The following is a 124,225-nucleotide window of genomic DNA, read 5'->3' on the forward strand; positions in this document are numbered from 1 at the left end:
ATGTTCCAATACTCCGTGTAAACAACATCAACACCTGGTGAATTCACTAAGTGGCGATTACTAATTATCCTTAATTAGCTACGAGTGCTTAATTACTCTGTCTGCAGACAGAGCTGATCAGTCCAACGAATTACGGAAGCTTAATTACAGCGCAATTGACTCCGATCATAACAGACCGTCAACCCCTTACGTTAATCACTCGATTAACAACAGCTCGTTAAATCGTTAACACTACGTTAGTCTTCACTTGACAATTCCTCCACTGCGTGAACTTCACTGTGACTGTTGCCATTACACGTCCCTACGTTAATCACAACAATGTTCAACGAACAAGTGACCTCGTTAAGTAAATCGTGACCCCCGGTGACGTTAACTGACTTTAATTCTCACGGAATCCTTCACAGTACACAACGCCTTCCACCAAGGTCAAACTTGTCTACGGTTTACACACACAGTACAACACAGTACATCACAGTACAACACAGTACATCCTTGCCACTCACGGCAAAACTTGTATATGACTTCCCCCAGTAAATTATCCACCAATAATTCACACTTTACCACAACACAACAGTAAAATATATAACCAAGGGAAATCTCCCTGTTACCACTTTTCACTGCTGAAAAAAAGGAATCAAATTACAGCGAATACATACACGGCACATAGAAAAAAAATAGAAGTAAATAACTCACTTTACTCTACCTCTGAATGTGTCACTAGGTGTCTTCACACACGTCAAAAATCACAGTTGGGCCCAATCCTCAACTTGATGACAAACAGGGTAGACTCACACGTCTCCAATTCCCATTCACCTCCCCAGGTGGTCCCAGGGACAGAGGACAGACGGAACACTGGGGGCGAACCCAGCTTCAGAGTTTTATTACCCAAACGGAAACAGTGTACTTACATCAATCATGTGGGGCCCCTCTTTCACTCACACACACTCGTCAATCACACTCCCTCTGCTGCTGCTGGATGATGACGTAGGCGTCCTCACTTCCTACACGTGGTCAGGTGGAGCACAGGGTCCTTGACCACGGGGTTAGCTCTACACACACACACAGAGACCAGGATGGCGCAGACACACCGGCTTAGGCAAGCCAGGGTGCGCACAACAGCAGGAATGCGGTACCACGCCCCTTCCACTTGACACGGTACCCCAGGATACGACGGTACACGGTGTTACACGGTACACGAGACCCGAGAAGGAGTCCTTCACTGTTCCTCAGAATTATAACATTTAAGGTTTCTCTCATAACACAAACCCTTTCTAGCACGTCTCCCAGCAGTATTTTCAAGCACAAATACGATCGACAGCGGATGTCACTTTTGTAGCCCGATAATAAACTACGCCTCACTCAGTCCAGTTCCTCTAAGATGGCGTCCCACAATTACGCGGCTAGATGACAAGTTCTCACGGCTCGATACAAGCCCCTTTCCGATTACCGGATTCTTACGTACGGCACACGGAAAGATAGCAAGATGTAGGCGTGACTTTAGTAACGTTGTAGGCGGTATTTCCCAATGCTTGGCCTAGCACGGGAAATGTCCTGTCCTCAGGCAGCAACGTCCTAGGTAAGAATGTCTTTCTCGCCAATATCATGCCTGGGGTACCATGCAGTACCCCTCAGCGTCTTGGCCAATCACGGTTGATTGGCCCCAGACCCTCAGCCAATCGTGCACCTGCCCCATGACGCTACCCCCCTCACACGAGGTGGACACGTGATAGGGGGGGTGGTCTACGGCCATTAACCCCCCATACCCCCCTCTCTACACTTGTCTTGTACAAAAATTTCCCTGAAATCAACTCCCTCCTGTAATTTCCCTCACAGACCTGATACAGTGATCAGAATGACATCAATGGCTAGCAAATGTCATGGGCTGTCCAACGACACCCAACACGACTGTGGAAAAGTTATATTCAGAAAGTTGAATCACAGTGCACATCACTGGTGCACTATGCAATTTCGTACTTAATTCAGTGCACGAGAGAGCAGGGAAAATATGTCCCCTGACAGTGCTTTATCTTATAGTATGGTAGGCTTAGTCCACCAGGTGTAACTAGGATGTAGACACCAAATTATCCTCGTGAGAGGCTAGCTTCCATCACCCAAGTAACTGATGTACCAAGATTAATTCCTGCTTCCTCCTCTTGTTCCTGTCAAAGGTACTAGCTGTAAAGCCGGAATCCTAATATATGACAGCTATATCAGAGAAAACACTGTATATTATATAAGATAAGGACCAAGGCTTAATTACCTGTGTTGAGTCGATCGTTCGTGTTCTAACCAGAAATAATCCTATCTAACATAACATTACTGGCCAATAATGACTTAGATAAGATTTCGGAAAGAAACTTCCCTTGTGGTTGTTGACAGCGTGTTGTTGATGGCAGAACACTAAGTTGATCTCCATAACACTTCGTCCAAGAGAATTATTGGAGCGGAATTTGCTCCAACAACTCTGGTCTTAAAAATGGCTGACCTCTCTCACTACTGCTTATGCTCCTGGCTCACTTTGTCCAGATGTCAGTAACTGATAGAAGGGTCACATTTACTTTATTTTGATACTGATAATTAAGTTAATTCAAATGAGATGTTTTTATGATGTAATAAGTCCAAAGACTAATGTATTTAAGAATAATTCCCAACAGAATAGCTGGCAAATTTATAGTACTATGTGGCAATGATATCCCGTTTTCTATTGACGGAAAATTCCACTACAAGCTATATTTTCTATGGGTTAACTTGTGTATACAACGGCAGCAATATTATTTGCATATTGTATGTATTATTATTAAATGGTGTCGGGTTTTCTGACAATTGCACACGTTGCAGGAGTTCAGCTTTTAGTTTGTTTGCTTGGTAGCTCTGGGATGACTGGTTAGCAGTACCTTGCCTGGGCTTTCCTAAGCAGTCAGTTAAGGGCCCCTGGAAACCCCCATTAGGGCTCATTGGTCCAATGGAGGAGACCTCTGAGTCCCACCTCGCTTCGTGCAAGTTTGAAGGTTGCTCTGTTCCCTTGTCTGTGTGTGACATTCACTGTCTTTGCCTCCGCCATGCTGCCTGTTGGGTTGATGACACCTTTGACCCAGAGTCTTGCGAGTGGTGTACCTTGCATGTACTCCAATTAACCCAGTCCACTGTTACTGTTATTTGGGTTCGGGTAGCATCCGGGTTGTGTGCGAGATTTAGGTTGCTACGGTTGGTTGCCTTTGCAGATGTCCCACGGCTGTCCCGTTTGGATTTTAGGGCCCTGGACTTACGGGTGTTCATTGCCTCAACTTTGGTTTTGTCTGTGCTCCTTTGTCCTTTTCCTGCTGTTGTTCGTCCTACTGGTTTCGGTGTTGGGGCAGGGTTTTCTTGGTGGCGAGACTCGGGCGGCTTTGGGGACTGCCCCTTCCGGATCGGCAGGGAGGCATTTGAGTCTATTCCTCCTGCTGGGGCTTTTGGGTCATGCTTTTCCGGTGGACTGTTTTTTCTCCTGAGGCAGAGGGTTTGGAGGACAGCTTGGCCCCGGGTCCTGACATGGAGGATCCCGGGCCTGGGGAAGAGTTGACTTGGGGGGGCTTGGGCCCCATTTGACCCCGCTTAGCTGTTGGTACCCTCAATGCAGGGCTTGTTGTTACTGGGGGGAAGGGGGGTGTTCTATTCCCCTCCCTGTACGAGTTTGATGTGGGTTCGACTCCTCCCCGGGTTCAGTTCCCGATTCCCTCTTGGGTTCCTGGGTTCCGGATTCCCTTGGGTTCTTTGTTTCTTTCCTTCCGGAGGTTTACAGCTTCCAGCATCCCGCCGAGGGAGGTGCTGGAGGCTCTTGCAGCTTACCTCCTTCGAGACCCTGATTACACCTCGATAATGGAACTGTCTTCTGCATTTGGCTCCTCTTTTCCTTCCTGGGTGTGTTACAAGGTGCAGGAGTCTTCCTGGCCGGTGGACTGCCCTTTCTTTTCGTTGGGGGTGTGACATGCATTCTGTCGGACCCTGCATGCTTGCATGATGGGAGTTGACTATAGTCCATTAGGCTTACCTTCAGCGGGTGGGGTTGGCATTTTGAGCAAGCACCTCAATGCCTGCTTTTTCTTCCCCTGTGCTTCCTTGTAGAAGGCTAGGTGCAGTTTCAGTTTCACGTGCAGGCCTTTTCCTTTCGGTTTCCCTGGTTGCCGAGGTTTTGCGAGCCCATGGGCACATGGCTTTGGTCTTGCGCTTCTTTTCTTTGCTGGAGCTGTCTTCGGATAGGCTCGAGAAGGATGTGGATGAGGTGGCTACCGGGCCTGCATCAGGTGCGTTTGCCTTGGCAGCTTGGGTGTCGGCCGCTTTGTTGAGGTTGTTTGCACCGATTCTGCAGAGAACTGTGTGTGTGTGTTCTTTGCTTCTCGCCTCACATGCTGAGAGGTGGTGCTCGTCCACTCTTTGGAATCCGCTTGGGCCCTGGCTCTTAGATTTTCATCCCCTTTTTGTTTATTCCTGTTTGCAGAGTTTGCGGTGGTGCATTTTCTGCTGGTGGCTTCGTCTAGTTGCCAACCTGTGTCTGATTTGTTGGTTCTCCAGGGGGGCCCGTGGTGGTCCTTCCCAGAGTGCCAGATTCGGGGTTTGGCCTGCCTGCGGAGCCATCGGTGTCTGGGTGGCACAGTGGTCGCTCTGAACGTTGGTCGGGCTCTCGTCAGGGTTGTCGGCCCTTTCGCAGTTCGCCTCGTTGACGGGACGATAGGGGGGGGGGGAAGCAGAAAAATTTTCTTATCGAGTGGGGTGTGTTTTGTTATGTCTATCTTTCTGGGTGCCAAACCTGGTCGATGACAGACATGGAATGCCCACATGGGGGCTACTGTAGGCCATTGCTCCCTTTGCCTCTGAGGGGGGCAAGTTTCTGGCACATGGTCCCTGGTAGGTTGAACTCCAATTGACTGATGCCCCAGACTAATTAATATAACACTCATCAGCCTGATAGCTCCAGGGAGCCTCCGGGGCTAACCCATAAAATGGCATTTCATTACATCCAACACTTTTTCCTCAGACAGCATTTTGTTTGTCTTCCATGACATCTAAGGCCATGTCATAGTGGTCTAGTAATTGTGAGAGGCAGGAGAGCCCTGTTCTATACCCATGTTGCCCAGGGTTATGTAGACACTGATTCCATGTGTTTTGTGATCTTAGCACTTTCAGATTTTTATGATGTGCAATGTTTGAGCTGTTGGTCTATGATTTTTTGCATCAGCTTTATTACCTCCTTTGTGAAGTGGTGTGATCTCTGCTGTTTTAAGTACGTTGGGTATAACACCAGTATCTAGGCTTCGTCTAAAAAAAAGATGTTTAGGCCTGTGATGTTTTTTTGCAGTTCTTGATGAATATAGAATTCCAGGAGTCTGTGCCTGGTGCAGAGTACATGGGCATGTTGTCTATGGCTACTTCAAAGTTCAATGGGGTTAGGATAACATTTGATATATGGTTCGGTGGTAGTGTCACATTCATAAACTCGTTTGGATCATTGATATGCAATGTCATTTTCTTCCATATCATTTACTCTAGTATGTTGTTATTTTACCGTGTAGATTTGGGACCAGGCCCTCCAGTATCTTCCACGTGTATATTATTTGATCTCTCTCTCATCTTCTTTCTAGTGAGTACATTTGGAGGGCTTTGAGACGATCCCAATAATTTAGGTGTCTAATCGTGTCTATGCATGCCGTATGTTCTCTGTATTCCCTCTATTTCAGCAAGCTCTCCTGCTCTGAGGGGGGAAGTGAGTACTGAGCAGTACTCAAGACGGGACAACACAAGTGACGAAGAGTACAACCATTGTGATGGGATCCCTGGATTTGAAAGTTCTCGTAATCCATCCGATCATTTTTCTGGCTGATGCAATATTTGCTTGGTTATGCTCCCTAAACGTTAGGTCGTCAGACAACATTATTCCCAAATCCTGTACATGTTGCTTTCCTACTATGGGCAAATTTGATTGTGTTTTGTACCCTGAATTATATTTAAGGTTCTCATTTTTACCATATCTGAGTACCTGGAATTTATCGCTGTTAAACATCGTGTATTTTCTGCTGCCCAGTCGAAAACTTGATTAATATCGGCTTGTAGTTTTTCAATGTCTTTAACAGAGGTAATTTTCATGCTGAATTTTGTGTCATCTGCAAAGGATGATATGAAGCTGTGCCTTGTATCTGAGTATCTGATATGAGAATAAGGAAAAGCAGTGGTGCAAGGACTGTACCTTGAGGTACAGAGCTTTTAACTGCGCTTGGACTCAATTTTATATGGTTGACTGTTACTCTGTGTTATGTTCGACAGAAAATTGAGTATCCAGCGTCCTACTTTACCAGTTATTCCCATTGACCTCATTTTGTGCGCTATCACTCCATGGCCACATTTATCGAATGCCTTTGCAAAATCCATGTATACCACATCTGCATTCTGTTTTTCTTCTAAATGCCTCAGTGATTTTGTCGCAGTGGTCAAGTATCTGTCAGAGGCATGATCTTCCTACTCGAAATCCATGTTGGCCTGGATTGTGGGGATTTCATTGGTTTCCATGAAACTAGTGACCTGACTCCTGATCACTCTCTCAAATACTTTTATTATGTGGAACATTAGTGCAACTGGTCTATAATTCTTTGCCAATGCTTTGCTCCCTCCCTTGTGTAGAGGAGCTATGTCTGCTGCTTTAAGCGCATCTGGTATCTTCCTCATGTTAAGCTCTTCCTCCACACTATACTGAGTGCCTGTGCTACTGGCACTTTGCATTTCTTTATAAATATTGAATTCCATGAGTCGACCCGGGGCTGAGTACATGGGCGTATTGTCAATTTCTCTTTGAAAATCTGTCATGCTCGTGTTGATATCAGTTATATTTACAGGGGTTTGGATATCACGCATAAAGAAGTTGTCCCGGATCTTCCACTTTCATGCTGTGTATCGGAGTGCTAAACATGTCCTCATACTGCTTTTTTTAGGATTTCACATCCTCAGTGTATGAATCTTCACTAGTACGAATAGGTCCAATACGGGCAGTAGTTTTTGCTTTTGATTTAGTGTATGTGAAGAAATATTTTAGGTTTTTCTTTATTTCTTTAATTGCTTTCTACTATTTGCCTTTTTTCAATCTGATATGAATGCTTCAGTCTCTGTTCAATTTCTTCAGTCTCCCTGTTTAAATTATTCCTTCTTTGTATGGAAAGTCTTGTCTGCTTAAGCATTTCCGTTTATTTTTTCCTTCTTTTGTAGTGTCGTCTGCGTTCTCTTTCTACATTGGACCTCTTTCTGGCTTTCCTCAAAGGAACATGCTTCAGACAGACTTCATATGATTCAGAAGTCAGTTTTTCTATTCCTTGTGTAGGATTTTTACTACTTAGAACATTCTCATTGAATGTTTGCAAGTTCCCTGTTTGTTTTCTCACAGTCTATCCTTTTATTAAAATTGAATTTATTGAATAACCCTTCTTGCTTGTTTCTCTTAGGCCTACTACCGTTATTAATGTTAGTTTGCACTTCAATGAGCTTGTGGTCCGAGTACGTAGTGTCTGAGACAGTAATATGTCTGATTAGCTAAACATTGTTCATGAATATCGGGTCCAGCGTGTTTCCTTTAGTTGGTTCTAATCTTGTGACTGAGCCAGAATTTGTCACAATCTCAGTAGTTCTCTGACCTGTGGTTGGTTATTTCCAGATTGATTTCCTGCTATAATGTTATTGTTTACTGTTTTCCATTTTAAACTGGGTAAATTGAAGTCTCCAAGGAAGGGAGGGAGGGAGCCGGTCAGCCAAGCGGACAGCACGCTGGACTTGTGATCCTGTGGTCCTGAGTTCGATCCCGGGCGCCGGCGAGAAACAATGGGCAGAGTTTTTTTCACCCTATGCCCCTGTTACCTAGCAGTAAAAGAGGTACCTGGGTGTTAGTCAGCTGTCACGGGCTGCTTCCTGGGGGTGGAGGCCTGGTCGAGGACCGGGCCGCGGGGACACTAAAAAAGCCCCGAAATCATCAAGATAACCTCAAGAAGATAATATCTGGTACTGGGTTTGCTAGGTTATCAAGGATATTCTCTTATTTTGTGGATCTGCTCAGTGAATTCCTCAACTGTTGCATCTGGCAGTATTTATATTAGAACAACAATTAGATTTATATTTTCTGCCTTGATTCCAAGTACCTCTACCACTTCATTGGTCAAGTTCAGGAGCTTTGTGCATGCCAGTTCCTCTTTAATATATAGACCTACTCCTCCACTTGACCTAATAACTCACATTTATATATTCCACCTACAAACATTCCATGGGAAACTGTTCTAAGTAATACAAGTCCTACAGAAGGAATAGAAAAACTGACTTCGGAAGCATATCAAGTCTGTCTGAAACATGTTCCTTTGAGGAAAGCCAGAAAGAGATCCAACGTAGAAAGAGAACGCAGACGACACTATAAAGGAAGGAAAAAAATAACGGAAATGCTTATGCAGACACAAATTTCCCGTCAAAGAAGGAATAATTTAAATAGGGAGATTGAAGAAATCGAGTGGAAATTGAAACACTCATATCAAACTGAAGAAAGGCAGTTAGAACAGAAAGCAATTCAGGAAATAAAGAAAAACCCAAAATACTTCTTCACATATGCGAAATCAAAAGCAAAAACCACTGCCAGTATTGGACCTATTCGTACAAGTGAAGGTTCATACACGGAGGATGACAAAGAAGTTAGTGAAATCCTAAAAAAGCAGTATGAGGACATGTTTAGCTTGGATCAGGTCTGATTGGCTACAGAAAATAATATGGTGTTTAACGAAGATAAGTTCCAGCTCATGCGCTATGGAAAAAATAAAAATATAAAAACGGAAACCACGTACAAAACTCAGGCAAATCATAACATAGAACGAAAAGGCAATGTAAAAGATCTGGGTGTACTCATGTCGGAAGACCTTACCTTAAAAGAACACAATAAAGTAGCTGTCACAACTGCAAGAAAAATGACAGGTTGGATAACAAGAACTTTTCACACTAGAGATGCTATACCGATGATACTTTTCAAAACGCTTGTGCTCTCTAGAGTGGAGTACTGCTGCACAATGACAGCACCTTTCAAAGCTGGAGAAATTGCTGACCTGGAGAGCATGCAGAGATCCTTTACTGCTAGAATCCACTCAGTAAAACATCTAAACTATTGGGACCGACTAAAGAGCCTAAAACTACTCCCTTGAGTGCAGGCGAGAGAGGTACATAATAATTTACACGTGGAAAATATTAGAGGGGCTGGTCCCAAACCTGCACACAGAAATAACATCACATGAGACCAGAAGACATGGCAGGATGTGCAGAATACCCCCGTTGAAAAACAGAGGTGCAACTGGTACTCAGAGAGAACTCTATCAACATCAGAGGTCCGAGACTGTTCAACACGCTTCCACTACACATAAGGGGCATAACTGGCCGACCCCTCACAGTGTTCAAGAGAGAACTGGATAAGCACCTCCAAAGGATACCTGATCAACCAGGTTGTGACTCATACGTCAGGCTGCGAGCAGCCGCATCCAACAGCCTGGTTGATCAGTCCGGCAACCAGGAGGCCTGGTCGACGACCGGGCCGCGGGGACGCTAAGCCCCGGAAGCACCTCAAGGTAACCTCAAGGTAGCTTTCCAATAAACAACATGAAAGTGGAAGATCCAGACAATTTTTTTATGCGGGATATTCAAACCCCTGTAAATATACCTGATATCAACACGAGCACACTAGACTTTGAAAGAAAAATTTAAAACATGCCCATGCACTCCGCCCCAGGTCCAGATTCATGGAATTCAATATTTATAAAGAAATGCAAAGTGCCGGTAGCAAAGGCACTCAGTATAGTGTGGAGGAAGAGCTTGGACACGGGGAAGATACCAGATGCACTTAAAGTAGCAGACATAGCCCCTCTACACAAGGAGGGAGCAAAGCATTGGCAAAGAATTATAGACCAGTTGCACTAACATCGCACATAATAAAAGTATTGAGAGAGTGATTAGGAGTAAGGTCACCAATTTCATGGAGACCAATGACCTTCACAACCCAGGCCAACATGGATTTCGAGCAGGAAGATCATGCCTCTCACAGCTACTTGAGCACTATGACAGTCACTGAGGCATTAGAAGAAAAACAGAATGCTGATGTGATATACACGGACTTCGCAAAGGCTTTCAATAAATGTGACCATGGCGTGATAGCACACAAAATGAAGTCAATGGGAATAACCGGTAAAGTAGGACGTTGGATACTCAGTTTTCTGTCAAACAGGACTCGGCGAGTAATAGTCAACCATATAAAATCTAGTTCAAGCGCAGTTAAAAGCTCTGTACCTCAGGGTACAGTCCTTGCACCGCTGCTTTTCCTTATTCTCATATCAGATATAGACAAAACTACAAGTCACAGCTTCGTATCATCCTTTGCAGATGACACAAAAATCAGTATGAAAATTACCTCGGCTGAAGACATTGAGAAACTTCAAGCTGATATTAATAAAGTTTTCTACTGGGCATCAGAAAATAACATGATGTTTAACAGTGATAAATTCCAGGTACTCGGGTACGGTAAAAATGAGGACTTTAAACATAATACAGGGTACAAAACACAATCACATGTGCCCATAAGGAAAACAGCATGTAAAGGATTTGGGAATAATGATGTCTGACGACCTAACGTTTAGGGAGCATAACCAAGCAAATATTGCGACAGCCAGAAAAATGATTGGATGGATTACGAGAACTTTCAAATCCAGGGATCCCATCACAATGGTTGTACGCTTCAAGTCACTTGTGTTGTCCCATCTTGAGTACTGCTCAGTACTCACTTCCCCCTTCAGAGCAGGGAGATTGCTGAAATAGAGGAAATACAGAGAACATATACGGCACGCATAGATGCGATAAATCACCTAAATTATTGGGATCGTCTCAAATCCCTCCAAATGTACTCACTAGAAAGAAGACGAGAGAGATATCAAATAATATACACCTGGAAGATACTGGAGGGCCAAGTACCAAATCTACACAGTAAAATAACGTACTGGAGTGAACGATATGGAAGAAAATGCAGAATAGAACCAGTGAAGAGCAGGGGTGCCATAGGCACAATCAGAGAACACTATAAACATCAGAGGTCTGCGGTTGTTCAACACCCTCCCAGCGAGCATAAGAAATATTGCCGGAACAACCGTGGACACCTTCAAGAGGAAACTAGATTTATTCCTCTAAGGAGTGCCGGACCAACCGGGCTGTGGTGGTTATGTGGGCCTGCGGGCCGCTCCAAGCAACAGCCTAGTGGACCAAACTCAAGTCAAGCTTGGCCTCGGGCCGGGCTTGGGGAGTAGAAGAACTCCCAGAACCATCAACCAGGTATCAACCAGGTATATAGATTATACTTTGGGATCCAGATTTCACTATCCATGTGGTCTTTTGTGTGGGTTTCTGTAAATGCACCAAATATTGAATTAGATTCTATTAGAAGGCCATTTATGAACTTAACTTTATTTCTTGATTTTGATTTTAGGCCTTGTATGTTTGTAAATATGAATGATTTCCCATATTGTGTGTCACTTCTGGTGGGCTTTGGTAGTTCTCCCCCTCTCCACCCAGGTCCAGGGTGTGTTGTTTTGGTAGTGGTTCGTCCAGTTTTGATAGTAGTGCAGGTGTTGTGTGGTGTAGTACCTGTGTGCTTGTTGATTTGTATTCCAGTCTTGTAGGTATCTCCCTCCCCTTCTGTAATCCTGCAGTGGTGCTCTCTGCCTGTTCCTCTCATGTTCTACACTGTTTCTGCCTTCCTCTAAAAAGTTTCCAGTAGTATCATATTGATCTTCCCGTCTATAATGCTGTGTACCTCTCACGTGGAATTCCAGGCACTGAAGATTGTAACATTTTTTGTCCCCAATTGAAAATTTACATAGTTAAGGGTGGAAGTAGTTAAGGGTGGAAGTACAGTACAACCTCGATTCAACGTACTGTCTCCACTCGATTATCCGGACTATATGGGAAGGACCCCCAGCCGAATATTCATGAGTTCCTGATAATGGTATTTTTTCACCTCTGAGTCCAAAAGTAACCATTTCCAACAATTTTTATACTACAAACAATTTAAATTGCCTTGCCACATATAATTATTTAATATTCAACTAGAAACCTCAACTTACCTTGTTGGTGTTCATCTTCTTGATTGATACCACACATCTTTAAGTTAAGAATTCTTAACAATTTACGTAACCTATACTAAACACAACACTAAAATTAACACTTAAAATTACTGTACAGTTCATTAAGCAAAGTTAGTTTTGACTGCCAGCTGCTGAAGCCTCACTGGTTGAAGGCATTTGGGTTGCCTGTGAGGCCTCACTTGCTGAAGGCGCTTGCTTGCGCCTCACTTGTTGAAGGCGTTTGGCTTGCCTGTGAAGCCTCACTTGTTGAAGGCACTTGGCTTGCCTGTGAAGCCTCACTTGTTGAAGGCACTTGGCTTGCCTGTGAAGCCTCACTTGTTGAAGGCACTTGGCTTGCCTGTGAAGCCTCACTTGTTGAAGGCACTTGGCTTGCCTGTGAAGCCTCACTTGTTGAAGGCACTTGGCTTGCCTGTGAAGCCTCACTTGTTGAAGGCACTTGGCTTGCCTGTGAAGCCTCACTTGTTGAAGGCACTTGGCTTGCCTGTGAAGCCTCACTTGTTGAAGGCACTTGGCTTGCCTGTGAAGCCTCACTTGTTGAAGGCACTTGGCTTGCCTGTGAAGCCTCACTTGTTGAAGGCACTTGGCTTGCCTGTGAAGCCTCACTTGTTGAAGGCACTTGGCTTGCCTGTGAAGCCTCACTTGTTGAAGGCACTTGGCTTGCCTGTGAAGCCTCACTTGTTGAAGGCACTTGGCTTGCCTGTGAAGCCTCACTTGTTGAAGGCACTTGGCTTGCCTGTGAAGCCTCACTTGTTGAAGGCACTTGGCTTGCCTGTGAAGCCTCACTTGTTGAAGGCACTTGGCTTGCCTGTGAAGCCTCACTTGTTGAAGGCACTTGGCTTGCCTGTGAAGCCTCACTTGTTGAAGGCACTTGGCTTGCCTGTGAAGCCTCACTTGTTGAAGGCACTTGGCTTGCCTGTGAAGCCTCACTTGTTGAAGGCACTTGGCTTGCCTGTGAAGCCTCACTTGTTGAAGGCACTTGGCTTGCCTGTGAAGCCTCACTTGTTGAAGGCACTTGGCTTGCCTGTGAAGCCTCACTTGTTGAAGGCACTTGGCTTGCCTGTGAAGCCTCACTTGTTGAAGGCACTTGGCTTGCCTGTGAAGCCTCACTTGTTGAAGGCACTTGGCTTGCCTGTGAAGCCTCACTTGTTGAAGGCACTTGGCTTGCCTGTGAAGCCTCACTTGTTGAAGGCACTTGGCTTGCCTGTGAAGCCTCACTTGTTGAAGGCACTTGGCTTGCCTGTGAAGCCTCACTTGTTGAAGGCACTTGGCTTGCCTGTGAAGCCTCACTTGTTGAAGGCACTTGGCTTGCCTGTGAAGCCTCACTTGTTGAAGGCACTTGGCTTGCCTGTGAAGCCTCACTTGTTGAAGGCACTTGGCTTGCCTGTGAAGCCTCACTTGTTGAAGGCACTTGGCTTGCCTGTGAAGCCTCACTTGTTGAAGGCACTTGGCTTGCCTGTGAAGCCTCACTTGTTGAAGGCACTTGGCTTGCCTGTGAAGCCTCACTTGTTGAAGGCACTTGGCTTGCCTGTGAAGCCTCACTTGTTGAAGGCACTTGGCTTGCCTGTGAAGCCTCACTTGTTGAAGGCACTTGGCTTGCCTGTGAAGCCTCACTTGTTGAAGGCACTTGGCTTGCCTGTGAAGCCTCACTTGTTGAAGGCACTTGGCTTGCCTGTGAAGCCTCACTTGTTGAAGGCACTTGGCTTGCCTGTGAAGCCTCACTTGTTGAAGGCACTTGGCTTGCCTGTGAAGCCTCACTTGTTGAAGGCACTTGGCTTGCCTGTGAAGCCTCACTTGTTGAAGGCACTTGGCTTGCCTGTGAAGCCTCACTTGTTGAAGGCACTTGGCTTGCCTGTGAAGCCTCACTTGTTGAAGGCACTTGGCTTGCCTGTGAAGCCTCACTTGTTGAAGGCACTTGGCTTGCCTGTGAAGCCTCACTTGTTGAAGGCACTTGGCTTGCCTGTGAAGCCTCACTTGTTGAAGGCACTTGGCTTGCCTGTGAAGCCTCACTTGTTGAAGGCACTTGGCTTGCCTGTAACGCCTCACTGGTTGAGGTGTATAACACGTAACTTTTCTTTAATTGTTAGAACAACCTTCTTTCTCTTAACACCTCCAGAATAATTGATGCTGCTACCAGACATAGTCTTGGCCAAAAATGTTCAAAGTTACTATGAAAATAAACTTATTTAAAAAAATATTTCACTAATGGCGCAGCACTGTGGTATAACAAGAGGGACGGGAGCACATGGGTTGACCAGTGTTGGACGGGTCCACTTGGGGCAGCTATAGCATGTTACATAGGCCACCAAGAGGAAAAACTCCCAATATTTTTGAAGGAAACTTCATCCTGTGTACATTGTTTTTAGGAAACTTGTATATTTTTTATTACATAATTACTAGTATTTCTTTTGTTTCTGGCTATGATGAATTGTTCTAAAATTAATGGTAATTCCTGTACCCAGGTGGTCCCTCCCGACACCACCCACCCCCTCCTCCACCATGCGCTTCGAGCCACAGCCAGACAGTACGGCCCACCCCATGGCTTTCACATCCAGACAATTCAATGCTTATCCTGCTGATTGTACGGACAGTGTAACATCGGCAGCAAGTTAACCGGCTCCGATTTTTTATCCGGCTAAACCAGCTTTTATTCGGCTCCCACGGACATTTTGGCCAGATATTGAGATAACTTTATCCGGTCACGATTTTGGCCATATAAGGACATTTTCCGGATGTTCGAATCCCGGATAATCGAGTGTCTACAGTATTTGTAATATTTTATGTATACCGCATATTTGTAATATAAAATATTTTGTTCATTTGTTCAAACTTTATGGGGAGGTACTTAGCGTATGGTAGAAAAGATGGTCACAGTGTGATGTACAGTTGACCATTGTTATCCCAGGATGGATGCCACCAGTTTCCAGACACTTGATTTATTACACTGATTTATCATTTGCTCGTATTATTACAAGGAATTTTCTGCTTAATTTCCGGCTTGCAATGGTATTCACTCACTATTACCAATTCCTAGATCCACATTTCCATATTAAACTATATATTGTTCATATACTATCACGGAGGGACGTGCCATACCCTGGGTAGGCTTCGTGGCTGTGGTGTAAACACAGCCTAGCGTGATGCCGCCTCTTGCTGCTATTCTATATTTCTAATATTCTATGCACTAGTCTCCTACTCTTCAACTTATGTGTTGTGTTACCCGTTCCACTTCACTGTTCCACATATCACTGTTCACTATAATTCATATATATCGACTAAACGCATTTACACAAGAGCCTTGTGGCACTGGCTCCCACGTGGTCCCACATTTGTTCTCTAACTCAAGATTCCATTGTTAATGACTATTCAACTTTCCAATGGGTCACTATGCATTTTGTGATGACTGATCAGTAATCCATGGCTGTAAGTTTAAAAAAATCCTGGTATATTTCAAGATTTTAACGGAGCGCGCCAGTTAAATTATTCCAGTTTTACTTGTAATTTATTTGATTTGTATAGGATCACTGCCCCCTAGAACCCAAAGAAGGTTGGGAACTTTGAAGGCTTCCTTGGACCCTTAATGAACACAAGAACCCATAAGGCTTCCCTGTACCCATCATAAGGAGGACCTGGTAGGCTCTGTTGCTCCTACCATATGGTACAATGTTCTGAAGTAATGTATTTCTCCAACAGGTGTTAAAAAATGGTTACTTACTCATGTGCAGCCCTGTCAACATTGCTCTTATAGAGAAGGAGGTTGGGCACATCTCTGGAGCAGATATCAAGGCTTTAGTTACATTATCACCTCGCATCCTCTCCATCCCATACCATCAGCTCCTACAACTGGGCCACATCCTTACCAATGTCGGAGTCACTCCAGTAAGATTTTGTACTAGTTTCTTTCGACTATATTTGTGCATTACAGTTCTTATAATCCCATGCTATTCTCTGAATGACAGTATAGTGTAACCTCAACTCGGTGAACTATACGGGGTGATAATTCCAAGGATCAACATCCCCAGGGCCTGGGATCAACCTCGATTCATTGGATTGGAAGATTCATTATAAACAAAGGTGCCTTCAGGATGCATTTCTGGGGGGAGCCCCGTCGGCTCCCCGGAGCTTTCCCAGCCAAGACCATAGTGGCCACTAGTACACAACATGACATGTCATGCAGATGATGCCATCTTCCTCGCCAAAATGGCTTCTCCCAACGTACTCCTTTTGCTGTTATTACACTACATACACACGTTATATATAAGTATCCACACTTGTGTTCACCATAGCGAACCATTAAGCTGGTCTCGGTGAGTCCAGACAGTAAAAGATGGTCACACAGTCACCAGACAACGCTATCTCCCTCCCCACCAAGATTACTGCTCCCACTGCAATGCTAATTATCACCACAATCCTGCTATTATCAGAAACCTGGTCATTTTTATCAGTCAGGGATCTTCTGTAATACTATCATCGCTAAATAATAGCATGTACATATATATTTTGACTTTTAGGCGATGTGTGTGGTCACAAGCTGAACAACGGTGCTGTGAGCTCATGCTGCGCGTGCCAGCCTTGGTGGCCCACTCAGTACCGAGGCGCTCTCACCCAGGAATGTTACCCACGTTTTTTTTTCTAGGTGGAGTCTGTTAACTATTGATCGCGGCTGGACTATAGCTGCCCCTATCCTTCGCGGGGTATTTAAAATCATGCACTAGAGCCTCAATCATCTATGCAGGTATATGTATTGTGCAGTTTCGGTAAAGTTACTCCCATCATCTATGTATGTATTGCACGGTCTAAGAGTTAAAGAACACAATAAAGTATTCGTCACAACTGCAAGAAAAATAATAGGTTGGATAACAAGAATCTTTCTCACTAGAGATGCTCTACCGATAATACTTTTCAAGACGCTAGTACTCTATAGAGTGAAATACTGTTGCATAATGACAGCTCCTTTCAAAGCTGGGAAATTGCTGACCTGGAGAGCATGCAGAGATCCTTTACTGCTAGAATCCACTCTGTAAAATATTTAAACTACTGGCACCAACTAAAATGCCTAAATCTGTTTTCTCTTGAGCGCAGGCAGGAGAGATACGTAATAATTTACACATGGAATAGAGTAGAGGGGCTGGTCCCAAACCTGCGCGCAGAAATACCACCACACGAGACCAGAAAGCATAGCAGGATGTGCAGAATACCCCCATTGAAGAACAGAGGTGTAATAGGTACTCAGAGAATTCTGTCAACATCAGAGGCTAGAGACTGTTCAACACGCTTCCACTACACAAAGGGTATAACTGGCTGATCCCTCACAATGTTCAAGAGAACTTGATAAGCACCTCCAAAGGATACCTGATCAACCAGGCTGTGACTCATATGTCAGGTTGCAAGCACCCGCATCCAACAGCCTGGTTTGCCAGTCCAGCAGCAAGGAGGCCTGATCAAAGTCTGGGCCGAGGGGACGCTAAGCCCCGAAAAAATCTCAAGGTAAAGTGGTACCAGAGCCAGTGTACCAGGGAGCTAGGTCTGGTAGTTGTGGTGCTGTCTGTGGTACCTGAGCCAGTGTACCAGGGAGCAAGGTCTGGTAGTTGTGGTGCTGTCTGTGGTACCTGAGCCAGTGTACCAGGGAGCAAGGTCTGGTAGTTGTGCTGCTGTCTGTGGTACCTGAGCCAGTGTACCAGGGAGCAAGGTCTGGTAGTTGTGGTGCTGTCTGTGGTACCTGAGCCAGTGTACCAGGGAGCTAGGTCTGGTAGTTGTGACTGTGGTACCTGAGCCAGTGTATCAATGAATTAGCAAGACATTTCATTACATTTAGTATTTGATTTATTTTGTTTTGCAGGCCTCGCTGATATCTGTGCCGCGAATATGTTCACTACATCCAGATACACTGCAGGAGCGACTTTCATTACTTCAAAAGGTACCAGAGTTTGCTGCCTTGTCCTATCATCCGCGATTCTTGCATCTGCTAGTACACTTCAACAAGGCCTCATCTCGTCTGGACTTCCTACAACAGATGAAGAATACAAATGTTTTTCCTACCCTTAACACATTGTGTGGCACTAGTAAAATGTTCCATAGGTATGTGGCAGTAGGAGACCACAGATATAACAAGCGAGAAGTCATCAACTGTCTGGCAAAACAAATGAATGAAACATCAAGTACAATTAGAGAAGCTCTGCACTTCCAGAGCTGGAGCCAGGGGCAGACAACAATTGTAAGTGTAAGGAAGAACCTTTTAAAGCTAAGAAAAGAAGGCTTCACTAAAGAACAACTGCTAGCAGCGCTAGATGTTGTATTATACCCACCCGAGTTGCTCAGTGACCAGCTTGCTCAGCTGCCACTCAGAGCTCAGGCTCAGCCATTCACAACCCTCAAATCAAAGCCACATGCTTTGCAGCTCCTCTTGTATTTTATGAACAAAAACATGTCATGTCCACTTTCATAGTTGGCAAAAATCTGCACATCTGGTAATTTGTGTCAGATGCAGACTTATTAAATTTTGAATTGAAACATTGATAATGACTGACATATGTTGTAATAGGCAATAAAAGTATAGTTATTAACCACTTTGCTTTTAGTTTCCATTTACCATAAAAATAATTCCTCGATCCAAGCTCATCACGTGTATGTGTCTTCCACCGTTAGGGTGTGGGGGTAGGTGGATAGCAGAACTATTCAGTTAATTTCAATTTCAATTCAGTTGTGGCTTGTGTTATGTTTGTTTTTGCAGTTTCTCAGATATTTAGATTAGGCTTGTGTGTAATGGGGCTATGACCAAATGGCTGTACAATATTATCTATTAATCAGTTTGTGCTTTCAGCCATGGTGACATGTTCAAATTTAACCACTTGGGTCTTGCAGCTGTAGTACGGTAGTGCACTAGCAGTGGTTCTAAGGCAATTATGACTACATTTCTGAGTGACACTAGTGCCAAGTGAAGCATGGGGTACCTAGTCACTTCTTCACACGTTGCTGTTGGTGATGAAGTGTTTATTATTGAATTTTTTGCTTCACGACTTATTTACGATGGAGGACAAGTATGGGGCCCACTACTGCCCACAGGATGGGTATGGGGTACAGTACTGCCCACAGGACGAGTATGGGGTACAGTACTGCCCACAGGACGAGTATGGGGTACAGTACTGCCCACAGGACGAGTATGGAGTCCACTACCACCCACATCTGTGCAGTAGCAGACCCCATACCAATCCTGTGGATGGTAGTGAACCCCATACCCATACAGTGGACAGAAGTGATCCCCTTACCCATCCTGTGGGCAGTTGTGGACCCCATAGACATTCCATGTCACAGCATTTTTTGTCGACATTCCTGCAATCCGTTCTAAGGTTTTTAAAGCCTACACTATTGTATATAATGTTTAGCAAAAGCATTATATGTAATAACTTATAGTGTGCTTATTATAATTTACTGAGACGCCCCAAGATTTCTCCCAAGTGCTAACCTTTAACAGGATGCACTGTAGAATAGTAGTTTAAATCATGGGTTGAAACATTAGTCTACACAGAATGGAGACTTGCCATAATTTTTGTTTTAACTTTTCAGCAAAGTAAACTATTTTAGTAAAAGAGCATTCATCCGTCAACAGCCATCATCTTTGCTGACTGCTTCACTACAATCTTAATCAAGCCTTAAAATCATCCAAAATACTAAACTAAGTCATAAGTGGTAGCTATGTATACCATAGGTGAACTATAGTTCTTTATAATTATTATTATTTAAAATTGCCTCAAGTCGACTAAATTCTCAGAATACTGCTGTTCAAAGGCAATTGGAGATGTAATCAATTCCCTCCTTAGAAGCAAATGATTTAGCCAAATTTGGGGCACTGCACGATCCCACAAGGTCTCCGTGCCATCCTCTGCTCGGTCCCACAAGGTCGAATTACTGACCATTCCCAGGATGCACGAACTATATAATAAATGGATTCTTTTGGCACTTAATATTTTTTTCATATACAGTCTTTATTTACGATGTAAATAATACCCATACGGTATTGGATAAATAATACCCAATACCCATCGGCTGTTTGAGGGTGGGGTGCCGAGTACATGTGGTGGTAGTACTGTATTGAACCCAATACCCCATCCTGTGGGTGTAATGATCCCTATTCCCATCCTGTGGAGTGTTTCTGAACCACAATCATCCTGTGAAGGGTATTTGTTTCCATACCTAGTAGTACAGTCGGATTCGTTCTCTATATACAATCTAGAATTCCGGGTTTTAATTTACCGAGAATTACTAAGATTTCTCAAATAGCCTTCAATGGGATGTAGCTGATTGCGACATTGGAAGAGGATGGAAAGTGGTATGCAAATCTCACCAAAAGTGGCAATGGAAAATTACAATGGATCAAATAGACTATTCTGCTGTCCATGGCGATAGGACGGGTACTATGGGATGTTCACAGTTTCCCTGTGGTAGATTTACAGTATTGGCCATCACCAGGCACCAACCCTTCCTCACATACTACAATGCCCGTCCCATCGCTGAGGACAGCAGAATAGTCCGTTTGCTGAAATTTTTAAACTGCAGTACTTAATAACTATACGCCATCTTTCTCTCCACAACCGACCTCTAATCAAAATTCAACAGTTATTGCTCCGAAGCATCTCCTGGTGCTTCACCGCAAGTTGTGTAGACACTAAGCATTGAGAGACCTCCTGGCTAAGGTATTAAAGATTATGAGCCATTTTAAATGTTAATATTTTACAACTTCACCATTCAGGAAACCAGGCCATTTACTGGCAAAAATATATATCAAAGGCTGGTGTCACAGATGGCACTATGTGGTGACAGGCAATGTTGTGCCACTGATTATGCCGTAGATATAGATGTTCAGTACCGAGACTGACCTCATTGCCTTCCCTGTTGTCTGGCTGTGGTCACCAGACAACAGCAAAGGCAATGCATCTTTCATCCCCAGGCAACTTTCCCTGGGGATGGGAATGTTAACATCAGCACTATTATATTCCCGTATAATAAGATTTAAGAAATCTCGTGATAAGTTATCTTAAGTTTTATGAACCTCTTTCCAGCCATTGAAACCCTTATGAGTGACTTGCACTTAAATCTACCAAAGGCCCCGTATGTTATGATAATTCGAGCTGTATGACAACGTAAAGCAAGCCATACGGACTCCAGTGTGAGACCAGTTTGTATAGGACAAAGTGGACCCGGATGACCACCTCCAGGTCACCGTGCCTCGCTCGTTGCCGCTTGTCCACATGAACTGGATCGGATTGATTGATAAAGATTAAGCCACACAAGAGGTGGTACGGGCGAACATTTAAATATTATGTAGTTTTGGGAAAAGTCTTAGCCATTTAGTAAATAATATTAGTCCAGCAGGATGATCATATTCCATGTTTAATCCACATTTATTTCAATAATTTATAACCATGTTAAAGATTAATAACAAACTCACTTTATGAAGTATCTTATCCTTGTTTTGGATATTAACTAGCTGGAAGCCTCTGCCAAGACTAGCGGTAAGATTTGGCTTTATGGGCATCCTTTCCTCTTACAAAGTAAGTATGAATTTGGCCGTTTGCTCGTATGGCCGAAAATGGACGTACTGTAATTTGAAAGTGAGAAATTGAAAATAAATTTGGGATTTTTTTTTTTTTTAAAGTTAAGGGTCCTCGGGTATGTTAAGAGGACAGGAAGTCCTAAAATTTCAAAACCGTCACGAAAAACGTGAATTGAAAGTTTCCTCTCAACTTTTCGGAATAAGCCAGAGGACTCAAACAGAAAACGGGATAGTGCATCACTTAAGCGAGCCGATTTAATTTTAAATTACGTCAATTTTTTGGCCATAGCATGCATACGAGTGAAAAGCGACATTATTTTTAAGAGGATGGGTTGTGATACCAACTGTAGGTATTGGTATTCACTCATCATGAAAAATGGTACTTCTTACTAGTCCTGGTTTCACGTACTTTAAGCCTTGGAAAATTAAATATACTAAATTATTTTATTACTTATAATCTAAATTTACTAAAAAAGGGGACCAAATGAGAGCCATGCTGAGGAATCTACCTGCACCTAGGGTACGCCAAGCATATTACTCGTTTGATATGGGATTTAAGAGTAACAATCTAACGAATATTCGGGCTGAGGGACCAACTAAGGCTGGTGTTGTGGTTGAGGCAAGGGTAGAGGCTGAGGGGTGAATGGCTGCTGGGGTTTTGGGCCCAAAGGAAGCTAGGATATCAAATGCAGGAAGGGGTTGGAAGAACAAGGGTGCCGCTTGAAGAGGGAACTGTTAGACGTTACATGGAACAGAAAAGAAACTAGTGAAACCGGTTATAGTGTCTTGGGAGAACTGTAGTATGTCCCTGAAGGGAGGACTTCGGAAGGAAAAGGCTAGGGGTTGTAAATAACCCTGATGTTTGTAGAGAACTTTCGATACACGCAGAAATCACAATTGCGTGATGCATCACGCAGGGAGGGAGAACGGCCTATTGACATGGCTCGAGTGCATGGGGGGAGTTGTGTAAAACCCTGGTTTGTGCCTCGGAGAGGCTGCAGGATCCAGTAAGTTCAGTAGAACTTCAGTTTCAACTCCTTTTGACCATGTCGTAGCTCAGTCTATTAAGGCAGCGTCTGGGATGCTCTCGGACGCAGGTTCGAATCCTCGTCACGACCCTTGTGGATTTGTTCACAAGAACTTTCAAGTTCAGAGGCCGAAGCTAGCTCTTATTTTTTTCGGGGAGGGGGAGGGAGGGTGGACTGCCAAGAACAGTCATTTAGTTTACTTTTTTACACTAAAGTAAAATCTTGTTCTGTTAAATGTAGACAGTTTATAAGTGTTAACATTGTCCTCTTAAGTAACTAACATACAGTAAACGTACATTGCTATATTATACATAAGCTAACAACTTTTTTGAACTGCTAGAGTAATCCACTGTGGGGAAGTTTCCAGAGACAAGTATCTGAAGTTTACTTAAACTTAAGTTTACTTACGTTTGTCAAGCTTCTGACTGCCTTGTGTCAACCCCCGTGGAGCTGACAGTTGCACCACTACAAACCTGTAAAGTTAATTATCGTTCAAGTGCAATGGTCAGGAAGAATTATTCCGTTAACTTTTTATATTTGAAAACTTTATACAACTACACTGAAATCATGAATGATACAAATCACTGAAGTGCTACTCTTACTTTAAGGCAATTTTACGATTAATATGCGACATGAAGTTAAATAATTAGCGTTGATGGTAAAAAAAACAGACAAACACCATGGATGGACACCTTAAAAGATTAACCTATCATGGTTCATGATTTTTTAAAAATTTCACTAGTTACCCATTACTAGAATTACATCTAGCCTGCTGAATTTAAGTAGTCATGTTATTAAACATGTTTTAAATTTAGTTTTGGATTTGTAGTTTTAAAGTTTTACTAAAACTAGTAACCCCACTAACGCTTTCATACATTTCCAATATATACTTAACCGAATTTTTAAGGTTGAAGGCCGACTTAAAGGGCTAGCCTCTCGCATGATACAAGTAGGGTAGAGGAGCGTCACAGCCCAGATTGTCTGCTATACTACCAAACCCAACATTATGCGCACTTAACCCAACTTTAGATTGGTCAAGGCAATTCTGAAATATTGGTAAATCCACCCCCTCCCCTCCCCCATATACTTCTAGTACCAGTACGGGCAACCAGGGAAAAGGGAGGGTGGAACGCAACAAGGGCAGGGGGGGAAGAGGGTGGAACACATGGGAAAGGGAGTGTGGGCTATGCAACAAAAGGAGGGGGGGGGGGAAGGGAGTGTGGGCGACGCAATAAAGTGGGGGGGGAAGGGAGTGTGGGCGACGCAACAAAGGAGGGGGGAAGGGAGTGTGGGCGACGCAACAAAGGAGGGGGGAAGGGAGTGTGGGCGACGCAACAAAGGAGGGGGGAAGGGAGTGTGGGCGACGCAACAAAGGAGGGGGGAAGGGAGTGTGGGCGACGCAACAAAGGAGGGTGGAAGGGAGTGTGGGCGACGCAACAAAGGAGGGGGGAAGGGAGTGTGGGCGACGCAACAAAGGAGGGGGGAAGGGAGTGTGGGCGACGCAACAAAGGAGGGTGGAAGGGAGTGTGGGCGACGCAACAAGGTGTGGAAGGGAGCCTCACCATACAGTTAAAATTCAAGAGACGAACCTGGAATTGGATACCAAAATTGAGGTAACACACACTGGAGTGCTTTTTGATTGATTGATAAAGATCATGCCACCCGAGAGATGGCACGGGCATCTTGAGGTTATCTTGAGATGATTTCGGGGCTTTAGTGTCCTTGCGGCCCGGTCCTCGACCAGGCCTCCATCCCCAGGAAGCAGCCCGTGACAGCTGACTAACACCCAGGTACCTATTTACTGCTAGGTAACAGGGGCATAGGGTGAAAGAAACTCTGCCCATTGTTTCTCGCCGGTGCCCGGGATCGAACCCGGGACCACAGGATCACAGTCCAGTGTGCTGTCCGCTCGGCATGAATAGCACGTAACAAAAAGTGCTGTTTGTCTCCTCCTCCCTTTTATAACCAGCAGCCAACCAAACCCGGCCGTTGATTGGTTGACATTCACCCTAAAACTCACCCCATTGGTTAACATTTTGCGAGTCTGAAGTGTCAATTATCAATGGCCAACAGCCACTCCTTCACTTCCCCAAATACGAACGAGTCTCTAATGAACCAATAATGATCCCCAGCTTGAATGTTTGAAGTTGTTAATTTCAAAATCTAATTCACAAACCATATACAACATTCTAAAAATAGTTAATGGCCACTCGACAACTGCAATATACAGTATATGCAATAACAGACTAACAACCCCAATAACCCAAAGTTCCTGACACAACACTGGACGATGTTAAATATTTGCTTTCAACTGACTTAAGATATTGCTTGTTAATGACAAATTAAGTGATTTTAATTTTTTTTTGAGATATATACAAGAGTTAGTTTAGTTCATTTATTATGCACCCTATACCCATCTTGTGGGCGGTAGTGGAAAGGGTTACAGAGGCACATAATGGGCGCAGGGATTGAACCCCGCAATTCCTTTAGCTAAGCAAGTTACAATCTTGATGAGCTAGTTACAAAATTCAGTATAAGTCGTCACATCAACAATGGGTTCGAGATCGACCACAAGTACAGTTTCTAAATTAAGCAACTGACATATGTGGAGAGCTATCTTGAGGTTATCTTGAGATGATTTCGGGGCTTTTAGTGTCCCCGCGGCCCGGTCCTCGACCAGGCCTCCACCCCCAGGAAGCAGCCCGTGACAGCTGGCTAACACCCAGGTACCTATTTTACAGCTAGGTAACCGGGGCATAGGGTGAAAGAAACTCTGCCCATTGTTTCTCGCCGGCGCCCGGGATCGAACCCGGGACCACAGGATCACAAGCCAGCGTGCTGTCCGCTCGGCCGACCGGCTCCCAGTGTCACTAGTCAGAGCTAGTGTCACAGTTGATATGTTTGTCCTGCACACCGTCCCCCATCCAGTGGGCAGCGGTGGATAGGTTACAATCACTTAGTTACTACCTACAGTTAGCAAACTGGGGATATTTGGCAAAAATTTCTGGTAGCAGATCATTTTGAAAGAAATATTGACACATCGTTGGTACATTGGTTATAGAATTGTCTCTGAATTCACGTATCTTTTCGCACTCCATCACATAGTGACGGAGGGTGTGCGAATAATTTTGTTGACACATTTTACATTTGGTCAGGTCTACATCAGCAGATAATGAGAATTCCCAGAGATACTTGTAACTGAGTCTAAGCCGAGCAGTAGTAACATCTAGAAGTCTGCTGATTTTATTGGATGACCCATATATGTGTGGCTCCTGTTGCATGATAGTATGATGATAGATGGAATTACTGGTGTCAATTTCACTTTGCCTCAGATCTATAAGATCTTGTTGAAGTTCTCGGTGTACTGCTGCTCTCAGATTGCTAATTGACAATCCAAGGTTACACTCAACGGCTCCTTTAAAGGCAGATTCTTTGGCTAGCTTATCAGCTCTATCATGCATTCGGAGGCCAACATGAGATGGAGACCACATGAAATGGACTATGTTACCATCCTTAATAATTTTGTTGTATTTGTATCTAGCTTCGGACACGAGCATGTTACAGTTATGTCTTAAAGAGTTGAGAGCAATTAATGATGATAAGGAGTCACTTACAATTAATGTATCAAGTTTGGAGACTTGTACACATTTCAGTGCAAGGATCAAGGCAAATAGTTCGGTCTGAAGGGTAGAGGCCCAGTTGTTTATATGGAGTCCCTACTCAAAGTACAAGCCATCGCCCATTGTCAGAACACCTGCACTTCCAGCTGCACCAGTGGTGCGGTGTAGGGAACCATCAGTGTATATGATTTGAGAGAGAGAATGCTCTGTGGACAGAGCATCAATATGGCTTAAGGCGTTGAGCTTTGCCTCAAGACGAAGCTTGGGCTGATTTCTAATTTGCTTCTTGGGTGGAAAGGGAGGGATTAAAACTGGAAAGGGTGTAACCTCCCACGGTGCAGGAAAGTGCCGTTGTTGTTTCTCTTGGTAAAAATCATGAACCTGATACATTCTGAGTTGAGTTCCAGTTTTTGTTATCCATTTGGAACAATGCTGATCTTTGAGATATATACAAGAGTTGTTACATTCTTGTACAGCCACTAGTACGCGTAGCGTTTCGGACAGGTCCCTGGAATACGATCCCCTGCCGCGAAGAATCGTTTTTTCATCCAAGTACACATTTTACTGTTGCGTTAAACAGAGGCTACAGTTAAGGAATTGCGCCCAGTAAATCCTCCCCGGCCAGAATACGAATCAATGACATAGCGCTCGCGGAACGCCAGGCGAGTGTCTTACCACTACACCACGGAGACTGTTTACCAATAAAGAAATTCTGGAGGGCTTCTGTGCAAGGGTTAGGATGAGTTAGCCTAAGCATTTTTATACCAATTTGACAGTTAGTTTCAGTAACACGATCAACAACGCTCGGAATATTAAGTTCCTTTCTCATATTAAGTATCTTTGTAGTACGAGGGCACCCAAGGATTATCCTCAAGGCTTCGTTCTGCAATTTTTCAAGCCCCCCAAGCTTTCTTTCAGGCATCAAAACAAGCAGAGGTGCAGCATAATCCACTAAAGATCTGATGTATGCAAGGTACATCATTTTGACAATTCTGACATTGGCACCATAGCCTGAGTGATAACCTGCAACAGCCTTGAGAGCTCGGAGCCTCTCTTTATACTGACGACAGAGTCTGAATACAACAGGACCATACAGTGGCACCTCAAGGCCAAGGTATTTGAATCTGTTTACATAGTCAAGCTGGGAGCCATCAGACAGTTGCATCTTGCGAACAGCTTCTCCCTGCCTGGGTGGGTGCCGATTTAGTATCTTTGTTTTCTCTGCTGAGATAACTTAACCTAGGTCCTGACATGAGTCTAATACAGAGTTAAGAGTGTTCTGCGTGTTAGCATACCCAGTCGTGTGTATCATTATATCATCAGCATAGCTAATGACATACAGTCTCCGTGGTGTAGTGGTAAGACACTCGCCTGGCGTTCCGCGAGCGCTATGTCATTGGTTCGTATTCTGGCCGGGGAGGATTTACTGGGCGCAATTCCTTAACTGTAGCCTCTGTTTAACGCAACAGTAAAATGTGTACTTGGATGAAAAAACGATTCTGGGGGGGGGATAGCATGGTTCTGATGCTATGGAGGAGACGGTTTAGGACCATTCTCTCGAATGTTTTGCAAATGCAGCTAGTAAGGGAAATTGGGCGGAAAGCATTCTCTTGATTTGGCTTGGGAATTGGAATGATTATACTGTTGGTCCAAGAGATAGGAAGTTCCCCAGTAACATATAGCTCATATTATACAGCTCAAGCAGGGGATTCCCTGGTATTAAAGGGAGCAGACGCAATATGTCATAAGTGATACCATTCTCACCGGGTGATGTGGCTTTACCTTTCTTTCGGGCCGAAAGTAACTCAAACTCAGTAAATGGCACGTTGCATTCATCTTCTTTGTGGAGCATGAAGTCAACGAGCCTCTCTCGATCTCCGTAACCAGCATTTAACCTGAATTGTGTGTCTGGGAGAAGATTATTGAAGCTAGAGGTGGTTGCCCAAGCATCGACTAACTCGTTTGCTCTGTGTAGAGGGTGAGGGTGTACTACTTGGCCGAGCTTATCGCCTTTAATTCTTTTAATATCCTTCCATGCCTGGCTGAGAGGGGTGTGAGAGTTGAGACTGTTAACAAAAGTTTCCCAGTTACCTTGCCTGAGCTATGTCATGCGCTCCCTCGCCTTGGCTAGGGCTTTCTGAAAGAGATTTAGCGTTGCCGGCGTACGTGTTTCCCTATATGCAAGCCCAACTCTTCTGGCAGTGCGTTTCGAAGTACGCAGTTTGGGGTCATTGTAATAGGCATGGTGTTTATTACTTTTCATATCGTTCTGGCTATTGGATGGTGCAGGGGGCCGACCTAAAGGGTCAACAAACATCTGAATGCTCTGTACTAGACCGTCGTGAAATGTCTGGACTGTGGAGGGATCATAAGTGCTGTACCACTCTGACACATGAGCAACAAAGTCTTCACGTCGAGCAGGAGGAACTGTGAGCCGTTTGCGTTTAAAAGTTCCACCGGGCAGGATGGTATTTCCGATACATAGATAGGGTGAATCTAGGGTGATGATCTGACAACAAATCTGTTACAAGAGATGATGTGTACCAGACGTGAGAGACGTTGAAACCAATACAGAGGTCTAGAATGCCTCCACAAATATGCGTGGGTTCAAGGTCGCCCACAATCTGCACATCTTGGTGACTATTTAGTAGCGAAATGGTCTATGTGGGCACATGTGGACCTGTGGTCATGTGATGCTGCTGAGTATGTACCGCTCTGGAAGCAAGGTGTGGGAGTGAGGGGAGAGACCCACCCACATTGTTTACAGAAAAAAACTATTTGCGGCTCATTGACATACTCGATTTGCTGCTGAGACGCTCTACCGCGAACACAGGCCTGTCTGACGTGAAAACTAATCGCCGACATTGAACACCAACGGCACAAACAGAATTGGGTGAGAAAGTTATACGTTTTTTCCCTACATAAAACAGTGTTTAAAAAAAAAAAAAGAATGAGACCCCACTATCAGACAAAGCTATACCTCCTGCTCCCCTCCCTTCCCCTCTCCCCTCTCCTCCTTCACATGCCCTACCCCTAACCACCCATCTCTAAAGCCCAGTCTCCTACTCTGTCAGGGATAGGGCCCCCCCCACTCTACACCTCCTCAACATATCCTAAATACTGTTATTTAACTATATATATATATATATCTACACGCGATTAACTCTACGGCACGTACTCATACATATTCATCTACTACTACTATTGCTCGCCTGTTCCTATACTTACACTATTACCCTACATGACCCACAACGTCCCACATGCCGCTGCCCGTCCCACACCATGTGGGAGCACCCCCCCCCCCCTCCTCCCTCCCGCTCTCACACTATCAACTTGTTGATGGTGGAGGTCATCATTACCATTACTTTTCTTACTTTTACTTTTCTACTTCATTACTTTTACCATTACTTATCCCACCCTCCCCATCTTACCCGTACACACACACATTTTACCTACATGACCCAGAATGTTCCCCCCTGACGTACCCCGTCCCAATCTATGGACATCACACATACTTTTTTACTGTGATCGAGTTCAATCCAGAGGGTCTCCTCGGCTCTGGGTCTTAAAGTACGCTACTACCAGTGGAGTACCAGTACGCTACTACCAGTAGTACGGTCAGTGGAACAGTCTTAGAAGGTTGTAACAGAACCATGGGCACCACACCAGAAACAAATACCTATTTGATATTCCAAGAGTACGACTTAATCAAACTAGAAATGCTCTACAAATCAAGGGACCCAGAATGTGGAATGACCTTCCCAATCATGTCAAAGGCTGTATCTCTCTCAACCAGTTTAAGATGAAAACTAAGTACTACCTAATAAACTCAATGTAACATACTTTACCCCCAAATGTCAACCCATGTCTTACTATTTTTTAAACAATGCTGTTTGTTGACCAACTTGTATATTGGCTATTTAATTTCTACCATGTTCCCCCTTTTTTATCTTTTTTTTTATCTTTTTTTTCTTTCAATGCAATTTATAATTTAAGCTTAATTACTATTAAGTTTTAGTCTTAAGTGTTTTTTCCCCACCTTACCTTGCCCGAAACGCTATGCGTACTAGTGGCTTTAGGTATTGTATGTACTAGCTCTATCTAAAAATCAAAAATCAAAATGTTTATTTAGGTAAGGTACATACATAAAAGAGATTTTACAGAGAGTGATGGATTTATAGATAGGGCTAGTACATACAATGCCTAAAGCCACTATTACGCAAAGCGTTTCGGGCATAAAAACTTAAATGACTAAAGCTTAATACTAATTGAGCATAAAGAGTAAAATGAAACATGGAATGAAAACATGGCTGAAAAAGCAGCACAAATACAATTCTGTCGACAAACAGCGCTCCTTAAAAAAAAACAGACATTGGATGACATTAGAGGGGTAAGGTAGGTTACAGGGAATTTATTAGGTATAGCTTCGTTTTTATCTTAAACTGGTTGAGAGAGGTACAGTCTTTAACATGGTTGGGAAGGTCATTCCACAATCTGGGTCCCTTGATTTGTAGAGCATTTCTAGTTTGATTAAGTCGTACTCTAGGAATATCAAAACTGTATTTATTTCTGGCGTGGTGCTCATGGGTTCTGTTACAACCTTCTATGAAGCTTATGAGTTCAGGATTGGCATTACAGTTTAGCGTTTTATATATGTATAATACACATGAGAGAATGTGCAGTGACTTAATGTCTAACATATTCAGAGATTTGAGTAGGGGTACCGAGTGATGTCTGGGGCCAGAGTTGGATATTGTCCTAATAGCAGCTTTGTGTTGAGTAATTAGAGGACGTAAATGATTTTGGGTAGTAGAACCCCAAGCACAAATACCATAGTTGAGATATGGATAGACGAGGGAGTAATCTATAAATCAATCAGAATGTTTGTAACTCTGCATCTATGTATGCACTTTTCCTAAATAAAATATTATTATTATTATTATTATTGTATTTTTTTTTTGAGATATATACAAGAGTTGTTACATTCTTGTACAGCCACTAGTGACTAACTAGTACGCGTAGCGTTTCGGGCAGGTCCCTAGAATACGATCCCCGCCGCGAAGAATCGTTGTTACAACCAAGTACACATTTTACTGTTGAGTTAAACAGAGGCTACAGTTAAGGATTTGCGCCCAGTAAATCCTCCCCGGCCAGGATACGAACCCATGACAGCGCTCGCGGTTTATATACATAAACACTCGCCATGATCGCTAAATGAATTGTGGGGTTCAGTCCCTGAGCCCATTATGTGCCTCTGTAACCCTTTCCACTACCGCCCACAAGATGGGTATGGGGTGCATAATAAATGAACTAAACTAACTAACTTTTACTGTTGCGTCAAACAGAGGCTACAGTTAAGGATTTGCGCCCAGTAAATCCTCCCCGGCCAGGATACGAACCCATGACAAAGCGCTCGCGGAACGCCAGGCGAGTGTCTTACCACTGCACCACGGAGACTGATAGTCAGTATTAAAGCAGGAAATATCTCCCCTAATTCCATGTATGACTAACCACCCTGTGAGATGGGAATAATAGTTGAACCTATAGCTAATTCTTGGTCTACACTGTGTAATATCTCCTATAGAATAGGGTAGTAGCATATGCAGGCGATGAGTCACAATAACGTGGCTAATGTATGTTTACCAGACCACACACTAGAAGGTGAAGGGACGACGAGGTTTCGGTCCGTCCTGGACCATTCTCAAGTCGCACAATCGACTTGAGAATGGTCCAGGACGGACCGAAACGTCGTCGTCCCTTCACCTTCTATAGTGTGTGGTTTGGTCAACAGGGTAGTAGCATATTGCTGTGTATACCGCATTTTTATAATTAACTGCTGTGTTAATAACTGCTGTATTAATTTTGATAATTAATTGCTGTGTGTACCTCATTTTGATAATTAATTTGGACTGCCTTTGAGCAGCCTGAGGGCAGCAATATCCCAGGAACATCAACTAAATTTCGGAGACTTGAGGCAAAGTGAAATTCACACCAGTTACTCCATCCTAACTTTGAGAAAAAAAAATCATCTATCATCATTCTATTATGCATGAAGAACCGCACGTCTATGGGTCATCCAATAATGTTAGCAGACTTCTAGATGTTACCACTGCTAGGCTTAGTCTCGGCAACAAGTACCTTTGGGAGTTTGTAACATTTGCTGATGTAGATTTGACTAAATGTAAACTCTGTCAGCAGAACTATTCGCATACTTTGCGTCATTATATAATGGAATGTGAAAAAATTCCGGAATTTAGAGATAACACCATCAATAGTGTCCAAGAAATGTGTAAACTACTTCATTCATAATGACGTGCTGCCCGAAATCTTAGCGAAGTATCCAAAATTTGCTTACTGTAGGTAATGCATGCACATGACTATAGCCGTCGCCCAGTTGGGTGGGTGTGGAGCACATGACTGTAAAGCTGCCTAAAGAGAAAATATTAATTCAGGAAAACTTGGCTTATTAGGCAAATCGGGCCTTGCACAGTAGGCCGAAAAGTGCATTCTAGCTACTAGGTACGACATATACACACACTATCCTTAAGACGATAACGCATTATACGAAAGAAATGGGGACGAGATGACCGAACAATGGAGCAGAGGTTCGAGAAGCGTTGCCAGCTTGGCCATTTATTTTTTATTAATTTTTACCTGAATTTACCTGAGGGCTAATAACACTAAGGGCCCCGACGAAGACAGGAAACAGGCGGCTTGTCAAAGGTCTCCCATTTGCCCTGATGCTACAGGTGAATTTTTATATGTTAAATTTAAGATAATAATAAGTTATTTGCAAGTTTTTTTAATTATCAATTAAATTTCTTTCTTTATTATGCACCCCATACCCATCCCGTGGGCGGTGGTGTAAAGGATTACAGAGGCACATAATCGGTTCAGGAACTGAACCCTCTAGTTCGTTTAGCTAAGCAAATAACAATGTTTGACGCTAGTTACAAAATTATCAATGTTGTATACACATGTACACACCCTCATACATACATGTACATATATATATATATATATATATATATAAAACTTATATATACATATATAAATTTATATATACATATATAAAACGCTGAACTGTAATGCCAATCCTGACCTCAAAAGCTTCATTGAAGGTTGTAACAGAACCCATGAGCACCACACCAGGAATAAATACAGTTTTGATATTCCTAGAGTACGACTTAATCAAACTAGAAATGCTCTACAAATCAAGGGACCCAGAATGTGGAATGACCTTCCCAGCCATGTTAAAGACTGTACCTCTCTCAACCAGTTTAAGATAAAAACTAAACAATACCTAATAAATTCCCTGTAACCCTCCTCACTCCTTTATTGTCAACCCATGTCTGTTATTTTATATTATTATTATTATTTTTTTTTTTTTAATCAACACTGTTTGTCAACCTATTGTATTTGTGCTGCTTTTTCAGTCATGTTCCCCCTTTTTTTTATCTTTATTTGAATTTGTTTTCAACACTTTTTATTCTTTATGCTCAATTAGTATTAAGTTCTAGATATTAATGTTTTTCTTGCCCGAAACGCATTGCGTAATAGTGGCTTTAGGCATTGTATGTGCTAGCTCTATCTATATATCAATCCATTAATGTAACATCACTTGTATGTATGTACCTTACCTGAATAAACATATTTATTTATTTATTTATATATATATATATATATATATATATATATATATATATATATATATATATATATATATATTATTAAATATGACCGAAAAAGTAAGATTAATAATTCTAACACGAATTTTCTCAATCTTTCGTACATTACGCTTCACTGTTGGAGGTAAATCAAAAATCACTTCTCCAAAATTCATTTTTATTTCTAGTCTGACGCGACACGGGCGCATTTCGTAAAACTTATTACATTTTCAAAGACTTCACAAATACACAACTGATTAGAACTTACGTATCTCTGAGTTTATATCTACATTTGAGTGAGGTGGGAAGGATGATGTGGCATTAGAACAAGATGGGATATTAATAGGGTATTAAAAGTATCAACACAAGACAGAACAGAAACAATGGGTATTGAATAGAAGTGTTTGTAGAAAGCCTATTGGTCCATATTTCTTGATGCTTCTATATTGGAGTAGAGTCTTGAGGTGGGTAGACTCCACTCCAATATAGAAGCATCAAGAAATATGGACCAATAGGCTTTCTACAAACACTTCTATTCAATACCCATTGTTTCTGTTCTGTCTTGTGTTGATACTTTTAATACCCTATTAATATCCCATCTTGTTCTAATGCCACATCATCCTTCCCACCTCACTCAAATGTAGATATAAACTCAGAGATACGTAAGTTCTAATCAGTTGTGTATTTGTGAAGTCTTTGAAAATGTAATAAGTTTTACGAAACGCGCCCGTGTCGCGTCAGACTAGAAATAAAAATGAATTTTGGAGAAGTGATTTTTGATTTACCTCCAACAGTGAAGCGTAATGTACGAAAGATTGAGAAAATTCGTGTTAGAATTATTAATCTTACTTTTTCGGTCATATTTAATAATATATTTATTTATTTATTTATTTATTTATGCATATACAAGAATGTACATAAGGAATGTGAGGATACAAATATGGTAATTACAGTCTTGTAAAGCCACTAGCACGCACAGCGTTTCGGGCAGAACGCTGTGCGTTCGCTGTGCGCTGTATATGTCTACAGGAAAGACTGCTACCAAAATATACTAATATATATATATATATATATATATATATATATATATATATATATATATATATATATATATATATATATATATATATATATATATATATATATATATATATTCAGTTGCTTATTGTCCTGGGGACCATTCAGGCTTGTTCGCATATATATATATTCTGAAGATATATTTAATGAAGATGTATTTAATATACGAAAGTACTTAAGGAAATTTCCTGTTTCATTTTTCCTCCGTGGTCTGACATTGTCACATTCTTAATCACGTGTTTATTTTCGTGATATACACACACACATATATATATATATATATATATATATATATATATATATATATATATATATATATATATATATATATATATATATATATATATATATATATATATATATATACGTATACATATATACATACACATACATATCAAATCACCCACACAAATGCATCAATAATCTTTGTGTCACAAGTGATCAACAAGAGGCTCACCACAACTATACAAGGCACTTTACATCTATGGTGTGTCACACAGTTACTAGTCTTGCTCCACACCCACCCAACTGGGCGGCAGCTTTACAGTTATGTGCTCCACACCCACCCAACTGGGCGGCGGCTATAGTCATGTGCATGCATTACCTACAGTAAATTTATTAAATATTAACTCCCTCCACACATTCTCTTGTGCCAACTACATTTACAAAACCTTTTTCTTAAATGCAAACCATGCTCTGAAACTTTCCCTGGACAGATGTAATAGGACCCATTATCACCACACCAGAAATAAATATCTCTTTGATATCCCCAGGGTCAAACTTAATCTGTGTAAACACTCTATGCAAATTAAGGGACCTAGTCTATGGAACTCACTCCCTAGTGAATTGAAAAACTGTAAAACTTTTGCCTTATTTAAAAGCAAAACCAAAAAGTACCTAACTTCATCTTCTTAGTTTCCTACACTGAGCTTTAAATTTGCTCTGTACCTAGTGTTACCCAATCTCCTAATTTTTATGTAATATCAAACAACCTTATCATTGTGTTCATTGCTGTCTTCTTTTATGTGCTAGCCATATGCTGTATTGTGACTACCAATTTTTGTCAACTACCATTCATGCTGTCATTGCAATCAATCTTATATTGTTTCTGCTGTATTGTGCCTACCAATTTGTTGTCAACTACCATTCAAGCTGTCATTGCAATCAATCTTAGCTACCTATGTGCTTTAATATACTGTACCTACAATTTTCTCTCATCTTTTTTTTTTCATTTCATGTAATCTGTTATCATTTTTTTGTCTATAAATTTTGCAAGTATTTACCTCCTTAAAATTTTCTTAGATTAAGGACCTGCCCGAAACGCTGCGCGTGCTAGTGGCTTTACAAGACTGTAATTACCATATTTGTATCCTCACATTCCTTATGTACATTCTTGCATATGCATAAATAAATAAATAAGTAAATAAACTGTAAGCAAATTTTGGATACTTCGCTAAGATTTCGGGCAGCACATCATTATGAATGAAGTACTTACACATTTCTTGGACACTATTGATGGTGTTATCTCTAAATTCCGGAATTTTTTCACATTCCATTATATAATGACGCAAAGTATGCGAATAGTTCTGCTGACAGATGTTAGCAGACTTCTAGATGTTACCACTGCTAGGCTTAGGCTCGGCTACAAGTACCTCTGGGAGTTTTTAACATCTGCTGATGTAGATTTGACTAAATTTAGGGAGTAAGCTAGGTTACATGGAGTTTATTAGGTGGTATTTAGTTTTCCTCTTAAAATGGTTGAGAGGTACAGCCTTTGACATAATCGGGAAGGTCATTCCACATTCTGGGTCCCTTCATTTGTAGAGCATTTCTAGTTTGGTTAGGGCGCACTCTTGGAATATCAAATTCAAAATAAAAAAAAGATAGATATTTATTTCTGGTGTAGTACCTATGGGTTCTGTTACAACCTTCTAGGAAGCGTTTAACGTCAGGATTGGCATTACAGTTCAGAGTTTTAAATATAAGATAGTTTAGTTGATTTATTATGCACCCCATACCCATCTTGTGGGCGATAGTGATGTAAAGTGAGCGAGAATGTATGTATACGAAGTGGTGTACGAAGAGACCAAGAGGGTGAGCTAAGTGAGTAAGAGCTTCACTCAGTGTTCAGTATACCTGAGTTTACCTCAGGGATACCATCTCTATAGTGGCCTCCACGAGGACAAGAAGCTGACGTCTTGTCAAAGGTCCCCCTATCTGTCCTGATGATTTTATCCACATAACTACCCCACGCTCAGTAGTCAGTATACCTGTAAACCATCCCTAAAACTACCCCATACTCAGTGGTCAGTTTAAATTGTTTTATTTATTTTATATATAAAAGAAGGTTAATTGGGTTTGAGAGTACATTTCCTCCAAGCAAGTACCTAACAAGCAAGTACCAAGTACCTAGCAAGAGAGTTTACATTTCTTGTAAAGCCACTTGTACTATAGCGTTTCGGGCCGGTCCTTCTAATTACCCAAAGCTACCCAGCGCTTCCTAGTATTACGTAAGTAACGAAGAAATATGATATATTTACTCACTATAACGTTGGTGCTGAAGGTAGAACATGGAAAAAAGCATATTGTTGCTCTGAAATAATATACGTTTATAACGAAATTAGACGAAACTAAGTGGCATGAGAGGCCATAGGAAGTCGACGCTCTAAGCGACAATGTTGTGGAGCGACTTATCTAAGATATGCAGACGATGAGTCACAATAACGTGGCTGAAGTATGTTGACCAGACCACACACTAGAAGGCTTCAAGACATACACACACAATCGACTTGAGAATGGTCCAAGACAGACCGAAACGTCGTCGTCCCTTCACCTTCTAGTGTGTGGTCTGGTCAACTTATCCAAGATATATTGTTGCCTACAGGGTTATATTAAGTTATGTTTGGATAGGTTAGGTTTAGTTAGTTTATGTTTGGGTAGGTTGGTTAGGTTAGGTAGGTACAGAAGGCTGATATATCAGCTAACACTCTCCAAGCAACAATGAGTCTTAGATAAGATGCTCCACAACATTGTCACTTGGACAGTCGACTTGCTTTGGCATCACCAGCTGCTTATTTCCTTCTAATTACGTTATGAAATGATACTTTTCTGAGTAAAAATATGTTTTTCCATGTTCTACATTCAGCACCAACATTTTAATGAATAAATATATCATATTTATTCATTACTAACGTAGTATTAGGAAGCTTTGGGTAACTTGTTAGGAAGCTTTCAGTAGCTTTGGGTAATTAGACGGACCCGTTCAGGCAGGTCCTTAATCTAACAAATAATATTAAAATAAGTAGGTAATTTCTAGCAAAATTTATAAAATGTTAACGGGTACGTTGTAAGAAAATTTGACAAAGATTAGTAGGCACATTAAAGCACCTGATAGCACATATAAGGTGACAGCACTGTTCATAAGGTAAAGTTGTATGCTTAAATACATATACTGTATAGCACACAATATGTGTTCAGTATAACAACCATGATATAAGATGATATTAATGATTACAATGGTAAAGTTATGTGGCTTAGGTACATATATTGGGGGATTTAGTAGAACTAAATACAGTGTGAGTTTAAAGCATTAGGTGGTAAACTATGAAGATGATATTACAGTACATACTTTTTGTTTTTGAATAAGGCAAAAGATGGACAGCTTTTCAATTCGTTAGAGAGTGAGTTCCATTGACTAGGTACCTTTATTTGCATAGTGTTTACACAGATTTAGTTTGACTGGGGATATCAAAGAGATATTTATTTCTGGTGTGGTGATTATGGGTCCTATTACATCTGTCAAGGGAGAGTTTCAGAACAGGGTTTGCATTAAAGAACAGGGTTTTGTAAATGCAGATGGCACAAGAGAATGTGTGGAGTGAGTTTATTTGTTTAGTATGTTTAGGGATTTAAACAGGTGTAATAGTCAACAAAATAAAATCCAGCCCATCAACCGTGAAGAGCTCAGTTCCCCAGGGTACTGTGCTTGCTCCAGTACTTTTTCTCATCCTCATATCGGACATAGACAAGAACACAACCTATAGCACTGTATCATCCTTTGCAGATGACACTAGGATCTTCATGAGAGTAGGCAACATAGAGGACACAGAAAACCTCCAGTCAGATGTAGATCAGGTCTTTCTATGGGCTACAGAAAATAATATGGTGTTTAATGAAGATAAGTTCCAGCTCATGCGCTATGGAAAAAATTAAAATATAAAAACAGAAACCACGTACAAAACTCAGGCAAATCATAACATAGAACGTAAAGGCAATGTAAAGGATCTGGGTGTACTCATGTCGGAAGACCTTACCTTTAAGGAACACAATAAAGTAGCCGTCACAACTGCAAGAAAAATGACAGGTTGGATAACAAGAACTTTTCACACTAGAGATGCTATACCGATGATGACACTTTTCAAAACGCTTGTGCTCTCTAGAGTGGAGTACTGCTGCACAATGACAGCCCCTTTCAAAGCTGGAGAAATTGCTGGCCTGGAGAGCGTGCAGAGATCCTTTACTGCTAGAATCCACTCAGTAAAACATCTAAACTATTGGGACCGACTAAAGAGCCTAAATCTGTACTCCCTTGAGCGCAGGCGGGAGAGATACATAATAATTTACACGTGGAAAATATTAGAGGGGCTGGTCCCAAACCTGCACACAGAAATAACATCACATGAGACCAGAAGACATGGCAGGATGTGCAGAATACCCCCGTTAAAACGCGGAGGTGCATCAGGTACTCTGAGAGAGAATTCTATCAACATCAGAGGCCCGAGACTGTTCAACTCGCTTCCGCTACACATAAGGGACATAACTGGCAATCCCCTCACAGTGTTCAAGAGAGAACTGGATAAGCACCTCCAAAGGATACCTGATCAACCAGGCTGTGACTCATATGTCAGGCTGCGAGCAGCCGCGTCCAACAGCCGCGTCCAACAGCCGCGTCCAACAGCCGCGTCCAACAGCCTGGTTGATCAGTCCAGCAACCAGGAGGCCTGGTCGACGACCGGGCCGCGGGGACGCTAAGCCCCGGAAGCACCTCAAGACTTAAAGGGGGGGGGGGCTGAGTGATGTATATATACAATACAATACAATTTTATTTAGGTAAGGTACATACATACAATAAATATTTACAAGGATTGTTTGACTTATAGGTAGAGCTAGTACATACAATGCCTAAAGCCACTATTACGCAAAGCGTTTCGGGCATAAAATGTCTGAAAGCAGAGTTTCTTATTGTTCTGATAGCAGATTTTTGTAGTTTGCAGTGGTTGAACCCCCATGCACAGATACCATAAGTAAGATAGGGATAGATTAGTGCATAGTATAGTGAGAGGAGAGTAGAGTTAGGTACATAATATCTGATTTTTGAGAGTATACCAACGGTTTTAGACTCTTAGTTATGTGTTGTATGTAGGTGCTGAAGTTGAAGCACCTTTTCCAGTTTGTTGACGTGCTTCTGAAGATATGGGCATTTGGGCACCATACAACGTATTTATGTTTTTGGGCATATTTTCTATCTAGAACCACTCCTAGATTTATTTTATTTTACTTATTTATTTATTTATACAAGAAGGTACATTGGGATTGTGAGGATATATAATATAGTACTGTAATTACAATCTTGTAAAGCTACTAGTACGTGCAGCGTTTCGGGCGGGTCCCTAATCTAAGAAAATTTTAAGTAGGTAAATACTTGCAAAATTTATAAAAAATGATAAAGTTACAAGGCAAGAAAAAAAAATAATCTCTTGAGAGATTATTAATCTCTTGAAAGAGATCTCTTTCTTTATCATAATTTGTTAAAGCTTTTTCACATAAATTGTAGGTTGTGTGGCCTAATTTTATCCTTTTCCACATTCCATAACATGGCACTTATTCATATTAAATTCCATTTCTCAAGTGGTGCTCCATACACTTATTTTGTCCAGGTATTCTCGAAAGGCATGACAATGCCCCACATTATGTCCCATATAGGCATAATAATATGTTCATACTGGACAATATACCAACTAACCAATATAACTAACAGGGAGACAAATTAATGACATCGAAATAGAGAGTGAGCTAGGGAACAGTGATCACAATGAAATCGTATTTAGCATAGAATGGAATAGGTGTAAGAGAGAATTCTGTTAAAGTGCTAGATTTCTGAAAAGCTGATTTTAATGGGCTAAGAAGTTTTTAAGGTGTAATAAATTGGACAGATCTAGGCATGGGGGGGATGGTTGCCGGGCTTGGAATGAGACATGAACCTAGCAATGGGTGACATAACAAGGGATTGAAATGTGGATTCAAAATATAACTTACTCAAAAATATTCTAAGCAAAGCACAGGAGTATAGTATACCATACAAATTTATTGTATCGAATAATAATGACCCAAAATGCATAACAGTGGATCTGAAGAAACTTATAGGTAAAAAAAAGCTTGGTACAAAAGAATTAAGAATGGGGAAGTCAGTCTAAAACAAGATTTCGTCCAACTGGTTAGAAATGTTAAAAAAAAAGAGAAGGAAGGCAAAATGTCATCCTGCCATACACTTGCTGTCATGTGTTCAAGAACTAGCAACAGCAGTCATGCTGTCAGTACTGTATATATGTTTACAATAATGTCATTCTGTCATGTACATGAAATTATATGCATTTTAATTTACTATTTCTCCCCAGACGTGTTCTTTGAGAGCCTACACAAGTTACAATAGTAACGTAAGATGAGCGACCTTGGTAAGGAGATAGCGGAGCTCCATGCCTCTTTTGATGCCCATACCAAGGGGAAAAAACGGGAGGCAGTAGAGTGGCAGCACAGCAGCAGTTCTCTTGCTCGAAGAAACAGAGCTAAAGGTATTGAAAACGTGTATTTGGGATTTGGCTAATTTAATCTCCATTATTTAAATGTAATTATTAATAACCACAGTTGGTATATTAACATCAGTCTTGAGTCATGCTTGTCTATTACTGGGTGTACACTCTGAATCTTCCCTTGTTAAGTGCAACCCCAATTCAGCCAACGACTTCGTTGCAGTGCTCATGAAGTGGGGACCAACCCCCACTTCATTGCAGCAAGGATTTCGTTATAACTGGAGATGGCTCTAGGAGGCCCATATTTGTGAACGAAAACCGGGAAATCTTTCCCGGTTGTATTTTCCGCTTTCTGAGGTTCCGCAGTATTTTAAGCCTCTCAGTGGTTTCCACACTGGAGACTTACTGATTGCATCATTCTAATTTTTCCTTTGTGGCCATTTATCATTTACTACCCTGTGTCTTTTCACGCTCGGGTCCTTCATTTTCTGCTCCATGCCTTCTCATGGTGTTCCCCGACAGGAAGGTCGAGAGAGGAATATTATCAATGCCGAAGAATGGTATGCCGAAGATAATGGTAACAGCAGCCACATTTGAGGGCTAAAGCAAAGGTTCTAATACTTAGGGATTTTAACACTTTCATTGCCTGATCATGCATATTACATCACAGAACCAAAATTTGGAGAGTGCGTGATGACGCAAACGGTGTCATTAATTAAAAAATTAAAAAAAAATTAATTTATTGTCCGAATACTATGGGACATGTTTTAAAATGTTCGCCAACGTCTTTCCATTCTCTGTATACCCCATGTGGCAGCCTGACCCCACCGTGTGGGCGCCCACCCACGCTGGAGGCTCACTGTTCTCATGACCTCACTCGTGACAGCTGCGGCCTCCCCTTGAGTTGAAAATTTTCCCTATTCCATTTTTTTATCTTGGATATTTGTTGTTACTGGCTTTATAAACACTGCAAATTGACTTCCAGATGGATACTGATCAAGAACATAGCCAATCCATGACAAAAGCATAGAAAGAAACACATATGAGGGAACAGATATTGAGTGTTTGTCGAAAGTATAGAAAAGTGAGACATATGTTCTTATATGCAAATATCCCTTTACAGCATTCTATTTTGAATAATTTGATACCAAATTGAATGATGTAGCATGAAAATTGAGGTGAGAAAGCTGAAAAGAGAATAAACATTGGAGTTGTGAGCTCACGGGCAATGCTCGGGCTACCTTGCAGTGCACGGCAAGTCTAAAGTACTGTATAGGAAAGTGAGACTTATGTGTTCTTATATGCAAATATTCCTTTACAGAATTATATTGGGAACAATTTGATATCAAATTGAACGATGTAGCAAAAAAATCGAGGTGAGAAAGCTGAAAAAAGTTTAAACATCGGAGTGTTGTGGTGAGCTCACAGGTAATACTCGGCCGACCTTGTGGTGTGCAATGGGTCGCCCGCCAGCCCAGCGAAAGTGTTAACTACAGGGAAATAGACTTGTCAACAAAGGGTCCTCACCAGGGAGCTGGAATATGGAAAACAAGGTTCGTGGATGCTACAGACTAACACTTCCTGTGACAGCATACCACAGAAAGTTTGCTACACACTCTCTCGTGAGCTGACACGAGAAAGAGGAGGTGATCTACTGGCCTTCCTTGACCTGGTGTTTACCCAAAATGAAGGTACAGTGACTTCTCGACTTATGATTTCCCCTACTTACGATTTTTTCGAGTTACAATGTAAATTTGGTCGGAAAATGCGGCTCGACTTATGATCATGTCACCGACTAACGATATTTGTTGATACGCGTTCGGGTCGACCAAGCGCATGGATCCTGGTGGCATGGGCCGACCTGCCTCAGTTTACCAGAGCCACCCACTTAGTGATGATCATGCTTGTAAGAAATTCCATTATTTTGGTGTTTTTTTGTTTTTTGCACATAAAAGTAATTATTATATATCATGCTATGGGTCCCAAGAAAGTCAGTGGTAGGGTTCAACATATGAAAACACATGTGAGGATGACCATAGAGGCAGTACAGAATGTCCCTTCCTCAAAAATTAAGAAAATGTGTGCAGCATGGTTAAGAACTGCAAACTTGTGCTGAAACGACTCGCCCAAATCAAGCTGCACTAGGCCATTGCCTTAACCTTTTCAATGGCACTGAGGCATCACTACAGACAAATGTTAAAATGAAGGGGAAAAACAAATCTCCATGGACAAATTTTTAGTGAGACAAACAATGAGTGAACCACAACCAGGTCCTAGTGGTATGCAGGCAAAACGTAGGAGAGTGTACCCCAGAGAAATCATCACTGCCTGATGTTATAATTGAAAGGGACTTCCCTTCCAAACAGTAATACCTCTCCTCCCTCCTCCTCACCATCTTCCATACGCCAACAAGAGTCCTCGATAAAGGTAAGATAAACCTATGTACTGTTTTGTAGTTAGAGAAAAAAAATGTATTCAGTATAAAATGTATTTTTAAGTTAATATTTTTGGGGGTATGGAACGGATTAATTCAATTCCCATTATTTCTTATGGGAAAATGCGTTTCAACTTACTATGTTTCGACTTACAACCCGTCTCTGGGAACAGATTAAAATCGTAAATCAAGGCCCACTGTATTGAGAACTTAAATGAGGTATCACTAAGAGCCAGTGACCACTGCATTATTGTTTGATTACATTGTAGAACTGAAAGAGGCGTTGGAAATAGGACAAAGCGCAAACGAGAATACAGAAGAGGGGACTAAAAGTAATAATAATAATAATAATAATAATAATAATAATAATAATAATAATTTTTATTTAGGTAAGGTACATACATAAAGAGATTTTACAAAGTTTGTTGGCTTTATAGATAGAGCTAGTACATACAATGCCTAAAGCCACTATTACGCAAAGCGTTTCGGGCAGGAAAAACATTAAAAGGGGGTTATAGATTATCTGCAGGAGGTTCATTGGCAGACTGAAATGGAAAGAAATTCAGCAAATGAGATGATGGAACTTATAACACAGAAATGGAAACAAACAACAAAATAGCTCACACCTCTGAGGAGGGAAGTGGACAAAAGGAGAATGGCAAACCCATGGAACAGTAGTGTAAAGAGAAAAAGGAGAAAGCACAATAAGCATGGAGAAAATATAGGGACAACCAACAGCATGATTGATCAGACGACCAACCGGGAGACCCGGACACCGGGCTACGGAGCCGTTGATCCCCGGAAGCTACACAAGATAGGTAGACATGGGTACAGATACAAATAGGAAGGCCCAAAGTGGGCCAGGGACAAGTACACTAGAATCAGGAGGGCAGCAGAGCAGCAGTTTGAGAATGACATTGCAGCAAAAGCAACGAGCCAACCTAAGTTGCTGCACAGTCATATGGAAGAAAACAACAAAACAAGACCATGTGATTAGACTATGCAAACAAGGAGGAACACTCTTGGAGAATGACAAAGAAGTGTGTGAAGAACTCAACAAGAGGTTCCAAGAGGTCTTTAAACCAGAACCAGATTGGTGTCCAAGTTGGATGACAACTCATAACCAGAAACAACACTAGACAAAATGGAAGTTAATGTAGAAGAGGAAAAATATATCTGGAGAAACCAGATGTAACAAAAGCAGTAGGACCAGACCAGATATAACCATGGTTACTGAAGGAAGCTGCAGGGATCTTGAGTTAACCGCTAACTGTAGTGTTCAGCATTACACTAAAGACAGGAGAGCTACTGGGAAATTGAAAAAAGGCAAATGTAGTTCCAGTATTCAAGAAAGGGAACAGACATGAAGCATTAAACTATAGACCATTGTCAATAATGTGCATTCCATGCAAGGTTCTAGAAAAGTCGTGAGAAAATTGATTGTAGAACATTTGACGAACTTAAAGTTTATACCCGATGTACAACACAGCTTCAGAGAGAAAATCATGCTTAACAAACTTGCTTTAATTCTACAAGAGGCTCACCAAAATAAAACACAAGAAGAAAGGATTAGTAAACTGCATCTTTTCAGACTTCTGAAAAGCACTCTGCTGATCATCTCATGTTGTCTAGGTCTTCACTTTTCATTTGGCTTTAGCTGAGCTTATCTTGGTTGTTGTTAACTTGGCCTTTTTCTTCACCGTTTTCTATATTTGAGCCTTCTCTCCTCTAAGTTGCTCGTGCTCCTTCTGAATTGTTTATCAAGAGGTCAGATTCTAGTCCTGGCTTCTGATGCACACTTATGAATCTTTGAGTCTGGTATGGTAATGTAGGTTTGCATATTACCAGGTGGGTAGCTCAGAGAGGCACCAAGAGAAGCATCAGAAAGAGGCATTTCCTTACATTCAACACTGGATTTTTTATCTTACATGCTCCCCTCTTCTCTTTCAGAGGGTCAGTTCTGGTAGGCTGGAAAATTTCTGGAGCCTGATGTTTGGATGTGGCCCTGTGGTGCCAGCATCATAAGCTCTAGAGAATCACTGATATGCTCCACAGAATGTGGCATTTCATTACACTCTAGACCACTATTTTTTCAGGCCTGAAACAACGCTTTCAAAGGATCTGTCCAACATGTAACATTACAATAAATGTTGGAAGACACTTGTGTGATTGTGGCTACAGCTTCATTGAAGCCAGGCGTAAAGCTGAGCGGGAAAAGGAAGCACGCCAAATGGAAAGTGGGAAAAAAGCTGCTAACAACAGAATTCTTGCCAGGTCACTCACTGCTATTAAGAAGCATGTAAGTACACTACCATAAAGTTTACTGGCTGTTCAATATAGTACAGGTATTATCACCTTCACGTACATGAATACAAAATCAGTTGAATAACATTGGCTGCCCAAGACAAACATATAATTATAATTAATGTACTGATGTTGAATATATAGACTAACTACTGTATAAGCTCGCTTATCCAAATTATATGGGAAGGATTGCCTGCCGGATAAGCAGAATTCTTACCGAGAAAGTCTAAAAGTAAACAAATGTAAAAAATTTTGTACCACAACCAACATAATTTGAATTTCCACACTATAATTTAAAAATATAGCAATACAGTACTGTAATTTAATACAGAAACTTATACAGAAAGTTAAATTATATACATAATACAGAAAGCTTTCCATGTTATAGTTCATCTTCTTGATTGATGCTGCATACAGTACAGTGCATCTTACCTTGTTGAGCAGGCAGGCAGGTTAGGTAGGAAGGCAGCAGGGGACAGGGTGGGCAGTAGAGTAGGTGTGTGTGGGCATAGTGGATTTGGGCAAGCAGGCAGCAGAAAGAGCAGGTGGCAAAGTGGGCAGGTGGGTGATAGGCCACATAGAGTAACAAGGTTGGTGGCAGGGCGGGCATAGTAGGAGGATTGGCAGGTGGGCATATGGCAAAGTGAGTGGGCGAGTGAGTAATAAGGCAGACAGCTGAAGGTGGGTGGGAAGCTGTTGCGGGTGTACAGCAGGCGGCAGAGCGAGTGGGCAGGTGGCAGCGTGGGCATGCGAGTGAGTAGCAGGGCAGACAGCAAAGGGTGGGCAGGAAGGTGGCAGAACAGGCAGGTGGGGTTGCAGAGCCGGCAGGCTGGGAGCAGAATGGGTGTGTGAGTGAGTAGCAGGGTGGTGGGCAGGAAGCTGTGGGCACGCGGGCAGCAGTGAGCAGGCAGGTGGCAGATTGGATGGGCAGGCTGGCGGGCAGCAAAGGGCAAGTGGATCAGACTTGGACAAGCACAGGTGCCCTTCCAGCTACATCCTTTCCCCACTCATCCCCCACACTGTCCCTCCCTGCTTCCTCCCAACCCCCATCCTCACACCAGTCTCTCCCAGCTGCCTATTCCTCACCCCTCCAGCCGCATCTAGGTGGGTAGACGAAATTACTAATACCGTATGGGCGCTTCCTGCTAGCTAGTGGCCCCGGGAGTCTTTGGAAGGCAGAGATTGGCTGAGAACCTGACATCACACTCATATTGTTTACTTACTGTGACTGGCTTTGACTGTAAATGCCTGCGTGGTCGTGTCTGAATGTGGCTGCCTGTGACCAGTTGCAACTGTGAATGTTTGACTGGTTGTGACTGTGAATGCCTGAATATCTGTGATTGGTCGTGATAACTGTGAATGCCTGCTACATAAGAGGCAGTGAAAAATCGTAAAGGAAAAAACAACTGTCTGGCAAGCGTCATCAAGGAAAACCACATGCGCCTCCACAAGGTCCTCATCCCCCCAGATACTCCCTCCTGACTCTCACCTCTCTCCTGACAACCCCCCCCCCACCTTGAAACCAGCCACCCCAACACCTCCCATACCCTGCACCTCGGGTCACTGCTGTACGGTATGGGCCGATGTATTTATAAATTGTAAAAACCAATATTAATAAAATCCACTAAGTCCTGATTAAAATCTTTTGTGTCCTTTATAATCCTTTTGAGCTGCTGCTTACTGGATGAATATAGGGTGCTCAATAACCTACTGTTCACAGAGTAAATATAGGGTGCACAAGTTACTGCTCACAGGATAAGTATATGGTGCTCAATAAACTACCACACAAGATGAGTATGGAGTGCACAATAAGATGGAAGGATGGGGTAGACTGCATCTTCCTAGATTACTCAAAAAGCTTTTGATACACTTCCTCACAAAAGACTAATACACAAGATGAACAGACAAGTGGGAATAACAGGAAAGGCACTAGACTGGGTATGGGAGTACTGGAAAGACAGGAAACAAAGGGTCATAGAGAAAATGTCAGGCTGGAGAGGAGTGGAAAGTGGTACTCCACAGAGCTGTCTTAGGACCATTGCTGTTTTAAATTTATGCAAATGACCTTTCAGAGGAAGTGAGCTCATGCATGTCTATGTTTGCAGATGATGTAAATTTAATGAGGAGAGTAAGAACTGAAGAGGATTGTAGGGTGCTGTAAGGAGACCTTAACAACCTTCAGGAGTGGGCAGATATATGGCTTGCTGGACCTTAACCACTACACTGCACCACACTACAAATGTCATTTGCCCATTACTGTGTGTTATGACCACTTTGGGCCAGTAACTGGGTTCTTGCTGTAATAACCTCTTATTCTCTATCCAACCACAAGTCGGTGGTAAGCTTTCAAAAACAGGCTGTGACAAGTAGTAGTGCAAAGAATAAAAGGGGGATAAACAATATCCACTGGCACCTTATTTACTACACCTATTTACAATAATGTCTCTTTCATGCAGGACACAATACATTGGCAGTGTTCATCAATCCCGGTGAATCCACTTTCCAGGTATAAGTCGTACACACCTATGGGCAAACACCGGCGAGTTCACTTTCAACATGAGCCAGTCCACACACACCGTATCGCATACACGATGTGCCAATACCTCACCTCCCCTCTCCAGGTACACTGGCAGAGGGTTCAGCAACACACTGATAGGGATCTCAAACAATCACATACAGAGGTAGCTAACACCCTGGCAGAAGTCTCTAGTGGCTTGCTAGCAGTACTTCTCGACGGACGCACCACTGTCATCGTGTAACTCTTCCTGGCCAATCTTGGGTACGTCATCCCATGCTACACTGCATACATCAGCAGCTAACACACTGCTCTAACTGGCAGCCACTTAGTCCTCACACAGGACCAAGTCAGGATTTCAGGACTGCCTAAGGTGAACTGCCTTCCTCAGTGCAACCACATCCTTACATCACCTCTGTGAATATAAAACGTCATTACTTAGACGGACAATTCACTGGGTGACCTTGGGATAACACTCTTCCACCAGGGAATTGAAATTGTAACTTGAAGCCACAACCTAGATGGCGTTGATCTTGATACACCACCCACCAGAGGTCATCCTCATTGACCTCACATTCTGACTGAGGCAGGAAACCGGAACCATTCACTGATACCATGCCACCACCAACAGATGGTGTTGTCTGCGTAGCACCCAATACCAGGGAGTTGGAGTGCAGACCCATAGATGGCGCTGAAATCGCCACTCCACACTCCGACGATGGTGTTGTGTTACTGTACAGTGTATAAATAGATTGTATATTTATATACATTAGCATGATACATTGGAAATATGTGCATGATATGTGTACACATGTGTCATGCACGTAACACAGTGCCTTCAGACAATACGGATGTTCTATTGCCAAATATAGTGTACGTGTTCATTATACATAGGATTGACACGAAAAAACAAATAAAATGTATTTGGAACTGTGCGCAAAATATGAACAAAAATATATTCGTAGCAACTCACGTATCTTGAGCTGAGTGCCCTACTGGCCCCGGGAGCGTACGCCACGGGCAACCAGGGATTGATAACGTCATGTGCCAACTTACGGACCCTATAGCAGACAAAGTAAGTATAATTTCGACTTTTTGTTAACATATCCATACTCGGGGTAGGGTTTTTGACACTTTCGAAAACAAAAAAATTTTTTTATAGAGAATTTATTTCCTACGCACTGGGGAGGAGGGGGGGTGCCGTATTTGGAGGCTGAGGAGCCCAGTGTTTAAAAAGAAATGTGATTAAAATGTTAATATTGAGAGGGGTAATTAGCGTGCTAGGTATGAACGGTTGGGAGATGAGGCATAAAGAGCTACATTTTGCTCGCCCATAGTCAGTGATAGGTAAGCATTCATAGGATGGGTATGGGGGTGCTGAAACAATTCTTAATGCACTCCCATACTAGTTTACTAAATCCACTAGTTTACAGGAGTAGGTCTATAAACTATTGTTTAAAGGATGAGTGTAGGATGCAAGATAAACTACTGTTCACAGGATAAGTATATGGTGCTCAATAAACTATCACACAGGATGAGTATCAGGTGCACAGGAAGAGTATGGGATGCACAGTAAACTACCACTCACAAACGAGAACAACATTTATGCAAATACTGTGTATGTCAAATAACTATTCATGTTTCAGAGTGCCAAGTTAAGAGGGGGTGGCTACCACCTTGCTACGGTGTATTACAAGGAGTGCAGCCAGAGGACGGTGAAGGGCATATTACCTGGGAGCGGCCTCTCAAAAGAGGTTGAGGAAAGTCTTGTTAGTTGGTTTTATTATGGTAAATATCTGTTATGATCTTGTTGTTTAATGGTAAATGATTGATTATAGGTGTCCCCATATATATATATATATATATATATATATATATATATATATATATATATATATATATATATATATATATGTATATGTATATGTATATGTATATGTGGTAAATCCACAGAGAAATGTGAAAGGAAGTGAACGTTTTGGCTTGTTAAAGCCTTTGTCTGTTCAGAGGATAAGTATATGTTGCTCAATAAACTAGTTCAGTCTATATATATATATATATACATATATATATATATATATTATTAAATATGTCCGAAAAAGTAAGATTAATAATTCTAACACGAATTTTCTCAATCTTTCGTACATTTCTTTTCACTGTTGGAGGTAAATCAAAAATCAATTCTCCAAAATTCATTTTTATTTCTAGTCTGACGCGACACGAGCGCGTTTCGTAAAACTTATTACATTTTCAAAGACTTTAGTTCACAGATACACAACTGAATAGAACTTACGCATCTCCGATTTTATATCTACATTTGAGTGAGGTGGAAAGGGTGATGTGGCATTAACACAAGACAGAACAAGATGTGGCATTAATAGGGTATTAATTTCATCAACACAAGACAGAACAAGAAGTGGTATTAATAGGGTATTAATTTCATCAACACAAGACAGAACACGAAACAATGGATATTGAATAGAAGTGTTTGTAGAAAGCCTATTGGTCCATATTTCTTGATGCTTCTATATTGGAGCGGAGTCTTGAGGTGGGTAGAATATAGTTGTGCAATAATTGGCTGTTGATTGCTGGTGTTTGCAAACAGGACACCTAGGGGAGAACCCATGGCGACCCCATCTACTTGCTTATACATGTGCCCATCCGGGCTCAAGAAGGGTGCCTCTTTAGTACAAGCTTGGAGTAGTTTCCTCAGAATATTTTCTGGTATGTCAAGAGGAGTACAGGCTTGATCACGATACACTCTGTCGGCTATCATTCCGATTGTCTCGTCCACAGGTACGTTGGTAAACAGCGATTCTACGTCCAACGAGGCTCTTATCCCTGTGGCCCGTGTGCCCCGCAGTAAGTCAACAAATTCCTTTGGAGACTTCAGGCTGAAGGCGCAAGGAACATAAGGAGTCAGCAGGCCGTTGAGTCGCTTCGCCAGTCTGTACGTGGGTGTGGGTATCTGGCTAATGATTAGCCGAAGTGGGTTTCCAGGCTTGTGTGTCTTGACATTTCCATACGCATATCCAGGTTTATATTCCCCAATGATCTTTGGCAGGTGGAGTCCGGATTTCTTGGCGTTCACAGTTATAATCATATATATATATATATATATATATATATATATATATATATATATATATATATATATGTATATATATATATATATATATATATATATATATATATATACATATATATATATATATATGTATAATATAATATACAGTGGGGCCTCGATTTACGATGGTAATCCATTCCCAGAGACGTATCGTAAGTCGAAATATTGTAAGTCGAAGCTATTTGTCCCATAAGAAATAAAGGGAATTGGATTACCTGTAATCCAATGGCGTCCAATCCAATGGGATTACAGTATAATCCAATAACCCCCAAAAATATTAACTTAAAAATGAATTTTATACTGAGTACAATTATTTTTTCTAACTACAATACAGTACATATGTTTATCTTACCTTTATGGAGGACTCTTGATGCATATGGAAGATGGTGAGGAGGTGGGTGGAGGAGAGGTGTTACTGTTAGGAAGGGGAGTCCCCTTCCATTATAACATCAGGCAGTGATGACTTCTTTGGGGTATACTCTCTCCTACGTTTTGCCTGCATACCACTAGGACCTGGTTGTGATTCACTACTTATTTGTCTCACTTAAAACCTTTCGAAAGATTTTTGTTTTCCCATACGTTTTAATTTTTGTCTAGTGAGGCATCACAGTGTCATTAAAAAGGTTAAGACACCGCCCTACTGCACCGTGATTTGGGCGAGTCGTTTCAGCAAAAGTTTGCAATTCTTCCCATGCTGCACACATTTTCTTAATGAGGAAGGGACATTCTGTACTGTCTCCTCCTCCCCTGAAGAAATTTCCTTAGCTGTCTCTTGTTGCTGCTCCTTGCGAAGTTCTTCAGTGGTCAGTTCTTCTCTGTGTTCCTCCACCAGCTCGCAACACACAACACTTAGAACACTATGAATGCCACTTCTTTTTCTAAATTTCTCAAACCATCCCCTGCTCACCTTAAACTCTTTTTGCATTTGCATCACTCGTTCCAGGGGTTTTCTTTAAAGGGTCTTCATGCAATTTCCTTGCTTTTTCACAAATGATGGCCTCTGAAACTCTATCACCCGGTAACTCCTTGCTGTGTATCCAAATTAATAATAACTGTTCAACATCCTCAAGTGTTTGTGTTCTATGTTTTGTGATTATTGATACACCTTTTGCCACTTTAGCATTCATAATGTCCTTTTTCTTACTAAGTATGGTGGATATCGTTGACTGAGATTTGGTGTACTGCCTAACTAGATCAGCAACCCGCATACCACTTTCATATTTATGAATGATCTCATGTTTTTGCTCTATGGTCATCCTTTCATGTGTTTTCATATGTTGAACCTTACCACTGACTTTCTTGGGACCCATGGCATGATATATTATAATTAGTTTTATGTTCAAAAAGCAAAAAATCACCAAAAAAATAGAATGAACGTGTGCCAACAAATATCGTTAGTCGACGACACTATCGTAAGTCGATAGTTCATTTCCTCAACCAGGAGAGTTCTTTTCAGTCCCTGTCTCTTGGAGCTGAACTCTACATGTAGGTCAATTCCTGGTTTCTTGGGGTTGGCTCTCCGTTCTGTTCCTATCAGGGGGGAGTGTCCAGCATCCTGGCCGTTGGTCTTCTCAGTCCTGTCCTATCTCCACGGTGTGAGCTGTCACTACCAACTTCTTCCTTGGCTCTGCCGGGCTTTTGGGCACCTAGACACGGACCTCTTCACGTTGGCCTGGTTGCGGCACCTTCCTTCTGCAATGCCATTCCTGGATTGCAAGCCTCGCGGTAGATGTTTTGGCTGGACTGGTCAGGGTGGGGATTTATTTCCTTATAACAGCAGTGGTCTGTTTTATCTTGCTGACTTGGGACGTGCTTGAGTGCTTTCCCAGAAGTAGCAGACATGAATAAAACTCACTGACAATTTTATCATAGTGCCACTGCTCTCTGTGGGCTCTTTAGATGGGCAAGGTTCTGGCTCATGGTCTACGGTAGACCTAAAAAAAACGCATTGAATGTAATGAAATGCCATTTTCTGGGCGAGACCCGGAGGCTCCCCAGAGCTATCCGGGCTGATATGAATATATTAGACCCTGGCATCAGTCAAGCAAATGGAGTTCTTAGGCCTACCGGGAACCACTAGCCAGAACTTGGGCCCCTCAGAGAGGCACAAGAAGCAATGGCCTATAGAAACCTCCATGTGGTTGGGAGCATTCTATGCCTGCCATTGACTGGGTCAAGCACCCAGAAAGGGTTTGTTTTGGGGCGCCTATCTGGTTAAACTATTGCTACTGAAAGCCAAACTGTTGGACAGAACTCCTCAAATGAAAAATGAGCATGGCTTCTTGAGATGATTATCTTGAGATGATTTCGGGGCTTTAGTGTCCCCGCGGCCCGGTCCTCGACCAGGCCTCCACCCCCAGGAAGCAGCCCGTGACAGCTGACTAACACCCAGGTACCTATTTTACTGCTAGGTAACAGGGGCATAGGGTGAAAGAAACTCTGCCAATTGTTTCTCGCCGGCGCCCGGGATCGAACCCGGGACCACAGGATCACAAGTCCAGCGTGCTGTCCGCTCGGCCGACCGGCTCCTCTCCTCATGGCGTCACAACCGTCATCGCACTGCTGTCTGTGTAGCTCCCCCCTCCCCGGGAGGGGGAAGGGGGGGAGCTACACAAACAGCGGCTGTGCAGGCTATCCAATCCGTTAGTTCTGAGGGTGGATGTCAAAATACCCACGAAACTGCTGACTGCAGGGAAGGATGGTTGCCAGGGAGCCTTCGGGTCTCACTCAGAAAATTGCATTCCATTACATTCAACGCTGGTTTTCTGGGGGGAGCCCCTTTGGCTCTCTGGAGCTACTTAATCAAAGATATAAACAAGAGGGACTTACCCGGGAGGCAGTCGCCACTCTCTCCTCAACTCAAAGTCGAGACAGCCGACTGCAACCACTGACCCAACGCAACACATGCCCAACTAGGGCCAGAAACATTGACAAGGTAGTGAGCGGCCAGGACCCTGTTCAACCTCCAAAATCCCTATGCCCGAATGTCAGCCCAAGGCATGTTACCGAAGATGGCAGCCAAAGTAGCAAACTTATGAACATTATGGGCACGAGGATAGACCACAGGCTGGCCGGATAACAGGGTTATTCGATCCACCAAATAACCCTGCGGATGACCTGGGAGACCCAAGCCCTGGAACAGGGAAGAAGGGAAACCGGGTCAACCCAAATCGCGTCCCCTGCCACCGTGGCCATGGCGCGCAGGTAACGGTGAAGAGTCACAATCGGACACAACGCATGATGCACCCCCAGCCGAACCAACCAAGCATCAACAACCCAAGGACCCCTCCAGAAAGCCGCAGTCTCATTCTTTGCCAGAAAGAAGGAGATGGCTGCAAACGAACAAACCTACCACCAGGACTAAGAGAGAAGAAACCCCTGCACCGGAGGAGAGCATGGAAGCTCCCCAACCCAACCCTCAGATACCAATACCAACAGGAAAAGAGACTTCGTAAAACAAACTTGAACTGTAGGGGCCACAACAAACTGAGAAGATGGAAAAAGAGTGCACCTGGTCCAATGACCAGGACAGTTCAGGCGGCACATGAGCAGGCCGGAGGTGAAACAATGCACGAGACAATTCCGGGTTCGATCCTGGTGGAAGCGGAAACAAATGGGCAGAGTTTCACCCTGATGTTCCTGTTCACCTAGGAATAAATGGGTACCTGGGATATAGTCATCTGCTACGGGCTGCTTCCCTGGGGATGTGTAACAAAAAGGAGACCTGGTCGAGGACCGGGCCGTGGGAACGCTAAGCCCCGAAATCATCTCAAGATAACCTCAAGATCTCAAGATAAGTTGCAGAATAGGGCAGAAGTAACATCCGACCTCGAACGCAAACTGAAGCGGCTCTGCCAGTGCCGCACGATACGAGGTGACAGTATTTGGCATAAGATGACGGTCCGGAAACAACCAAGACAGAAAGGACAAGACAACCGGATCTGAAACAGAAGAAAACCTACAAAGGGACCGTCAAGAAACTTCATACTGCCGCCGAGACAAGACATGCAGGTGGGACACCATCAATGAAGCTACCTGCTCACTATACAAATGGTAATGGACCCTCATAAGAAGACCAGACGCGAAGACTTGAGAAGATCGAATGTAACAGACTGGGCTGATTTGCTGAAAGAGGTGGAGCCACGGGAAGACCCCCGGGTTCGGACACCAAGCAAGCAGCGCCTGAAACCAAAGCTGGGCCAGCCACCAAGGGGCCAAGAGGACTACTCTCCCTTGATAACTCTCCAAAAGAGCAAGGACCTGGAGCAACAGCAGAACCAGGGGAAAGAGGTACAGGTAACCTCCACCTTGACCAGCCCTGCCTGAAGGCATCGACGCGAAGAGGTCCACCTCCGGGAGCCCGTACGTCTGGCAAACCCAACTGAACGAATCGGCATCAACCGTCCCTTCCGTGGACAGGGAAATGAACTGAGACAGTCCGTCTGCCAGGACGTTGGACACTCCCCGAACGTGAACGGCCAAGAGAGACAAACCCCGAGAACTCGGCAGACGAGTCACCCGAAGCAACTAGCTCCAAAGAGCCAAGGACCACATCGAAAGCCCCCCCCCGCCACTCCCGTGGTTCAGACAATGAACAACTGGGGAGCAGTCTGAATGGAGCCGGATCTTTGATCCGTGAGTTACCCGAACCCTCTGAAGCGCCCCCCACCCCCTTCCCCAAACTTCCGCACCGTGCTGGGGGCTCGACGAAAGGACAGACTCCGCCCCTGGCCGGCCTGGTGAGCACTGGTCACAAAGCCCCTGCCAAGAGACGATGCATCCGTGAACACATCGAGCAAGGGCTCGGGTAGGCGCAAAGGCACTGAACCACAAAAAAACCCGAAGAGGAAGTTGGGATCTTTTTTGGGATGCCTACCTTTTTGGTTTCCTAACCCTGTGGATAGCAGACATATAATGCTTCCAATCACATGGGGGTTTCTATATGCCATTGCTCCTCGTGCCTCTCTGAGGGGGGCCAGGTTCTGGCTCCTGGTCCCTGGTAAGCCTAAGAACTCCATTTGCTTGACTGATACCAGGGTCTAATACATTCATATCAGCCCGGATAGCTCTATGGAGCCGAAGGGGCTCCCCCCAGAGAAACCTCTGCAACTGATGGCACGTAGTTGTTTGACATTTACCAGCATTGTAGCTTCAGGGAGCCACCAGGGCTTACCCAGAAATTGGCATTTCATTACATTCAACACTGGTGTCCCCTTTGTTTTGTGATCTCATTTTAAAGTCTTTGTATTGGTAGTCATAGTTTTGTTTTGTCCCTGGAGGCATGTTCCTTGCTTGCGACATTCTATTCTGGGTAAGAATGAGAGGGCTAAAGGAGCATGTTTGTTATTGATTCTTAGTTGGTTTCGGCTTGGGGTGTACTTTGCCCTGTTGTGGTGGTTTGCTGTTATTTATGGGCCACTTGGTATGCACCTGGTGTTCTTGGGTGTTTGTCTCAGGCTATCCACAGTGTTGTTCAGCTTGGCCAGTCTGTAGTGTGTGATGGGCCCATGTTTTACTCAAGTATGTTGGTTTGTTCATCTTTTTTTCAAACATGTCTTGTTCTGAAATTCTTGCTCTGGTTTTTGTGGCACGATAATTTGTGAATATTCCTGGACTGTATGGATTGAGTGGTGATAGTCAAGGTTTCCTCAGCACTGATCCCTCCTCCCTTTTTCGGTTGTTATTGGCTGCCCCTCTGCTCCTATTGAGCCCTGTTTATACTCTGTATAAACTGTGTTCTGTGGTGGGATAGCTCCATGTAGCCACCGAGGGTGGCCCACCAGAAAGAAGCATTTCATTACATTCAATGCTGGATTCTTTTATGTATAGGCAGGTGAATTATTTTGATGATAATCACACTTTGAGGGTTGCAAGAAATTTAAGCGATGAAAATTATGCTAAAAATATATTACTCAACAATTTATATTTTTCAGCACACACTAAGAACAAGCAAGAGAAGGCCAAGAGCGCTCAACATGACCAGCTGCTATACGACGTACCACAACAAGTTATACCACTGAAAAAGAAAATAAAAGTAGATGAAGAACGAAAAAAAAGTACTACTAATAGTTTGAATTTGGCTAATGGTAATTACAATTAGTTACTGCATAATCCTTCATGTCAGAATAACCACAACATTATTAACCCTTACACTGCTACAGCCTGGGCTGTAAATGGGAGTATAAGCTGGGGCTGGGGGAAAAAATATTTGAATTATGTGAAAATTAATATTAAATGTTAAACAAATCTCCAACTTATTGACTTCAACGTCGTGAAAGTGTCATCCCAATATTTTCAGAAATGAATTTTAGAAAAAAATTTTAACCACCGCACTGTTCTGCATTAAAATATAACAGACCCATGGTGTGCCAAAAATAAATTCTTCCCCAAAAATTATTTTCTCTTCTAATATTGTTAAAATAGTCTCTGATCATGGGAAACTAAAAAAAAAAAAAATATTGTATGTGACATACTTTAGCCGTGATGGAGCTAGGAAGTTGAGCAAATTATGGCAGTAGCAGTAAACAATAAATTAAAGTAGCAGACATAGCCCCTCTACACAAGGGAGGGAGCAAAGCATTGGCAAAGAATTATAGACCAGTTGCACTAACATCGCACATAATAAAAGTATTTGAAAGAGTGATTAGGAGTCAGGTCACCAATATCATGGAGACCAATGACCTTCACAACCCAGGCCAACATGGATTTCGAGCGGGAAGATCGTGCCTCTCACAGCTATTTGAGCACTACGACAAAGTCACTGAGGCATTAAAAGAAAAACAGAATGCTGATGTGATATACACAAACTTTGCAAAGGCTTTCGATAAATGTGACCATGGCGTGATAGTACACAAAATGAAGTCAATGGGAATAACCGGTAAAGTAGGACGCTGGATACTCAGTTTCCTGTCAAACAGGACTCGGCGAGTAAGTCAACCATATAAAATCTAGTCCAAGCGCAGTTAAAAGCTCTGTACCTCAGGGTACTGTCCTTGCACCGCTGCTTTTCCTTATTCTCATATCAGATATAGACAAAAATACAAGTCACAACTTCATATCATCCTTTGCAGATGACAAAAATCAGTATGAAAATTACCTCGGCTGAAGACATTGAAAAACTTTAAGCTGATATTAATAAAGTTTTCGACTGGGCATCAGAAAATAACATGATGTTTAACAGTGATAAATTCCAGATACTCAGGTACGGTAAAAATGAGGACCTTAAACATAATACAGGATACAAAACACAATTAAATGTGTCCATAGTAGGAAAACAGCATGTAAAGGATTTGGGAATAATGATGTCTGACGACCTAACGTTTAGGGAGTATAACCAAGCAAATATTGCGACAGCCAGAAAAATGATAGGATGGATTACAAGAACTTTCAAATCCAGGGATCTCATCACAATGGTTGTACTCTTCAAGTCACTTGTGTTGTCCCATCTTGAGTACTGCTCAGTACTCACTTCCCCCTTCAGAGCAGGAGAGATTGCTGAAATAGAGGGAATACAGAGAACATATACGGCACGCATTGACGCGATAAAGCACCTAAATTATTGGGATCGTCTCAAAGCCCTCCAAATGTATTCACTAGAAAGAAGACGAGAGATATCAAATAATATACACCTGGAAGATACTGGAAAGCCAAGTACCAAATCTGCACAGTAAAATAACTACTTACTGGAGTGAACGATATGGAAGAAAATGCAGAATAGAACCAGTGAAGAGCAGGAGTGCCATAGGCACAATCAGAGAACACTGTATAAACATCAGAGGTCCACGGTTGTTCAACACCCTCCCAGCAAGCATAAGAAATATTGCCGGAACAACCGTGGCCATCTTCAAGAGGAAACTAGATTTATTCCTCCAAGGAGTGCCGGATCAACCGGGCTGTGGTGGGTATGTGGGCCTGCGGGCCGCTCCAAGCAACGGCCTAGTGGACCAAACTCTCACAAGTCAAGCCTGGCCTCGGGCCGGGCTTGGGGAGTAGAAGAACTCTCAGAACCCCATCAACCAGGTATCAACCATGTATGGGCGCTGAGCAATGGAGCGCTCAAGGTCAGTCGGCCCCACCACCCTGTGGGGTGACAGTTGCCACGAATTTAATGTTTCACAAATATTTTGATGTTTCTCATTCGTTTCTTCTGGGTTTTTTTGCTGTAATATTTTTCAATAAAATATTACAGGTGTATAAATATAACAAGTGTATAATTTGTGGAATTTATATAGTTCAAAGTGTGGAACATCGCTATGCTCAAAATTATGAGGCTCATATATGTGATATATATATTATATTCAACGATCAATCAAATAGTGTTTTTGCTGTTATTGCACTATATACACACACATTGTATATACCCATCTACATATGTGTTCACCATTATGAACCACTAAGTTGGTATGGTGAGCCCAAAAAACAAGAGTGAGCTGCCCACACCCAGCCAGCCCTCCCTCACTCCTCCAACACCTTACTCGCTAACATTCCTCCTCCCACCATACTGTTATTGTTTTTATTACACTATTTACACACGTTATATATAAGTATCTACATGTTTTATTCACCATAACTATACAACTAAGCTGGTATTGTGTCCAAACAGTACAGTGGCCATCATACACTGCATGACAAGTCACACAGTAGATGACGCTTCGAGTACAACGCCACCTCCCTCACCAAAATGACTCCTCCCTACATACTCCTGTTTGCTGTTATATACCTGTATAACATGTGTATATAGTGTAATAAGTATCTACATTTGTGTTCACCATAGCGAACCACTAAGCTAGTATGGTGAGCCCAAACGAGTAGCTGCCACACACAGTGACGCTACCTCGATTCCCTTCCTCCTCACCAAAATACCTCCTTCCACAATACTACACACATCGCTAATTATCACCAAAATCCTGCTATTCACAATCCGGGTCACTAAATCCTGTAAATGAATAATTTAATTAAAATAAAGGAACATAAGAAGTCATTTGAAGATTAATAGATGGACGAAATAATGCTGTGGTGCTGTGGCTAGTGCTGTGAACATCTTGAACAGCATTGATTCCCTGATATTTGAACATTGTACAGTCATTATCACACTCAGGCTCTCCTGTAATACTATCATGGCAAAATAATATCAATTACATATATATTTTGACATTATTAGGCGATGCTGTGGTCACAAGCTGAACAGCAGTGCTGTGAGCTCATGCTGCGTGCATCAGCCTTGGTTGCTCACTCAATACTGAGGCTTTTATACCCAGGAATGTTGCCTATGATTTATTTTCAAAATAGTGTCTGTTTACAAGAGAGCTGATGTGAACCCCATGTAGCCGCGGGAGTTTTGAATCATATTTATTTATTTATTTATTTATGCATATACAAGAATGTACATAAGGAATGTGAGGATACAAATATGGTAATTACAGTCTTGTAAAGCCACTAGCACGCGCAGCGTTTCGGGCAGGTCCTTAATCTAAGAAAATTTTAAGGAGGTAAATACTTGCAAAATTTATAGACAAAAAATGATAACAGATTACATGGAATGAAAAAAAAGATGAGAGAAAATTATAGGTACAGTATATTAAAGCACATAGGTAGCTATGATTGATTGCAATGACAGCTTAAAATGGTAGTTGACAACAAATTGGTAGGCACAATACAGTCTTAACAATATAAGATTGATTGCAATGACAGCTTGAATGGTAGTTGACAAAAAATTGGTAGTCACAATACAGCATATGGCTAGCACATAAAAGAAGACAGCAATGAACACAATGATAAGGTTGTTTGATATTACATAAAAATTAGGAGATTGGGTAACTCTAGGTACAGAGCAAATTTAAAGCTCAGTGTAGGAAACTAAATAGATGAAGTTAGGTACTTTTTGGTTTTGCTTTTAAATAAGGCAAAAGTTTTACAGTTTTTCAATTCACTAGGGAGTGAGTTCCATAGACTAGGTCCCTTAATTTGCATAGAGTGTTTACACAGATTAAGTTTGACCCTGGGGATATCAAAGAGATATTTATTTCTGGTGTGGTGATAATGGGTCCTATTACATCTGTCCAGGGAGAGTTTCAGAGCATGGTTTGCATTTAAGAACAGGGTTTTGTAAATGTAGTTGACACAAGAGAATGTGTGGAGGGAGTTGATATTTAGCAAGTTTAGAGATTTAAACAAGGGAGCTGAGTGTTGTCTGAAAGCAGAGTTAGTTATTATTCTGATAGCAGATTTTTGCTGTGTGATGATGGGCTTAAGGTGGTTTGCAATCATACACTATACTGTACCTATAAGATCCCTGAGGTGCATTGCGCACCACCCGTCAAGAACCTCAAAGCGCGTTGCACAGTGCAGTGGTTAAAAAAGATCATTTTGTTAATAAGGAGAACAGCTATTAACTGGAACTGAGGGATTATGCAGTAATAGAGATGCAAGCACCTGTCTGATGCATAAAGAAAAAGAATAGTAGTAAGAAGTGTCCACAAAGTGGATAAGCAGCTGATGCCTTTATAGCATTGCTGAGTAATAGATAATAAAACAAGTAATTATGATTAAGTATGTTGTTATGCTTTATTTTGTTAAATATCATAAAAATACATTGACCAATGTTTTTATCTGTTACTTTCACCAATGTCCAAAAAATATTTTTTTGTGTATCTCCTTTGTTTATTATCTGATTTTGTTGTAACCTATGTATCCTGGAGTGTGCATACCTGTCCCCAACTATGTAAAAATAGAACGAAATTGGTCAACAAATAAATCAGTCACAACTGGCAGAACTTGGGACATTGAATTTTTTTGGGCTGATTTTTTCACAGATTTCAAACTCTATTTTCTTAAATCTCTTTAGGTTGTTTTGATGATTAGGGACCAGATTAGGGCTTTATCACTTATATAATATAGACTATACATCTTTATCCCCTTAATCATTATAATTATCCCTATATTTTGTTTTTTGGGCGGGGTTATTTTTTCTTGACTTCATTCCAACACATATTGACCTACAACTTTCACATGTTCGAGTACGAATGCCAAACAATATTTATTAAAACATACAAGTAAATTAATGAATTAGAATTACCTTATTCATTGTCGCTAACTTCAACTTCAATTATCTCTAACACTAGAGTTTCAACTTTGAGTCAGCTTAAAAAAAATCCAGTTTCTGACCGATTCTCACTATTTTTACATATAGTGTGCACAGTTGTCTGTTCTACAATCCTATTAGAATGGATTTTTCATAAACACTAAACGTTTGGATTTGTAGACTTTTCTGTGGGGAGACCCTACGGCTCCCTGGAGCTTATCGGGCTAATGTATGTTATATTAGACCGGGACATTAGCTAAGGAGTTCAGACCTACCAGGGACCAGCGCCAGAACCTGGCCCCTTCAGAGAGGTTTCAGGGAGCAATGGCCCTGGAAAACCCCCTTGTGGTTGGGGTTTTCCATATCTACCATCGACCGGGATTAGGCACCCAGAAAGGTAGGCATAACAAAACAAACCCCACATTTTAAAAAACTAAAAGAAAAACCCAAACAGAGAGGTAGAAACTCCCTACAATCCCAAGCAAACAAGCAAACGTCACACTTTACTGCCACGCCGATCGTCCGCGCAGCCCTCCCCGCCCCGAGAGGGGGAGGGGGGAGCCCTGGACTTACCGCGCCGGCTGCCTAGCATTAGTTTGTAAGCTAATGTCAACCGGGATAGACGCTTCTCTGGCCTCAGTTTCCTAGGCGGTGTTTGCCTTGTGTGGCGTTCACTGCCATGTGTTGTGTTGTGCGGTGGCCAGGAGTACCTTATCAGTGCCAGGGCTGCATGCGCTTAGTGGCTTACTTCCCTAAGCGCCCTGTGAGTACTGCCCCTGCGTGACAGGGTTATCTTCCCTGGGGCGTTCGGGAACAATTCCCGTAGAGGTTCTTGCTGCTCGGCATTTGCCTCGCCCTTGGGGCCAGCTGGGTCTTGGGGCCCTGGTTTGACCCTGGGTAGGGACTGGTATTGTGCTGGTTAGGGCATCAAGGTGTTGCATGACCAACCACCTAAGCGGCGACTGGTTCCTGTTGCCTCTGGAGACAGTGTACTTTTGCGGGGGTTTTCTTTTGTTTTATTTTAAATTACCTGGTGGGGGTCTGCCTAGTGTGACTATAGTTCCACTGGTAGTGTTTGGTGGCCCTCTGCTAGGCCCCTGTGATTGTACACGTTGCAGGTGTTTTCAGTGTTTTCCTCTAGCCTCTTGATATTTTTGGGTTTCTTAACCGGTTAGCAACACCTTGCCCGGGCTTCTTGTAGCAGCCAGCCTACGGGCCCTGGAAACCCCCTGTATGGGTTCGGTGGACTATTGAATGTGTCTTCTGGGTTCCAACCCGTCTTGTACGGGATCGTTGGTTGCTGTGCCCTTGTCTCCGGATGACAGTCACCACTTTTACCTCCGTCATGTTGCCTGTTGGGTCACTGACATCTTGACCCAGAGTCTTGCGAGAAAGATTCTCTGCTTGTTCTCCAGTACTCTCCTGATGTTATTACTGTTTAGAGTACAGGCGGCATCTGTGTTGCAAGCTAGGTTAGGTTGCTGCAACACGCTAGGTTGGTTTCCCACTCGGATGCCCCGAGGTTGCCCCGTTTTGGTTAGGTGCTGTTCGCCACTTTCCCTCCCTGTTCCCGGCTCCGGACTGTCTGCGGGTTTCGAGGTCGGGGCGGGGTTTAGTTGGGGCCGAGACTCGGGCGGTTTTCGGGGGCTGCCCCGTTCGGGTTGGGGACGGAGGTTTTCGAGCCTGCTCCTCCTGCCAAGGCTTCTGGGTCTTACCAGCGGCCCTTTCTTGCTGCCTTTCCCATGGACTCTGACTATTTTTAAGGGCGGAGGGCTTGGAGGACGGCTCTGCCCCGGGGCCTCTGTTGCGGGTTCTCGGGGCTGTGGGGGATGCCTGCTAGCAGTTCTGGGGCAGTTTGCCCCCCTGCCTGGGTTTTCTGCTTCTGGGCGGAGTTTTTTGCCCATCCAGTCTGCTTGCTTCCCACTTTTGCTGGCGTGTTTTTGTATCTTTTGCGTCAGTCAGCCCTCTGTTCTGGTGGCCATTTTCTTCTGCCGGTTTCCTGGCGTGGCCACCAGGGCGGCATTGCGGTTTGTTTACATGTGCCTGGGTGTGCGAGCGAGCGTTTTGGGCGAGTTTTTCAACTTTTTCAGGGGTTTCCTTCTCCTGTTGTCGTTTCTTTGCTTTTCTGGTGTTTTCTGCCCGTTTCCTATTCTTCTGGGAACGTTTGAGTGTTGATTTTACACCAGGTTTTCCATTTTGTCTGTTTTGGGTCTGGGCCCTTGGGTTTGGGCTCAGTGTCCTTGGCTGTTATGCTTGCTCCCACACCTTGTCCCTCGGTTTTCGGTCTGTTTTGACCTTTTCCCTGGGGGTTCTGTCTAGGGGCTGTGCTTTGCCTTCTGTGGTGTATCTCCGCTGGCAAATGTGGTGGTTTGGGCTCCCCCTGGTTCGATTCCGAGTTCCTTTGGGTTCTTTGGTTTCGTTCCGGAGGTTTCTTCCTCTTGGGCCCCCTTTGTGGGTTCAGGGGGTTTTGTTTCCTCCTGTCTGACCCAGTTCTGCCTTCTGGAGTTCCGGGGTCTTCCTCGCTTACAGACTGATCTTTTTGGATCTTGGCACGTGTTGTGGTCGTGCTGGAACTTTGAGGTTTTGTTGTCGAGGTGGGCCTTTTGATGCAGTTTTGTGCCTTCTTCGCCTGGCCGGCGTGGTGCTCTCTGCCCACTGGTCGGCGGCTTGTAATTTTCTTTTCACGTGTATGTGTGTGTGTACGCATGTACATGTACATGTGTACACTGTGTGTGTGTGTGTGTGCATGTGTGGGTAACATACCTTGTATGTGTATTGTATATGTATGTGTATATACATAATATGTATATATGTGTATGTATACTTTTTCTTTCGGAAGGGGCTCTGTTCCCTTCTCTGTTGACGGGGCGCTGGGGGAGCAGCTTGCCCTGTTGACTCTTGCATGGTCCCGCAGTTAGTGGGTGCTTTTGATTGTCTTCCGGCCTCTGGTGGCGGCGGTGGATGGCTTTTTCCCCTTTGGGGGGTTCAGGGCTGGCGGGGTGGGCTTCTTTCCCTGCGCTTCGTCATGTCATCTTAGTGGGTGCATTGGACGTGGTCGATCCGCCCCATCCTTCTGGGGTTCCCGTCTGTTCTATGCAGACATGGGCCTGTCGAATATGCGGTTCTTCTGGACTTCTTCAGTCTGCGCCCTGGATTCTATGCCCTCACCGGGTGCCTGGATGGTGGCCCTGGTCCTCCAGGTCAATTCTTGGCATGTTCCTCTCCAATTTTCCAGGACTGGCACAGATGGTGGTGGAGCTTCAGGCTTGCCGCTTTTGTTGCCTTCCCTATATTGTAATTGGCACTTGGTGTATTTATGCATCTTTACAGGATCTTGGTGCCCTGTCTGAGTCTGCTTGGAATTCGGTGTCTGGCCTACCTCGACGACTGGCTGGTGTGGGCTCCCAGTCGGTCCGCTTGTCTGCTCACCAGGAGTGTGGTTATTTCCAGATTGCCGGGTTTGGTTCTTGGTGATCTGGAGGCCATTCCATCTGTTTCCGTCCGGGTTCGAACCTGGCTGGGCCTTGTTTAGGGATTTTGGGCCACACCTTATCTTTCCCTCCAGAAGTGTTGCTGCGGCTGTGGTCCCGCCTTCGGCTGTTCATGAGGGGGTCCTGGGTTTGTTCAGCGGTTGCTCGAGCAGTTGTGCGGGAGTCTGAACTTCGTTGTGCTGGTCTGCCCGCGGGGTCGGGTTTGGCTTCGGCGTCTGTCTGGTTCCTTCGGAGACTCCCCTTCCGCCTCTCTTGCAATCGTTGGGTTCGTTCCTCCGGGGATCTTGTGTTGGTGCTGTGTCACCAACTTCCTCCTTGGAGTTTTTGGGGTTCCGTGCTTTGGCACCTCCCCGAGCCTTCGCTCGATGTGGGGGGGATGGTGGGGTCTGTCCGTCCGTCGGGCTCACAGATCGGTTCAGGAGTTCGTGGCTGTCTGGTTTGCACTTCGGAGGGTTTGGGTCACTCGGTGCTCTACCATTCAGCTCCATTCAGACTGTTCTCTGGCGGTTCTTTGCCGGAACTATAGGGTTTCTCTTAGGTGTTGACCTTTGGAGTTAGAGTGGGCCTTAGAGTGGCTCGTTTGCTGGATTCTCGGGGTTTGGCTAACCATGAGGTTCATATCTGGGGTGTGTCCTGCGTCCTGGCGGACAGCTGTTTCGGTTCATTCCTCTATTCGCGGATTGGCCAGTCGTCGCCGACTCGTTTCGTTGGCTCTGCCAGATGTATGGACTCCTGGCCATGGACGTCTTCGAGTCGGCGTGGTCTAGGCATCGCCTATTCTATGTGGCACCTTTACCCGCCTGTGAGGTGTTCACAGTGGATGCCTTTCGGCAGGACTGGTCGAGGTGGGGGTACTTGTTCCTCTTCTCCCGGTCCAGCTGTTGCTTCGGTTTCTGGCTCGGTTGGAGCCCATTCCCACAAGAGTAGTCCTTATGGTCCGCAGGTCGGATTGGTCCTGCACGTGACTGGTTCCGCCTTCTCCTCGGCTCTTCGCGTCTGGTATTTTGACGCGGATATCACCATCTCTGTGGTGATCAGGTGGCTTTGTTGACGGTGTCCCACCTGCGAGCTTCTTCTCGGCGACAGTATGACGTTCCTGGTGTTTCTATGCACGTTTTCTTGCTCTTAGTAGGTTGTCTTCTCTTTTGCATCGGGTTGTCTTGTTCTTTCTTGGGTTTTCAGGATTACAGTTACAGTATTTGATGTTTCTTACTGTTGCCTCGTTTTGTGCGGCGCTGGCGGAGCCGCTCCGGCTTGCGTTCGGGGTGGACGTCACATCTGCCCCGTTTCGTACGCTTTCTCGTGTTTTGTTTCACCTCCGGCCTGCTCATGCATCGCCTGAGCCGTCAACGGCTCAACGGCTTGCTGACTTCTTATGTCCCTTGTGCCTTCAGCCTGAAGTCTCTAAAGGAATTTGTTAACTTACTACGGGGAACACGGGCCACAGGGATAAGAGCCTCGTTGGACGTAGAATCACTGTTTACCAACGTACCTGTGGATGAAACAATCGGGATGATAGCGGACAGAGTGCATCGTGATCCGGCCTGTACTCCTCTTGACATACCAGAAAACATTCTAAGGAAACTACTCCAAGCTTGTACTAAAGAGGCACCCTTCTTGAGCCCGGATGGGCACATGTATAAGCAAGTAGATGGGGTCGCCATGGGTTCTCCCCTAGGTGTCCTGTTTGCGAACTTCTACATGGGTACCATCAAACAAAAGGTCTTAGTCGACATGAACTTGAAACCGGCCATATACTGCAGGTATGTTGACAATATTTTTACACAGGTACCTGATGTTGGACATCTGCAGGAGCTGAAGGAGGCATTTGAGAGGAATTCTGTGTTGCGTTTCACTTACGAGATGGAGAAGGATGGGAAGCTGCCCTTTCTAGATGTAACAGTCATGGAAAGGAGCAGAGGTTTCCACACTGCAGTCTACACTAAGGAAACAAACATAGGAATGTGCCTCAATGCCAACAGTGACTGCCCAGACAGGTACAAGAGGAGTGTTGTTAACGCTTATGTCGACTGTGCTCTCAGCCACAGTTCAGGATGGAAGCAAGTCGATGAAGAACTCTGTAGGGTAAGGCAGGTCCTAGTCAACAATGGCTTCTCCAATGGTTTCGTTGAAGACATCATAAGAAGGAAGGTGAAACGCCATGCAACCTCTGAAGAGACAACTAACACAACACCTGTACCCCCTATTAGACTATTTTACAGGAACTTCTTTTCCATAGCTCATAAAACGGAGGAAAGGGGCCTGAAAGATATTGTTAATAGAAACGTTATCCCTACAGACAAAAATCATAAGATACAATTGACGATTTACTATAAAACCAAGAAAACGGCCAACCTACTCATGAGAAACTCTCCAGACACAAAGCAGAACGCTTTAAGAGAGACCAATGTCGTCTATGCCTTCAAATGCCCACTTGGGGACTGTAAGCCTCAAAGAATTCAGTATATAGGCAAGACAACAACATCTCTTTCCAGGCGATTAACGATGCATAAGCAACAGGGCTTCTTCTTGAGGTTATCTTGAGATGATTTCGGGGCTTTTTAGTGTCCCCGCGGCCCGGTCCTCGACCAGGCCTCCACCCCCAGGAAGCAGCCTGTGACAGCTGACTAACACCCAGGTACCTATTTTACTGCTAGGTAACAGGGGCATAGGGTGAAAGAAACTCTGCCCATTGTTTCTCGCCAGCGCCCGGGATCGAACCCGGGACCACAGGATCACAAGTCCAGTGTGCTGTCCGCTCGGCCGACCGGCTCCCGTTTGAGAGGTGAGAATGTAATGGGTCATTGGATGATGCACTTTTACCAGCTACTTCAGCTTGGCCTTCAACTTGGACACTGTCATATCCACAAACATAGCATACTAGCTCCAATTTCAATGATAAGAATATCTTAATGTTATTTGTACAAGTGGATTTTTGGATTAAAATGATTCATTTGTTTTTAAGATGAGAGTTCTGCAACGAATATGAATGATCTGACTAGAAGTGCCCATTAAGGGCTCCATTAAGGAACATATAATCTCTTCCCACAACCAGACCATCACCAGAGAAGTCTTGACAAAAATCACGGAAATCATCGACAGATACAGCGATAGCAGGTGGCTTGATATCTGCGAGGTACTACACATTAAGAAGTCAACACCAGCAATCAACAGCTAATTAATGCACAACTATATTCTACCCACTTCAAGACTCCGCACCAATATAGAAGCATCAAGAAATATGGGCCAATAGGCCCTTTGCATTTACTTCCATTCTTCCCCTTTAAATTTACCCAATAATACCCAATATTTCGTGTTCTATCTTGTGTTGAAAGTTTGTTTTCACCTCATCCAAAACTGTTGCAGCATATCACCTCACCCAAATGCAGGTATATAAAATGAAAAGCCATTTGAATTATAGCATAGTAGAACTCTGTTTAGTGTTTGCAGGTTATAGTTGTGTGTGTGTAAATTAAAGTATTTGAAAATGTAATAAGTTATTACGAAACGCATTCAAGTGTCGCGTCAGACTAGAAATAAAAATGAATTTTGGAGAATTAATTTTTTAATTACCATCGACAGTGAAAAGAAACATAAGAAATATTAAATATTGAGAAAATTTGTGTTAGAATTATTAATCTTATTTTTCGGTCATATTTAATATTATACAGTATATATATATATATATATATATATATATATATATATATATATATGTCGTACCTAGTAGCCAGAACGCACTTCTCAGCCTACTATGCAAGGCCCGATTTGCCTAATAAGCCAAGTTTTCCTGAATTAATATATTTTCTAAAAAATGTTTCTTATGAAATGATAAAGTTACCCATTTCATTATGTATGAGGTCAATTTTTTTTTATTGGAGTTAAAATTAACGTAGATATGTGACTGAACCTAACCAACCCTACCTAACCTAACCTAACCTATCTTTATAGGTTAGGTTAGGTTAGGTAGCCAAAAAAGTTAGGTTAGGTTAGGTTAGGTAGGTTAGGTAGTCGAAAAACAATTAATTCATGAAAACTTGGCTTATTAGGCAAATCGGGCCTTGCATAGTAGGCTGAGAAGTGCGTTCTGGCTACTAGGTACGACATATATATATATATATATATATATATGTCGTACCTAGTAGCCAGAACTCACTTTTCAGCCTACTATGCAAGGCCCGATTTGCCTAATAAGCCAAGTTTTCATGAATTAATTGTTTTTCGACTACCTAACCTACCTAACCTAACCTAACCTACCTTTTTCGGCTACCTAACCTAACCTATAGAGATAGGTTAGGTTAGGTTAGGTTAGGTAGGGTTGGTTAGGTTCGGTCATATATCTACGTTAATTTTAACTCAAATAAAAAAAAATGACCTCATACATAATGAAATGGGTAGCTTTATCATTTCATAAGAAAATAATTAGAGAAAATATATTAATTCATGAAAACTTGGCTTATTAGGCAAATCGGGCCTTGCATAGTAGGCTGAGAAGTGAGTTCTGGCTACTAGGTACGACATATATATATATATATATATATTATTAAATATGACCGAAAAAGTAAGATTAATAATTCTAACACGAATTTTCTCAATCCTTCGTACATTATGCTTCACTGTTGGAGGTAAATCAAAAATCACTTCTCCAAAATTCATTTTTATTTCTAGTCTGACGCGACACGGGCGCGTTTCGTAAAACTTATTACATTTTCAAAGACTTCACAAATACACAACTGATTAGAACTTGCGTTTCCCTGATTTTATATCTACATTTGAGTGAGGTGGGAAGGGTGATGTGGCATTACATTTGAGTGAGGTGGGAAGGATGATGTGGCATTAACACAAGACAGAACACTAGAGGATATTAATAGGGTATTAAAAGTATCAACACAAGACAGAACACGAAAAAATGGGTATTGAATAGAAGTGTTTGTAGAAAGCCTATTGGTCCATATTTCTTGATGCTTCTATATTGGAGCGGAGGCTTTCTACAAACACTTCTATTCAATACCCATTTTTTCGTGTTCTGTCTTGTGTTGATACTTTTAATACCCTATTAATATCCTCTAGTGTTCTGTCTTGTGTTAATGCCACATCATCCTTCCCACCTCACTCAAATGTAATGCCACATCACCCTTCCCACCTCACTCAAATGTAGATATAAAATCAGGGAAACGCAAGTTCTAATCAGTTGTGTATTTGTGAAGTCTTTGAAAATGTAATAAGTTTTACGAAACGCGCCCGTGTCGCGTCAGACTAGAAATAAAAATGAATTTTGGAGAAGTGATTTTTGATTTACCTCCAACAGTGAAGCATAATGTACGAAGGATTGAGAAAATTCGTGTTAGAATTATTAATCTTACTTTTTCGGTCATATTTAATAATATATGTCTACAGGAAAGACTGCTACCAAAATATACTAATATATATATATATATATGTCGTACCTAGTAGCCAGAACGCACTTCTCAGCCTACTATACAAGGCTCGATTTGCCTAATAAGCCAAGTTTTCATGAATTAATTGTTTTTCGACTACCTAACCTACCTAACCTAACCTAACCTAACGTTTTCGGGTACCTAACCGAACCTAACCTATAAAGATAGGTTAGGTTAGGTTAGGTAGGGTTGGTTAGGTTCGGTCATATATCTACGTTAATTTTAACTCCAATAAAGAAAAATTGACCTCAAACATAATGAAATTGGTAGCTTTATCATTTCATAAGAAAAAAATTAGAGAAAATATATTAATTCAGGAAAACTTGGCTTATTAAGCAAATCGGGCCCTGCATAGTAGGCTGAGAAGTGCGTTCTGGCTACTAGGTACGACATATATATATATATATATATATATATATATATATATATATATATATATATATATATATATTTGGCCTACTATGCAAGGTGCAATTTCCTAATAAGCCAAGTTTTTCTGAATTTATATAATTTTTCAATTTTTTTTTCTTATGAAATTATAAAGCTATTCATTTCACTATATATGAGTAAATTGGTTTTTATTTATGTTAAAATTAACGTAGATATATGACCGAACCTAACCAACCCTACCTAACCTAACCTAACCTATCTTAACCTAACCTAAACTAACACAACTAAGTCAATAATTTATGTTCCTAATATAATAATAATAATTCAAATAAACTAAGTGGAAACCATTTATTGAAAAAAAAAGAAAATCACTTGGCCTATTAAGCAAATCGGGCCTTGCATAATAAGCCGAGAAGTGTGTTCTGGCTATTAAGTATGACATTATATATATATATATATTATATATATATATATATATATATATATATATATATATATATATGTCGTACCTAATAGCCAGAACGCACTTCTCAGCCTACTATTCAAGGCCCGATTTGCCTAATAAGCCAAGTTTTCATGAATTAATGTTTTTTCGTCTACCTAACCTACCTAACCTAACCTAACCTAGCTTTTTTTGGCTACCTAACCTAACCTTACCTATAAATATAGGTTAGGTTAGGTTAGGTAGGGTTGGTTAGGTTCGGTCATATATCTACGTTAATTTTAACTCCAATAAAAAAAAATTGACCTCATACATAGAGAAAAGGGTTGCTTTATCATTTCATAAGAAAAAAATTATAGTAAATATATTAATTCAGGAAAACTTGGCTTATTAGGCAAATCGGGCCTTGAATAGTAGGCTGAGAAGTGAGTTCTGGCTACTAGGTACGACATATATATATATATATATATATATATATATATATATATATATATATATATATATATATATATGTCGTACCTAGTAGCCAGAACGCACTTCTCACCCTACTATGCAAGGCCCAATTTGCCTAATAAGCCAAATTTTCATGAATTAATGTTTTTTCGACTACCTAACCTACCTAACCTAACCTAACTTTTTCGGCTACCTAACCAAACCTAACCTATAGAGATAGGATAGGTTAGGTTAGGTAGGGTTGGTTAGGTTCGGTCATATATCTACGTTGATTTTAACTCCAATAAAAAAAAATTGACCTCATACATAATGAAATAAGTAGCTTTATCATTTCATAAGAAAAAAATTAGAGAAAGTATATTAATTCAGGAAAACTGGGCTTATTAGGCAAAACTGGCCTTGCATAGTAGGCTGAGAAGTGCTTTCTGGCTACTAGGTACGACATATATACATACATACATGTATATATATATATATATATATATATATATATATATATATATATATATATATATATATATATATATATATATATATGCAATTGACGATCACAAAACACTGATCATTTTATGCGGAAAATCCACAGAGAAATATGAAATGAGGTGAACGTTTCGGTTTTGTTAAAGCCTTTGTCAACACCAGACTGACTAAGGAGAAGGGAGAAGGGGAGGATATATAGGCCGACACCTGATCATTGGATTGGATCAAATCCAATTTAATAAAAAAAATTGGATCAAATCCAATTTAATAAAAAACTCCCCTGATACAGCAGGTTGTGTGTATTCGATTCCCTGCAATGATTGTGATTCTGTGTACCTTGGACAAACAGGAAAGTCCTTACAATTGCGGTTGTCACAACATGCTTATAGTATTAGAACTGCCCAAACGTCTAATGCATTGTATCTACATACGAGTTTATGCGATCACAATATTAACTGGAATGGGGCAAAAAGCATTACCAATTGTGGGGATTTCGTGGAACGGAATTTGATTGAGTCTGCTCTAATCAGTCAGTGTCCAAATCTTCTTAATGTTAGTACTGGAATGTACAAACTTGATCCATTTTTAAGTTATAATATTGCACAACAGTTTAAGAAACAACTCTGATAGAGAGGCTTACAATGTCTCATTATAATTGTATATTCATATATTGTGTGTTCATGAGGCTTTTCTTTAATCTTTCATCCTTATTCTCTGACCGCTTAATCCTCTTTGACCATTCTAAGCTAAGCTATACCTTTTTTGGTTAATTACACCTGACCAACCCTAGGGATGGGTTGGTCAGGTGTCGGCCTATATATCCTCCCCTTCTCCCTTCTCCTTAGTCAGTCTGGTGTTGACAAAGGCTTTAACAAAACCGAAACGTTCACCTCATTTCATATTTCTCTGTGGATTTTCCGCATATATATATATATATATATATATATGTCGTACCTAATAGCCAGAACTCACTTCTCAGCCTACTATTCAAGGCCCGATTTGCCTAATAAGCCAAGTTTTCATGAATTAATATATTTACTATAATTTTTTTCTTATGAAATGATAAAGCTACCCTATTCACTATGTATGAGGTAAAAAAAATTTTATTGGAGTTAAAATTAACGTAGATATATGACCGAACCTAACCAACCCTACCTAACCTAACCTAACCTATATATATAGGTAAGGTTAGGTTAGGTAGCCAAAAAAAGCTAGGTTAGGTTAGGTTAGGTAGGTTAGGTAGACGAAAAAACATTAATTCATGAAAACTTGGCTTATTAGGCAAATCGGGCCTTGCATAGTAGGCTGAGAAGTGAGTTCTGGCTACTAGGTACGACATATATATATATATATATATATATATATATATATGTCGTACCTAGTAGCCAGAACTCACTTCTCAGCCTACTATGCAAGGCCTGATTTGCCTAATAAGCCTAGTTTTCATGAATTAATGTTTTTTCGACAACCTAACCTACCTAACCTAACCTAACCTAACGTTTTCGGCTACCTAACCTAACCTAACCTATAAAGATAGGTTAGGTTAGGTTAGGTAGGGTTGGTTAGGTTCGGTCATATATCTACGTTAATTTTAACTCCAATAAAAAAAATTGACCTCATACATAATGAAATGGGTAGCTTTATCATTTCATAAGAAAAAAATTAGAGAAAATATATTAATTCAGTAAAACTTGGCTTATTAGGCAAATCGGGCCTCGCATAGTAGGCTGAGAAGTGAGTTCTGGCTACTAGGTACGACATATATATATATATATATATATATATATATATATATATACAGTATATATATATATATATGCAGAAAATCCACAGAGAAATATGAAATGAGGTGAGCGTTTCGGCTTTTGTTAAAGCCTTTGTCAACACCACTTCAAAGCTTTAACAAAAGCCGAAACGTTCACCTCATTTCATATTTCTCTGTGGATTTTCCGCATAAAATGATCAGTGTTTTGTGATCGTCAATTGCATATATATATATATATATATATATATATATATATATATATATATATATATATATATATATATATATATATATATATATATATATACAGTATACACAAAAAACAAAAAAGTACAAAAATAATTAAATTCTTTACAAGCGTGATCATCACTAAACGGGTTGCTCTTGTAAACTGAGGCGGGGTCGGCCGTGCCACCAGGAACCACGCGATCGGTTGACCCATACGCGTATCAACAAAGTTGCTAGGCGAGGCAAAGGTCGTAAGTTGATTTGCATTTTCTGACGAAATTTACGTTGTAACTCAAAAAATTCGTAAGTAGGGGCAGTCATAAGTTGAGGTGCCACTGTATATGATATTTCATTTGTAGTGATGTATAAGTATTAATTCACATTGCCTTATAGAAGAGAGTGGCAGTTTGACTTGGCAAGTTCTTTGAATCTTCCCTTCATCCCCTTCCCCTTTGCTTACCAGTCGGAGTCAGTACTACCAAGCCCTGTAGATAGAAATTCTCTCTTTATATCCTGGCACATGACTATATGTTTTGTGTGTTTATATATTGATCTTATGTTATACCAGGAGTTGTATTTTGTGATAATTAACTCTGTAAATGCTGAAGGATTTATTGACTTGTAAATGACTTGTTCTGAGGTTGTAATATTTGAAGGAGGTGACAGTTTACTTGCAGTGTTGGATACAGTGCGTATCGCAGCTCGGCGCCGGTTGCCAGTCGCCAGTTTACTGTTCTCTGACTTATCAGAAGAGGCAGACATGTTTGATCTTGCTCCCATATGTGGCACATTTTTTCGGTCTAATGACCTTGTAAACTATTGAAGATAATGTAACCATGTTTTTGTGTGATGGATCGTATCTACCGGTGTACACCATTTTTCTGGAACAGGTGGTAGGTGATATTTTTGTATGGCATATATGTGGTGGGTAGCTGAGAACCTTGATTGATTATTATGTATCCTAATTGATTATTATGTATTCCTCACCCACTAATTGATTATTGTGGCACCACCATCCTGTATCCTTGATTTTGTAGCATGCTAGAATTAGTGCACCACTGCACTAGGATTGGAGCCTAGTGACAGCTAGTTCATAGGGTGTGCAATTGTTATGTTCATGATAATGATTCTTTAAAGCTTTGATTCAAGCTACATTATTGTATAATGGGAGTAGCAGTGTTAGAGAACTGTCTACTTATTTTGTTACGTTATCCCGTACGTTTTGTTACGTTATGTTATCCCGGCACACCCCCCCATTTATTGTCGTGTCCTACTGCTCCACCGCATCACTAGCAACAAATACCTCAGAATATTTGTCTAGGGTTATTTAAAGGGTACTAAAAATTTACCAGTTTACTGGGGCATATCTAGCAAGACACAGTAACAAAATAAGTAGACAGTTCTCTAACACTAATACTCCCATTATAAAGGTATCAAATAATGTATACATGGAAGATTTTTGAAGGCCAGGTCCCAAATTTGAACAGTAGAATAACAACATACTGGAGCGAAAGGTACGGAAGGAAATGCAGAATACCTTTATGGGTGCCTTCCCTGGTGACACCCATCAATCATAATATAATCAATTATGATTAAGTGTAAAGTGTTCATAAGCCACTGCTCACTGCGCCTCCCTGAGCGGGGCCAGATTCTGGTTTGTGGTCCCTGGTAGACCACTAGAACTCTGCAACTGATGGCACCTTGTAGTATGGCACTAAACCAGTAATAGTAGCTTCAGGAATCCTCCGGGATTCACCCATGCACGCCAATGAAATTGGCGTTTTATTACATTCACTGATGGTTTTTCATATTTTTCAGCACGTATTGAGGATATGGACGAGACCAAGAGAGCTCAGCAAGATCTGATATTCAACTTTCCCAAACCTGAAGAAGAAACACACGTGAAAGGAAAGGAGAACCAGGGGCGAAAGTAAGGGACTTAATAGTTGTATTATTGTAATGGTAAATATCGTTTTGTTCTGGCAGTAACCTTAATGTAAAAAAATACTGCATGTGTATATGTGTAAAAATATATATATATATATATATACATATATACACTGTAGATGCTCGCTAATCCAAACTATATGGGAAGGACCCTCAGCCGGATGAGCACGTTTTTCCGGATTAACTGACTTTTCACAGCGGCCATCCAAAAATGAACATTTCCAAAAATGTTTGTACCACAAACAACATAATTTGAATTTCCCCACACTAATTAATTTGGTTAGCTGCCTGCCTGGTAGGTGGGAAGGACAAGTGGGCAGGCAGGCAGGTGGGTGGGCAGGCAGGAATAGGTGGGTTCAGGCAGGCAGGTTTTGGATGGATGGATGGCAGGCAGATTGGCTCAGTGGGTGGCAGGTGAGTTCAGGCAGGTGGGTGGGCTGGCAGGAATAGGTAGGTTCAGGCAGGCAGGTTTTGGATGGGTGGATGGCAGGCAGATGTGCAAGCAGGTGGGTGGATGGGGCAGGCAGGGATAGGTGGGTTCATGCAGGTGGGTGGGTGGGCAGGCAGGTTCAGGCTCAGGTAGGTGGGTGGGTGGGCGAGACAGACAGACAGATCACATGTCTCATTTCTGGTCACCCCACACTCCCTCCCCACCCAACCCCCATCTCACGCAAGCCCTTCCTAACTCACCCCCACGAGTGTCAACATGAGGGTGTTAACACGTTGTACGATGACTTTTAACATATGCACCTTAAGCTCTGTTAAAATCCATTTTATTTTCATGTAAATATTTAAATGAATAAATAGCCAACCAAATACTATACTGTTCAAATATTATAGTGTGTTATTTAATATTCGTAATTAGCTCTCCTTTGCAATAAGAAAACAATATTATTCAATAAATCGTGCAACACCTCCAACTGCCACCATCCCTTTGTAGGTTAACGCCAGTCATCTGGTACACACACACACTCCACACGTTACCTCCCTCCATTCCTGACTGACTCCCTCCCTCCCTCCCTTTCTGACTATCTCCCTCACTTCTTCCTGACTCCCTCCCTCACTTCCTTCCTGACTCCCTCCCTTCCTGACTGACTCCCTCCCTCCCTTCCTGACTGATTCCCTCCCTGATTGACTGCCTCCCTCCCTTCCTGATTGACTCCCTTTATCCCTCCCTCCCTTCCTGGTGGTGGTGTACAATGAGTATTAGGCTGGGCATTTCACTTGTTTATCTCTCAGTGGTAAAGGTTCACATGTTATATTTGGCGGCAAGTCTACACTTGGTTTTGGAGAGATTTTTAGGCTTAAAACTCTCTATCATTATATGCTGATCTGGCCAAATATACACTAGTCCAGCTTCTATGGACATTTTGGTCGGATAGAGAGAGAACTTTATCTGGTCATGATTTTTGCCAGATTAAGGCATTTTCCAGATTGCCGGTTCCCAAATTAACGAGCTTCTACAGTACAGTACAGTACAACCTCGATTCAACGTACTATATGGGACCACCCCCAGTTCGTTGGAGCGTTGGATTCGTTGCAAGAGGTGACCTTCAAGAGGCGTTTGCGTCAGTCTCTTTTTTTTTTCTTGTACACAATAAAAATGCATTGTATCATATTACTTACTGTACCTATATTTTACTACTCTACTAAAAATACTGTAATTCATGTATTTACCTTATTGTTGGAGTTATGTCCATCTTGAAGTTTTGTGAAGTTGTGAATGCTCTACAGTAAATAGGTACTGCAGTGCATTAAGCCGTTAGCACTGTATTATTAAAAGTGGTTTTGCTGTATGTTGAGTACTACAATACAGTTCTTGAAAACTATTGTACATTAGAATTATTGCAACTTTAATTTTAACACTATGTACACACTTAAATTTAACACTTATTCTAATTGTTCACTTCACACACGATGTTTTTAGATGTTTGCATCAGCTTTGCTGGTGCTCGCTGCTGCTGTGTTGGCTTCAGCTGCTTTTGTGCTGGTGCTGGGTACAGCTGTGCTGGTGCTGGGTACGGCTGTGCTGGTGCTGGGTACGGCTGTGCTGGTGCTGGGTACGGCTGTGCTGGTGCTGGGTATGGCTGTGCTGGTGCTGGGAACGGCTGTGCTGGTGCTGGGTACGGCTGTGCTGGTTGATTTGCTGCTAGTTCGTGAAAAATATTGACTCATTTTCATTTGTTTCATTCTTTTTGTCATGTCCTTGAGACAAATATCTTTCATCGTCCTTAGGTGTTGATAAAAGCCTGGTAGCTCTGGATTGTCAGTTTGTGAAACAATATCAAGGAGTTTTTCAACATAGAACAATGCGTCAGCACACGTAGCAGATTGTAAACTGCTATCATTCTCATCCTCATCTTCCTCTCCGTCGTCGTCAACAGTGCCAGTAACATTTTGTATAATGTCATCATCTGTTAAATGACCAATGGGTGGATCGACTGCATCAATATCTAACCACTCCTCCACATCGTTCAGCGTCAACTCCACCTCACCAGCGGCACGCAGTTCTTGATAAATATCATTTGAAAATCCTTCAAAATCCATTTCTTCCTCGGTCACTTCATCAGCATGATCAAGCAACAGGAGTTTTTTCCAACAATTTCTTAATGCTGACTCTTGAACTTTATCCCAAACTTTAGCCCAGTTGTAAATGCCTTCCTTAATTGAGTATTTTTTGTAACGTTCCAGTGTTGCTTGACCTCGCGAATCGGTTCCTTGTCTTTTGTCTTCGACTCAAACACCACCATGATTTCTTTATTCATTGCTCGTTTGTAGAGCCTTTTCATTGCATATATAACACCCATATCCATTGGCTGGATCAGAGAGGTGGTATTGGGAGGCAAGGCCATACATTTGATGCGTCCATCATGTGACGTTAATTTGTCGAGCCCTACATGAGCTGGGGCATTGTCAACCAAGAGTAATGCCTTGACATCATTTCGTCTCACTCCACACTTCTTTATCTGAAAATCTCTTACTTCTTTGCAAAAATGATTTTTGAACCAGTCTACAAAAATATCTCCAGTAAACCAAGCTATTTTAGAGCTGTAGTAGACCACAGGTAGCTTGTTCATTAAATTTTTCAAAGCACGTGGGTTTTTTGACTTCCCCACAATGGCGGACTTTGTTCTGTGACTTCCGTCTGCATTTGCACACAGCATGGCAGAAACTTTTTCTTTGTTTACCTTACGGCCAGGAACACACTCATCTAGCCTAGATGCCAAAGTGTTGTTCTGCAAGCATTTCCAATTAAAGCCTGTTTCATCGGCATTGTATACCCGAAAACGCCTTAGATCATTTGTTATTATGTAATCATTTAATTTACGCTTAAATGGCTCGACTGAATCCGTATCTGCACTTAATGATTCTCCACAAACTTTCCTGTTCTTAATATTATGTGTATTCTTAAATCTTTGCAACCATCCTTCACTTGCTCGAAAATCTGGAATGTTCATCTTTTGTGCAAATTTATCGGCTGCTGTCTTAATGGCCTCGCCGCCAAGTGGCATCCCCACAGAGCGCTCCTGGTTAAACCATTTATACACAGCTTCGTCCAAATTCGTATTTGCAGAACCTTTTATTGTTTTTCTTTTATTTAATGCACCACTATCACTCGAAGCAAGAAACTTCCTAATGTCATCTTTCTGTCTCTTGATATCACACACCATACTTTTCCCGACATTAAATTCTGCTGCCAGCCCAGTAACAGAGTAGCCACGTTCATGTTTCTCTATCATGTCTAATTTCTGCTCAATGGATAAAAAACTTCTCTTCCTCTTTGCAGATACAGCACGATTAGCAAGCCCTTGAGACATCTTGTTGTATATTAATAAAGCTGTAGTCAAAAAAATGGTAAATTCCATGATTATTCTTTCACCGGCGGACAAACACGTCACTCGCACGCAGACAAAGCTAACGGCACTGGGTGCCTACTGTATAAACGCAGACTAGGTCTATACACCCTCCAGTAGGCTGGTGTTTAAGCCAGATCCAGTAACATAAATTTATCTCAAATATTGGATTTACATCATATTATATATTTTTAGGTTATATATTTAGATTAGTAACATTATTAGGATAATAAGAGATATAAAAAACTTACTTTAGAACTGATTTATTAATTTTATTATTTCGAAGCCATGGTCACTGAACTGTGGTGACGAAATGAAACGAGAAATGCATGGTGCTGTGTGTACAGGGATTAGACCCGTCCACTCGCTCACGCTGGAGTTGTTCCAATAACAAATAATTTCTCAAATAGCAGATGTCTATCATATTACAGTATATTTTCGGTTTTATTTAGTTTAGTTTAATTAGGATAATAAAAAGCTATTAAAGCATTAGTTTTTGAAATGATTTATTAGTCTGAAACTTTCAAAATCATGGGTCACTGAACTATAACGACACAGACGAAGGAAAACCAAGTGAGGTTTACAGAACAGTATTCCCTTATCTGTCCACCCTCACTCACCTTGTCTTATCACAGAAAATGTCTATAAGGAGATTTTACGACATGTAGCTAGCTGATCACGCTTCAGCCTTTAAATTAATTTACAAAGATACGTCTGCCACAAATCAGTGAACGAAAATTATGGAAACTCGATCGTTCATTTGTGTGGACCACTCTGGCTGGTATCTGGTTCATGTGGTTGACTTGTTGTGTGGACCATTCTGGCTGGTGTTTGGTTCATATGGTTCACTTGTTGTGTGGTCCACTTAATTGTGTGATGCAACTTGTCTTATGAAGGAATTATTAATTGTAAACTGTGATAGAATGAGACAGTTTTCCACAACTCTGTGAACTTTGCAACATCGTAAGTTTGTGGACTCACTTGTGCGGTCCAATCGTGTGATCAAACTTGTCATATGAGGGAATTATTAATTGTAATCTGTGATAGAATGAGAAAGTTTTCCACCACTCTGTGAACTCTGTCCCAACATTGTAAGCTTGTGGACCACTTGTGCGGTCCACTTGTGCGGTCCACTTGTGCGGTTCACTTGTGTGATCGAACTTGTCATATGAGGGAATTATTAATTGTAATCTGTGATGGAATGGGAAAGTTTTCCACCAGTCTGTGAATTCTGTCTGGACATCGCAAGCAAATCCGAACATCCCCCGCTTCGGCGAACCATTGTTCGCCGAACCAGGCGAGTAAATTCGGCCTGAAAAGTGTGCGAACTAGCCGGAGATTCGTTGAATCGGGGTACGTTGAATCGAGGTTGTACTGTACTGTATATATATATATATTAGCTTGAATGATCCTCAAGCCAACATGCATCAGAAAATGCTTGACCCCTGAAGGATTAGAATCTGGTCAGCCAGGGCCTCCATGCCCCTTGGCATGTAAAGTACTATAACTACTCTGCCATTAGACTGTACAAAAGTATTGGAAAGTCATCCGACTCTTAACCCTGTAATGTATGTTTACATGTACATAGCTGGTTGATTACACACAGAGTTTAGTGATTTTTTATATTTATTTAGTAGTCTTGGTTGCAGCAGTCGGTTTGTTAGCAGTGTAGTGAAGTGTCGAAGTTGAGACGAAGCCTGGAGAAGGCAGGGAGCTGAGTGAGGCCGGGGATAGGGAGCTCGGATACAGGGCGAGAGTCATAGAGCGTGGCACTCTGAATGAGGGAGGAGTCGAGGAGCTCAATGCAGTACAAGAGTGTGGAAGCTCGATGCGGCCGAAGTCTGGCTGTCTGCTCTGTGTCGAAGCTGAAGTGTCTTGTGAGGGCAGGAACTCAACACACTGAGTGCTACATTGCTGTTGGTGAATGTTGAAGATGTGCGGTGCCTCTAAAGCACACAAAATGAGGTCAATGGAATTACCGGTAAAGTAGGACGCTGGATACTCAGTTTTCTGTTGAACAGAACACAAAGAGTAACAGTCAACCATATAAAATCGAGTTAAAAGTTAAGTTAAAAGCTCTGTACCTCAGGGTACAGTCCTTGCACCACTGCTTTTCCTTATTCTCATATCAGATATAGACAAAATTACAAATCACAGCTTCGTATAATCCTTTGCAGATGACACAAAAATCAGCATGAAAATTACCTCTGCTGAAGACATTAAAAAACTTCAAGCAGATATTAATAAAGTTTTTGACTGGGCAACAGAAATAACATGATGTTTAATGGTGATAAATTCCAGGTACTCAGGTACAGTAAAAATGAGAACCCTAAACATAATACAGAGTACAAAACACAATCAAATGTGCCCATAGTAGGAAAGCAGCATGTAAAGGATTTGGGATTAATGATGTCTGACGACCTAATGTTTAGGGAGCATAACCAAGCAAATAATGCGTCAGCCAGAAAAATGATTAGATGGATTACAAGAACTTTCATATCCAGGGATCCCATCACAATGGTTGTAATATACAAATCACTTGTACTGTCCCATCTTAAGTACTGCTCAGTACTCACTTCCCCCTTTCATTGCTGATTTAGAGGGAATACAGAGAACATATACAGCATACATAGATGCGATAAAGCACCTAAATTATTGGGATCGTCTCAAAGCTCTCCAAATGTACTCACTAGAAAGAAGATATAAAATAATATACACATGGAAGATACTGGAGGGCCAGGTCCCAAATCTACACAGTAAAATAACAACATACTGGAGTGAACGATATGGAAGAAAATGAAATATAAACCAGTGAAGAGCAGGGGTGCCATAGGCACAATAAAGAGAACACTGTACTGTATAAACATCAGAGGTCCACGGTTGTTCAACATCCTCCCAGCGAATATAAGAAATATTGCCGGAACAAGTGTGGACATCTTCAAGAGAAAACTAGATAATTTTCTCCAAGGAGTGCCGAACCAACTGGGCTGTGGTGGATATGTAGGCCTGTGGGCCGCTCCAAGCAACAGCCTAGTGGACCAAGCTCTCACAAGTCAAGCCTGCCCTTAAGCAGGGCTTAGGGAGTAGAAAAACTCCCAGAATGCCATCAAGCAGATAAAGTGTCTGTACTGAAACACTTGAAATTAAACTGATAATTATTCACCATGATTGCTCCACACCTCACCTGACCATCCTCTATTAGGTCAGGAAAAAGTATTAACTGTAATTAGGGACAAAGTATGAATTTGTCATTAGTGGACTAAGTAGAATTAACAGACCCATCTCATTATCTGCACATAAGCTAATGAGAGTTTGGAGCAAATATATTACTGACATAATATACTTGTTACAACCCAATACCCTACAACTCTCGTGACAGATATTTTATCAAATCACTTCATCATGCTTCATCATATATATATATATATATATATATATATATATATATATATATATATATATATATATATATATATATATATATATATATATATATATATATATATATATATATATGCGTTGTCCAAGTATTGTACCTCACCTTACTTCACCACTCTCTCCTGCCTATTTATACCCATCACTCGATCTGTAAAATGACCTTCTGAAGATGTATTTAATATACGAAAGTACTTAAGGAAATTTCCCGTTTCATTTTTCCTCCGTGGTCTGACATTGTCACATTCTTAATCACGTGTTTATTTTCGTGATATACACACATATATATATATATATATATATATATGTATGTATGTATGTATGTATGTATGTATATGTATGTTAAATATGACCGAAAAAGTAAGATTAATAATTCTAACACGAATTTTCTCAATATTTCCTGTTTCTTTTTACTGTCAATGGTAATTGAAAAATCAATTCTCCAAAATTCATTTTTATTTCTAGTCTGATGCGACGCTTGAACGCGTTTCGTAATAACTTATTACATTTTCAAAGACTTTAGTTTACACACACACAACTGTAACCTGAAAACACTAAACAGAGTTCTACTTATGCTAACACTTAAACAGCTTGCATTATATACTCGCATTTGAATGTGGTGATATGTTGCAACAGTTTTGGATGAGGTGAACAAGCTTTTGACCAACACAAGACAGAACACGGAACATTGGGTAGTAATTGGATAAATGAGAGGGAAGAATGGAAGTAATTGCAAAGGGCCTATTGGCCCATACTTCCTCTTGATGCTTCTATATTAGTACGGAGTCTTGAAGTGGGTAGAATATAGTTGTGCATTAATTGGCTGTTGATTGCTAGTGTTGACTTTTTGGTGTGTAGTGCTTCGCAGATGTCAAGCCGCCTGCTATCGCTGTATCTATCGATGATTTCTGTGTTGTTTGTTAAGACTTCTCTAGTGATGGTCTGGTTAATTCGTGTTAGCATTATTAATCTTACTTTTTCGGTCATATTTAACAACATATGTTTACAAGAAAGACTGCTACCAAAATAAATTAAATATATATATATATATATATATATATATATATATATATATATATATATATATATATATATATATATATACATATACATATACATATACATATATATATATATACAGTGGTACCTCGGAATGCGATTGTCCCTGTATGCGAGATTTTCGGAAGGCGAGGTGTATTTACTCCAAAAATTTGTCTCGGAAGGCGATGGTTACTTCGGGAGTCGAGTTTGAACGCGAGTTTGTTGATACGCGTACAGCCGACCTAGCGCGTGGTCGTTCGGCGATCGTCGCCCCTCTGCCCCGCTGCCCCTCAGTTCACCATTGTCTCGCGCGCAGTGACTACCCCCACATCAATTCTTGTCGTGAATTTTCAGTGTTTTGTTGGATTTTTGGTGATTTGTCTATACAATTTGTTATTATATATCTCACCATGAGTCCCAAGAAAGCCAGTGGTAAGGATAAAGGCCAGAAAGCTCATGTGAGGATGACAATAGAGCAGAAACAAGAGATCATTCGAAAGCATGAGAACGGTACACGTGTTGTTGATCTTTGTAGGCAGTACAACAAAGCGACATCAACAATATGCACTATACTTAAGAAGAAAAATAAGATTATGAGTGCTAATGTGGCAAAAGGAGTAAGAACATTAACGACACAAAGACCACAAATACTTGAAGAAGTGGAAAAGTTGTTATTAATTTGGATACACGACAAGGAGTTGAGGGGTGATAGTGTTTCGGAGGCCATTATTTCTGAGAAAGCCAGGGTGTTGCACGAAGACCTTCTAAAGAAGACCCCTGCAACGAGTGATGCAGAAAAGAAAGAGTTTAAGGCAAGCAGGGGCTGGTTTGAAAAATTTAGAAAGAGAAGTGGTATCCATAGTGTTACAAGGCATGGGGAGGCAGCCAGCTCAGACAAACCAGCCGCTGGACGATTTATTGACGAATTTAAAGAGTTTGCAGAGGCTGAGGGATACCTACCGCAACAAGTGTTTAATTGTGACGAAACAGGACTGTTTTGGAAAAGAATGCCTAAGAGGACATACATTACCAAGGAGGAAAAATCCTTGCCTGGACACAAGCCTATGAAAGATAGGTTTACGCTTGTGCTGTGTTCAAATGCGAGTGGCGATTTAAAAATTAAACCCTTGCTAGTGTATCATTCTGAAAATCCAAGGGTTTTCAAACAGTATAATGTGCAGAAAACCCGTTTGTCTGTGATGTGGAAGTCTAATAAAAAAGCATGGGTGACTAGGCTTATTTTTTCGGAGTGGGTGAATGAAGTGCTGTGCCCTGCCATAGAAAAATATCTGCAGGAGAAACAATTGCCACTCAGAGCCGTGCTTCTCCTTGACAATGCTCCTGCTCATCCTCCAGGCTTGGAAGATGATTTGATGCCTCAATGCAATAAATTCCTCACAGTTAAATTCCTTCCTCCTAACACCACTCCTCTAATTCAGCCTATGGACCAGAAAATCATAGCGAATTTTAAGAAACTGTATGAAAGGGCACTTTTCCGGAAATGTTTTGAAGTGACTGAAGCCACAAACCTCACCCTCAAAGAGTTCTGGAGAGAGCATTTTAACATTTTTAGTGCTTTAAAACTCGTTGACAAAGCCTGGCAAGAAGTGACTCAAAGAATCCTGATCTCTGGCTGGAGAAAATTGTGGCCTGAAGGTGTGAGAGAACTAGACTTTGAGGGGTTTGAGCCTATAAATGATGCGCCTATTGTTGAGGAAATTGTTAGTCTAGGCCAGAAAATGGGCTTGGAATTGGATGGTGATGATGTGGAGGAGTTGGTGGAAGAACACAACGAAGAACTGACCACCGAAGAACTCCTAGCCCTTCAACAGGAACAGGAAGCCAACACAGCAGCGAATGATTCTGCAGTGGAGGAGGAGGTGGTGGCAACAGCACCAGCGAATGTCCCTTCTGCAGTAATGAAGAAGGTGTGTCAGATGTGGGAAGAGATTCAAACAACTATTGAACACACTCACCCAGACAAAACTGTAGTAGGCCGTTGTCTTAATCTTTTCAATGACACTGTGATGCCTTACTACAGAGAGAGCTTGCGAAGAAGGGAAAAGCAAGCTTTCATGGACAAATATTTGGTGAAGAAATCGAGCAGTGAACCTCAACCAGGACCTAGTGGCACTCAGGTTAAACGTCCCAGGGAGAGCACACCAGAAAGGTCCTCACTGCCTGATGTGATTATGGAAGGGGACTCCCCTTCCAAACACTAACTCCTCTCCTACTCCCCCCTCCTCACCATCTTCCATACGCCTACAGCACTCGACAGTAAGGTAAGTAATAACTGGAACATACTTTTGTAGGTTTATTTAGATGAATTAGGTATAAAAATTTAGTTTGATGTGGGGTTTTTGGGGTAGTCAGGAACGGATTAATTCATTTCCCTTTATTTCTTATGGGGAAATTAACTTCGGAATGCGAGTTTTCGGAAGGCGAGGCGTCTCCAGGAACGGATTAAAATCGTATTCTGAGGTATGCCTGTATATATATATATATATATATATATATATATATATATATACATATATATATATATATATATATATATATATATATATATATATATATATATATATACATATACATATATAGTGTGTGTCTGTGTGTAATGGAAAAATTCAAATCATATGTAATGTAATGGAAAGCTTAATCGTTCAATAAGAAAAAAATCTGAAACACATATTTCACATTTTCAATAAGAAAAATTTGGGTTGTTAGGTACAACATGCATACATATAATACATTAATATACTGTATAATATGTAGTATATTTATATTTCTTTGTGATATTACATATAGGCTAAAGTACTCGATGAATTTGTTTTGTCTGGGAACTGCTCATTATTTATTTCCTCTATTTCAGCACGTGATCCGTCAGTGAATTAAGAGCATCTAGTCAAGCAAGAACTACCGTAGCTGGAAGCATTGCCGCACAATTGGCATTTACTCAGATGATGATCAAGTTTTAAACATAGTCCAGTACACTTGCATATAATAGCATATTGATTTATTACCCATCACATAAAATGTGAAGGTTTTTCATGTATTAAGTCCTTCAGTTTGAGTTATGATTCCCATTATGATGAGTATAGTGAAGAACTACACGACCTTCAATATTGACAAGTATTTATGTTTGGTTTGTGGCCCCTCCTTCTATTTTTGTAATTTATCAATAAATTTTTATTACTGGAGGGTCTATTATTTATTATGCAACCTGTCTCTCTCCAGTGCAAGTCGTGCATTAATTGGTTATGCGGGTGTCATGAGGTAGTAATTATCAAAAGTTGCCCCAAGCTGGGAAGACTATGTAGCACCATCTGTGTCACGATATCAAGAAGTAGTTAAATATCACTCCAGGCGCCAATACAAGAACAGAAAATAAGGTGAACAAGATGAAAGATATCGGACTCGCCAAGGATTTTAATGAGACAAATGACCCCCTTGAGACACTATGAAAGTAAGACACTCGAACCTCCTGAAAATTTAGGCATTCGTCGAGGAAGTACCAGACTAAGTAGGACAACACGGTTTGGACAAAAGGGAGCAGGGTGTTGTTCCTTTAAATGACCATGAATCAGGTGGATGTGGGCTGGTTGATCAAACCAGCAACCAGGATGCCTGGTCAGAGACTGGGCTACTGGGACACTGATCCCAGAAATCATTAACAGGTAAACCTATATGCAATCTAGCCAAAGCCGTTTCCTACTGCCTATTACGGTGGCAGGAGGAAGGCCAAGGGGAATGTCACATTTAGGAGCACAGTTTAACTTTAACACCAGCCTGTCAATGGTCAAGGACTACAGCATGAATGACAGTAGAAATCTAAATAAGGAACTCCTTTCTGGGAAATGTTGCAAACATGAATGGCCTTCTTAGCAGTGGCCATGTGCAAGTTCATTCGAGGCAACTCCAATATGGCTGGGAACCCAGGAAAACTCGCCTCTTATATCTGCCAGAGATAAGAAACAGTCATATTGAATTTTGACCACCAAAAGATGTAAAGGGTTAAAAGACTCCAGAGCCATGAGGGGGTACTGCAAAAGTCAACCACAATGACATAGGAATATTGATGCAGAGAAAACAGCTGATGAACAGCATACAAAATTGCATAAAGGTGTGATCCTAGTGAAGATGCTAGTCTCTGGGGAGGGGGTAAGCAGCACATACAGGTTTGATAGAGAAAAAAATGAAGTAACTGACTGACACCGTCGGCAGACTTGGGCCCATCAGTGAACAGAGCAATGTAGTTGGAGAGGAAAAATGTTCAAGCATATGGCTTTTCAATATACAGTAGTAGGAAGGAGTATAAGCCTTCACCATGTGGGTCAGAGTCCTATAAAATTTCACTAATGGGACCCTCCAAGTGGGCAAAGTAGGAACAAGTTCACATTGTCAATGTGAACTAAGTGAAAATCTTGTAAGCGAGCCACCCTAGCAGGAAAAGGAAGGTAGTGAGAGGGAGCAGGGGCCCCCCCTGTTACCTTGTACTATATATTAAAACAGGGTAACAGTTTCAATATACAAGCTCCAAGCAGGGAATGAATGAAATGCACCATAGGTGAGGTGAAGCCTATTATGATGCATAGCATCAAGACAATGAAGTGCTGAGGAACTGATAGTCTTAATGACTTGACAGACAGACAGTATGGTTTTTGAACAGGAAGATTTCTTTTATTTTTTTATTTATTTATACAGTATATACAAGAGTTTTTACATTCCTGTGCAACCACTAGCACGTATAGCATTTCGGGCAAGTCCTTAATTCTATGTTTGCTGGAATACGACCCCGCCAAATTATTTAACAACCAGGTAGCCAGTTTTTACTGTTGGGTTAAACAGAGACTACAGTTAAGGATTTGCGCCCAGTAAATCCTCCCTGGCCAGGATACAAACCCAGGACAAAGCGCTCGCGAAACACCAGGTGAGCATCTTACCACTACTCCACGGAGACTGCCTATCCTGTGTAACAAATCTACTTAGCTTTTATGATAGAGCCACAGAGATACTACAGGAAAGTGATGATTGGGTTGACTGCGTCTATCTGGACCTACCTTGAGGTGCTTCCTTGAGGTTACCTTGAGGTGCTTCCGGGGCTTAGTGTCCCCGCGGCCCGGTCGTCGACCAGGCCTCCTGGTTGCTGGACTGATCAACCAGGCTGTTAGACACGGCTGCTCGCAGCCTGACATATGAGTCACAGCTTGGTTGATCAGGTATCCTTTGGAGGTGCGTATCCAGTTCTCTCTTGAACACTGTGAGGGGTCGGCCAGTTATGCCCCTTATGTGTAGTGGAAGCGTGTTGAAAAGTCTCGGGCCTCTGATGTTGATAGAGTTCTCTCTCAGAGTACCTGTTGCACCTCTGCTTTTCAACGGGGGTATTCTGCACATCCTGCCATGTCTTCTGGTCTCATGTGATGTTATTTCTGTGTGCAGGTTTGGGACCAGCCCCTCAATTATTTTCCACGTGTAAATTATTATGTATCTCTCCCGCCTGCGCTCAAGGGAGTACAGATTTAGGCTCTTTAGTCGGTCCCAGTAATTTAGATGTTTTACTGAGTGGATTCTAGCAGTAAAGGATCTCTGCACGCTCTCCAGGTCAGCAATTTCTCCAGCTTTGAAAGGGGCTGACATTGTGGAGCAGTACTCCACTCTAGAGAGCACAAGCGTTTTGAAAAGTATCATCATCGGTATAGCATCTCTAGTGTGAAAAGTTCTTGTTATCCAACCTGTCATTTTTCTTGCAGTTGTGACGGCTACTTTATTGTGTTCTTTAAAGGTAAGGTCTTCCGACATGAGTACACCCAGATCCTTTATATTGCCCTTTTCGTTCTATGTTATGATTTGCCTGAGTTTTGTACGTGGTTTCTGTTTTTATATTTTCAATTTTTCCGTAGCGCATGAGCTGGAACTTATCCTCGTTAAACACCATATTACCTAAAAAAGAATTTTGATAGTCCCACACAAGAGGCTGTTCTGGAAACTGGAACATGCTGAAGGGGTGACAGGGAGACTTCTGACATGGAATAAAAATTTTCCAACTGACAGATGAGGGCAGTAATCAAAGACAATGTATTTGACTGAAGGAGTGTTACTAATGGAGTACCACAGGCTTCAGTTCTTGCACAATAATGTTCAGGATCTACATAAACAAGCTACGAGAAGGAATACAGAATTATATGAACATGTTTGCAGATCATGTTAAGGTACTGGGGATAACAGTAGATGCAGATGATTGTAATGCCCTTCAAATTGATCTACATAAAGTAAGTGCTTGGAGCATCAAATGGCAAATGGAATTCAATGTGAATAAATGCCAGGTTATGGAATGTGGAATTGGAGAAAATAGACCATACACAACTTACATATTATGTGGAAAGGAATTACAGAACTCTAATAAAGAACGAGACCTAGGGATGGTTTTGGATAGTAAGTAGAGGAACACTTAAAATACATTGTGAGAGGAGTGAATTCATCACTTTCCAACTTCAGACATGCTTTTAACCACCAAGCTGTGCTGCATTAAAATATGACACCCACGTGGTGAGCCCGTAATAAATTATTTCCAAAAAATCATTTTCTCTTCTTAAATTGTTAAAATGCACTCTGATCATGGGAAACTAAAATAAAAGATTGGATGTGACATACTTTAGCCATGATGTCAGAGAAAAAGCCGAGAAGTTGAGCAAATTATGGGCGCTGAGCAATGAAATGCTCAGGGTCACTCAACCCCGCCACCCTGTGGGGCGGCAGTTTCTGCGAATATACATTTTCACAATTATTTTGATGTTCCTCATTCGTTTCTTCTGTTGTTTTTTTTGTGCTGTAATATTATTCAAAAGTGTGTAATATGTGGAATTTATATAGTTCAATGTGTGGAACTCAAAATTAATGGGGCTCATATATGTGACATGTATACAGTATTATATTCTACGATCAATCATTGTTTTTGCTGTTATTACACTATATATACACACACACGTTGTATATACCTATCTACATGTTTGTGCATCATAATGAACCACAAAGATTGTATATAAGGTGTTTATATACACTGAACAAGAATCCAAGGTCAGCCTAACAGCTGTGTCTGGCAGGGGCTGCCCCAAATACATTTTTACATAATTATTTCAGTGTCTGTGACTGGTTTATATCTAGTTTTTTGCAGTAATATTATTCACTAATGTGTAATATATGGAATGTATGTAGGTAAATGTGTGGAATTTTGCTATTCTCAAAAAATATGGAGCTCATATATGGTAACACATATATTACATTCTTAGATCAACCAGTGTTCCTGTTGTTATTACGCTATATACGCGTGTTATATATCACTATCAACATTTATATGCACCATAACATACTAATAAGCAGTTCTGGTGGGTATTGTGATGAAATCAAAACACAGCATGGAGCCACAAGCAGACAATGCCAACAGTCACATGATGCAAGACAATGCCTCCCATATTCTACTCATCTTGCTATGACTAGCTACAAAACTGCTGTTATTATCATATTCCTGTCACAAAATCCTGAATATGAATCCATTTTCATAACAAAATGATCATTGGTGATGGAACATAAGATCGTTTCATGATGCACAGATGCAGGAAACAATGACTGGGTGCTGTCTCTCTACCTCATGCTGTGAATATCATAAACATTGTATTCATTGATATCTGAACGTTGTACATGATTTTTATCACAGTCAGTATCATCTATAACACTATCAATGCAAAATAATTTCAGCTGCCTCTTTTATTCATCATTACTAAGTGATGCTGTGGCCCTTAGCTGCACAGCGGTGCTGTGAGCTGGTCCTGCATGCACCAGCCTTTGTCACTCTCTCAATACTAAGGCTCTTACAGCCAGCATGGATGCTTATGATTTTTTTCCAAGATGGTGTCTGTTTACAGGAGTCCTGAGGCACAGGATGTGAGCCCCGTGTACCCGCAGGAGTTTTGAATCGCTCCCTATACTGTACCTACAAACTCCTCATGGTGCTCTGCGCATCCTCGTGGTTAATTATATGGATGGTGAAACACTAAAGAAACTATTCATGACTTTTGTGAGACCAAAACTAGAATATGCAGCAGTTGTATGGTGCCCAAATATCAAAAAGCACATTAACTGGAAAAAGTGCAGCGGCATGCTACAAAATGGTTTCCGGTACTGAAAAACAAGAGTAATGAGGAGACTAGTGACGTTAAACATGCCAAAACTAGAAGTTAGAAGATAGTTGATATGATCATCATTTACAAAATACTAACAAGAATAGACCAAATTGACAAAGCAGAATTCCTGAAACCAGCAACTTCATGAACAAGAGGACTGATTCAAGCTAAGAAAGCAGAGGTGGCAAAAAATATTAGAAAATTTTCGTTTGCAAACAGAGTGGTAGATGGTTGGAACAAACTTAGTGAAAATGTGGTGGAAGCCAAAACCGTCAGTAGTTACAAAGCGCTATACGATAAAGAGTATTGGGAAGATGAGACACCACGAGTGTAGCTTTCATTCTGTAACTACACTTTTGTAATTACACACATACACACACACACACACACACACACACACACATGTACACAAAAAATATAAAGTTATTGTATACAATTAGGAGCAAATATGAAACCATTAACAAAAGTAAAGAAGCGATTGCTGCCCTGAGTCGTCTGGGCAACGGATATTGAGCTATATGCAGGTACAGGTACTATCATTTCTTTACCAAGAAATTATACAGTACAGGCAGCCCTCGATGCATATGGGTATGTTTCTGGAAGACAGTAAAATCAAATTAAAATTTATACCGAAGAATTCTACAGACCTTCCTAACTATTGCTTTTTCTACTTTTACTTAAATATAACATGTATATAATTATTCCTATCATTTTCAACATCCCAGTGTGCTAAAAGGGTATTCCCTAATGAGTGTAGACAACAAAAAATGGTGAAAAATGCAAAGTTTAATCAATCAGCCTGTCATCTTTATAGCACGTTGCATTTTGAAGTATACCTTAATTAAGGCCTGCACTCTGATGTGTACTTTATTTAAGGCCAAAAACAGATTAACAAGAAAATGGTAGCGGCTCACGAAATTGACAATTTCCATTTTTCTGCTCATGGATCCTCTGGTTGGTTAGGTTAGCGCACTTTGGTAGGACACTTTCTTGATGTTGAGAACACTCATGAGAACGCCCTGAATTTATACATTGTGAGAGCATGTGTAAACTGGTTGGCCAACATCGCACAGCAATGCATGACATAATTCACTTGCTTGGGTTCTTGTATGATTTACTTGGTTGCATTCTTGCACCTTTCACTTGGCTGGGTTCTTGCAGAACAAATTCCAAAACCATGTACAAACCTGCATATTATGAAAATAGCTAATGTGCTTCTAAAATGAAGCTACATGCTTTAAAATGAGATATAAAGCTGAAGCAATATAACTGTGTAAGTGCATATTCAAGTGTTTTATTTGTAGCTTTTTAAACTTAAACGTTTACCTCCATTAGGTGAAGACTGGCTCAGATCTTGGGAGTTTTACTGATGACACAGTATAACTAAAAAAAGAGTAAAAAAAATCTAACTAGTCAAGTCATCAAGTAGGAAGGCAGAGAGAGCAAACAAGTGAAACATGCATTCTGCAGGATCTGTTAATGCAGAGCATATATTTTTTAAGGTAGAGAATTCACCCAAATAGACAAAATTAAAAAACCAGCGTTGAATGTAATGAAACGCCATTTTCTGGGCGAGTCCTGGAGGCTTCCCCGAGCTATACTGGGCTGATATGTATGTATTAGATCATGGCATCAGTCCATTTGATTGGAGTTCTAGCCTATCGGGGACTACGAGCCAGAACCTGCCTCCTCAGAGAGGCACGAGGAGCAATGGCCTATAGAAACCCCCATGTGGTTGGAGGCATTCTGTGTCTGCCATCTATCGGGTTAGGCACCCAGAAAGACAAGCATCCCAAAACAGACCCCAACTGGTGAAACATTGGTACCGAAAACCGAACTGCTAAGCAGAACCCCCCAATCTGAAAACAAGCAAGCAAGCAAGTATGATGTCACACCCACCGCCGCACCGCCTATCTGCGCTTCTCCCCCTCCCATTCCAGGGAGGGGAAAGGATGGGGGGCCTCCCCCAGACCCCTGCACTGGCTATCCAATCTTAGTTTAGAGACTGAATGTCAAAAACATGAAAACCACCAACCGGAGGGAGGAAGGGTCCTGAAACAGCCAAGAGAGCGAAAGGACAAAACAACCCAATCCTAAACCAAAGACAACCTACGAAGGGACAAAAAGTGCTGAAAGAACTGCCAGGAGACTTCATACCGTTGTCGAGACAAAACACACAGGTGGGCCACATCAACGAGGCCACCTGATCACGATACAAGTGGTGATAAACCCGCATCACAAGGCTCCGATCAGACGTGAAGACCGGAGGAGAAGATTGAACCAGCCATGTACCAGACTGGCGCGATCTGCTGAAAGAAGTGGAGCCATGGAAAAGTCCTCGGATCTGGACACTGAGCAAGCAGCGCCTGAAACCAAGGCTGGGCTGGACACCAAGGGGCCAACAGGACTACTTTTCCCTGGAACATCTCTAAAAGAGCCAGAACCTGAAGCAACAGCCGGACTAGGAGAAAGAGGTACAGGGAACCCCACCTCGACCAGTTCCATTAAAAAGTATTGACCCCGACCGCCTCGCAGTCGGGGAATGGCGTCACATATACCGGGAGACACCTTGCCCATACTAACGCAGAGAGTCCACCTCCGGGAGCCCGTGTATCTGGCAGAGCTAACTGAACGAGTTGACGTTGACCATCCAATCCGTGGAAAGGGGAATGAACCGGGACAGGCCGTCCGTCAGGATATTGGACATCCCCCTGGATGTGAACTGCCAGGAGAGCCAAACCCTGAGAACTCAGCAGACGAGTCACCCGAAATGACCAGCCCCAACGAGCCAAGCATCGCATCGAACGCCCCGGTTCAGGCAATGAACCACCGGGGAGCAGTCTGAATGGAGCCGGACAGTCAATCCGTGAGCAACACGAACACTCCGAAAAGACAGCCACACCGCCGCAAACTCCTGCACCGGGCTGTGAGCCTGACAGAAGGACGGACCCCCACTGACCTTGGCTGGCCTGGCGAGCACTGGTCACAAAGCCCCAGGCGAAAGATGAGGCATCTGTGAACACATCGAGCGAGGGCTCGGAAAGGCGCCATTGCACTGAACCTAGAAACCCCAAAAGAGGAAGCCAGCGATGGAGCAGCCAATGCAAGGCCTCTAGATGCCGAAACCAAACCCAACCGGCGGGTAAACCAGCACGGCGAATGTCCGACTCCTGCACAGCTGCTCGAGGAACCAACAAGTGACCTGGGAACTCCTCAGAAACAGCTGCAGCCACAGCAGTGACTCAGGAGGGAGAGACAAGGAAGCGGTTCGAGAGTCCCACACAAGACCTAACCAAGTTTGAACCAGAGAAGGAACTAGATGGGATTAGTACACCAGGAACCAGAACTTGGCGAGCTGGGAAAGAACCACCCCTCTGGCGAGCACACAAGCAGACCGGCAGGGAGCCCACACCAACCAGCCATCAACGTAGGCCAAATCTGAACTCCCCAGCAGACTAAGAAAAGCCACCACGAACCGGACAAGATGCAGAATATGTGAGGTGCCAGGGTCAAACCAAAAGGAAGGCAACGAAAGCGTGAAATCAGTCACCCTACAAACAGGTTGACCCGAAAAAGGGTTGCCCCCTTTCCCCTACCGGGGAGGAGGGAGCTGCACAGACAGGCGGTGTGGCAGCGGGTGTGACGTCATGCTTGTTTGCTTGTTTTCAGATTGGGGCGTTCTGCTTAGCAGTTCAGTTTTTGGTAGCAATGTTTCACCAGCTGAGGTCTGTTTAGAGATGCCTACCTTTCTGGGTGCCTAACCCAGTAGATGGCAGACATAGAATGCTTCTAACCACATGGGGGTTTCTATAGGCCATTGCTAGTTGTGCCTCTCTAAGGGGCGCCAGGTTCTGGCTCCTGGTCCCCAGTAAGCTAGAACTCCAATCGAATTGACTGATGCCACGGTCTAATACATACTTATCAGCCTGGTATAGCTCCGGGGAGCCGGGGCTCTCCACAGAAAAATCCCATTTATTTGTGAAATTTGGCAATTAGAATTCTGGGCCAAAGAGAATTGATTCTCGTTAGATTAGAATTAGTTAAATTGAGTCAGTGTTAATGTTCTTTAAGACATTCTCAACATCAGTATGGTTTCTACTGTGAACTTTCATATGGTTTATCAAAGTTGATTTACAAGAAAAGGCTCTTTGACATTCAGAGCATTTATATGGTTTTTCCCCTGTATGAATCCTTGCATGTTTTACTAGATCAGATTTTCGAATAAAATCCTTTAGACACACTGAGCAATGAAATGGTTTCTCACCTGTATGAAATGTCATATGTGCTGAAAGATATGATTTTCGTGGAAAATCTTTCTGACACACCGAACACTGATAAGGTTTCTCTCCTGTATGAAGCCTCATATGTTTAACTAAATCATATTTTTGTGAAAATGATTTTAGGCACTCAGAGCACTGAAATGGTTTTTCTCCTGTATGACTTCTCATGTGTTTTACCAAGTCATATTTTTGTGAAAAAGATTTTATGCACTCTGTACAGTGATGTGGTTTCTCACCTAAGTGAAGTTTCATGTGTGTTACTAGAGAAGATTTCCGTGTAAAGTTTTTTTGACACTCTGAACAGTGATAAGGTTTCTCTCCTGAATGAAGTCTTGAATGTATTGCCAGATTTGATTTGTGTTTGAAGGTCTTTAGGCAAAGCAAGCACTGATATGGCTTCTCGTCTGAATGAACTCTCATGTGTGTTGCTAGACTTGATTTTTTTGAAAAGTCTTGCAAGCACTCTGAACAACAATATGGTTTCTCTCCTGTATGTAGTTTCATGTGTGTTGTTAGATTTGATTTTTGAGAGAAGTCTTTTAGACACACAGAGCATTGATATGGTTTCTCTCCTGTATGAACTCTCATATGAAGTACTAACTGTGATTTGCAATCAAAGTCTTTAAGACACTCGGAACACTGAAAAGATTTCTCTCCTGCATGAATTCGCATATGTTTTACTTGATTAAGTTTAAATAAGAAGCTTTTTAAACATACTAAACACTTGTAAGGTTTCTCTGGTGACTGAACTCTCAAACTACTTGTAAGATTCATTGTATGTAAAGTAATAAAGACACTGAACAACAATGTTGGATTGGACTGGAAAATTTAGACATTGGATTGGGTATTGTTTTTTAAGTATTTTGGCCCCTGATATAACTTTACATTTGACAAATGCACTACAATATTTATCATTAATTAAAGTCTTTTTAACAATGATCATCAATGCTGGTGCCCTTAAAAAATAATGGATTTGTTATGCAAACTTTATTAAACAATAGTAACAGCAAACTATATTTCAGAGCTCTTGTGTATGTTTCTGCAACATAATCTCATTTTCAGAAAACAGTTTCCTAAATGGTCTGAAATGATTACATCAACGATAATATGTTCTCCTATAAGGTGTCTGTTTTACTATGAGAAAATTCTAGTATTAATTTTTTACAATGTTAAACCAAAAACAATTCCAGGCCCAACTCCCATGATACAATGTAATAGAACATATTTATGAGAAGGAACTTGAGAGGTAGCAATAAAATGTTTATTTGTTCTTAACTCTAATTTGTAATGTGAACTGTGTATTATGTGAAGAATATTACACACATAAAATAGTGGAATCATTTCTCTCACCAGTAAATACAAGATAAATTTTTTGTACAAACAATACGAAGACACTTTTAACAATGATGTACTTGCCTCTCCAAGGTACTTCCTCATCACTTACCAACAGCTGATTTCGATGAAAGGTCTCACTCTGAGTGATGAACTGAACTCCCAATCCAGCAATGTATGAGAAGGGCATTGTATCAACACATGGCATCACTTATCTCACACTCACTACCACTGTCCAATACTTGACACCTGAGAATCATACTGCATACCAAAAATGTACTAAGTCAACAAAACAGACAGCCTCTAATATCCATGAATGTAATATGCACACTGCTGCACCTTCTGTTAGCAGAATGAAGCTTAATATTCTTCCAATGTGCATCTAACCCCTGCTGGTAGCGTGAGCTTCAGTGCACTAGTTGTTCACATTACATGTTAACTATTTCTCTTCAAAGGATAAACTTCTTCAATCGCTCCTAATTTATCATGTGACCAAATTTGTAAGTTGAGGTTATGGGCCTGTAAAAATTAAGTTGTTTAGTCAAGCTTAAAGTTCCTAAATGTCACAATACATGTACTATTTTTCATCTGTGGAATCATTAATGTCACCTAGAGCTAAAATCACATATAAGCAGTATTTTTTCACTTACACGTTTCGAACACGTTTCGTGTTGAAATGTTGAACACGTGTTGAAATTACCAGTGTACTTCCTCCAGTGTGACGATGAGCTGTAAATGAAAAGATTGAGTGATCAGTACGACTTTTCCTACCAAGAATATCCCTGATATTCATATACTGTACAGTGGTACCTCGGGTTACGAACGTCCCGAGGTACGTTCGTAAACGTTGTTTACGAACTTTTCGGGTTACGAGCCCGATTTGTTCGGAAAATTTGAATCGGGATACAAGTTTGTTGATACACGTATGGCCGACCTAGAGTGTTGGGCTAGGCGCAGGGCTAGGCACTCTCAGTTTGTTTACACGTCTATTCCACAAAGTGACGACTGAGGCCACACTTGAATTCTTTGTGAAGAATTTAATTGTTTGCTCTTTTTTTGGGGGGGAGGGGGGACTGCATGGACGAACAATGCAATGGCATGGTGTGATGTTTGCTTGCTTGCTTGTTTTCTTGTGAGTTGAGGGAGTTCTACCTCCCTGTTTGGCTTTCGTTTGCATTTTTCTTACCTTGTGGGGTCTGTGTTACTACACCTACCTCTTTGTGTGCCTAACCCCTGTTGATGGCAGATAAGGTAAACCCCTAACCACACGGGAGTTTTCCAGGGCCATTGCTCTCTGCGCCTCTTTGAGGGGGGCGCAGGTTCTGGCACGTAGTCCCTGGTAGGCTGAACTCCATTGACTAAAGTCCTGGTCTAATGTATCGCATATTAGCCCAATAGTTCCAGGGAGCTGTAGGGACTCCCAACAGAAACAACAAGAAAAAAAAGTCGACAGAAGGGAGGGTGCCGGGGAGCTTCCGGGGCTCACCCAGAAAATGTTGTTTCATTACATACAACACTGGTTTTCTGTGGGGAGCCCCTACGGGTTCTCTGAGCTACCTAACCAAAGAAAAGTGACCAGAGGGACTTACTCGGGAGGCAGCCGCCAATCGCACCTCAACTCAAAGTTGAGACAACTGGCTGCAACCTGTGATCCAAAGTGACACACGCTTTACTAGGGCCAGTAACTAGAGAAAACGCGAGACTCATATATACGACACGCTTGCATAAATGCACACATAATATGTAACACCAAGAACTCCTCTGATTGTGCTTATGACACCCCTGCTCTTCACTGGTTCTATTCTGCATTTTCATCCATAGTGTTCACTCCAGTATGTTGTTATTTTACTGTGTAGATTTGGGACTTGGCCCTCCAGTATTTTCCACGTGTATATTATTTATTATATCATTCATCTCCTTTCTAGGGAGTACATTTGGAAAGCTTTGAGATGATCCCAATAATTTAGGTGCTTTATCTCATCTATGTATGACGTATATGTTCTCTGAACTCCCCCTATTTCAGCAAAATAGACTAACACTCACAGGGTAACACACCACTGGGAACACACAGGATGCTGATGATGCCAAAATTATGAGAAGGATTAAGACAGAGGAGGACTGCTTGAAGCTTCAAGAAGACCTAGACAAGCTGAAGGAATGGTTGAACAAATAGTTGTTTGAGTTTAACCCAAGCAAATGTAATGTAATGAAGATAGGTGTAGGGAGCAGGAGGCCAGATACAAGGTATCATTTGAGGGATGAAATTCTTCAAGAGTCAGAGAGAGAGAAAGACTTGAGGGTTGATATCATGTCAGACCTGTCCCCTGAAGCCCATATCAAGAGGATAACATTAGCAACATATGCCAGGTTGGGCAACCATATGAATGGCATTTAGAAACTTGTGTAAGGAATCATTCAGAACTGTGTATACCACCTATGTCAGACCAATCCTGAGTTCACATCTAGTCAAGCATAAGACTAAACAGGAAAAGGTTCAAAGGTTTGCCACCAGGCTAGTACCCAGGCTGAGAGGTATGAGCTACGAGGAGAGACTTCTGGAATTAAACCTTATGTCACTGGAAGACAGGAGAGTCAGGGGGAACATGATCATCATGTACAAGATTCTCAGAGGAATTGACAGGGTAGATAAAGACGGGCTATTTAACACAAGGGGCACACGCACTAGGGGACACAGGTGGAAACTGAGTGCCCAAATGAGCCACAGAGATATTAGAAAGAACTTTTTTAGCGTCAGAGTGGTCGACAAATGGAATGCATTAGGAAGTGATGTGGTGGAGGCTGACTCCATACACAGTTTTGTAACGGTTCTATTGTTACGTAAAGTATGGTGACAAATAAACACAGACACTAAGATACTATATATATATTTGGTCGAATATACAGAAGTACACAGGTGATACGTTGGTGTGAGTTGAGCGCACTGAGCGTTGGTACAGTATCTCGCAAGTGTCTGCTCTAGACCACACTTGAAAGTAGACTAGTTAATGTTTGCTATTCTTGCTGCTTATATTGCTCGGGCAACACCTCACCGTGTTGCCCGGGCAACACCTCACCGTGTTGCCCGGGCAACGCCTCACCTCATTCATCTCCAAAGGTTGACAGGAATATTAACACTATATTTGGAGCGAGTATATTATTGGGATAATCTACTCGCTACAGAACTCCCCCTCCCAGGGGATGAAAGGAAAAATACTTGATCAAGGAACTTAGCTGGTCGGTGAATTGTACGCCCTGCTTGCGTTACATAACCATTAAAGTTAACTTCCTCCTCTTCGCTGATGTCATCTAACTGGGGTCGTAGGGTGGGAGGTCGCACAGGATCGTCCGTCGTCGTAGGATCAGGTTGTGGTGCAGCTGGTAACTGGGGTTGTAACATGGGAGGTCGTACAGGATCGTCCGTTGTCGTAGGTGGCGGTGCTGCTGGTAACTGTGGTCGAAAAGTGAACTGCGTAGTCGGCGGATGTGTCTCTGGATTTAGCAGACGTTGAGACGAAGCCTGGAGCAGAGCAGAGAGCTGAGTGAGGCCAGAGTCGTGGAGCTCTATGTGGGAGAGCGTGGCGGCTCGATTGAGAGTTGTGAGTGTCTAAACTCGGGGAGCGAGAGCGTGGCGGCTCGATGCGGTCGTAGTCTGCTGTCTGCTCTGTGTCGAAGCTGTAGCGTCTTGGGTTGATTAGGACTTGTACACGCCGAGTACTACATTGTTGACTGTGGAAATTGTAGTCTGGTACCAAAAGATGTAGGCAGTGTGTGGACAAGCTCGGTGTAGCTTGTCCACAGGAGAGAAGAATGTGCATAATTGTTTCGTCCTTGGGTCGCTGGTGGAGCATTTAGATCCGGGGCGGATGCGCTCGGGCACCAGGACATTAGGAGGTAATGTGGGCACGTAGTTAGGACAACGAGGTAATCACTGCTAGAGCTGAATTGTCCTGGAGGCGACGAAGAGTCGGAAACGCAAGCTGTAAGTCCTGTACTGCGCAAAGTGCTTGAGTCGGCAGAGTATCAGAATGCAGTGAACGTGTAGATGAATCTGACGAAAGAGCAGCTTTCGTGGGCGCCCCTGTAGAACAAGCAGTGCCCTGGCAGCGACGGAGAGTCGGCAGGACAGGCTGTAGATCCCACATTATGTAGTTACTGATGAAGCTGCCAGATGAGTGAGTAGTGATCGTGGAGCAGCAAGCCGTAGTAGATGAAAATGCAGAGATGATCGCGATGAAAATCATAGCTGTGGCAAGGGTGTTGGCAACGTTCCACGACAGGTGGCTGCGGTCCACAGCAAGCAGCAGCAGTGGAGGTCCAGTGAGAGTCCATGTTGTAGTCCATCGTGGCTGGGTATCGTCGAAACTCTCTGGGGTCACCAATGTAACGGTTCTATTGTTACGTAAAGTATGGTGACAAATAAACACAGACACTAAGATACTATATATATATTTGGTCGAATATACAGAAGTACACAGGTGATACGTTGGTGTGAGTTGAGCGCACTGAGCGTTGGTACAGTATCTCGCAAGTGTCTGCTCTAGACCACACTTGAAAGTAGACTAGTTAATGTTTGCTATTCTTGCTGCTTATATTGCTCGGGCAACACCTCACCGTGTTGCCCGGGCAACGCCTCACCTCATTCATCTCCAAAGGTTGACAGGAATATTAACACTATATTTGGAGCGAGTATATTATTGGGATAATCTACTCGCTACAGTTTCAAGTGTAGATATGATTGAGCCCAATAGGCTCAGGAACTTGTACACCAGTTGATTGACAGTTGAAAGGTGGGACCAAAGAGTCAGAGCTCAACCCCTGCAAGCACAAACAGGTGAGTACAAATAAGTGAGTACAGGAGGCACACCACTGGAAACACACTCACTACTGGGAACATACATGTGACACCCCACTGGGAACACACATGTGACACAACACTGTGAACACACACGTGACACAGCACTGTGAACACACACGTGACATAGCACTGTGAATACACACGTGACACATCACTGTGAACACACACGTGACACAGCACTGTGAACATACACGAGACACCACTGTGAACACACATGACACAGCACTGTGAACACACACGTGACACATCACTGTGAACACACACACGTGACACATCACTGTGAACACACACGTGACACAGCACTGTGAACACACACGTGACACAACAAAGTGTGTCACGTGTGTCAAGGTAAGACTAACGGCAGGGTGGAGCAGTGACACAACTGGGCCACGCCGGCACCAAACATCAGCATGATAACTGTGAACCCCGTCTCACCTTGAGATTTAGAGCGTGACAGTGACGGACTGTGACGATCCAGGACACCTCTGGCGGGACGTGACGGCTCCAGCCTGCTTCACTGTGATGTCTGTGTTCCAACGGCCTCTCAGCTGACAGCGGCCGTGTTTACCTTCACCAACGACCGTGTCCTGACGCTGGCACCGGCCTCGGCTTTCTGACAATGGATGATGATGATGATGATGATGATGATGATGATGATGATGATGATGATGATGATGATGATGATGATGATGATGATGATGATGATGATGATGATGATGATGATGATGATGATGATGATGATGATGATGATGATGATGATGATGATGATGATGATGATGATGATGATGATGATGATGATGATGATGATGATGATGATGATGATGATGATGATGATGATGATGATGATGATGATGATGATGATGATGATGATGATGATGATGATGATGATGATGATGATGATGATGATGATGATGATGATGATGATGATGATACATTCACAAGTAGGTACAATCTGTTTGTAAGATTACATAAGATTTGTATTTTTACATTCTTGCAAAGCCACTAACACGCATATAGCGTTTCGGGCAGGTTAACACCGTTTCGGTTAACGGAATTGACATCTTGCTAGCTGTTGTTGTTGTTGTCGTCGATTTAGGGGCGACGACGATCATGGGATCGGATGTGCCCCGGCGTATCCATGTAGGGTTAATCGCGAAGCCCGGAAAGGGTGAAACGCCAAGATTAATCGCGAAACGAGTGATGCCAATCACTGGAAATTAATATGCCTCAAGGCAGAGAAACGCAGATCTTGCTAGCTGTACTGTATAAAACGGTTACTAGTCGCTTGGTACAGAAGGCGGATTGCACACTTATTTACTATTTCGGACACAAAATTACTACGGTCGGTTGGTCAGTTAGGGTGGGTGGGTGGGTATATCGTGGTGTCTCGTTTTCCCAGCACTCTGTCATATAACGCTTTAAAATTACTTGCTAAAATTATTGCTATCTAAAATAATTAGACGAGCCAAAACTAAATACTATGAAGATAAATTTACCCAAATAAAGAGCAACATTAAAAAAACTTGGAGCACAATTTCACAAATATTGGGATCAAAGAAGGTTTTAAATAACAAACCAACACTCCTTTCCAATAACGATGGTCAGCTTTCAGCCTCTGATTCTGCTATTGAGTTCAATAGGTTCTTCTCTTCCATTGGGTCATCCCTTGCAAATGATATTCCATCTTCCTGTACTGATGTTAAGGACTATCTTACAGGTAACTATCCACAGTCTCTGTACCTAAAGCCTACTAGTTCCACTGATGTCAATGAAATAATCCTTTCCCTTAAAACCAAGTCTAGTGCCCTCGAGGAGATACCAACTTTAATTTACAAAAAAGCCTCCAGATCTCTAGCCCCTGCTATTGCATTGCTCTTCAACAAGTCACTTGAACTCCAAACCTTTCCAGACATTCTAAAAAAAGCAAGAGTAACCCCTGTCCACAAATGTGGTGATCTCACAGATGTTAACAACTACAGACCTATATCAATCTTGCCTAACTTGTCAAAAATATTCGAAAAACTAATCTACAAGCAGCTTTACTCTTTTCTAGCCAAACACAATATACTTAGCTCTTGTCAATATGGCTTCAGACCAAAAAAAAAGCACTAACGATGCACTTATTAGTATGATTAACTTAATTCACGCAGCTTTTGATAAAACGGAGTTTCCTGTTGGGTTATTTGTGGACCTGCGTAAGGCTTTTGACACTGTCAACCATCAAAACCTTCTTCTTAAATTACATCATTATGGAGTCAGAGGACACTCCCTGCAATACCTCAAATCTTATCTTACTGACAGGCTCCAGTATGTTTCTGTGAATAATACTATTTCTCCCACCCTACCCATCAACATTGGTGTTCGTCCTCAGGGCAGCATACTTGGCCCTCTCCTCTTTCTCATCTACATTAATGACCTTCCAAATGCCTCCCAACACCTCAAACCAATTCTATTTGCTGACGACACAACCTTCATTTACTCCAGTCCTGACCCCCTTGCTCTAAATGCCACAGTAAATACTGAGCTAGAGAAAGTCCATCTTTGGCTAACTGCCAACAAACTCACCCTTAACATTGACAAAACGTTTTATATTCTGTTTGGCAATAAATCCTCTAATCAGATAAATCTCAAAATAAACAATACCCAAATTTGTAACAAATTGGATGGCAAATTCCTTGGCGTTCTCATCGACCACAAGCTGAATTTCCTGGGTCACATTCTAAATATATCAAAAAAAGTTTCAAAAACTGTTGGCATTCTTTCTAAGATCAGATATTATGTACCCTGCCCTGCCCTGGTTACTCTCTATTACTCCCTCATCTATCCATACCTCAACTATGGTATTTGTGCTTGGGGTTCTACTACCCAAAATCATTTACGTCCTCTTATTACCCAACACAAAGCTGCTATTAGGACAATATCCAACTCTGGCCCCAGACATCACTCGGTACCCTTACTCAAATCTCTGAATATGTTAGATATTAAGTCACTGCACATTCTCTCTTGTGTATTATACATATATAAAACGCTGAACTGTAATGCCAATCCTGACCTCAAAAGCTTCATTGAAGGTTGTAACAGAACCCATGAGCACCACACCAGAAATAAATACAGTTTTGATATTCCTAGAGTACGACTTAATCAAACTAGAAATGCTCTACAAATCAAGGGACCCAGAATGTGGAATGACCTTCCCAACCATGTTAAAGACTGTACCTCTCTCAACCAGTTTAAGATAAAAACTAAACACTACCTAATAAATTCCCTGTAACCTACCTCACTCCTCTATTGTCAACCCATGTCTGTTATTTATTTATTTTTTTTTTTTAATCAACACTGTTTGTCAACCTATTGTATTTGTGTTGCTTTTTCAGTCATGTTCCCCTTTTTTTTTTATCTTTATTTGTATTTGTTCTCAACACTTTTTATTCTTTATGCTCAATTAGTATTAAGTTCTAGATATTAATGTTTTTCTTGCCCGAAACGCATTGCGTAATAGTGGCTTTAGGCATTGTATGTACTAGCTCTATCTATATATCAATCCATTAATGTAACATCACTTGTATGTATGTACCTTACCTGAATAAACATATTTATTTATATTTATTTATTTACTAACCGTTTTGGCCTCCACCACCTCATCTAACTTGTTCCAACAGTCTACCACTCTGTATGCGAAAAGTTAATGTTGTAAGTGGAGTGCCTCAAGGCTCTGTCCTGGGACCTCTGTTGTTTATAATATATATAAATGATTTAGATTCAGGTTTGAGTAGCAACATTTGCAAATTTGCCGATGATACGAAAATCGGTAGGGAAATTAATTCGGAGGAGGACTCACTATCACTTCAAGTTGATCTAGATAGGGTTTTGAAATGGTCAAAGGATTGGCAGATGCAGTTTAATGCTGATAAATGTAAAGTTCTGAGGTTAGGTAATGATGATAGAGTTACAAGATACGAGCTAGATGGTGTTGTGATTGCGAAATCGGATTGCGAAAGGGATCTGGGAGTTATGATTAGTAAGAATTTAAAACAAAAGGATCAATGCATAAATGTTCGTAATAAGGCAAATCGGACACTTGGATTTATTAATCGCAGCGTTAGTAACAAGACACCTGGTGTGGTTCTCAAGCTATATCTTGCTCTAGTTAGACCCCATTTAGATTATGCAGTTCAGTTTTGGTCGCCATATTATAGAATGGATATAAATTCACTTGAACGTGTCCAGCGTAGGATGACTAAGTTAATTCCCCAAATTAGAAATCTTTCATATGAAGAAAGATTAACAAAGCTTAAGTTGCATTCACTGGAAAGGCGAAGAGTTAGGGGTGACATGATAGAGGTTTACAAGTGGATGAATGGACATAACCGGGGGGATATTAATAGGGTATTAATTAAAAGTATCAACACAGGACAGAACACGAAACAATGGATATAAATTGGATAAGTTTAGATTTAGGAAAGACTTGGGTAAATACTGGTTCAGTAACAGGGTTGTTGATTTGTGGAACCAATTGCCGCGTAACATTGTGGAGGTGGGGTCCCTCGATTGTTTCAAGCACGGGTTGGACAAGTATATGAGTGGGATTGGGTGGTTATAGAATAGGAGCTGCCTCGTATGGGCCAATAGGCCTTCTGCAGTTACCTTTGTTCTTATGTTCTTATGTTCTTATGTTCTTAATTTTCTTATATTTCTCCGGCAGCTTTGTTTAGTTAGCTTAAATCTATGGTCTCTTGTTCTTGATGGACATTGGGATTTATTAATCGAAGCATTAATAATAAGACACCTGGTATTGTTCTTCAGCAATATTTTGCTCTAGTTAGGCCCCCCATTTAGATTAAGTAGTTCAGTTTTGGTCGCCATTTTATAGAATTGATATAAATTCACTAGAACGCGTCCAGTGTAGGATGACAAAGTTAATCCCCCAAATTAGAAACCTGTCATATGAAGAAAGATTGACAAATCTTAAATTACATTCTCTAGAAAGGTGAAGAATTTAACAGTCTCCGTGGTGTAGTGGTAAGACACTCGCCTGGCGTTCCGCGAGCGCTATGTCATGGGTTCGTATCCTGGCCGGGGAGGATTTACTGGGCGCAATTCCTTAACTGTAGCCTCTGTTTAACGCAACAGTAAAATGTGTACTTGGATGAAAAAACGATTCTTCGCGGCAGGGGATCGTATTCCAGGGACCATAGGATTAAGGACTTGCCCGAAACGCTACGCGTACTAGTGGCTGTACAAGAATGTAACAACACTTGTATATATCTCAAAAAAAAAAAAAAACAAAAAAAAAAAATTAGGGGTGACATGATACAGGTGTACAAGTGGATGAATGGGCATAACAAAGGGGGATATTAATAGGGTATTAAAAGTATCAACACAAGACAGAACACGAAACAATGGGTATAAATTGGATAAGTTTAGATTTAGAAAGGAGCTGGGTAAATACTGGTTCAGTAACGACCAATTTGTGGAACCGTGGTTAAGGTTGGGTCCCTTGATTGTTTCAAACGTGGGTTGGACATGTATATGAGTGGGATTGGGTGGTTATACATAGGTGCTGCCTCATACCTCATATGGGCTAATAGGCCTTCTGTAGTTACCTTTATTCTTATATTCCTAAGTTCCAGGTCTCAGGAAATCGTCCCTATCAATTTTATCAATTCCTGTTACTATTTTGTACGTAGTGATCATATCGCCTCTTTTTCTTTATATCTACAAGTTTTTGCAAATTTATTGCTTCTAACCTCTCCTCATAGCTCTTGTCCTTCAGTTCTGGGAGCCATTTAACTGCTTGTTACACTTTTTCTAGTTGATGTGCTTCTTAAGATATGGTCACCATACAACCGCTGCATATTCTAGCTTTGGCCTAACAAAAGTCATGAACAATTTCTTTAGTATTTCCCCATCCATGTATTTAAAAGCAATTCTGAAGTTAGAAAGCATAGCATAGGCTCCTCACACAACGTTCTTTATGTGGTCTTCAGGTGATTGTTTTCTATCTAGAACCATCCCTAGATCTCTTTCTTTATCAGAAGTCTTCAAAAATTTTCCACATAATTTATAGATTGTGTGGGGTCTATGTTTTCCTATTCTACATTCCATAACATGGCATTTATGAATATTAAATTCCATTTGCGAAGTGGTGCTCCATATACTTATTTTGTCCAGGTCTTCTTGAAAGGCATTACAATCATCAGTTTCTTATCCTTCCTATTATCTTAGCATCATCAGCAAACATGTTCATATAATTCTGTATTCCATCTGGCAGATCATTTATGTAGACAATGAACATCACCGGTGCAAGAACTGGTGATGTTTCCTGTGATACTCCACTTGTGACATTTCTCCAGTCCGATATATTGCCTCTGATTACTGCCCTCATTTTTCTATCAGAAAATTTTTCATCCATGTTAGAAGCTTACCAGTCACCCCTCCAATATGTTTCAGTTTCCAGAACAACCTCTTATGTGGAACTCTGTCGAAACCCTTTTTTATGGGTTTTTTATGGGTTTTTATGGGTTATGATTATCATAGCAATATGGAAGTTGTAGCGAAGGACCTGGTGACTCTAGTGGGAGCCCTGAGGACAGAGTTGGACTCTCTGCGGGAGGAGGTGCGTCAGCTTAAAAAACAACGAGAAGTAACGAAGGAGGAGACCAGCAGTAAAGGGACCTCGTCTTGGAGAGTTGTGAAAGACAGGGGCCTTAAGAAGACTTTGATAAAGCCGCCTTCAAACGCCATAGCAACTTCAAATTCATTTGACGTTTTGGAGGACGAGTGCTGTGGAGAGACTGTGGATCGCGCAAAAGGGAAAGCAACGAAGAGAAAGGAAGCGCAGGCCCCTCAGAAAGTAAAGGAAGTACCTAAGCAAACATTAGTTGTGGGAGATTCCCAGATAAGGTATTTGGATAGAACGTTTTGTGCTAGAGATAGGGGGAACAGGTTAAGGGTTTGCTATCCCGGAGCTGGCATTGGTGATATTATAAACAACATGAATGATATTATGGCTGGTAATGGGAACAATCCCATTATTTGCATTAGCGTGGGAGGAAATGATGTTGGTCGAGTCAGGAGTGAGGAACTGATTCAGAGGTATAAAACAGCCATAGAGTTAGTTAGGAGCAAGGGAGGAATCCCGATCATATGTGGCATTCTTCCAAGAAAGGGAGTGGGAAATGAATGGATATCGAGGGCACTTGGTGTCAATTGCCGGCTGGAAAGATATTGCAAATCAAATGCAATATCTTTCATAGACAACTGGGAACACTTCTATGGAAGAAATGAAATGTATGCTCGTGATGGGGTGCATCTATCGAGAGCTGGGGTTGTTGCTGTTGCGAACTCGCTAGAAGAAGTGGTTAGAGGTGTTTGTTTGGGTTTAAACTGTTAGTAGATAGAGGTATGGGAATTGATTTGGAGGTAGGAGGTAATAAAAGTATGTGTTTGTGGGAGAAAGGAATTGGCAAAACGATCAGGGAAAGAGAAGGTCCGCAAAATAACAATTCACTTAGGGTATATTACACTAACAGTAGAAGTCTAAGAAATAAAATTAACGAATTAAATGCTCTTGTCTGCACAGAAAAAATAGATATTATTGCACTTACCGAAACGTGGATGAATGTAGAAAATAGAGAACTATTAGCTGAATATCAAATATATGGATTTAAACTATTTCACACAGATAGATATATTAGACGAGGAGGTGGAGTAGCCATATATGTTAGGGACAATTTGAAATGTAGTCTCAAAGAGGGAATCAAAACAGAGCCACACACAGAAACTATTTGGATTGAATTAAACGAAAAAGCTAATAATATTATAATAGGAGTAATATATAGGCCACCAAATTTAGACAGAATGGAAGCAAAGCATCTATGGGATGAAATATCTAGAGCATCTAGATCTAACAGTATTTATGTCATGGGTGACTTTAATTTTAGCGGAATAAACTGGTTGAACAAAACAGGGAATAGTGAAGCAGAAGATTTTCTAGAATTAATTGACGATTGCTTTCTTACGCAACACATTAAGGAACCAACACGGGAAAATAATATTTTAGATTTAGTGTTAACTAACAGGGAAACGCAAATTAATGACATCGAAATAGGGAGTGAGCTAGGGAGCAGTGATCACAAAGAAATCAGATTTAGCATAGAATGGAATAGACCAGTAGGAGAAAATTCTGTTAAAGTGCCAGATTTTCGAAAAGCTGATTTTAATAGCCTAAGAAATTTTTTGGGTCAAATTGATTGGAAAGGCTTGGGTATGGGGTGTGGGCCGGTCTTGGAGCGAGACATGAACCCAGCGATAGGTGACTTAAATGGGGATTTCGATGTGGATTCAATATATAACTTATTTAAGAATATTCTAAACAAAGCACAGGAACGTAGTATACCATACAAATTGAATAGATCGTATACTAATGACCCAAAGTGGATAACAAAGAATTTGAAGAACCTTATAGGTAAAAAGAGAGCTTGGTACAAAAGGATTAAAAATGGGGAGGTCACTTTAGAACAGGAATTCGTACAACTGGTTAGAAATGTTAAAAAAGAGATAAGGAAAGCAAAAAGAAACTATGAAGTTCGCATAGCAGGGCAAGCAAAGACAAATCCTAAAGGGTTTTTTCAGTTATATCGTACTAAGACTAGGGAAAGGATAGGTCCATTAAAAACTGAGACAGGTCAAATAACAGATAGTGATGAAGAGATGAGTAGTATTTTTAATAAATATTTTGTATCTGTATTTACTAAAGAGGAACTTAACAATATGCCTTCAGCCGAACAAGTCTATGTGGGTGGGGACGAGGACAGGTTGACGAGTTTAGCAGTTACCAGGGAGGATGTTCTTAAACAAATAGTAAAACTCAAACCAAACAAATCCCCAGGGCCGGATGAAGTGTTTGCTAGGGTGCTTAAAGAATGCAAAGAGGAGCTTTGTGACCCACTGTCAACCATATTTAATAAATCAATAGAGTCAAGCAGAGTGCCAGAGTTTTGGAAAGTTGCTAATGTGTTACCAGTTTTTAAGAAAGGAGATAGATCACTTGCGTCTAACTATCGACCAATTAGCCTAACGTCTATTGTGGGAAAGTTACTCGAATCTATAATAGCAAATAAAATTCGTCTTCATCTTGAAAAACATAAATTAATAATTGAGTCGCAACATGGTTTTATAAATGGCCGTTCATGTTTAACAAATTTGTTATCTTTTTATTCTAGCATTGTTGAGGCAGTTGATAGTGGTAAGGATTGCGATGTTGTATACCTTGACTTTAGCAAAGCTTTTGATACAGTGCCACATGAAAGACTGATTAAAAAAATAGAGTCTCATGGTATTGGGGGTGCTATATTAAGCTGGATTAGGGCATGGCTATACCAAAGGAAACAGAGAGTTAGTATAAATGGAATCAAGTCAGAGTGGGAAAATGTTGTAAGTGGAGTGCCTCAAGGCTCTGTCCTGGGACCTCTGTTGTTTATAATATATATAAATGATTTAGATTCAGGTTTGAGTAGCAACATTTGCAAATTTGCCGATGATACGAAAATCGGTAGGGAAATTAATTCGGAGGAGGACTCACTATCACTTCAAGTTGATCTAGATAGGGTTTTGAAATGGTCAAAGGATTGGCAGATGCAGTTTAATGCTGATAAATGTAAAGTTCTGAGGTTAGGTAATGATGATAGAGTTACAAGATACGAGCTAGATGGTGTTGTGATTGCGAAGTCGGATTGCGAAAGGGATCTGGGAGTTATGATTAGTAAGAATTTAAAACAAAAGGATCAATGCATAAATGTTCGTAATAAGGCAAATCGGACACTTGGATTTATTAATCGCAGCGTTAGTAACAAGACACCTGGTGTGGTTCTCAAGCTATATCTTGCTCTAGTTAGGCCCCATTTAGATTATGCAGTTCAGTTTTGGTCGCCATATTATAGAATGGATATAAATTCACTTGAACGTGTCCAGCGTAGGATGACTAAGTTAATTCCCCAAATTAGAAATCTTTCATATGAAGAAAGATTAACAAAGCTTAAGTTGCATTCACTGGAAAGGCGAAGAGTTAGGGGTGACATGATAGAGGTTTACAAGTGGATGAATGGACATAACCGGGGGGATATTAATAGGGTATTAAAAGTATCAACACAGGACAGAACACGAAACAATGGATATAAATTGGATAAGTTTAGATTTAGGAAAGACTTGGGTAAATACTGGTTCAGTAACAGGGTTGTTGATTTGTGGAACCAATTGCCGCGTAACATTGTGGAGGTGGGGTCCCTCGATTGTTTCAAGCACGGGTTGGACAAGTATATGAGTGGGATTGGGTGGTTATAGAATAGGAGCTGCCTCGTATGGGCCAATAGGCCTTCTGCAGTTACCTTTGTTCTTATGTTCTTATGTTCTTATGTCCAGATAGATGCAGTCAACCCAACCATTTCTTTCCTGTAAAATCTGTGTGGCTCTATCGTAGAAACTGAGTAAATTTGATACACAGGATCTTCCAGATCAAAAACATACTGTCTGTCTGATATTATATAATTTCTCTCCAGGTGTTATATCCATTTAGTTTTGATTATTTTTTCCAATATTTTGACTATTACACTTGTCAGTGATACAGGTCTATAATTGAGGGGGTCTTCCCTGCTGCCACTTTTGTACATTGGATCTATGTTAGCTTTTTTCACATATCTGCTATGACTCTTGTACACAGGGATGTCTAAAAAAATCAGCTAAAGTGGAATGCTGAGCTGAGGTGCACGTTCTCTCAGAACCCATGGTGAAACTCCATCTGAGCCAACTTCTTTGTTCATACTTAGCTCCAAGAGCATTTTTTCACTTCGTCTCTAGACACCTCTATGTGCTCTATGTTGTTCTCTGGAATTCTTATTGTGTCTGGTTCCCTGATGATCTCATTTTATACAAACACATTTTGGGACTTTTTGTTTAATGTTTCACACATTTCCTTTTCATTTTCCGTGTATGTCTCCCATTTTCAACCTCTGAATATTATCCTTTACCTGCAGCTTGATTTTAATGAATTTATAGAAAAGGCCTAAATCTAATTTACATTTGTCTGCTATACCATTTTTAAAGTTCCTCTCTGCCTCTCTCCTTACTGTTGTGTAGTTGTTTCTTGCATCTTTGTATCGCTGGTATGTTTGGGGGTTTGGCCTCTTCCTATATTGATTCCATGCTTGTGTCTTTTAATCTCTGGCCCTCTTGCAACTTATGTTGAACCAACCCTGTTTTGTAGGTCTGCATCTCTGTTTTGGTATGAATGTTTGTGTGCCTTCATCGTATATTTTGCAAAATTTGGCATACATCTCATTTACTTCCTTGCCTAGCAATAAGTCTGTCCAATTATACCCATAAAATTTTTTTCTAAGTTCCCTGTAGCGTCCTCTCTTGAAATCAGGTTTAATAACTGTTTCAATGTCCCCATTCTCTACTGTACTAGATTATATTGCAAAGCGTATTTAATGTGGAGTAGGACATGATCACTCTTTCCCAAGGGAGGAAGGTACTGGATGTCAAATACCTCTGCTTCTATCCTGATGAATATTAGATCCAGTACTGACGAACATCCCCTTCCCTCATTCTTGTGGCCTGCTTGATGCGTTGATACATGAATGTTTCCAAAATGAGGTTTACAAATCTGCCTGTCCAATTGTCCTCTGTTCTTGCCTCGTAGACCTCTCAGTCTATTGCCTTAAAGTTACAGTTCCCCAGTACCAACAACTGGGATTTATCTTTGGCTGCACTTACCATAATCTCTCTCATGGCCATTATGAGGCTCTCTCATTTGTCATCCAGTTCTTCCTTTGTCCATGTGTTGCTTGCTGGTGATCTGTAGGCATTTAAAATTATCAGCTTATCATCCTGATTCCAGACCTGCAATGCCATTACTGTATGTCAATATCTCAAGGATTTTCAATTATTAACTCTTTTATCTTCAGGTCTTCTTTCACCAACACAGCCTCTCCTTCCGCCTTCCTAGTTTTCCTGTCATGTCTCCAAACTGAGTAGCCCCTTGGGAATACGACCTCATTTAAAATATTTTCTTCAGGTTTCATCTCTGTTAATGCGATAATATCTGGGACCTCCAGCTGAATTATATCCTTCAACGCCAATATTTTCGATCTCACTCCATCTATGTTAGTATATACTATTATCAGGAACATGTTCCCCCTGCCCTTTATTCTTTACACCCCCTTCCTTTAATGATTTTGTTGCTTTGTTTTTATGTACTATTTCACTAGCTTTCCAGTCCCTGACACTTTGTAGAAAAAATAATTCCTTTCTTCTTCATTTCTATCCCCATTTAGACGTTTCACTTCAATGAGGTTCATTTTCAGCGTTTCTGTCCTCCTTTGATAGGTCTTGTCTTATTGACCAAAGTTTGCCATCCTTATCACATTGCAATTTTCTGGCATTTCTAAGCACTTTTGTCATATATTTCACTCCATTAAACGTCACCCTTAAGGGGCTGTTCTTGTCTTTCACCGACATGTTCCTTTGAATTTAGGTCTTCTAATCCTATTATTTTTTCAATGATTTTCATCTCTTCTGCTGCTCTGTCCACCCTAGATGAAATTTCCTTCTCTAAACTCCCAAAAATTATTATGAACTTACTACTATCTGCAGTGTTTTGTACCAGTTTACTGTTGGTAACCAGTTCTTTCCTAATTGCTTGCCTAAGATCCGCTTCTTGTTTGTCATTTCTGGTTTTGACTTCCAAACACACTTCCTTAATCGTCTCTTTCTCTTTTACAACTTGCGCATACATCTCTTTTATTTCTTCTTTATACTTTTCTAGTTCTTTATTAACCTCCTCTATGTGAGGTGTCAATGAAGTTTCCAGTTGCAGATCCTTGCCTAACTCTATGTTAGCTCTCAGGGTCCTTTGAGTTGTTTACCATATGAGTATTTTCTTGTTTATTTCTTCAGCGTCACCACTCTTCACTTACCATACCTCATTTTCTTTCACTAGTTCCTTGATTTGTTACCTTGTCTGTTAATGCAGTAATAATCTTACCTTGCTGAAGAATATTTCCTTTTAAGAGTGCAAAGCTCACTCCTGAGAGCTCCATTGCCCTCTTCCAATTTAAGCACTTTTTTTCATACTTCTTTTGCATATCCTCAATTATCTCTAACCTGCCAATAACACCTCCTTTCCTTATATCTTGTGATATACTTAAGTGGCGTGCGGTGGCCTCCTACAGTAACAATAGGTGCATTGTATCTCATATGCGCTATAGCGGTGCTCATTCTCTGTATTAGCGATAAGCAGTTTTAAAACTGTAGCAAGTATATTATGTCAATAATATACTCTAGTGAGTATATTATCACTAGAGTGATAATATAACTCTCTAGTTTAATGAGTTTGTTAAGTCTACTTAATACACTAATACCTCTTCCCTACTTACAGGTAACATTACTTTCAACCTATTAGGTGAGGTGTGGTCCGATTATATAAGCAATCGAGACAAGCTTGTTATGCGACAGGAGACATCTCCCATCACGCAAGGTGCAGTTGCACCTCCACAGATCTCCAGCACTGTATCATCTATTGATACTGGTAATGGCTCAAAAGGGCCACCACTTATGGGCTATTCATGCCCGTGCCACCTTTTGGGTGGCTTAATCTTCATCAATCAATCAATCAAATTGTTATGGGCTATTCATGCCCGTGCCACCTTTATGGGTGGTTTAATCTTTATCAATCAATCAACAAACTCCTCTCATTAAGCTAATGATTGTTTGGAGTAAGTATATTATTGACGTAATATACTCGCTACAAAGCTAAGTTTATTTATGGAACCCTGAGAGTAGGTGGTGTTTTGTGTTATTGTGACTCATTCACTCAGATTTCTGTAACACGTGGTCTATACCACATCAACTTTGTCCCTCATTTGCAAAGTGTTTAAGTGTCAGAACCTTGTATAGTATTGCTAAAACCCATGCCACCTTTGTAGTTACTAAGACAGTGTAGAGTATTTTGGCAACCTTAAGTCCCAGTTTGTGTAAATCCAGTGGTCAATTCACCCCAATGCTTATGTTTGCTGGAAAGTACCTCACTTGACCTCAATAATCCTGTAATAATTCCGAGTACCCCCCATATCTATTCAGTGGAAAATAATCCTGTGTTGTTCAATAAAACCCCTGTTGTGAAATTTTACCGCAAAGTGTATTTCTTGTCCCAGGTAAAATGAGATTTATTGTTTCGGCTTCACTGCTTTTTTTCCCAATATATATAGTTAACAATGGAGCCTCCATTTCCAAATTTAACCCATTCTAAAAGATGGTTCATACACCGAAAAATAAAAAACTGAAACGAATTTTCCCATAAGAAATAATGTAAATTTAATTCATCAATTTCACACCCAAAAATATTAACTTAAAAATACATTTTATACAGAATACTACTCATAGGTACCTTACCTTTATTGAGGACTCATGTTGGCGTATGGAAGACGGTGAGGAGAGGAGGAGAGGTGCTAGTGTTTGGAAGGGGTCTCATTTTATTATAACATCTGGCAGTGATGACATTTCTAGAGTACTCTCTCTCCTATGTTTTGCAGGCATACCACTAGGACCTGGTTGTGGGTCACTGCTTGTTTGTCTCACTAAGAATCTGTCTATAGACACTTTTTTTTCCCAATGTTTTAACACTTGTCAGTAGTGAAACATCACTATATATATAATATGTATCACCAATATCACCATGGTGTGATATATAATAAGAACTTTATGTTCAGAAACCCAAAGAAATTCTTCACAAAGAATTCAAGTGCAGTCGTCACTAGGTGGGATGCACTGGTAAACTGAGCGCATTTTGCCCTTCGCCCAGTAGAACCACGCACTCATTGACCCATACATGTATCAACAAACTCAACAACCGATTCAAACCTCGAATACCGAGTTAAATTTTAAGAGGAAATTGACCTCATATACTGAAAAATTCATAAAGAGAGGCATTCGTCAACCGAGGTTCCACTGTATATATTATTTATAAGAAAGTAAGAATGGGTTTTGTTAGTTGTATTCTAGAGTAAGGCTTTCAATCACGTGCCTTACAGGCTCCCCCTTCTCCCTCAGAGGGAGAGGATGGGGGAGGCACTACGTTTTCATTCTATTGCCTTAAAGTTACAGTTCCCCAGTACCAACAACTGGGATTTATCTTTGGCTGCACTTACCATAATCTCTCTCATGGCCATTATGAGGCTCTCTCATTTGTCATCCAGTTCTTCCTTTGTCCATGTGTTGCTTGCTGGTGATCTGTAGGCATTTAAAATTATCAGCTTATCATCCTGATTCCAGACCTGCAATGCCATTACTGTATGTCAATATCTCAAGGATTTTCAATTATTAACTCTTTTATCTTCAGGTCTTCTTTCACCAACACAGCCTCTCCTTCCGCCTTCCTAGTTTTCCTGTCATGTCTCCAAACTGAGTAGCCCCTTGGGAATACGACCTCATTTAAAATATTTTCTTCAGGTTTCATCTCTGTTAATGCGATAATATCTGGGACCTCCAGCTGAATTATATCCTTCAACGCCAATATTTTCGATCTCACTCCATCTATGTTAGTATATACTATTATCAGGAACATGTTCCCCCTGCCCTTTATTCTTTACACCCCCTTCCTTTAATGATTTTGTTGCTTTGTTTTTATGTACTATTTCACTAGCTTTCCAGTCCCTGACACTTTGTAGAAAAAATAATTCCTTTCTTCTTCATTTCTATCCCCATTTAGACGTTTCACTTCAATGAGGTTCATTTTCAGCGTTTCTGTCCTCCTTTGATAGGTCTTGTCTTATTGACCAAAGTTTGCCATCCTTATCACATTGCAATTTTCTGGCATTTCTAAGCACTTTTGTCATATATTTCACTCCATTAAACGTCACCCTTAAGGGGCTGTTCTTGTCTTTCACCGACATGTTCCTTTGAATTTAGGTCTTCTAATCCTATTATTTTTTCAATGATTTTCATCTCTTCTGCTGCTCTGTCCACCCTAGATGAAATTTCCTTCTCTAAACTCCCAAAAATTATTATGAACTTACTACTATCTGCAGTGTTTTGTACCAGTTTACTGTTGGTAACCAGTTCTTTCCTAATTGCTTGCCTAAGATCCGCTTCTTGTTTGTCATTTCTGGTTTTGACTTCCAAACACACTTCCTTAATCGTCTCTTTCTCTTTTACAACTTGCGCATACATCTCTTTTATTTCTTCTTTATACTTTTCTAGTTCTTTATTAACCTCCTCTATGTGAGGTGTCAATGAAGTTTCCAGTTGCAGATCCTTGCCTAACTCTATGTTAGCTCTCAGGGTCCTTTGAGTTGTTTACCATATGAGTATTTTCTTGTTTATTTCTTCAGCGTCACCACTCTTCACTTACCATACCTCATTTTCTTTCACTAGTTCCTTGATTTGTTACCTTGTCTGTTAATGCAGTAATAATCTTACCTTGCTGAAGAATATTTCCTTTTAAGAGTGCAAAGCTCACTCCTGAGAGCTCCATTGCCCTCTTCCAATTTAAGCACTTTTTTTCATACTTCTTTTGCATATCCTCAATTATCTCTAACCTGCCAATAACACCTCCTTTCCTTATATCTTGTGATATACTTAAGTGGCGTGCGGTGGCCTCCTACAGTAACAATAGGTGCATTGTATCTCATATGCGCTATAGCGGTGCTCATTCTCTGTATTAGCGATAAGCAGTTTTAAAACTGTAGCAAGTATATTATGTCAATAATATACTCTAGTGAGTATATTATCACTAGAGTGATAATATAACTCTCTAGTTTAATGAGTTTGTTAAGTCTACTTAATACACTAATACCTCTTCCCTACTTACAGGTAACATTACTTTCAACCTATTAGGTGAGGTGTGGTCCGATTATATAAGCAATCGAGACAAGCTTGTTATGCGACAGGAGACATCTCCCATCACGCAAGGTGCAGTTGCACCTCCACAGATCTCCAGCACTGTATCATCTATTGATACTGGTAATGGCTCAAAAGGGCCACCACTTATGGGCTATTCATGCCCGTGCCACCTTTTGGGTGGCTTAATCTTCATCAATCAATCAATCAAATTGTTATGGGCTATTCATGCCCGTGCCACCTTTATGGGTGGTTTAATCTTTATCAATCAATCAACAAACTCCTCTCATTAAGCTAATGATTGTTTGGAGTAAGTATATTATTGACGTAATATACTCGCTACAAAGCTAAGTTTATTTATGGAACCCTGAGAGTAGGTGGTGTTTTGTGTTATTGTGACTCATTCACTCAGATTTCTGTAACACGTGGTCTATACCACATCAACTTTGTCCCTCATTTGCAAAGTGTTTAAGTGTCAGAACCTTGTATAGTATTGCTAAAACCCATGCCACCTTTGTAGTTACTAAGACAGTGTAGAGTATTTTGGCAACCTTAAGTCCCAGTTTGTGTAAATCCAGTGGTCAATTCACCCCAATGCTTATGTTTGCTGGAAAGTACCTCACTTGACCTCAATAATCCTGTAATAATTCCGAGTACCCCCCATATCTATTCAGTGGAAAATAATCCTGTGTTGTTCAATAAAACCCCTGTTGTGAAATTTTACCGCAAAGTGTATTTCTTGTCCCAGGTAAAATGAGATTTATTGTTTCGGCTTCACTGCTTTTTTTCCCAATATATATAGTTAACAATGGAGCCTCCATTTCCAAATTTAACCCATTCTAAAAGATGGTTCATACACCGAAAAATAAAAAACTGAAACGAATTTTCCCATAAGAAATAATGTAAATTTAATTCATCAATTTCACACCCAAAAATATTAACTTAAAAATACATTTTATACAGAATACTACTCATAGGTACCTTACCTTTATTGAGGACTCATGTTGGCGTATGGAAGACGGTGAGGAGAGGAGGAGAGGTGCTAGTGTTTGGAAGGGGTCTCATTTTATTATAACATCTGGCAGTGATGACATTTCTAGAGTACTCTCTCTCCTATGTTTTGCAGGCATACCACTAGGACCTGGTTGTGGGTCACTGCTTGTTTGTCTCACTAAGAATCTGTCTATAGACACTTTTTTTTCCCAATGTTTTAACACTTGTCAGTAGTGAAACATCACTATATATATAATATGTATCACCAATATCACCATGGTGTGATATATAATAAGAACTTTATGTTCAGAAACCCAAAGAAATTCTTCACAAAGAATTCAAGTGCAGTCGTCACTAGGTGGGATGCACTGGTAAACTGAGCGCATTTTGCCCTTCGCCCAGTAGAACCACGCACTCATTGACCCATACATGTATCAACAAACTCAACAACCGATTCAAACCTCGAATACCGAGTTAAATTTTAAGAGGAAATTGACCTCATATACTGAAAAATTCATAAAGAGAGGCATTCGTCAACCGAGGTTCCACTGTATATATTATTTATAAGAAAGTAAGAATGGGTTTTGTTAGTTGTATTCTAGAGTAAGGCTTTCAATCACGTGCCTTACAGGCTCCCCCTTCTCCCTCAGAGGGAGAGGATGGGGGAGGCACTACGTTTTCATTCTGGGATAATTCTTTTGCTCATTTCAAGCCGTAGGTTGCAATTTTCACGAGACTGTAAAAATCTTCACAATTTTCTCCCTGCGCCCCTCTGAAGGGGCCAGGTTCTGACTCCTGGTCCCCGGTAGGCAAAAGAATTGACTGATGACCCCAGCTAATATAGCACTATATCAGTTCGGATAGGGGGTTTAATCTATTCACCAGTCTCCATGGTGTAGTGGTAAAACGCTCGCCTGGCGTTCCACGAGCGCTTTGTCCTGGGTTTGTATCCTGGCCGGGGAGGATTTACTGGGTGTAAATCCTTAACTGTAGCCTCTGTTTAACTCAACAGTAAAATGGGTACCTGGTTGTAAAAACGATTCTTCGTGGGGGTCATATTCCAGGGAACATAGGAGTAAGGACTTGCCCGAAACGCTACGCGTACTAGTAGCTGTACAAGAATGTAACAACTCTTGTACAGTATGCATATGTGTGTGTGTGTGTGTGTGTGTGTGTTTTATATTATATTATATATATATATATATATATATATATATATATATATATATATATATAATATATATATATATGTCATACCTAGTAGCCAGAACGCACTTCTCAGCCTACAATGCAAGGCCCAATTTGCCTAATAAGCCAAGTTTTCCTGAATTAATATATTTTCTCTAATTTTTTTTCTTATGAAAT

General features: G+C 41.5%; 4 protein-coding genes and 1 long non-coding RNA gene across 19 annotated transcripts in view; 2 read left to right on the forward strand and 3 right to left on the reverse strand.

The window, feature by feature from the left end:
• Nucleotides 1-18,722, forward strand: part of mTerf5 (mitochondrial transcription termination factor 5) — a 57,734-nt gene extending 39,012 nt beyond the window's left edge. For 3 of the 4 annotated variants that reach the window (XM_069327656.1, XM_069327659.1, XM_069327657.1), the window contains 2 exons: nucleotides 15,852-16,037; nucleotides 17,998-18,722. In XM_069327656.1, coding sequence (XP_069183757.1) covers nucleotides 15,852-16,037; nucleotides 17,998-18,603 — 792 coding nt within the window. In that variant the 3' untranslated portion in view covers nucleotides 18,604-18,722. The remainder of the gene's footprint in view (nucleotides 1-15,851; nucleotides 16,038-17,997) is intronic. The other variant, XM_069327660.1, reaches the window with a different exon arrangement.
• The window catches only part of LOC138366608 (uncharacterized), a 75,674-nt gene extending 51,025 nt beyond the window's left edge, over nucleotides 1-24,649 (reverse strand). The window contains exons 1-2 of the long non-coding RNA XR_011229183.1: nucleotides 24,326-24,649; nucleotides 23,145-23,209 (exon numbers count right to left, since the gene is read on the reverse strand). This is a non-coding gene — a long non-coding RNA (uncharacterized lncRNA). The remainder of the gene's footprint in view (nucleotides 1-23,144; nucleotides 23,210-24,325) is intronic.
• Nucleotides 24,650-37,064: 12,415 nt separating this feature from the next.
• Nucleotides 37,065-89,528, forward strand: LOC123755487 (uncharacterized). Of its 11 annotated transcripts, none has more exons than XM_069327663.1 (7): nucleotides 37,065-37,203; nucleotides 41,775-41,948; nucleotides 46,437-46,639; nucleotides 50,806-50,947; nucleotides 58,220-58,372; nucleotides 77,872-77,983; nucleotides 89,203-89,528. In XM_069327663.1, exons 2-7 carry the CDS (start codon nucleotides 41,819-41,821, stop codon nucleotides 89,207-89,209), a joined length of 747 nt encoding a protein of 248 aa, XP_069183764.1. In that variant the 5' UTR covers nucleotides 37,065-37,203; nucleotides 41,775-41,818; the 3' UTR covers nucleotides 89,210-89,528. The 11 variants fall into 11 exon arrangements, with proteins under 11 accessions (XP_069183764.1, XP_069183765.1, XP_045594202.1 ...); XM_069327664.1 differs by having other exon boundaries at nucleotides 37,167-37,307; XM_045738246.2 differs by having other exon boundaries at nucleotides 37,197-37,406.
• A 1,457-nt stretch (nucleotides 89,529-90,985) lies between these two features.
• LOC123755484 (zinc finger protein 300) lies at nucleotides 90,986-105,576 on the reverse strand. 2 transcript variants are annotated; one of them, XR_011229182.1, is made up of 4 exons: nucleotides 105,410-105,576; nucleotides 100,770-100,848; nucleotides 100,232-100,638; nucleotides 90,986-95,103 (listed from the first exon to the last, which is right to left on the reverse strand). XR_011229182.1 is itself a non-coding variant. In XM_045738230.2 (3 exons), the coding sequence occupies exon 3, from the start codon at nucleotides 99,559-99,561 to the stop codon at nucleotides 98,548-98,550; it is 1,014 nt and encodes a 337-aa protein (XP_045594186.1). In that variant the 5' UTR covers nucleotides 99,562-100,638; nucleotides 100,770-100,848; nucleotides 105,410-105,576; the 3' UTR covers nucleotides 90,986-98,547. The 2 variants fall into 2 exon arrangements, 1 of the variants encoding a protein (XP_045594186.1); XM_045738230.2 differs by having other exon boundaries at nucleotides 90,986-100,638.
• An 11,870-nt stretch (nucleotides 105,577-117,446) lies between these two features.
• On the reverse strand, nucleotides 117,447-122,324 carry LOC138366752 (uncharacterized protein PF3D7_1120000-like). Its single transcript, XM_069328029.1, has 5 exons — nucleotides 122,304-122,324; nucleotides 121,448-121,628; nucleotides 121,067-121,245; nucleotides 118,017-118,197; nucleotides 117,447-117,814 (listed from the first exon to the last, which is right to left on the reverse strand). The coding sequence occupies exons 1-5, from the start codon at nucleotides 122,322-122,324 to the stop codon at nucleotides 117,447-117,449; spliced, it is 930 nt and encodes a 309-aa protein (XP_069184130.1).
• Between the last annotated feature and the right edge of the window lie 1,901 nt (nucleotides 122,325-124,225).

Source organism: Procambarus clarkii, chromosome 20, assembly GCF_040958095.1.
Source record: "Procambarus clarkii isolate CNS0578487 chromosome 20, FALCON_Pclarkii_2.0, whole genome shotgun sequence".
Classification (NCBI taxonomy): domain Eukaryota; kingdom Metazoa; phylum Arthropoda; class Malacostraca; order Decapoda; family Cambaridae; genus Procambarus; species Procambarus clarkii.

Coding starts and splice junctions, on each gene's coding strand:
- LOC123755487 (XM_069327663.1), top strand. CDS start 41,819: ATGAGCGACCTTGGTAAGGAGATAGCGGAGCTCCATGCCTCTTTTGAT. Junction 41,949..46,436: donor TCGAAGAAACAGAGCTAAAG/GTATTGAAAACG, acceptor CTATTTTTTCAG/GCCTGAAACAACGCTTTCAA. Junction 46,640..50,805: donor TCACTGCTATTAAGAAGCAT/GTAAGTACACTA, acceptor TTCATGTTTCAG/AGTGCCAAGTTAAGAGGGGG.
- LOC123755484 (XM_045738230.2), bottom strand. CDS start 99,561: ATGAATCTTACAAGTAGTTTGAGAGTTCAGTCACCAGAGAAACCTTAC.
- LOC138366752 (XM_069328029.1), bottom strand. CDS start 122,324: ATGAGGGACAAAGTTGATGTG. Junction 121,629..122,303: donor TGAGGGACAAAGTTGATGTG/GTATAGACCACG, acceptor TTGTTACTGTAG/GAGGCCACCGCACGCCACTT. Junction 121,246..121,447: donor AGGAAATATTCTTCAGCAAG/GTAAGATTATTA, acceptor CACCTCACATAG/AGGAGGTTAATAAAGAACTA.